The sequence below is a fragment of the Pseudophryne corroboree genome, chromosome 4 (genome assembly GCF_028390025.1).
Source record: "Pseudophryne corroboree isolate aPseCor3 chromosome 4, aPseCor3.hap2, whole genome shotgun sequence".
Lineage (NCBI taxonomy): Eukaryota > Metazoa > Chordata > Amphibia > Anura > Myobatrachidae > Pseudophryne > Pseudophryne corroboree.
The window spans coordinates 659,719,372-659,863,550 of NC_086447.1; the positions used below are offsets into that span (position 1 = coordinate 659,719,372).

At 43.7% G+C, this 144,179-nt stretch overlaps 1 protein-coding gene across 1 annotated transcript; it reads left to right on the forward strand.

Annotated features, from left to right (window-relative positions):
• Positions 1–29,939: 29,939 nt before the first annotated feature.
• Positions 29,940–98,484, forward strand: TFB2M (transcription factor B2, mitochondrial). Its single transcript, XM_063917804.1, has 9 exons — positions 29,940–30,062; positions 54,938–55,292; positions 56,650–56,738; positions 83,627–83,780; positions 85,408–85,556; positions 86,873–86,962; positions 90,748–90,810; positions 96,152–96,303; positions 98,283–98,484. Exons 2-9 carry the CDS (start codon positions 54,980–54,982, stop codon positions 98,467–98,469), a joined length of 1,197 nt encoding a protein of 398 aa, XP_063773874.1. The 5' UTR covers positions 29,940–30,062; positions 54,938–54,979; the 3' UTR covers positions 98,470–98,484.
• Positions 98,485–144,179: the final 45,695 nt, after the last annotated feature.

The following is a 144,179-nucleotide window of genomic DNA, read 5'->3' on the forward strand; positions in this document are numbered from 1 at the left end:
GAAAAGAACAAAACAAAACAGTGGAAACAGTCTTACCTTTATGTGTCCAATAACCAGTGAGACCATGACAGCTTGCAGCGGGGGCTGGCGTACGGCCGAGCTTCCGGTAAGTCACTGCATGTGGTGACCAGGATGTACAAATTAATATAGTCAATCAAAAAATACAGACATCCGTATATTATAAACCTACGGATCGCAATACCCTGCTGATGCATAACAGTTTTCATCCTCCGGCACTTAAGAAGTGTCTTCCCCGATCCCAGATGCTTAGGATTACCAGAATAACAAGTGAGCAGACACAGCTGGCCCCGGCTCTCGATCATGTGGTGACACAGTTTACTCAAAGGGGATATGACAAACGAGCCTTGGAATCCATCAAACAGGAGATTTTGCATACCCCGAGGGAAACATTCCTCACACAGTCCACTAAAAATACCACGCATAAAGTCCCACTGGTAACTGAATATACAACAGCCAGTGCAGTGTTAACTCGTGCCACCAAGGCGCTGTGGCCCATTGTGAGTAGTGATCCAACATTATCTTGTTTCAAGCAGACGTCCGTCATGCCCTGTTATAAGAGGGGGCGTAGCCTACGGGACATACTTGTCAAAACTGACATCACACCAACAAAAAGACCATTGTCTAAGCCAGGATGCCAAAGGTGCCTTTCTTGCACAACCTGCAAATTCATGGACACGGGCTCGGTTTTTAAACACCCTAAAACTGAACAAATTTTCAAGATCAAACATCACGTCACATGTACATCTCAGTTTATTATTTACGTCATCACCTGTCCATGCGGACTCATTTATGTGGGACAAACTATAAGAACTTTCCGTGAAAGAATGGCCCTCCACAGATCAGCCATTAAGGCTGCGTTGGAAGGCAAACCCAACGATCAACCGGTCGCGCGGCATTTCAAAAATGCAGCGCATACATTACAACAACTGCGCTATATGATCATCGATCATGATCCCCCACACATACGAGGAGGCGACCGTTCCAAACTATTGGCACAAAGAGAGATTGAATGGATCCACCGTTTAGCAGCCATGTCACCCAATGGACTTAATGAACACATCGCTTGGAGTGTGTTCTTATAATTATATATATGATCCATCATTATTGTCCTTGGGTATCACATGGTTTACTGGGCTTACTGGGTGACTTACAGTCCTTGAAGCGTCACGTTCCTCCTTCTTTAATTGCTTTAGTTAACTAGCACATGGAATAGGGACTTTGACTCTTTCCTGATCTCACTTTCTCCTTATTGGCTCACGCTATCAGTATGTATGGCTACCTAAGGTACATAAGGACAGAGTGAATCCGCCCGGTCGTCCGATCACCTCAGCTCGAGGTTCATTGACACAGCCAATTTCTCAGTTTCTTGACCTCCTTATCCAGCCATTAATCACGAAACAACATACGTATTTAAAGGACACCTCACATTTGTTATGTTTGTTACAGGATATGAATGATATCCCCCATGACACCATTATGTGTACTATGGACGTACATAGCCTGTACACCGTCATTCCACACTCTGATGGTTTACTAGCAATGCAAGAATTCTTACAGTCAGAAAATTTTCAGGGGCTACACATCCCCCTATTTTTGAAACTTTTAGAGTACACTCTTACACATAATTACTTTTTACACAATGGGGACTTCTATGTCCAATTAACTGGGAGTGCCATGGGATCGAACATGGCACCAAGTTACGCCAACGTATACATGTTTGCCCAGGAACGTGTTCTTTTTGGCTCTGACAGATTACGTGCCGACATTTTATTGTACAAACGGTATATTGACGACTTGTTGATATTCTGGACGGGGGGTGCCTTCGCATTGGCAAATTTGTGCATGAATATAAACCAGAGGGATACCCCAATTAAATTCAACATTGAATCTAGCCGACTGTCCATACATTTTTTAGATGTACAAATTAATATAGTCAATCAAAAAATACAAACATCCGTATATTATAAACCTACGGATCGCAATACCCTGCTGATGCATAACAGTTTTCATCCTCCGGCACTTAAGAAGGGTCTTCCCCGATCCCAGATGCTTAGGATTGCCAGAATAACAAGTGAGCAGACACAGCTGGCCCCGGCTCTCGATCATGTGGTGACACAGTTTACTCAAAGGGGATATGACAAACGAGCCTTGGAATCCATCAAACAGGAGATTTTGCATACCCCGAGGGAAACATTCCTCACACAGTCCACTAAAAATACCACGCATAAAGTCCCACTGGTAACTGAATATACAACAGCCAGTGCAGTGTTAACTCGTGCCACCAAGGCGCTGTGGCCCATTGTGAGTAGTGATCCAACATTATCTTGTTTCAAACAGAAGTCCGTCATGCCCTGTTATAAGAGGGGGCGTAGCCTACGGGACATACTTGTCAAAACTGACATCACACCAACAAAAAGACCATTGTCTAAGCCAGGATGCCAAAGGTGCCTTTCTTGCACAACCTGCAAATTCATGGACACGGGCTCGGTTTTTAAACACCCTAAAACTGAACAAATTTTCAAGATCAAACATCACGTCACATGTACATCTCAGTTTATTATTTACGTCATCACCTGTCCATGCGGACTCATTTATGTGGGACAAACTATAAGAACTTTCCGTGAAAGAATGGCCCTCCACAGATCAGCCATTAAGGCTGCGTTGGAAGGCAAACCCAATGATCAACCGGTCGCGCGGCATTTAAAAAATGCAGCGCATACATTACAACAACTGCGCTATATGATCATCGATCATGTTCCCCCACACATACGAGGAGGCGACCGTTCCAAACTATTGGCACAAAGAGAGATTGAATGGATCCACCGTTTAGCAGCCATGTCACCCAATGGACTTAATGAACACATCGCTTGGAGTGTGTTCTTATAATTATATATATGATCCATCATTATTGTCCTTGGGTATCACATGGTTTACTGGGCTTACTGGGTGACTTACAGTCCTTGAAGCGTCACGTTCCTCCTTCTTTAATTGTTTTAGTTAACTAGCACATGGAATAGGGACTTTGACTCTTTCCTGATCTCACTTTCTCCTTATTGGCTCACGCTATCAGTATGTATGGCTCTTATTGTCACTTGATATCTATTGACATTAGTCTGTGCTCATGTCTCACTGTTTAGCAGTGTGGTTCTCTTGTTTTTTAACCTGTTTTCGTAACCATGTGTATCACACACTTAATCACGTCATTCTTTGTTTAATGTCTGGGTACCGCCGGTATACGCCAGCGGGTACCAGCCTCATAAGTTTGTTTGCATGATCCGCACAACTTCTTGCACATTACAGTCTATTTCCTTCACACACAGATCACCAGCTGCGGCGGGTTGCTGACGCTGGCCGGGACGCCCGAGGTTACCATGGGGACCGGACGACGTCACTTCCTGGATACTACATGCAGGGAGATTACCGTGGATACCGGATGACGTCACTTCCTGGTCACCACATGCAGTGACTTACCGGAAGCTCGGCCGTACGCCAGCCCCCGCTGCAAGCTGTCATGGTCTCACTGGTTAATGGACACATAAAGGTAAGACTGTTTCCACTGTTTTGTTTTGTTCTTTTCCAGCATACAGCCTTGAAAAAAGCGCCCTGCGCGGCGCTGAAACGTTGGCAACGCTATGCCTTATACTCATGTGATTTCTCACTAAAAGCATTTTTTTCACAAGACCTTGGAGTGCCGCCTGGTTCTTTTTGCTATTGGGAGAGTGCTATGCCTTCCCTAGGAACCAACAGCGCTTGTTATATATATATATATATATAGATATATGCCTCCCCAGCCAAAGACCTCACCGCACGTCACCGCCATCCACCCCCAACTCCTGCTACATTAAAAAAACATCACCATGGGCCCCACACCCACCATCGATGGCAGAAACCCATCTGGCTCTCTGCCATCGATGGTAAAAGTATTGAACCTCGGATACAGACCATCGATTATTTGGACATATCGATGGTTGATGGCCATCCCTAGTCTTGATTTGTGTATTTATGGAGCAATGACTGTATACGGCAACTAAGCCTTAGCTGTAACACATGCAGAGGTGGAACTTCTGGCAGTGCAGACAGTGCATTGCACTGGGGCCCCACCGCACTGAAGGGGCCCACAACCGCCAGCATTACAATGAGTCACGTCACAATTACTCATTGTATAATACTGCCGCAGCCACCAGCTACGCTCCCGCCTGCCGTCAATAGACACTAGTCACAACAAAGTCAGCGCCTGGCTGACTCACTGCGGCAGCCCGGCTAGAGACGGAGGAGGGGTCCCGGCCGGAGAGGGAGGAGGGGCCGTCCCTCCCTCGTACAGACTTACAGGTCACTGGCTGCTGCTGTGAAGAGGGAATGCTCTCCCATCTCCTCCTCTTTCCAGCGCCTCCTCCTCCAGACGTCCTGCGGCTTCTTGTTCCTCGCTCTGCTGCCGAACGAGTGCAGTGCCCCTCCGATGGGGAGGAGGGGCCACTCTCTCAGCTCCTTCCCACCACAGACCTAGCAGTGAGTGCTCTATTGCTGAGAGGCAAGCTGTCCATCAGGAAAGCAAGGAGGGGTGGCTAACTGAGCTCCACCCTCTTCCTTTTTATATTCCTCTCTCTCTCTCTGTGTATGGATGCCGGGGATCTGACAGCATCACGCCAAGAGCTCGTAGCCGTCCCCGGCGGCAACTGCCATAATGGGAGGGAGGGAAGGAATAACTGGTAATAAATAATAAATGTATCACCGGCGGCTATCCTATTAGCCATGATGCGTTGGGCTCCTCCCACCGATGCTGGCATTTTTACGGCTCATGCTTCGGATGCCTCAGGCAGCCATAGCATAATCCGTGATAAGTTTATCCTCGATCCCATGTGTTATCACGCGATTGTGGGTCCTTTTCATACTTGCCTACCTGACCCTCTCCATGAGGAAGAAAATGCTCTGTTCCTGGACTTTCCTGGTAATGTATGATTGCCATCACCTGTGGTGAAACACCTTTCTTATCAATTAACTGGCTCACCACAGGTGATGGCAATCATACATTACCAGGAAAGTCCAGGTACAGAGCATTTTCTGCTGCGGGGTACACTGGGCTCCACAAGTCTGGACAATGGGGTGTAGAGTAGGATCTTGATCCGAGGCACCAACAGGCTCAAAGCTTTGACTGTTCCCAGAATGCAGAGCGCCGCCTCCTCTATAACCCCGCATCCCAGCGCTGGAGCTCAGTTTGTCAGTTGGTGCTGCAGTAAGCAGGCACTTAACAGAGGGGCTGCTCCAGGCAGCCCTAAGAAAAGCTTTTTATGAGGTAAAAAGTGAAGACTTCAAGGGCAGCAGCAGGGGTAAATGTCTTTTGACATTCTCTGCTGCAGCTCCAGCTCTCCCCAGTGGCGCTGTACACTCCCGAGCCCTGGTTGCCGGGTACCTACAGCGGAGGCTCCGGTTTACTTCACGTTAGGCACACACGGCTGGGGCCCTCCAGGATCACGTGGCCGCGCTTTGGGAGGTGGTAAGTGGGTCCCGCTCGCGGGATCCGGTCTTTATCGCAATCCGGCGCGGTCAGTGGGAGGCGGGCCGCGCGCGCTGGCGGTGGACACTGGATAAAGGGCGATCCCACTAGATCACCAGGGCATGGGCGCAGATAAGGTTTTCTCTTAAAAACGATTTTAATATAGTACCCGGTGGTTTTGCCAGCAAGGGGGATAAGGCTTAGACCTGAAGCCCCTCCCCCAGGGCGCCATTTCCAGCAATGTGTTCCCGCCCTGGAGCTGCATCTCTGTCTTTCCTCACTCCATGTCAGTGTCTGCGGCGCCATTACTCCTCAGCTCACTGTTCCTGGGACTGCTTGGGCAAATCCTCCTATGTAAAGCCGCCTGGTTGTCAGTGCTGTGACTTTACATGACACTTAAGTATTCTACCTGCCTTTTTAGTCAGTGTTAGTAAGAAAGAGTGCATTTAGGCAGGGGTTTATAGTACAATTACCCTGTGATATACATCCTCCAGTGTCTTACTGTGTAGTGTTATATCTATTGACTATATAGCTGTGTAAGCTAGTCCAGTGCAGTATTATTGTCTGTAATAACCTCTGCATTGTACAAACTGTGACTATTTGTGTGTGCATTGATAGCTGAGTGGTGTCCATCTCGTGTCTTTCACTCAACTTGCTATCCCTATATTCTATAACCTGAGGGGGCTTGGTGCGTCAGGTGTTATTTACAGTAGCGGATCTTGCCACGGGTAAGCAGGACTTTTGCCTGGGGCGCCGCCTTCCGGATGGCGCCACACCATGGCAAGATCCGCTGCTGCTGTGGTGCCCCCCGCTGCCGCGGCCCGCTGTCCGTTATGAAGGGAAACTAGACGCTACGCGTCTAGTTTCCCTTCGTGGGTTGCCCGCTGTGAAGGGAAACTAGACGCTACGCGTCTAATTTCCGTTCCTGGAGAGGACCTTCACTGTAATGATGTGCGGTGCGCGTTGACGTCATCGCGCACCGCACAGCAAAGGTCCTCTCCACGAAGGGAACTAGATGCTTAACTGACCACGCCCCCTGTATGAAGCCACGCCCCCTAATGCCGCCCGGGGCGCCAGAAGCCCCGGAACCGGCCCTGGTTATTTAATATAGGATTTTCACAAAGATATACTGTATTACGTATATTTTTCTCTGTGATGTAGTCACCATATCTCTCCTTTATCTCTGCTGGTGCTGACTACACTGCGCAGGGGTTTGGGTTTAGGGATATAGTGCTGCTAATAATTGTACTGTGTTACCTCATACTGCAAGTTATATCATGTCTGCTTCTGAAGGTAACGGTTCTGGGGCGGAACACACTGCTTTTGCTGAAGCCACAGGCACATATGGGGAGAATATAGCAGCTGTGGGCTCTGGTTCTGGTGGCTCCTTGCCCCCCAGTGGGACTGTGGCAACGGAGGTACATACTGACCCTCCGTGGGCCGCTTTGTCCACGCTTCTGTATACGCTAGTTCATAAACTAACACCCCCTATGGGACCCCCAAAGCCGGTACAACCGTATGTGGTCCCTGCAGCTAACCCGCCGTGGGCGGACGATTTATCTGCTCAATTAAAGAAGTTGAACCAGTCCCTGACTACTAAAAAGTCTGACCAACGCTCGCCTAAGTCCAAGAGGTCCTCTAAGCGAGCGCTCGTATCCTCACAATCCACTGCTGTCACTGACACCTCGTCTGATTAAGACAGCACATACACTGACCCTACAGGTTCTGACTCAGATACGGCTGATGGGGAGGGGTGGTCTTCTGTATGCCGGCGGTCGGGCTCCCGGCGCTCAGTATACCGGCGCCGGGATCCCGACAGCCGGCATACCGACACTTATTTTCCCTCGTGGGGGTCCACGACCCCCATAGAGGGAGAATAAAATAGTGTGGCGCGCATAGCGTGGCGAGCGCAGCGAGCCCGCAAGGGGCTCATTTGCGCTCGCCACACTGTCGGTAAGCCGGCGGTCGGCCTCCCGGCGCCGGTATGCTGGTCGCCGGGAGCCCGACCGCCGGCCAGCCATAGTGAACCCGATGGGGAGGGTAGTTCACATGTGGATGTTCCTGATCTTTTGGAGGCTATTAAGTTAATTCTGCATATTACGGATGATCCCGAGCCATCCGTTCCTCCTAAGAAACCAGATAGGTTCAAGCGTCAGAAGGTGATTAAACAAGTTTTACCTCACTCTGACCACCTAGTGGATATATGTCAGGAACCCTGGTAAAGCCCGGGTACGAAGTTTGTGCCTCAAAAGAAGATGATGGCTCGCTATCCCCTCACGCCACAGCTGTCTAAGAATTGGGAAACGCCTCCTCCAGTAGACTCACATGTGGCTAGGATGGTGGTTTCCTCAGCTCTACCTGTCACTACCGTCACGTCTCTAAAAGAGCCTACAGACAGTGCCAGATTAAGGTCCATATGGGCCTGGAGCTGAAATTTATGAAGGGCCTATTTTATGCCACGGCAGGGGATGTGAAAACACCATGGGTGTGTGACTAGTAATGTTAGGGGTGTGGTTGATGTTGTGAGGGTGTGGTCTGCACAGGAGGTGTGACTAGCACCTACCTTAAAAAACCTCAGCCTCCCTCACTTCATCAATTATATCAACAGTGTAATGTGACAATCTAAAAATGACCAAAGGAAAACATCTCTTGTTAACGTGACTGTAATATAGAAAATGGTGCGCTTAGTGATGACATAAATATGAAACAGTGCCGTTTCTAGCGGCGGGCGAGCCGTGCAACCGCAGGGGCGCCCGCCGCGGCACTTTAAGTGTTATTTCCCCCTCTCCTCCCTCTCCCCGAGCGCTCCTGCTCGAGGGGGCGGAGTTTCGCGAAATTACGCGTTTGCGTCGTGACGTCATGACGCAAACGCGTCATTCCACGAAGCCCCACCCCCCCGAGCAGGAGCGCTCGGGGAGAGGGAGGAGAGAAGCCTGGAAGGAGGCGGCGGCGGGGGCGGCCGGCGCGAGGGACGTCCGGCGGCGGGATCCGAAGAGCGGAACATGTAAGTATATATACTCTCTCCTCCTTCCTTCCCCCCCACCACTTGACCCCTGCCTGCCACACTGGGGATACCTGCCTGCCACACTGGGGATACCTGCCTTCTGCACTGTGTAATATGGGGACACCTGCCTGCCACGCTGTGTAAAATGGGAGCCTGCCTGCCACGCTGTGTAAAATAGGGGCCTGCCTGCCGCACTGTGTAAAATGGGGACACCTGCCTCACTGTGTAAAATGGGGACACCTGCCTGCCGCACTGTGTAAAATGGGGGCACCTGCCTGCCGCACTGTGTAAAATGGGGACACCTGTCTGCCGCACTGTGTAAAATGGGGACACCTGCCTGCCGCACTGTGTAAAATGGGCGCCTGCCTGCCGCACTGTGTAAAATGGGGACACCTGCCTCACTGTGTAAAATGGGGACACCTGCCTCACTGTGTAAAATGGGGACACCTGCCTCACTGTGTAAAATGGGGACACCTGCCTCACTGTGTAAAATGGGGACACCTGCCTCACTGTGTAAAATGGGGACACCTGCCTGCCGCACTGTGTAAAATGGGGACACCTGCCTGCCGCACTGTGTAAAATGGGGACACCTGCCTGCCGCACTGTGTAAAAAGGGGATACCTGCCTGCGTACTGTGTAAAATGGGGATATCTGGCTTCCGCACTGTGTAAAATGGGGATACCTGCCTGCCACACTTTGTAAAATGGGGATACCTGCCTGCCGCGCTGTGTAAAATGGGGATATCTGCCTGCCGCACTGTGTAAAATGGGGATACCTGCCTGCGTACTGTGTAAAATGGGGATATCTGCCTTCCGCACTGTGTAAAATGGGGATACCTGCCTGCCACACTTTGTAAAATGGGGATACCTGCCTGCCGCGCTGTGTAAAATGGGGATATCTGCCTGCCGCACTGTGTAAAATGGGGATACCTGCCTGCGTACTGTGTAAAATGGGGATATCTGCCTGCTGCGCTCTGTAAAATGGGGACACCTGCCTGCCGCACTGTGTAAAATGGGGACACCTGCCTGCCGCACTGTGTAAAATGGGGACACTTGGCTGCTGTAATGTGTAAAATGGGGACTTTTTTTATTTCCCCCCCCCTGTGGTGGGCGTGATGATATCAGATGAGGCCACGCCTTGTCGGGAGCGCGCGCGCCTCTGGCGCGCGCATACTTTTTCTTTTTATAGCTATATGGGGGGGCGCAATTTTTTTTATAGCAATGGGGGGGGGGGGCGCATTTTTAAATCTCGCACTGGGAGCCAAATTGTCTAGAAACGGCCCTGATATGAAACCTCTCAACGAAAGAGGTTACAGGTCGCTCAGCGATGTCATGAATGTGAAATCTTTCTATATGTAAAAAAAAAGTTTACTTTTGTAATAAGTAGTTATACTGAGAAGGAATGGTGGGGTTGGATGGAGGGTGTCGCCTGGACAGGACAGAACAGGGAAAACTGAGGTGACCCAGCATATAGTGAGATAGATAGATAGATAGATAGATAGATAGATAGATAGATAGATAGATAGATAGATAGATAGATAGATTCAAACCCAAATTGCTAATATCCAATACATAGCTACAGTATAATGTATTAGGGGCTCCTGACTGGGGAATGGCATAAGACACACGGAGACGCACCATCTTATGGACATGTTATAGGAGTGTCACTGCAGTTGTAGCGAAATCAGATGATTAATCGCTAACATTGGAGGCAGTAGTCTGTCAGAGATCTGCACATAGCATGGGGCAGGTGCAGGTTTTGACGTTTGTGTTTTAAGATCAGCATAAAGTCGCACACACTACAGCGGCAATAGATGCACACACAGATGTGCCTGAGTTTGACTCAGAATCAGGCCCAATTTTTGGGTTATTATATATGTTTTAATGGGGTTGGTATCAGGATCCCGATGGTTGGCATGCTGGCTGTCAAAATACCGACATAGGCATCCCGATGTTGAAAATACCGACATGAACTATTTAACTAAGTTAACCCCCCTAACCCTAACCCACCTTTCCCGTACCCTAAACCTAAACACTCCACCACCACCGCAGCCTAACCCTAACCATCCCCGGGGGTGCCTAACCCTAGCCCCCCCTCCCCGCAGCCTGACCCTAACCTCAAATCCCCCCCCTCGCAGACTAAACCTAACAACCCCCCCACCCCCCCCCCCCCCCCCCCCCCCCCCACCGCTGCTCATCTCTGGTGGTCTCTGTAATCATTGTTCGGGATTCCGACGCCGGGTAGGGATCAATGTCGGGATCCCGGCTCCAGCACTCTGAGTAATGTTGGGATTCTGGCGTCTGTATTTCGAATGCCGGGATTCCGACCACAGGGATCCTGACCACATCCCGATCAATGTCGGGATCCCGGCTCCAGCACTCTGAGTAATGTTGGGATTCTGGCGTCTGTATTTCGAATGCCGGGATTCCGACCACAGGGATCCTGACCACATCCCGTTTTAATGGTGCTAAAATGTATAATGCAAAATGAGAGGACTATCAGTATATTATATTCTGGTGCTACACACACAAACTATTTTTTGGGGGACAGGGGAGCGGGCTTTGGTTTTTATTGAAGTGGACTGGCAATACACAAATAAGGGCCCACAAACAGTATATAAAACACTACAGGCAGCACACTCGGTTTGCTCCCTCCCCCAATCAGTGTTTACTATACACAAATGTTTTCTTTATCCAGCCCTTACATGTACTGTGGGGTGCTAAGGTCTCAGCAGCCATACGCTGGCAGTGGCTAGATATGGGGTGATAGAGATTGGCCGCAGTCACAGGCACGCAGTGATTGGCTATACATAGAGCACATCTCCTGAGACCCTCGTTTTAGAAAAGCGAGTTCTTGATCCTAATTTCTGTGTAAAATACATGCTTATATAAATACATATATATATATGAATTGTTATTTAAAGCAAGATGCACTCCTTCTGCAGTCTCATCAGTAAGGGTGGAAGGCTACCTGTAATGTCACCGCATCAAACGGTGAACACATGCAGACGGTTTTCCACTAACAGGGCACCGATACATAAACGATATAACCACTTTTCAATTTTATATCACCTTGAGAAATCGCCGAACAGTTATGGGAAAACAGTGGACTTCATATTTATACCACTGAGCTAGTCATCATTCTTAAGACACATTGGCACCGCCAGAAAAATACAAATAAAATACTGGCCCCTACAGGTAAAATAAAACACACTGGACCCCAAAGGGGCGGAAAAAAAATGAATGGCCTCAGTAGGAAAAACACATTGGCCCCACACTCCCACCCCTCGCGGCCTGCGCTGTATCACACTCACACACTCCCTCCCCCCTGCACTCTATAACACTCACACACTCCCGCCCCCTGCACTCCATTTCACTCACACACTCCCGCCCCCAGCGCTGTATCACACTCACACACTCCCTGCCCCCTGTACTCTATTACAATCACACATTCCCGTCCCCCACGCTGTATCACACTCACACACTCCCGCCCCTACACTCTATTACACTCATAGAAACATAGAATTTGACGGCAGATAAGAACCACTTGGCCCATCTAGTCTGCCCCTTAAACTCCTGCCCCTGCTCTCTATTACACTCATACACTCCCGCCCCTGCACTCTATTACACTCCCACCCCCCATGCTGTATCACATTCCCACCCCCGCACTCTAATACACCCACACACTCCCACCCCTGCACTCTATTACACTCACACTCCCGCCCCCCATGCTGTATCACACTCCCACCCCCGCACTCTACTACACTCACACACTCACACCCCCTGCACTCTATTACACTCACACACTCCCGCCCCGCGCTGTATCACACTCGCACACTCCCTGCCCCCCGCACTCTATTACACTCATACTCCCGCCCCTGCACTCTATTACACTCACACACTCCCGCACTCACAGTAATACTTTATATCTGCTATTCATGCTGATGGTGCATCGTTCTTGGTACAAGCAGATACTGAGTAGATATACAGGAATAGTTATATCTTCTGTATGATATTAATACACAGTAATTAGCTGTCTACCTTGCTGCATTAAATTGTATAAATTTGATGACACTTGGTAACGCTTAATATCCGCTGTCCGTGATTATGCGTGAAAGCAACTTTTAAATAGTATTATTCATATTGAACTATATATATGCAGGTGTGTATATGAACTACCTGGCTATTCACATAATCATATTAAATTATGTCACTTTTGATAACATGCGGAAGCGCTATTATAACCGCTGTTCGTGCTTATAGGTGACAGCATTAACCATATTAGATTGTATATATGCAGATGTATTACACATTGCATGAATCCATTGAAATAGTAATCTAATATGTGATCAATTGCAATGAATCCGTATATATATATGAACTACACTGTAAGTTAAATAACTCCCCTGCTCTCCCTCGTGTTGTGTCTGAATGACAGTGTGATCCACAACACTGAGATGGCGTTCTGCTAGATCAGGGGTGGCCAACCTGTGGCTCTTGAGCCGCATGTGGCTCTTTCTTTCTTTAAATGTGGCTCCTGACACTTTAAGTCACATTACCGCAACAGATCCGGTAACCACTGCACTCCAGAAAGACACACAGAAGCACTATGAGGGCTGTGGACTGAGGAAGCCAGATACTAGAGATAAAACACCCACCGTCAAACAGAGGATCCTTAAGCCCCTTTCACATCGCCAATGCAGGATCCCACATGGGAATTAGAAACGGTCCTTCCCGGGTGGGATCTGGCATTGGACCCTAACAGGTGGCATCCCGACCCGGCAATTTGCTGGGTAGGTTACCATAGCTGAAGGGGAGGGGCGCGGGGGTGGAGGCGGCGTTGGGAGATGAGATCATCTCCGTGCCACCTCTCCCTATGTAGTAAATGGGTCCCATCGACCCGGGAACCCGATTACGCTGCCACTGACCTGGTATTCAACCCAGGAATAACACTGCTTATAACCCGGGTTGAATTATCGGGTCAGGCAACCCAGGACCATGGCCCATTCACACCGCACACCAACTTGGATCGATACCGGGATATTTGCATGGTGCGAAAGGGGTAATAAGGAGCTGCTACAATGGCATGAGTTGGTGGGGGGCTCTGAAGTGACACATGAAGGGTTCTAGCAGGAGTGACACATGGGAAAGCTGGATGAAGTGACATAGGAGGGTGCTAGCAGGAGTGACACGTGGGGGAGCTGACTGGAGTGACACAGCAGGGTGCTGGCTGAAGTGACACATGGGAGAGCGGAAGTGTACTATGTGAATCATCTTTCATTATATTTTATATAGTTATGGCTTTTTCAATTATTTTATGCAGAAGTGACTTCTTCAATGCATTTTATGTTGGATCTGGCTTCACAAATGTATTTATGTGGATCTGGATCTTTCAATGTATATTATACCAGGGCGTGGCCTAGCGGGCACAAGGCCACACCCCATTTTTGCATGCTCACCTTCGGCTCTTTGATGTACCTAACAAGATTTTTTGGCTCTTTGACTCGGACTGGTTGGCCACCCCTGTGCTAGATATACCAGGCAGCCGTGCAGACTCTCTTTATAAATAAGTACAATAGCTCCCAATGGTAGGATATATTTTAGAGTGTGCAGTGCAACATTAAAACATTTAATTATCCATAATAGTTAGGGAACACATAGCATGAGCCTATGCGCATTTCACTCCTATTGAGCTTCCTCAGGGCACTATAGTAAACGGCGCCCGCCGGATATGACATTTATATAGGGAGGAAAAGACAATAATATGACGTGTATGGATCAGCCAGACAATACCTATGAGGTAGGACCATTCAAAACGGTCCGGCCGTTATATGTTTGTCTATGCCTGTTCTATTAGATCGGCCGCTAATTAGTGCCGTCAGCTGCATCTCACAGCCGCTACATTAGTGTATTTATATCTCTATATCCTCCTATTGGGATCTGATTATGACCCCAACAAAAGAGACAGATGCCATGGTGCATTTGTGTTATTACCTATGTGTAATTAATAATTCGGATTTCCGTGTTAGAATTCGCTCATGCTTAATTAATTTGTATATATGTAAAAAAAAAAAAAATAATAAAAAAAAATAATAATAAATAAATAAATAAATAAAATAAAATAAAAAATTTATTTTTTATTATTTATCAGTAACACACTCCTCATTGGTATATATATCTTCATAAGTGATCTCATTCGAATTAGAGGTCAGTATTATAAAGTGCCCTCAGCAGTGAATAAATAAAATGAAAACCCATATATAAAGAACAAATATATATATTTGGATGAGTACCTATTTGTGAGTGCAGAATGTGCAAAATAAAAGTGCTCAAAATAAATCAATACAAAATGTGAAACAAAAAGCAAGTAAGTGCATAACTATAAATCAAACTACCACACTAATATGTAACTGTTAATGGTGTACGTGTTTGGTGTCAATAATTATGATATGTGTTGATTCCTACAGTAGTTGTGTAAGGAGGGCTGTGTATCCCCCACATAATATTGTGTAAATAATAAAATGAATTATAATAGTGATTAAAGTGATGCAAAGTGCTCATAAATTGCTGAAGGGAAACAGAGAAATTATTTTTATGTTATATATATTAAATCTCCTTCATAGTTGATATGTACTGTTCAGTACATGCCAATTTGATGTTAGCTGTAATGAAATTTTATAGACTTTTATTATTAACCTATCCTAATAGATTATAAATACTACATAAGTAGAGCTAACAATCTCATATTTAACCTGTGTATGCATTATTAACTGCATGTAATAACTATTATTAATAACATATTATATATTCCATATCCATAGACATATACAGTGGTAATGGAGGTCATATTTGATAATTTGGTTGGAGCCTTTCCACCTGATGTCATAAACGCTGCAAAAAAGTATTAGAGAGGTTTCTATCTAATTCTACGATTATTGTATTAGATGTCTTCTCATATGATTTAGAAAATTTGAGGGGTGATTATTAATATTACAGATTGTCTGCATATATAGATAGCTGTCCCTACGCAGATCTAATGTATTATATGATATAACAGTGTTCGATTCTATTGGGTTCTAATAATTTATAATAAGGTGCATCACTGTAGTCCACAGTGTGAGAATAAGTGGATTTCACAAGTGATAAAAATTAATAGTAAGTATTAAATCTACAAATATTTATGGTGAATCAACCACATATAATAGTGCGTGATTAATTCAATAATAAATATAATGAGTGAACTGTTATTCTAATCCATCCAAGACTTTTTTACATATAGTATGTATATAAGTGTTCATAGTGAATGAGGTAAGTATTCATGATAAAAAGATAAAAAAATGGTATTATGTAATTCATTATATAATAAAGTATGATAAATGAAATAATGTTCCAATCCTTCCAAGGAGGTTCTCACAAGATGTGAGATTCCAAGATCTGTTCCCCTCATAGATTCTAAATATCTTTCCAAGTAAGATACATCATCCTGTCCCATGTCATAAAACAGAGGGAAATCCATTATATCATAGGTAAGTCATAAATCTGACTAGGTTTTCATCTCACACAGTTCCAATACATATCCTAATTGGTGATGTTAATAAAGACATCATTATGGATAGAAAAATTCCTTACATCAGGAATTGATGCTGGGTCCTACAAATATTTAGGTTTAATGTGACCCATTTGATATGCAAAGTACATTCATTATTAACCACTCGTAGACTGTGGCCAGTAAGATTCATACCACCAGATATATATTATGGATATATTTTTTCATAATATTAATATGTCCCTCTATTGATTGATATAATTGAGATGGCCTATATTATTGATCATATGAATCTTAGTCCACCATGTATCTTGTCATTAACACATGCACTATGTATCTGTCCGTCAAGATTACTCATTGTTTGGCATAGAATGGACCATAATGCTATCTCCTATATATAAAGGAGAAGACAAAGAGCATCCCTTCCCATTTCCAATCATGGATCTAATCTACCGGCATTTCCATAGGCTAAATAAATGCTGAATAGTGGATCTCCTCGTTGAGCCCAGAAGGAGTCATGGTGTCTAGCAGGAATATATACCTGGATTCTTTTTTTTTTTAATTCCTTGGTGATGTTACCACCCCTGATTCCCAACTCAATATGTTCCAGGCCATAAATTCTCATTTTCTTATGGTCACTGTCATGGAATCTTAGGAAATGTTTCGCCACACTGGTAATTTTTTTCATGTTGTCCAAATCTCTTCGTGCATTTTTAATATTATAATAAGATTTTACTCACCGATAAATCTATTTCTCGTAGTCCGTAGTGGATGCTGGGGACTCCGTCAGGACCATGGGGAATAGCGGCTCCGCAGGAGACAGGGCACAAAAAGTAAAAGCTTTTGGACCTAGGTGGTGTGCACTGGCTCCTCCCCCTATGACCCTCCTCCAAGCCTCAGTTAGGATACTGTGCCCGGACGAGCGTACACAATAAGGAAGGATTTTGAATCCCGGGTAAGACTCATACCAGCCACACCAATCACACCGTACAACTTGTGATCTGAACCCAGTTAACAGTATGATAACAGAGGAGCCTCTGAAAAGATGGCTCACTACAACAAAAACCCGATTTTGTTAACAATAACTATGTACAAGTATTGCAGACAATCCGCACTTGGGATGGGCGCCCAGCATCCACTACGGACTACGAGAAATAGATTTATCGGTGAGTAAAATCTTATTTTCTCTAATGTCCTAAGTGGATGCTGGGGACTCCGTCAGGACCATGGGGATTATACCAAAGCTCCCAAACGGGCGGGAGAGTGCGGATGACTCTGCAGCACCGAATGAGAGAACTCCAGGTCCTCCTCAGCCAGGGTATCAAATTTGTAGAATTTAGCAAACGTGTTTGCCCCTGACCAAGTAGCTGCTCGGCAAAGTTGTAAAGCCGAGACCCCTCGGGCAGCCGCCCAAGATGAGCCCACTTTCCTTGTGGAATGGGCTTTTACAGATTTTGGCTGTGGCAGGCCTGCCACAGAATGTGCAAGCTGAATTGTACTACAAATCCAACGCGCAATAGTCTGCTTAGAAGCAGGAGCACCCAGCTTGTTGGGTGCATACAGGATAAACAGCGAGTCAGATTTCCTGACTCCAGCCGTCCTGGAAACATATATTTTCAGGGCCCTGACTACGTCCAGCAACTTGGAGTCCTCCAAGTCCCTAGTAGCCGCAGGCACCACAATAGGTTGGTTTAGGTGAAACGCTGAAACCACCTTAGGAAGAAATTGAGGACGAGTCCTCAATTCCGCCCTATCCGAATGAAATATCAGGTAAGGGCTTTTATAGGATAAAACCGCCAATTCAGATACTCGCCTGGCAGAAGCCAGGGCCAACAACATTACTACTTTCCATGTGAGATATTTTAATTCCACCGTGGCAAGTGGCTCAAACCAATGTGATTTTAGGAATCCCAAAACTACATTGAGATCCCAAGGTGCCACTGGGGGCACAAAGGGAGGCTGTATATGCAGTACCCCTTTTACAAAAGTCTGAACTTCAGGAAATGAAGCCAGTTCTCTCTGAAAGAAAATCGACAAGGCCGAAATTTGAACCTTAATGGACCCTAACTTTAGGCCCATGGACAGTCCTGTTTGCAGGAAATGTAGGAAACGACCTAGTTGAAATTCCTCTGTCGGGGCCTTCTTGGTCTCGCACCACGCAACATATTTTCGCCAAATACGGTGATAATGCTGTGCGGTTACATCCTTCCTAGCTTTAATCAGGGTAGGAATAACTTCATCTGGAATGCCTTTTTCCTTCAGAATCCGGCGTTCAACCGCCATGCCGTCAAACGCAGCCGCGGTAAGTCTTGGAACAGACAGGGTCCCTGCTGAAGCAGGTCCCTTCTTAGCGGCAGAGGCCACGGGTCCTCTGTGAGCATCTCTTGAAGTTCCGGGTACCAAGTCCTTCTTGGCCAATCCGGAGCCACTAGTATAGTTCTTACTCCTCTCCGTCTTATAATTCTCAGTACCTTGGGTAAGAGAGGCAGAGGAGGGAACACATACACCGACTGGAACACCCAAGGTGTTACCAGAGCGTCCACAGCTATTGCCTGCGGGTCTCTTGACCTGGCGCAATACCTGTCTAGTTTTTTGTTGAGGCGTGACGCCATCATGTCCACCTTTGGTTTTTCCCAACGGTTCACAATCATGAGGAAGACTTCCGGATGAAGTCCCCACTCTCCCGGGTGTAGGTCGTGTCTGCTGAGGAAGTCTGCTTCCCAGTTGTCCACTCCCGGAATGAACACTGCTGACAGTGCTATCACATGATTTTCCGCCCATTGCAGAATCCTTGCAGCTTCTGTAATTGCCCTCCTGCTTCTTGTGCCGCCCTGCCTGTTTATGTGGGCGACTGCTGTGATGTTGTCCGACTGGATCAACACCGGCTGACCCTGAAGCAGAGGCTTTGCTAGGCTTAGAGCATTGTAAATTGCCCTTAGTTCCAGTATATTTATGTGAAGTGAAGTCTCCAGGCTTGACCACACTCCCTGGAAGTTTCTTCCTTGTGTGACTGCTCCCCAGCCTCTCAGGCTGGCATCCGTGGTCACCAGGATCCAGTCCTGAATGCCGAATCTGCGGCCCTCTAGGAGATGAGCACTTTGCAGCCACCACAGAAGAGATACCCTTGTCCTTGGAGACAGGGTTATTTTCTGATGCATCTGAAGATGCGATCCGGACCATTTGTCCAGCAGATCCCACTGAAAAATTCTTGCGTGGAATCTGCCGAATGGAATCGCTTCGTAAGAAGCCACCATTTTCCCCAGGACCCTTGTGCATTGATGCACTGACACCTTTCCTGGTTTTAGGAGGTTCCTGACTAGCTCGGATAACTCCCTGGCTTTCTCCTCCGGGAGAAACACCTTTTTCTGGACTGTGTCCAGAATCATCCCTAGGAACAGCAGACGTGTCGTCGGAATCAGCTGCGATTTTGGAATATTTAAAATCCACCCGTGCTGTTGTAGTACTTCTTGAGATAGTGCTACTCCGACGTCTAACTGTTCTCTGGACCTTGCCCTTATTAGGAGATCGTCCAAGTAAGGGATAATTAATACGCCTTTTCTTCGAAGAAGAATCATCATTTCGGCCATTACCTTGGTAAAGACCCGGGGTGCCGTGGACAATCCGAACGGCAGCGTCTGAAACTGATAATGACAGTTCTGTATTACGAACCTGAGATACCCTTGGTGAGAAGGGCAAATCGGGACATGGAGATAGGCATCCTTGATGTCCAGAGACACCATATAGTCCCCTTCTTCCAGGTTCGCTATCACTGCTCTGAGTGATTCCATCTTGAATTTGAACCTTTTGATATAAGTGTTCAAAGATTTTAGATTTAAAATCGGTCTCACCAAACCGTCTGGTTTCGGTACCACAAACAGTGTGGAGTAATATCCCTTCCCTTGTTGTAGGAGGGGTACTTTTATTATCACCTGTTGGGAGTACAGCTTGTGAATGGCTCCCAATACCGCCTCCCTGTCGGAGGGAGCTATTGGTAAAGCAGACTTCAGGAACCGGCGAGGGGGAGACGTCTCGAATTCCAATTTGTACCCCTGAGATACTACTTGCAGGATCCAGGTGTTCACTTGCGAGTGAGCCCACTGAGCGCTGAAATTTCTGAGACGACCTCCCACCGTACCTGAGTCTGCTTGTAAGGACCCAGCGTCATGCTGAGGACTTGGCAGAAGCGGAAGAGGGCTTATGTTCTTGGGAAGAAGCTGTCTGCTGCAGTCTTTTTCCCCTTCCTCTACCCCGGGGCAGATATGACTGTCCTTTTGTCCGCTTGCCTTTATGGGAACGAAAGGACTGATGCTGAAAAGACGGTGTCTTTTTCTGTTGAGAGGTGACTTGCGGTAAAAATGTGGATTTCCCAGCCGTTGCCGTGGTTACCAGGTCTGATAGACCGACCCCAAATAACTCCTCCCCTTTATACGGCAATACCTCCATGTGCCGTTTTGAATCCGCATCACCTGACCACTGTCGCGTCCATAACCCTCTTCTGGCAGAAATGGACAGCGCACTTACTCTTGATGCCAGAGTGCAAATATCTCTCTGTGCATCTCGCATATATAAAAATGCATCTTTTAATTGCTCAATAGTCAATAAAATACTGTCCCTATCCAGGGTATCAATATTCTCAGTCAGGGAGTCCGACCACGCCACCCCAGCACTGCACATCCAGGCTGAGGCGATTGCTGGTCGCAGTATAACACCAGTATGTGTGTATATACTTTTAAGGATATTTTCCAGCCTCCTATCTGCTGGCTCCTAAAGGGCGGCCGTTTCTGGCGACGGTAACGCCACTTGTTTTGATAAGCGTGTGAGCGCCTTATCTACCCTAGGGGGTGTTTCCCAACGAGCCCTAACCTTTGGTGGGAAGGGATATAGTGCCAATAATTTTTTAGAAATTAGCAGTTTTTTGTCGGGGGTAACCCACGCTTCATCACACACTTCATTCAATTCATCTGATTCAGGAAAAACTACGGGTAGTTTTTTCACACCCCACATAATACCCCTTTTCGTGGTACTTGCAGTATCAGAGATGTGCAAAACCTCCTTCATTGCCGTGATCATGTAACGTGTGGCCCTACTGGAAAATACGTTTGTTTCTTCACCGTCGACACTGGAGTCAGTGTCTGTGTCTGGGTCCGTGTCGACCCACTGAGGTAACGGGCGTTTTATAGCCCCTGACGGTGTTTGAGACGCCTGGACAGGCACTAACTGAGCTGCCGGCTGTCTCATGTCGTCAACAGTTTTCTGTAACTTGCCGACACTGTCACGTAATTCCTTAATTACGGCCATCCATTCAGGTGTCGACTCCCTAGGGGGTGACATCACCATTATAGGCAATTGCTCCGCCTCCACATCATTTTCCTCCTCATACATGTCGACACACACGTACCGACACCCAGCACACACACAGGGAATGCTCTGATAGAGGACAGGACCCCACTTAGCCCCTTGGGGAGACAGAGGGAGAGTTTGCCAGCACACACCAGAGCGCTATATATGTATAGGGACAACCTTACAATAAGTGTCTATCCCTTATAGCTGCTTATATCTGTTATTTTGCCAAATAAGTGCCCCCCTCTCTTTTTTACCCTGTTTCTGTAGTGCAGGATGCAGGGGAGATTCTGGGAGCCTTCCTACCAGCGGAGCTGTGTGGGAAAAATGGCGCTGTGTGCTGAGGAGATAGGCCCCGCCCCCTTCACGGCGGGCTCTTCTCCCGCTTTTTTCTGGAAAACTGGCAGGGGTTAAATACATCCATATAGCCCAGGAGCTATATGTGATGTATTTCTTGCCAAATAAGGTAAATTCATTGCTTCCCAGGGCGCCCCCCCCAGCGCCCTGCACCCTCAGTGACCGAAGTGTGAAGTGTGCTGAGAGCAATGGCGCACAGCTGCAGTGCTGTGCGCTACCTTATAAAGACAGGAAAGTCTTCTGCCGCCGATTTATGGACCTCTTCTTACTTCAGCATCTGTAAGGGGGCCGGCGGCGCGGCTTCGGGACCCATCCATCGCTGGGCCTGTGATCGTCCCTCTGGAGCTAATGTCCAGTAGCCAAGAAGCCCAATCCACTCTGCACGCAGGTGAGTTCGCTTCTTCTCCCCTTAGTCCCACGCTGCAGTGAGCCTGTTGCCAGCAGGACTCACTGAAAATAAAAAAAAAGATAAAAAAAACTAAGTATACTTTTACTTCTAAGCAGCTCAGGAGAGCCACCTAGATTGCACCCTTCTCGGCCGGGCACAAAGATCTAACTGAGGCTTGGAGGAGGGTCATAGGGGGAGGAGCCAGTGCACACCTCCTAGGTCCAAAAGCTTTTACTTTTTGTGCCCTGTCTCCTGCGGAGCCGCTATTCCCCATGGTCCTGACGGAGTCCCCAGCATCCACTTAGGACGTTAGAGAAATGTGTGTTCTAAGATGCGTTTCTTGAAGAGTCTTTTTGTCATGCCAACATACTTGTATCCACATGGACATGTAAGGCAGTAAATTACTCCTTGCGTTAAACAATTGATGAAGCTTTTAATTTTCATCTTGTTCTGATATCTGTCCTTAAATTCCTGTGTGATATTGATGTGCTGGCATGCTGTGCACTTGCCACAGGGATAACAGCCCACTATAGATGGCTTTCTTTTTTTGTGTTTGGTAAAGTGACTTCTTACCAAATTATCACGTAAGTTAGGTGATTTTCTCCAGCTGATTTTAATGTTCTTGTCAAATTCTTTTTTCAGGTCTTCATCTGTGTTTAATATGTATCTGTATTTCTGCAGTGCCATATTGATCTGTTTCCATTCTTTGCAATATGTACCTATGAATCTTATCTGGTTTGAATCCATCGATCTGGTTTTTGGAATGAGTAAGGAGCTCCTCGATGTTTGGTTCGTGGAATTATAAGCTTTTTGTAGTGTCTGTTTCCCATAACCCCTCTTTTCCAGTCTCTCCTTGACCTCTGAGGTCATAATCAGATCCCAATAGGAGGATATAGAGATATAAATACACTAATGTAGCAATGTATATGGGAGCTTTCCCTTAGACCACAGAACTAATGCCGCGGCTGTGAGATGCAGCTGACGGCACTAATTAGCGGCCGATATAATAGAACAGGCATAGACAAACATATAACGGCCGGACCGTTTTGAATGGTCCTACCTCATAGGTATTGGCTGGCTGATCCATACACGTCATATTATTGTCTTTTCCTCCCTATATAAATGTCATATCCGGCGGGCGCCGTTTACTATAGTGCCCTGAGGAAGCTCAATAGGAGTGAAATGCGCATAGGCTCATGCTATGTGTTCCCTAACTATTATGGATAATTAAATGTTTTAATGTTGCACTGCACACTCTAAAATATATACTACCATTGGGAGCTATTGTACTTATTTATAAAGAGAGTCTGCACGGCTGCCTGGTATATCTAGTAGAACGCCATCTCAGTGTTGTGGATCACACTGTCATTCAGACACAACACGAGGGAGAGCAGGGGAGTTAACTTACAGTGTAGTTCATATCTATATACGGATTCATTGCAATTGATCACATATTAGATTACTGTTTCAATGGATTCATGCAATGTGTAATACATCTGCATATATACAATCTAATATGGTTAATGCTGTCACCTATAAGCACGAACAGCGGTTATAATAGCGCTTCCGCATGTTATCAAAAGTGACATAATTTAATATGATTATGTGAATAGCCAGGTACTTCATATACACACCTGCATACATATAGTTCAATATGAATAATACTATTTAAAAGTTGCTTTCACACATAATCACGGACAGCGGATATTGGCCCTCATTCCGAGTCGTTCGCTCGTTCTTTTTTTTCGCATCGCAGTGAAAATCAGCTTAGAGCGCATGCGCAATGTTCGCACTGCGACTGCGCTAAGTAATTCTGCTATGAAGAAAGGATTTTTACTCACGGCTTTTTGTTCGCACCGGCGAACGTAGTGTGATTGACAGGAAATGGGTGTTACTGGGCGGAAACACGGCGTTTTATGGGCGTGTGGCTAAAAACGCTACCGTTTCCGGGAAAAACGCAGGAGTGGCCGGAGAAACGGGGGAGTGTCTGGGCGAACGCTGGGAGTGTTTGTGACGTCAAACCAGGAACGACAAGCACTGAACTGATCGCACAGGCAGAGTAAGTCTGGAGCTACTCTAAAAAGTTTTTTTTGTTCGCAATATTGCGTAAACTTCGTTCGCACTTTTAAGATGCTAAGATACACTCCCAGTAGGCGTAGACTAAGCGTGTGTAACTCTGCTAAATTCGCCTTGCGACCGATCAACTCGGAATGAGGGCCATTAAGCGCTACCAAGTGTCATCAAATTTATACAATTTAATGCAGCAAGGTAGACAGCTAATTACTGTGTATTAATATCATACAGAAGATATAACTATTCCTGTATATCTACTCAGTATCTGCTTGTACCAAGAACGATGCACCATCAGCATGAATAGCAGATATAAAGTATTACTGTGATTCCAATTTAATACAGTGCAGCAAGACAGTCTGTTATTAACCAATAATAGTATATAGGGGATATCAATTTATTCTCTCCATGCACTTGTTGAATATCTCACTGCGGCATGCCATAAATATGACTACTGGGCTGTAAATAATATCGTGAATCACTGAATAGACATAACACAGTATAAAAAGGAAATATAACACTGTTAATTAACCTTGTTAATGGAAGATTCATTTATACATCTGTACATAATTCTATATATGTTACTACTCTAAGATATATCCCCAATTAGCTCTCTCTATATGTGGATGGTAGATATTACACTGCAAGGCTTTTGTACCGTGCAGTATCTCAGGACTCAGCGTATGAGTCACATACTTGAGCAACAGTGTTTCATTTACTCTAACTTGCTACATTGAGAAATATCTCACTACACTTCTGGTATACATCAGGAGACTAGAGTCTCATTGTTGCAATATCTGAAATAAGTTTGTGACTCAATAGTAGGGAAATATATTTCCCTCTATAATATATGGTACAAGCTCCATGGAATATGGATACTATACATTTTGAATAAATTTTGCACTGATATAGTGCTGTATAAATACATGAATGGTCATGCACATCTGAAACAAATATAAGAAAGTATACACAGGGAAAAACACATCAGCTTTGTTTTTAAATCTTTATTCACATTTTTCTTTTTCTATTACACAAATAATTTCTCTCTTTTTTTATTTTAATATTTCGCTCTATTAATAAAGGACATATTTAGTCCCATTATAAAAATAATTTCAGGCAACCATTCTGGTTATGGGCATTTAAACCAACACTTACTAATATTACGGAGGATATACATTTCTGTGAAATCTTATGCAAAAATTGTCAGTTGGGAGAGTGCACCACAAAGTATACCTGGTTTATTTTGTCCTTCCCCTCTCTTGGGGATCTGTATTTTATAGTCTCATTCAAACCAGGTGGTGGCACCTTTTGGAGCCTTTATATACATTTGCAAACTCCCAAAATTAGGGTCTGATAGGATATAGTAAAAGGCATCCCAACTTTGTAATTAAAACTGTTATCAATTTATCTTGGTGCGGGTTACCCCCCAGTATCTGGCAGGATTGTTTTACCTGACCAGCACTGGAATTTTTGAAGAACTTACCCTTGTTAAAAGTGGAGAAAATGGCCCAGATGGAATTCCTCCGAAGGAGCATTCTTGGTCTCACACCAAGACACATACTTCCTCCAGATACGGTGATAATGTTTCGCTGTCACCTCCTTCCTAGCCCTTATCAGAGTAGGAATGACCTCATCCGGAATGCCCTTTTCAGCTAGAATCCGGCGTTCAACCGCCATGCCGTCAAACGCAGCCGCGGTAAGTCTTGGAACAGACAGGGCCCCTGTTGCAACAGGTCCTCTCTGAGAGGAAGAGGCCACGGATCTTCTGTGAGCATTTCCTACAGCTTCGGATACCAGGCTCTTCGAGGCCAATCTGGAACAATGAGAATTGCCTGTACTCCTTTTCGTCTTATGATTCTCAATATTTTTGAGATGAGAGGAAGAGGAGGGAACACATAGACCGACTGGAATACCCACGGAGTCACCAGGGCGTCCACCGCTACCGCCTGAGGGTCCCTTGACCTGGCACAATACCTCGGGAGCTTTTTGTTGAGGCGTGACACCATCATGTCTATTTGAGGCAGTCCCCACTGACTTGCAATCTCTGCAAAGACTTCTTGATGAAGTCCCCACTCTCCTGGATGGAGATCGTGTCTGCTGAGGAAGTCTGCTTCCCAGTTGTCCACTCCCGGAATGAAGACTGCTGTCAGAGCGCTTACATGATTTTCCGCCCAGCGAAGAATTTTGGTGGCTTCTGCCATTGCCACTCTGCTCCTTGTTCTGCCCTGGCGGTTTACATGAGCCACAGCCGTGACATTGTCTGACTGAATCAGAACCGGTAGGTCGCGAAGAAAATTCTCCGCTTGACGTAGGCCGTTGTATATGGCCCTCAATTCCAGTATGTTGATGTGTAGACAAGCCTCCTGCTTGACCACAGACCCTGGAAGTTTCTTCCCTGTGTGACTGCTCCCCAGCCTCGGAGGCTCGCGTCCGTGGTCACCAGAACCCAGTCCTGAATGCCAAACCTGCGACCCCCTAGAAGGCGAGCACTCTGCAGCCACTACAAGAGAGATACCCTGGCCCTGGGGGACAGGCTGATCATCTGATGAATATGTAGATGTGACCCGGACCACTTGTCCAGAAGGTCCGACTGAAAGGTCCTCGCATGGAACCTGCCGAATGGAATGACCTCGTAAGACGCCACCATCTTTCCCAGAACTCGAGTGCATTGATGGACCGACACCCTTTTTGGCTTTAACAGGTCCCTGACCACGTTCGGGAGTTCCTGGGCCTTTTCCATCAGGAGAAAAACCCTTTTTCGTTCCGTGTCCAGAATCATGCCTTGGAAAGGCAAACGGGTCATCGGAACCAACTGTGACTTTGGTAGATTGAGAATCCAGCCGTGCTGTTGCAACACCCTCAGGGAGAGTGACACGCTGTTCAGTAACTGTTCTCTCGATCTTGCTTTTATTAGGAGATCGTCCAAGTACGGGATAATTGTGACACCCTGCTTGCGCAGGAGCACCAAAATTTCCGCCATTACCTTGGTGAAAATCCTCAGGGCCGTGGAAAGCCCAAACGACAACGTCTGAAATTGGTAATGACAATCCTGTACAGCGAATCTCAGGAACGCCTGATGAGGAGGATATATGGGGACATGAAGGTATGCATCCTTTATGTCCGGGGGCACCATATAATCCCCCCCCTCCAGGCTGGCGATGACCGCTCTGAGCGATTCCATCTTGAATTTGAACCTTTTCAAGTATAGGTTTAAGGATTTTAAATTCAGAATGGGTCTGACCGAACCGTCCGGTTTCGGTACCACAAACAGGGTTGAGTAGTACCCCGTCCCCTGTTGAAGCAGGGGAACTTTGACCACCACTTGTTGAAGACACAGTTTTTGAATTGCATTTAAAACTACTTCCCTCTCCAGGGAAGAAGCTGGTAGGGCCGATTTGAAAAACCGGCGAGGAGGCACCTCTTCGAATTCCAGCTTGTAACCCTGGGAAACAATGTCTATTGCCCAGGGATCTACCTGTGATTGAATCCAGACACGGATGAAAAGTCGAAGACGTGCCCCCACTGGGGCGGACTCCCTCAGCGGAGCCCCAGCGTCATGCGGTGGATTTTGTAGAAGCCGGGGAGTACTTCTGTTCCTGGGAACTAGCTGTAGTTGGCAGCTTTTTCCCTCTGCCCTTACCTCTGGCGAGAAAGGAAGATCCCCGTACTCTCTTGGATTTATGCGACCGAAAGGACTGCATCTGATAATGTGGCGTTTTCTTTGGCTGTGAGGAAACATAAGGTAAAAAAGTGGATTTACCTGCAGTAGCTGTGGAAACCAGGTCCATGAGACCTTCCCCAAATAATTCCTCACCCTTGTAAGGCAAAACCTCCATATGCTTCTTTGAGTCGGCATCACCTGTCCATTGTCGGGTCCACAGGGCTCGCCTAGCAGAAATCGCCATGGCGTTGGCTCTGGAACCCAGTAGGCCAACGCCTCTCTGAGCATCTCTCATATATAGGACAGCATCCTTAATATGACCCAAGGTCAATAAAATGGTATCCTTATCCAGTGTATCAATTTCAGCAGACAAGGTATCTGTCCACGCTGCTACAGCGCTACAAACCCAAGCCGACGCTATCGCCGGTCTGAGTAATGTACCAGTATGTGTGTAAATTGACTTCAACGTAGTCTCTTGCCTGCGATCAGCAGGATCCTTGAGGGTTGCGGTATCTTGAGACGGCAGCGCCACCTTTTTGGATAAGCGCGTCAACGCTTTGTCCACTCTGGGAGAGGATTCCCACCGTATCCTGTCCTTAGCCGGGAAAGGATGCGCCATAAGAATCCTTTTGGGAATCTGCAGTTTCTTGTCTGGAGTTTCCCAAGCCCAACTCATTTAGCTCATGTGAAGGAGGGAAAGTAACCTCAGGTTTCTTTTCCTTATACATGCGCACCGAGGGGTCATCTGTGATATGCAACACATCTTTTATAGCAATAATCATATAATGAATACTTTTTGCCAATCTCGGCTGCAACCTTGCATCATCATAGTCGACACTGGAGTCAGAATCCGTGTCGGTATCAGTGTCTGCTACTTGGGATATTGGGCGCTTTTGAGACCCAGAAGGGTCCTGTGACATAGTGAAAGGCAGGGATTGACTCCCTGTATTTCCCCTGGACTCCGCTTTGTCCAACCTTTTGTGTAATAAATTCACATTTGCATTTAAAACATTCCACATATCCAACCAATCAGGTGTCGGCGTTGCCGATGGAGACACCACATTTGCTTCACCTCCTCCCTAGAAGAGCCTTCGCTTCAGACATGCTGACACACGCGTACTGACACCCCACACACTCAGGGAAATCTCTAATCTAAAGATAGTTCCCTCAACCAGGCTTTTGGAGAGACAGAGAGAGAGTATGCCAGCACACACCCAGCGCCAATGACCCTGGAAACACAAGTCCCAGCTATATACAGCGCTTTTTTGTTTTATATATATATATATATATATATATATATATATTGACTGCGCCCAAATTATGTGCCCCCCCCTCCTTCAAAGCCCTCTGTCACAGTGTTCAGCAGGGGAGAGTCCGGGGAGCCAGCTTCTCAGCAGCGTGCTGTGGAGAAAATGGCGCTGGTTAGTTAGTGCTGTGGGATCAAGCTCTGCCCCCTCAGCGGCGGGCTTCGGTCCCGCTCAAAATACAAATTAACCTGGCGGGGGATTGTATATTATCCTGCTATAGCTGAATATACTTGTAATGCCAGCCAAGAGGATTATTGCTGCCCAGGGCCCCCCCATGTCTCCTGCGGAGCCCGTCTATTCCCCATGGTCCTTGCGGAGTCCCCAGCATTCTCTAGGACGTAAGAGAAAAAGTGTGTGTGGCGATGGCAGGTTCCAAAGCATATTGTTGCACCTAAGCCCACCACACTGAACACATGGCTGCTAGTTGGTCCCTATTTGCAATGTATATTTCTCCCTATTTTTCATACTGACAAGTACACTTTTTCTCTGCATGTCTATTTATTGTTACCTCTAAGAGCATTTGAGGTTAATGTCAGTACTCAAAAAAAACTTAAAATGAAATCAGTAGTATGAGACTAGGGACTGGAAGGCTCCTGCCCTGATCCTGGAAACGTTGTCCACAGCCCACACTACTGCGCACAACACAACACAACACAGAACGTAACGTAACGGGTGCTGCTGCTGCGGCCGCCCCTACAGTACTTTGTATAAGTGCTATATGACAGCTACGGCCGTGATAGGACCCTGTCAGCCGCCCGCCTCCGGAACAGGAAGCGCCCGCCCCGCTCTGTCTCCTGTCCTCTCCCAGTCACCATGTGTGCAGCTCCGGGGACAAGGTCATCCACTCGTGGCGTTCTCCACGCTCCTATGGAAACCAGGTGAGTGCCTGTGTGCGGGATGCGTGTTCCGGTGGCATGCGGGGCTGCAGCGGGTATGGTGTCCGCACTTACTGACACACATGCGTGACCTGCGTAGCTATGTGCGTGTATCAGGGCATCAAGGCACGTAGTAAATAAATGATGATGAGACTGTAATATGTGATATATATATATATTCCGTATACTTGGGTTCGTGCTGCAGTGGGTGGCTTGCACATGACGGTCTCCACAGTCTGTCCCATCACTGTTATTTCACCGCTTATCACAAGTCTGTTCTCTACATCACAGGTGTATTACTTCAAAACAAGTTGTCTTTTTTTATTTTAATGAAAAACTTCTGCTGTAATGAGATTGGTGTATCCCTGTGTGCACTATGTGTCTCTAGTAATGTCTACTGAGTTCCATTTGATCCAAGTGATCTAAAGGGCCCTTACACATTAGGCGATAACACTGAACGATAGGACCGTTCGGGTGGTCTTCAGTATGCCACTGGCCAGGATCCCGGCAACCAGCATACCGGTGCTGGGATCATGACCGCCGGCATGTTGACACATTTTCTCTCTCTTGGGGATTCACGACCCCCCTGGAGGAAGAATAAACCCTGAGCCTGCAGCATGGTGAGCGCAGCGAGCCTGTAAGGGGCTCATTAGCGCTTGCCCAGCTGTCGGTATGCTGGCCCTCGGGATCCCGGCCGCTGGCCCAAAATACTACACCCTAACTTAGTTTTTACTATTCCCCACCCTCACCCCTTCCCCGACCTCTAAACATTCCAGCGCCCCTGCTTCTGACCCCCACAGAAGACTGACCTATCTGCAGTACAGGGTGACATTCTTGGCTCTGCCCCTGGAAAGTGATGTGTATTCAGCAGTTTAGCTCCCAGCACAAGAACTGTTGGGAGCTGTGGTTTATATTGTGATTACTGCGGTGCCTGGGCTGGCACTAGTACTAACACAGGTGCTGCTGAATGAATTGGGTCGGACCCGATTGCCTTGCATGCCACTGTCATAGAGGCAACTGCAGGGCTACCGGGTGGTCCAGATCCTGGCCAGAGGTGTAATGAGGAGCTGCAGCGCCCAAAGCAGGCGGTGGCACCCCATCCTCCACTACAGAATATGGGGCAGATTTATTAAGCCTGGTGAAGTGATAAAGTGGAAGGTGATAAAGCACCAGCCAGTCAGCTCCTAACTGTCATTTCTCTAACGTACTAGTGGATGCTGGGGACTCTGTCAGGACCATGGGGAATAGCGGGCTCCGCAGGAGACAGGGCACATCTAAAAAGCTTTTTAGGTCACATGGTGTGTACTGGCTCCTCCCCCCATGACCCTCCTCCAAGCCTCAGTTAGGTTTTTGTGCCCGTCCGAGAAGGGTGCAAACTGGATGGCTCTCTTAAGGAGCTGTTTAGTAAAGTTTTTTTTAGGTTTCTAATCAGTGATTCCTGCTGGCGACAGTATCACTGCAACGAGGGACTTAGGGGAGAGACTTGCAACTCACCTGCGTGCAGGAGGATTGAAGTTTTAGGCTACTGGACACTGAGCTCCAGAGGGAGTCGGAACACAGGTCAGCCTGGGGTTCGTCCCGGAGCCGCGCCGCCGATCCCCCTTACAGACGCTGAAGAAAGACGGCGGAACGGAGGTCCGGAAACAGGCGGCAGAAGACTTCACAGTCTTCAGAGAGGTAGCGCACAGCACTGCAGCTGTGCGCCATTGTTGCTACACGGCTCACTGACACGGTCACGGAGGGTGCAGGGCGCTGCTGGGGGCGCCCTGGGCAGCAATATAAATACCTATTTGGCAAATAAATACATCACATATAGCCATTAAGGCTATATGTATGTATTTAACCCAGGCCAGTTTTCCTAATAACCGGGAGAAAAGCCCGCCGTGAAAGGGGCGGAGCTTATTCTCCTCAGCACTCAGCGCCATTTTCCTGACCAGCTCCGCTGGTGAGGAAGGCTCCCACTCTCCCCTGCACTACAGAAACAGGGTTAAAGAGAAGGGGGGCATAAATTGGCGATATAATTATATATTAAGAGCCCATATATAGAAAGAACACCTTCTAGGGTTGTTATATACATTATGGCGCTTTTGGTGTGTGCTGGCAAACTCTCCCTCTGTCTCCCCAAAGGGCTAGTGGGTCCTGTCCTCTATCAGAGCATTCCCTGTATGTGTGTGCTGTAGGTCGGTACGTGTGTGTCGACATGTATGAGGAAAATGTTGGTGAGGAGACGGAGAAAATTGCCTGTAATGGTGATGTCACTCTCTAGGGAGTCGACACCAGAATGGATGGCTTACTTATGGAATTACGTGATAATGTCAACACGCTGCAAGCCGGTTGACGACATGAGACAGCCGGCGGACAAATTAGTATCGGTCCAGGCGTCTCAGACACCGTCAGGGGCTTGTAAAAACGCCCATTTACCTCAGTCGGTCGACAGACACTGACACGGACACTGACCCCAGTGTCGACGGTGAAGAAACAAACGTATTTTTCCTTTAGGGCCACAAGTTACATGTTAAGGGCAATGAAGGAGGTGTTACGTATTTCTGATACCACAAGTACCACAAATAAGGGTATTTTGTAGGGTGGGAATAAACTACTTGTAGTTTTGCCTGAATCAGATAAATTAAATGAAGTGTGTGATGATACGTGGGGTTCCTCCGACAGAAAGTTATGGGCGGTATACCCTTTTTCCCGCCAGTAGTAAGGGCGAGTTGGAAAACACACCTTAGGGTGGACAAGGCGCTCACACGCTTATAAAAAACATGGCGTTACCGTTTCCAGATACGGCCGCCCTCAAGGAGCCAGCTGATAGGAAGCTGGAAAATATCATAACAGTATATACACACATACTGGTGTTATACTACGACCAGCAATCGCCTCAGCCTGGATGTGCAGCGCTGAGGGGGCTTGGTCGGATTTCCTGACTGAAAATTTTGATACCCTTGACAGGGACAGGATTTTATTGTCTATAGAGCATTTTAAGGATGCATTTCTATATATGTGTGATGCGCAGAGGCATATTTGCATTCTGGCATCAAGAGTAAATGTGATGTACATATCTGCCAGACGAAGACACGACAGTGGTCAGGTGAGGCAGATTCCAGACGGCATATGGAAGTATTGCCGTATAAAGGGGCGGTCCATTGGACCTGGTGGCCATGGCAACAGCTGAAAAATCCACCTTTTGTTACCCCGAGTCACATATTGGCAGAAAAGGACACAGTCTTTTCAGTCTCAGTCCTTTCGTCCCCATACGGGCAGGCGGGCGAAGGCCAGTCATATCTGCCCAGGGGGAGAGGAAAGGGAAGAAGACTGCAGCAAGCAGCTCATTCCCAGGAACAGAAGCTCCTCACGGCTTCTGCCAAGTCCGCAGCATAACGCTGGGGCCGTACAAGCGGACTCAGGTGCGGTAGGGGGTCATCTCAAGAGTTTCAGCAACACTCGCAAGGGAACTCCGGGATCCTACATGTAATATCCCAGGTGTACATTGGAAATTCGAGACGTCTCCCCCTCACACAATTCACAGGCTGTATTCCCAGCAGGTGATAATCAAAGTACCCTTCTTACAACAAGGAAGGGGGTAGTATTCCACACTATATTGTGGTACTGAAGCCAACCGGCTCGGTGAGATCTGAAATATTTGAACACTTACATACAAGCGTTCAAATCAAGATGGAGTCACTCGGAGCAGTGATCGCGAACCAGGAAGAAGTGGACGATATGATGTCACTGGATATCAGGGACGTTTACCTACAGGTCCAAATTTGCCCTTCTCACCAAGGGTACTTCAGGTTCCTGGTACAGAACTGTCACTATCAGTTCAGACGCTGCCGTTTGGATTGTCCACGGCGCCCCGGGTCTTTACCAAGGTAATGGCCGGAATGAGGATTTTTCTTGAAAGAAACATGGACGCTTTCCTGATAAGGGCAAGGTCCAGAGAACAGTTGGAGGTCGGAGTAGCACTATCTTAAGTAGTTCTACGACAGCACGAGTGGATTCTAAATATTCCAAAATCGCAGCTTTTTCCGACGACACGTCTACTGTTCCTAGGGAAGATTCTGGACACAGTCCAGAAAAACGTGTTTCTCCCAGTGGAGAAAACCAGGGAGTTATCCGAGCTAATCGGGATCCTCCTAAAACCAGGAAAAGTGTCAGTGCATCATTGCACAAGAGTCCTGGTAAAAATGGTGGCTTATTACGAAGCAATTCCATTCGGCAGATTTCCCGCAAGAACTCTTCAGTGGGATCTGCTGGACAAATGGTCCGGATCGCATCCTCAGATGCATCAGCGGAAAAGGGTGTCTCTCCTGTGGTGATTACAGAGTGCTCATCTTCTAGAGGGCCGCAGATTCGGCATTCAGGATTGGATGCCGGTGACCACGGAGGCCAGCCTGAGAGGCTGGGGAACAGTCACACAGGGAAAAAATTTCCAGGGAAGTGTGATTAAGTCTGGAGAATTCTCTCCGCATAAATAAGCTTAGAGCAAATTTATAATGCTCTAACCTTAGCTAGACCTCTGCTTCAAGGTCAGCCGGTATTGATCCAGTGGGATAACATCACGGCAGTCGCCCACGTAAACAGAAGGGCGGCACAAGAAGCAGGAGGGCAGTGAAAACTGCAAGGATTTTTCGCTAGGCGGAAAATCATGTGATAGCACTGTCAGCAGTGTTCTTTCCGGGAGTGGACGACTGGGAAGCAGACTTCCTCAGCAGGCATGACCTCCACCCGGGAGAGTGGAAACTTCATAGGGAAGTTTTTCAACATGATTGTGGACCGTTGGCAAAGACCAAAGGTGGACATGATGGCGTCCCGCCCGAACAAAAAACGGGACAGGTATTCCGCCAGGTCATGAGACCTTCAGGCGATAGCTGTGGATGTTCTGGTAACACCGTGGGTGTACCAGTCTGTGTATGTGTTCCCTCCTCTGTTTCTCATAACCAGGGTATTGAGAATTATAAGACATAGAGGAGTATGAACTATACTAGTGGCTCCGGATTGGCCAAGAGGGACTTGGTACCCGGAACTTCAAGAAATGCTCACAGAGGACTAAGGGCCTGGGGAGCTAAGAAGGGACTTGATTCAGCAAGTACCATGTCTATTCCAAGACTTACCGCGGCTGCGTTTGACGGCATGGCGGTTGAATGCCGGATCCTGAGGGGAAAAGGCATTCCATAAGAGGTCATACCTACCTTGGTCAAAGCCAGGAAGGAGGTGACCGCACAACGTCATCACCACATGTGGTGAAAATATGTTGCGTGGGTGAGGCCAGGAAGGCTCCACGACGGAAATTCAACTAGGTCGATTTCTACACTTCCTGAAAACAGGAGTGTTTTGGACCTCAAATTGGGGTTCATTAACATTTAAATTTCGGCCCTGTAGATTTTCTTCCAGAAAGAATTGACTTCAGTTCCTGAAGTCCAGATTGTAAAGGATGTATTGCATATACAGCTTTTTTGTGCCCCTAGGGGCACTGTGAGATCTCAACATAGTGTTGGGATTTCTTAAAATCATATTGGTTTGAACCGCTCAAATCTGTGGATTTAAAATATCTCACATGGAAAGTGACCATGCTGTTGACAAATATCTCACATGGGAAGTGACCATGTTGTTAGCCCTGGCCTCGGCCAGGCGATTGTCAGAATGGGCGGCTTTGTCTTACAAAAGCCCATATTAAAATTTTCCATTTGAACAGGACAGAACTGGGACTCGTCTCCAGTTTCTTCATAAAGGGGTGTCAGCGTTTTCACCTGAAACAACCTCTTGTGGTGCCTGCGGCTACTAGGGACTTGGAGGACTCCAAGTTACTAGACGTGGTCAGGGCCCTAAAAATATATATATATATATATATATATATATATATATATATATATATATATATATATATATATATATATATATATATATATATATATATATATATATATATATATATATATATATTAGTTAGGACGGCTGGAGTCAGAAAGTCTGACTTGCTGTTTATACTGTATACACCCAACAAGCTGGGTGCTCATGCTTCTAAGCAGTCTATTGCACGCTGGATTTGTAGTACAATTCAGCTTGCACATTCTGTGGCAGGCCTGCCACAGACGAAATATGTAGATGCCCATTCCACAAGGAAGGTGGGCTCATCCTGGGCGGCTGCCCGAGGAGTCTCGGCATTACAACTTTGCCGAGCAGCTACGTGGTCAGGGGAGAACACGTTTGTAAAATTTTACAAATTTTGATACTCTGGCTAAGGAGGACCTGGAGTTCTCTCATTCGGTGCTGCAGAGTCATCCGCACTCTCCCGCCCGTTTGGGAGCTTTGGTATAATCCCCATGGTCCTGACGGAGTCCCCAGCATCCACTAGGACGTTAGAGAAAATAAGAATTTACTTACCGATAATTCTATTTCTCGTAGTCCGTAGTGGATGCTGGGCGCCCATCCCAAGTGCGGATTGTCTGCAATGCTTGTACATAGTTATTGTTACAAAAATCGGGTTATTACTATTGTTGTGAGCCATCTTTTCGGAGGCTACTTCGTTTTGTTATCATACTGTTAACTGGGTTCAGATCACAAGTTGTACGGTGTGATTGGTGTGGCTGGTATGAGTCTTACCCGGGATTCAAGATCCTTCCTTATTGTGTACGCTCGTCCGGGCACAGTACCTAACTGAGGCTTGGAGGAGGGTCATGGGGGGAGGAGCCAGTACACACCATGTGACCTAAAAAGCTTTTTAGATGTGCCCTGTCTCCTGCGGAGCCCGCTATTCCCCATGGTCCTGACGGAGTCCCCAGCATCCACTACGGACTACGAGAAATAGAATTATCGGTAAGTAAATTCTTATTTTTTCAAACCCAGCCTGTGACATGGTAGTTAGGAGCTGATTGGCTGGTACTTTATCACCGTGCATTTTACCACTTCACCAGGCTTAATAAATCTGCCCCTATGTGTTTAGTGTATGTCCTGGGAAGGGAGGTAATGTATGTTTGCGATACATTTTAAATGTTTCTGGCAGATTAATACAACTGATGTTACAGCAAATATTCCCTGCTGGATTTCATAAACAGGTTCTACAGGAGCTTGATTTTTTTTTTTGAAGATTTTCTTTCACCTACTGTACTACTAACATGTTGTTATAATACCCCCACTAAGGGATTACACGGGTGTGTTTTATTTTCTCTTTATTGGCATTTTGTTATATATAAATAATTTCCTCTAGACCAGTGACCTACTGGTCACAAACAATTGACTTCTATTTTGTAGGCAAACCATCCATATTATACTATGGTGAGCCTGAGTACAAACTGAAACAGCTCTTTTGGCAGAGTGAGATATACATAACTACTTTATTAAGAATGATATTATCCTTTATTTTGGCAACTTGAATTAATTTTGATTTAGACCTATTGATACCATTTTTTTGGTCATTGTTTTGTGTGTATGTGTTTGTCTCTTGTCCCTATCTGCTTCACCTGATATGAAGCATTTGATATTGCTTTAATTAATGTTATGTTTTGGATTAGGACAGTGAGTGCCCCAAACAACAAGAGTACTTTTCTTTCCCCTTGTATTCCATATTCTACGCTCATGGTGCACCTCCTACGGTATACTGTACTTGGCCTATATTGTTGTGATTCTTTTTTTTTTGGTCCACAGGTGGATTTCCCTACTTGATATTATACAGAGTGGAAATACCAGTGCTTAGGTTTCTCCTGTTCCCCCTTCCCTTGGGTCATTGTCAAGAACAAGTTGCGTGTGTGCTGTATATAGTGGAAGTAATTAGGTTGAATAGCTTATGGAGGTTATGGGGTATATTCAATAAGTGTCTGATCCTTTCCGACAAGCATTGTCGGAAAGGATCCGACTATGCACTATTCAATAAACTGCCAAATCCGACTGTCAGATTTGTCTGCTGCTGCTGCTGACCCCGTTCCCAGTGCCGGCCGGGCGTCCTCAACCTCCCCGCTGCTGTTCCCCCTCCCCGCCGGCCCGGAGTCCTCATCTTTCGTGCTGCTACTACTTACCCTGGCGCCATGCGCCGCCCAGACTGGCTCTTCCTCCTGGGATATGAGGATCTGTAAGCTGGACGGCGTGGGGAGCTGAGATCGGTGGCCGGCGGGACGAGCTGACAGCGGGGGGTCATGTCTGCGGCAGTGGGGGAAGGCGCTGCAGGGAGAGAGGTGCCTGTCCGTCCCCCGGCCAGGCACCTCTCTCCCTGCAGCGCCTCCCCCCACTGCCGCAGACATGTCCCCCCGCTGTCAGCTCATCCGGCCGGCCGCTGATCTCAGCTCCCGCAGCCGCCCGCAGCACCGCTTGTCTCCTCACCTCAATCCGACTTGTTTTCAAGTCGGATTGAGTTTGTCGGAAAGGGGGCCAAAACCTGTCGGATTTAGCCCCATTTCCGACAAAAGCACACTGATCACGGCTATTCCGCCGATCCACGTGTTTTCCAACATGTCGGGAAAAATCAGCCCCTATTGAACAGGTCGGAACCCCTTCTGACCTATTTCTGTTGGAAGCTGCCGTCTTTCCGACAAGACAGCAGCTTCCTACAGTTATTGAATACACCCCTATGTGGGGGTTAAAGATTGTGTTGATCATGCCTGAAGAGGTGAGTTTTCAGAAAACACTTTAAGGTTTGGAAGCTAGAAGAAAGTCTTGCAAGAAATGTTATTGCTAGTACCCTGTGACGGTGGGGCACGACTGTCGGGCATCAGACAAGGTGCCCTCCCAACCACAGTCTCTTCAACAGTGGTCAGAGGACCTTATAAAAATAGTATGTATGGCCTACATGCTTTTTTTTATAAGTACATACACTATTCTTTCTGCACTCCTTAGAGTGAACACTGTGAATGCAAAATTACTTTCTCACAAATATTTAAAATGCCCGCTCTAATATATATTGCAGACGCCAGGCTCATCTTATTACCATATACGATAAAAGTGCGCTGTACATTTCAAAACACTGCATCCCATAAGAGAAAACAATACACCCACACATTATCTGAGTTCCAAAGCTCATTGATGTATATATTTATTATTAAAAGGATATGGATTCAATATATATTACAATGTACAGTATACCTATAGTTACATGGTTACACTCACACAGTAAGCAGTTAAAACATACAGTTACAGCAAATACATCACCATATCTTTCTCGTATAAAAGTCTCTCCATATCTCTCTCTCTCTGTCTGTCTGTCTGTCTGTCTGTCTGTGTGTGTAAAATCATGTTGGAACTCCATCATCGTCTGAGACAGAACAGGAACTGACCTCCTGTGTGATCAGCAATGTGTTATCTAGTTTTTTGGGGGAGGGGACTTACTCATTCATGATGAGTCACTAGTCCCTTTGTATATGCTAAACAGGTTCAGCCTTGGGGACGTCCAAAGGGGCTGGCGTGAGCTTCCTGTACACTACCTGTTTGGAATATCTATTGTTCTAATAAAAGTGACTTTAGCTTTTATACATTTAATCATAATTATTTGTTGCAATGTCCTACAACTTTATAACAAGTATCAAATGAATCTACACATTAATCTGGTTGCTTAAATACCAAATATGACAGGTGTATCTGGTTTCGTTCAAATAATGCACATACATGACATTACTTCATTATATATAATTTTAAATCATCATGATGTCTGGCGCTTGATATTATTATAGTTATGTCCATCTCTGTGGCATGTCCGTGTAAATGCGTGTGTTACCATATATTGCTGTGCTCGCTGCGCGTATTTGCAAGTATAGCGACTCATAATGTGTGTAGTTTGTATGTTCTTTTTCTGTAATATTTTTGACTTCGACAGTCCACCCTTTGACAGCAAACAATAACTGCCATCAATTATTAACATAAGAAAAAAAATATTTCATACAATAATCGGTGACCTAGACACAAGTATGTATGCGTTTCGCAAATCCGACACTTGACTATATTTGGGGAAGACAGGTAGGAGGACGAGACATCCTCTATATGCACTCGGCGGTCACGGGACCACTGGTTGGGTGTGGGACAACATTCAACCTATAGAGTATTCTGGGACAGTGCTTTGGCTTATAATGTCTGATTTGCGACGAAGACTTCACACATACATGTACCTATGTCTTTGTACACTGATGTTTGGATTCGATTGAGGTTCTGCTGGGTAGATGAAGAAGACACAAACAAATCGTGACAGTGACATATAAAATTTTCATGATCTACATATTCCTATCATTTTCTGAACATTGTTTCCATTTCTGGAACGTATGCTAGGTCTGTTTAATCATTGAACAAGGGTTATAAGTAGTGTCCTTCCTAAATAACATAAACCTTCGAAGTTCGGGGAGAGCCACTCATAAACCTTTCTTCCACATATATTAATGAGCTCTGTCTGCAATGTGTGAATAGCCATTGTCTGATTGTTCCTGATTACCTCTGAACTTCATAACTACTAGACCTTTGATTTTTCTCTGATTTTAACAAACTGATCGGCTATCCCTGGGATCCTATAAGGAAATCACTCCTTCCTCCAGAACCAGTTCCAGTCCCACACTCGACTCCTCATAAAAAAAACCTCGCAAAAATAGAATATCCTGAAAAAAAATGTTTGTCAGCGGGAAAGAGAGAAAAGAGAAATAGAACAAAACAACTCTTGTTCATAACAAATCAATTACAGTGACTGGTCTTTCTGCAGTCCTTTAGTACGCTCAGGTAGTGTTCAACAATGCCGCCTCTCCGTCTTCACGGAACAGAGTCTCAGGTGATACTTTTGCGATCTCACTCCATTTACGAGTTCCTTCCGGACTACCAACTTTCCTGCAATGGGTATCGTGGACCCAAGTCTCTCTCTCGGCTAGTTTCACTGGGATAGTGCTGTCAACAAAACTTGGCATGGTCCTTCCCACCTGTCTATTAGGCAACCCGAGCGTAAGAACAATCACACAGTCTCTTGGTTCACAATCAAGACAGTTAGTATTTGGCATACCAGCAATCTACAGTTTCAAGTTCTTTTGTCAAGTTCTCAAATGCTGGCTCATCTCAATAAGGTACTGTACTGTCGCCTCATTGGTGTATTTCTGATCTTAGTGCGGACCAATCATGACATGAGGTTGTCTTCCAAAAACAACCCAAAAAAGACACAAATACCAAAACCAAAACAAATTTCGAAGAGGGTGAGTCATTGAGTGAAGATCTGGGAGTGGTTCAGAAGCTGCATAATACTAGTGGCAGTATCTATGATCACAATAGTACAATTTCAAGCTTTGCTCCTGCTTCTAGGGGTACCATTATCTACACACAAATTTCTGCGCAATTTTTCTTTGAGGTAACCACAGCAGCATCTGTGGCGGCAGGAAATGCCTCTACCCAGTTTGAGAAAACATCAGTGCACACCAATACATAACAATAATTCCTAAAGGGTGTTAACTGTACGAAGTCGATTTGTATTTCCTGAAAAGATCCGTCTGCAGGAGGGATATGGGATGATTCTGTTGGTATTGCTGTACCAATATTCTTCCTCAAGCAAGCAAGACAGGTCATTGCTCTCTTACCTGCATGAGAATAGAATCCTGGCGCACACCAGTAGGCTCTCATCAGCCTGCACATACCCTCTTTGCCTAGATGAGTCAGACCGTGTGCCACCTCAGCTAGACTTGGAGGGTATGCTCTGGGGGCTACTGGCTTACCGTGTCCACCTGTCTACAGTCCTGAGGACTCCTGGCCATACCCCTTTGTCCTCCAGACTGCCTTTTCCTGTAGGGAACACAAATTTTTGTATCTTAATTTAACTATCGTGTGTTTGCAATGTAGAGTACCATGAGCATAACTCAAAAAAAGAAAAGAAAGAAACATCTCTAGAGGAGTGAAAGAAGAAGAAATGAAAAAGAAAATGTCAGGTTTGCCATTCACAAACAGGCATATCAGTGTCTATACAAAATTTCCCTTCACCAGTATTCCCATTCTCCACCCTTTGTGCATGACAAGGCACACTGCAGTAATACTGGTGTTATCGTGCTGTTGAGATATACTGGGTTCGGGCAGAACTTTGAAGGACCTAGGCATGTGGAGTTTGAACTGTAATTGGGTCCATGTATTGTACCACCCTGTGTGAACGCAAAAGATGAAGAGGAAACTAGAGAAACAGAATAGAGGTTGGTGACAGATGAGTTTGTAGAGGTGAAGATTTTATAAAAATTTGACAACTGGATTGGGTACTACGGGGAAGTGATTCTCTACTTGGTCTACTCCCCTTAAAAATGTCTGTGATTGTCGTATCGCTATTGGGACTATCCCAGCCATCAATCCAGTGTCCTCTCCATCCTAAGTTCATAGGGAACCCGGTATCTGTGAGATATTTTCCTCTACCTGTGATGGACATGCATCTAGAACAGTAGAATGCGACATTAGTCTTCGTGGGTGTCTAACATACTTTGTACTTCCTGAGCGGGAGCACAGTATATGTATATCATATCTAACAAAATTAAGTTAATCAGGGGCCATTTCTGCTAGGAAAAAGAAGCAAAAGTTTAGAGGCCCCATCTTAACCCCAGCAAGTTTTGTCAAAGGGTTATGTTGCATTTATTTTGTTCTTCCCATTAGCCGAATCTGTGTTTTCTATATGGCTTATGATTCCTTACTATATGTCCCTTGGTCCCGTCTATGTGTTTAATAATGTGGCTTGTGTTTTCTGTCTAGGGGATCTATATTGACTATGTGTCCTACTACTCCTACAATCTCTGGCAAAATGCCCTTCCTTCCTACAAGTGTAACATATTATTGACCATTAGGGATCTGGGGTTTGGACTGATGGGTCTTTCCTGTATGTGCTAGTATACTTACCGTCCTCAACCTCTCCACCTGTTGTTCTCTGCGCCTAGCACTATTCTTGTGATGTACCAATAGCACACTATATAAGATTAGCTACTGTGACCCCTTTCCAATTTTGCAAAGAAGTCTGCACCCTGACACTCAATGCCTTATTGAGCCCGTCCATTTGCACAGAGACAGCCACCTCCCATTTGCCGAATTAGTGTTTACCAGTGATCTTATCCAGATGGAGAGTTTTCTATTACTGCAAGAGACAAAAACAAAAAAAAAAGTTTAACAAGCTTCTAGGTCATGCGAAGTATTCATTCAATCCTTCTCATCCCGTATTAAGGGTCTGTACATGGTCCAACAAACATTTCCGAGCTCCTCTTTACTAGGGGCATTACTAGGAATGAATACTACTTATATGGTAACTGAAATAAATACCCGGGTGTTACCTTGTCTCTGTCCGCTTTCCTACTGGCAAATACTAATGTGCGGACAGGTTTTTTTTCTCCATTTCTGACGTTACTTTCCTGATTTTTGTTTTTATTTTATTTTTTGTTTTACTATATATGTACACGAATGATACCATACTTACCTGTTCCACTGGTTTCAGCCACTTTCCCCACAGGCTACTGCTCTTTTACTGGTTGGATACTCCTCTGGGTGCATGAGAAATGGCTGAAAACAATCAGGTCACCTTCTCCTCCTAAATAAAACTTCAACATTCATTAGTACATATATAGGTTAGTCATATTTTTCATATTTATATTATTTTCTATAGTTTGTATGCTGGCCGTAACTGCTTCCACATCTACATATGGCGGTGTACTTGCATTCTCTTTTTTTCTTCCTACTTGTTTATTGTTGCTACTAGTTAAAACAGTTCTTATATTTCCATTCTTGTCTTATATGACTTTGGTTAGACATACCACCTGCAATACCTTAGGATCAAACTCACCAACCCCTCTTGCTGCCACAGGTTTAAACAATTTGTACGTCTGACCCTTTGTTTTCTGGATTTTATCAGACATATCCTTATCCTTAAGTTCTGCAATACCTCTGGTTCAAAGCTGCCCACCTTAGGGAATGGTACCCTATCTTTGTCAGTCATACATAACCATTCATTGCAAAAAGCCTCCGTGTGTGAACCATACTTTTCACACATAATAAACCTTGCTGTCCCTCTCGGTCGCAATTCTGACCTTCTCGGTCCCGAGTCTGACCTTCTCGATCCCAACTCTTCTTCAGCCTGAACCCTAGCTACCAAACGCCCACTGCTTGTGCAATTGGATCCCATCGCTGACTTTTTGCCAATAAACGCAATCCCCAATGCACACCGCAAATGGACGGTGAAAGACACCTAGCGCTTTCACTCGCTCCTTCTCCGCTGAGTACCACGACTCACTCCAATAGTGAACACCGCGTACCCAGTGAGGCCCTATCGGTTTCTATTTACTGGAAGAGTTAGGAGTGACTTACCTTTTCCAGTAAATATCTGCCGCTGGAGATTTTTCTGAGAGAGACCAGCGAAAATTCCCTATATACTTTTTATACACACATCACGCTTGCGTATGCTCTATACAGCGCTAATGATACCGCGATTTTTACGCAAAAGCTCTTAAAAGGGGTATAAAGTTGCACTATGTATCGCACCCACAAACGCGCGGTCCAATCGCACAGCATATAGGTACTTGTTACCTATTTGCCGTACAACCATGGGTCAATGTACAAACTGTGACCCTCAGCTCGGAGCGTAACAAAAAACCTTTTTACTTCCATACTAAACAATGCACAATTCCCTATTACGTTCCTCTGCAAATCTCCTCACGATTTGCGTATTTCAATCTATATTAACGCGAGTCAGCCGCCTCACGCCACCAAGCCTCCACTTACTTGATGTACCACACTACGGGATCCCGAATTCCCTGGGTTCAAATCCACTCACTCCTACGTTCGCTCACTCAAATACACTTTGGGTTTTTTCTGTACAGAAAATTTAAATTCATTCAGATAGGCAGCTTTACCCCAGAAAAGAAAGAGATCACAAAACGGAGACCGTTTGTGATAACCCGGCGCTGTAATCGTGTAAATAGTTATATATTTGAGATGTTTCAGCAGCTAAGCATAAACAACTTGCCAGGTTTTTTTTTTTTTTTTTTCCTCCTTTTTTTTCTCTCTAGCTTTACCCCAGAGGCAATACAGTTTAAACAAAAGTTTTATACTAATCTGCTTTAGAAACCGGGTAGTTTTGTGCTATTGTATTCAATGTCTACTATCCCACCTTTGAACTAAACGACACTATTGTGTAATTTGTACTTAGCGCCCGCATTCTTACGCACTTTGCGTAAACACGCGACCGTGCGTGTCTCTTACGCTGCATGCGCAGTCCTGTACTTTGTCCGAGACACATGTACAAAACCCTGCGTCCACAATAAAACAAATCACACAGCTCTATAAATGTGAACAATACTAATTACTATTGCCCACTAGACACAACTTGTTCTGTATAAACTTTTATGCAGACCTGCGTTTGTGTCTTTACACTTCCTTAAAATACTGTTATTTCAAATTTACCTATATAGCAACAAATATATCCTATTTCACCCAGATCTATAATGACTCTAGCAATAATCAATAATTTAAATGATATGATTCAGATTGGATAGCTATCTTGCAGAACATACACTGATATAAATATACACATAATTATAATAATATATATATGTACCATTCACTGGTCTCCTATGAGACACCTTACCTCTTATTTGCATATCAAAGCTATGTGCTTTTCCACTGCTAAAAAAAAAGCAGTTACACAGGTTAATTTGCATTTCAATGGCTATCCTATAGCAAGCAGATTCTACAAGTCTTGGAAGGAAAAAGAGAAAAAAAAAAAACAAACCCTTTCTTTCCTTTTTTCTGTGTGCAATTTTTTTTTTTTTTTGCCAAGCATTTATCTCACCATTTACTCTCACTAGGCCCAATTAAAACTATTTGTAATTGACTATGGCATGGGTTAAATAAATGCATTGGTAACTCATAAATGGTGTTTGATGTGACCAAGGAAACTGATTTTTCTGAGCAGACTGAAAATCAGCTATTTAGAAAATGACCTTTCTAAAATGGCCACTGCTCCTCCCCCTTCCACATCCATGAGGTTTACACAAAATGGAGGACAGGCCATGTGGTTAGTCCAAAATGGAGGACAGACCATGCGGCTTCCTTTGTCACAAAGAAATCACACATTATACAAGCACCTGAAGTTATTTTAGGCCTGAGTTTAAAAAAAATATATATATCAAGGCTATGCAGCAACTTTTAAATGTACTTTTAACCCTACTTAATAGATAAACAATCCAATCTGAATCAAACACAATATGACTTATTTGAACTTTGTTTTGCAACAATAAAAATACATTTTAGCATCTTAAATATTATGAGAAACGCATTGTCCCTTGAAATTTCATATCATTGGCTTACTGATATCACAACAATACACGTGGATGTTATTTTCATCAGCGTCGCGATGCGTCCATCGGAGCCGGTCGATTACAGCCGCGTTTGTAATGTACAGTGCATCATTAAGACCCTGATATCCCGTAAGAGCCCTCATCTGTAAATGTCAAATTGCTTTCTCACAAATATTTAACATGCCCACTCTAATATATATTGCAGACGCCAGGCGCATCTTATTACCATATACGATAAAAGTGTGCTGTACATCGCAAAACACTGCATCCCATAAGAGAAAACAATACACCCACACATTATCTGAGTTCCAAAGCTCATTGATGTATATATTTGTTATTAAAAGGATATGGATTCAATATATATTACAATGTACAGTATACCTATAGTTACATGGTTACACTCGCACAGTAAGCAGTTAAAACATACAGTTACAGCAAATACATCACCATATCTTTCTCGTATAAAAGTCTCTCCATATCTCTCTCTCTCTCTCTCTCTCTCTCTCTCTCTCTCTCTCTCTCTCTCTCTCTCTCTCTCTCTCTCTCTCTCTCTCTCTCTCTCTCTCTCTCTGTAAAATCATGCTGGAACTCCATCATCGTCAGAGACAGAACAGGAACTGACCTGTGTGATCAGCAATGTGTTATCTAGTTTTTTTGGGGAGGGGACTTACTCATTCATGATGAGTCACTAGTCTCTTTTTTTTTTTTTTAAACATTAGATTTTTATTGAAAATGTTTCACACAGAAATGGGGAACAGAAAAAAGAGTAAAGGGGAACATAGGGGTAGTCCGGACTGGTTACCATAATCAAAGCACTTTTTAACGCACAGTTGGATGAATATACAATTGGTTACATTGGGCGTTCAGAATCAAGAAGAAGAGGAAAAAAAACACAAAAAAGAGGCTTAGCACAAACCAACAAAAAGAAAAATATATTTTTTAAAGAAATTGTCTGATAACACAACATTCTTAAAGAGGTCAATCTAGGTGGGGTGAAGCACAGATAAATCAATTGGAGAGCTATAGACAATTAGCCTACCTTCTCTCCCCCTATAGTCGGACCAACCTAACCATTTCGGGTGAATAGAATTAGCTGAGAGAGTATTTAGCTTCCGCTGTTTCAAAAATAAAATGTTTGTGAATCTTATTTTGAATAAACGCTAGAGAAGGGAGATTCTCAGATTTCCACAATTGGGCTATAGCAGCTTAAGTAGGTATCAGAATATGCCCCAAGACGTAACGATCACCTATAGAGAGGTGGTCTACGAACAAATGAAATAATGCTAAAGCTGGGTCCTGGGGAATGGTGAATCCTAAAATCATGCTAACCATACTGAAAACCTCTCTCCAAAGTGGTTGTATAAGTGGGCACGCCCAGAAGATATGAAAGATATCCCCCGTTGAGCCACATTTCCTCCAACATAATTTAGATTGTGAAGTCCAGATTCTATTTTGTCTTTCAGGGGTGAAGTAGGCCCTCTGTATAAGCTTATAGAACATTTCGGAGTGGTTAATACATTTGGAGACTTTAAAACAAGACCTAAATATACTGTCCCATTCTGCATCAGTAAAGGATCTATTCAAATCTCTTTCCCATAGAATCTGAGCTTTGAATTTAGACTTTGTGCTGTCAGCTAATTGAAATTGATACCACCACGTAATCCCATATTTATGTGAGGGCGTCTCCAGTCGGCTTTTAATGTAAGCTGGAAAAGAAGGTTTGTGAAGATGCGGAGCAAGTGAGCGTAACCAACTTCTCACCTGCAAATATTTGAAAAAGTCTTGGGTCCGAATCCAAAATCTCTCTTGTATTTGAGAAAAGGACATCAAGACGTCAACTATAAAAAAATCGCCCACAGTGGAGAGGCCCTTCCGAATCTACTAGGGAAATATTAGGAATCAATGACATAAGAGCGGATAACGACAGACAGAGGGACGGTAATACAATCTCTTCCGAAGAAGACACTAGTTTATGCCATGAATCTAGGGTCGTTTTAATAGACTTGCAAGATCCGGACCAGCTTTGGGCAGCAGAAGGTGGCAACCAAAACAAATCAGGAAGAGTAACAGTGTTCAAATAAGAAGCTTCCAGAATAACCCAAGGTTTCTGGCTCGAAGTGTCAAACCAGTCTCTAGACTGACTTAACAGACAAGCAGCATGGTACTTTTCTATGTCTGAGAAAGCTACCCCACCGGATTGTTTGGGCAGAATAAGAATCTTTTTAGCAATTTTCGGCCTAGAGCCTCCCCACACGTATCTAATCAGGACCTGGTTAAATTTATTATAGAAGAGTTTAGGAAGGGGTCTTGGTATGGCGCGAAACAGATACATTAATTTTGGCAATAAGACCATCTTGGCAACGGCAATCCTACCCAGCCAAGACATCTCCTGCAGCATCCACTCCCCAGTCAGCTCCGTAAAGGCTTTTAATAATGGGGCATAATTACATTAAATTAAATTATCTTCACTGGATAAATTAATCCCTAGATATCTCAAGTAGCAGGACTTCCAGGCATATTTGTACGATTCCTTCAACCTAGAGACTACAGTCGGAGATATATTGAGTAGGGGGGGCCTCAGTTTTATTAGTATTTAATTTATAAAGGGAAACATCCGAATAGTCTTGAACGGCATGAAGAACTGGCAAGGAAGTCTCAGGATCAGAAAGACATAATAAAATATCGTCCGCAAATAAACTGATTTTGTGGGAAATGCCCCCTATTATATGAACCCCTAATCGAGTCCCGGATCTAATGCAAGCAGCCAAGGGTTCTATCGCCAACGCAAAAATAATAGTAGTGTTAGGTGCCGCGGTCCGCGGCGCCGCTCGGTCTGCTTCCGAGCGACGCTCACGGCCGCCGCACCTTCCTCCCTGCCCGACCGGCGCCTAGCAACGCCAGGACGCCGTGCGTACTGTAGCCGCCGGGTCCCTGGCAACGCTAGGATGCCATTGGCGGACCGCGTTCCCCGTTGCCAGATAGGATTGATTAGTTGCTCGTGCAGCAGGGCAGCTGCACGGCAACTAGTAATTAAGGTTTGGGGGCTGGTCTTGCTGGCCCTCCTGTCATTGGCCAGCAGGGTCTTTTTATGGGAGCCAGCACACTGCAGCCTCGCCGGTGATAGCTTCCTGTATGCTGTTCCTGCCTTGCAACGTCTGTTCCTGGTCAGCTGTATCTGGTCGATCCTGCTCCCTGTGCTCCTGAGTTCTGGAGTTCTGAAGCCGGTCCTGGGAATCCTTCCTGTCCAAGTGAACCTGTTGCAGTCATCTGGGGGTTCTCGCTTGTTGGGGTTCTCTCCCGGTTTCGTGCGTAGCGGCTTCTGCCGCGTGTTGCGGCCTAGGCCGCTTAGTCCTTGTGTTAATTTTGTATTGGTGGTTTTTGCGGAGGTTTCCGCTTTTCACTGTCCTCCCCCGGAACTCGGCGGTGCCGTGTGAGGGAGTGGACAGTGGTATCTTTTGTTGTTCTTTTCCTTTTGGCGGCGTGCCGCACATATATTTAGTTTTAGGGCAGTTAGTAACCCCTAGCTTTCTGTTTGCTTTAGTTAGAGGTCCCCTTGTTATTATCCTGTCTCTGTTCACGCCTTGTCTCACTCTAAGACCTGGGGGCATCCCGCCCTTCAAACACGTCTGCCGTGGGCCCAAGAAACCATAGTAACTCAGGCGTGAACTGACCACACGGGTAAAACAATGGAGGTAGGGTGCTAGGGGCTATTCCCGTAGCACCCCTTATTTCAGCGTCACGTCCTGGTGCTCTGGACTCACTACGCAACATCTCTCTAGTTCTGAGCATCAGGAACGTAACAAGGAGATAACGGGCAGCCCTGATGAGTGCCATTAGAGATATTAAAGGGTGAAGAAAGACATCCATTAACAAAGACCCTCGCACAGGGTGTGGAATAGAGAGCCAGGATAGAGTCTAAGATCCTTCCAGAGAAGCCAAATTTGTCCAGAGTTAATCTCATAAAGTCCCAGTTCAACCTATCGAACGCCTTTTCGGCATCCAGAGACAGAATTAGAAGGGGTTCTTTTCTACAGGCAGAATGTTCAATGACATTAATCACCCTTCGTGTATTATCTGGGGCCTGTCTGTTTAAGACGAAGCCCACTTGATCAGGGTTGATAAGAGAGGGGAGGAGGGGACTGATACAGTTGGCAATTAATTTGGCATAAAGTTTTAAATCCGTATTTAATAGAGCAATTGGTCTAAAATTTTGGACTGAGGTGGGGGTTTTTCCCGGTTTGGGGATGGTGATGATTCGAGCTTCCAGCATTTCCTTGGGGAAGCGTCCAACTTCTGGGGTTTCATAAAACACTGATAAGAGCACCGGGGCCAAACTCTCCTTAAAAGATTTATAGAAACCAGAAGGATAACCGTCGGGACCCGGGGCCTTATCTGCTGGAAGGGAGTCAATAGCCTTTTCGACTTCCGCTAAAGTCCAAGGCGCACTAAGAGAGCTACAATACTCCGGAGACAGTGAAGGGAGGGGAAATTTGCCCAGAAAATTCTGAACATCCGTGCCTGAAGGTTGAAAAGTGGAGGAATCCTCCTTCAAGTTATATAGTTTGTCATAATAAGATGCAAAGACTTTCGCGATTTTGTCAGGATCATAGACTCTCCTACCAAAGAGACGTGGGCTGCAAACGGGGCAACAGAGGCAGACAACAAACAGTAAACCATCTGTGTCGAGGCATCACCTGAAAACAGTTTAACAACATTCAAATCGGCCTTACATTAAAACCCGTAATAAGCAACCGCCAAGGAACTGGGGGTAAATTTACTAAGATGGGAGTTCTATTTAAGATGGGATGTTGCCCATAGCAACCAATCAGATTCCAGGTATTATCTTCTAGAAGGTGCTAGATAAATGAGAAGTAGAATCTGATTGGTTGCTATGGGCAACATCCCATCTTAAATAGAACTCCAATCTTAGTAAATTTATCCGTAAATAAAAATGCAGGTGCGCAACCAACAGCAGCAGGTAGGAGGATGCTCCTGAGGAAGCTGGATTATACCAGTGAAACGCGTTGAGCCTGTTTCATATGACTGGACTTCACTCTCCTAACTGGCCTGCACAACTTCATCTATCCTCTGGCAAATTTTGGACTTCTCTCCCATCACTGGACCTTTAAACAAACTGGTCGGACCCACCGCCACAGCTACAAATGGACTCGTTCCTATGCTGATATCTAACAACGTGGGGATCTGGTAACTATTTACTCAACACAGTGAATGCACAAGGGGAGGTTGCCCTAGCCTTCAGGAATGAAAATCATTTATGCAGGAGAACGTGAAATCCACCAAGTCTTATTCTGAGAAAGACTTTTTAAGTTTTATCGCCACCTTGTGGTAATAGGAATTCCTTATTCTTTTAGATTTCTCTATATGTGATTTATGAATAAATTGTTACTTTTTACACTGAACAAACCATCCCTTTAATTATTAATTATTATTAATTATAATTAATATTTGTACAGCCAGCGCAGGTATTCACCTCTATTTAGTAAATTTATCCCCTGGTGTAAAACAGGAAACATGACATAACAAAACGATTAGAAAGATATAAAAACAATGCAAGTATAGTAGAACAGACGATCCTCAAAGCTCAGCAGCCGACGAGGCCCAGTCCCGCTGAAGGCCTCGTTCGGGAGAGGTGTGTGTAGATGAGCTTGCAGAGTTCCATGACGCAGGATCTTTTTACCCTCCTCGACGTTTGTTATAACGACAGTAGAACCTACTCGAGAAATAAGCAACTAGGAAATCCCCATCTATATAGAATGTTCTCTTTGTGTAACACCGACGTGATGGGGTAGAGAGAGCACCTTTTCGCTAGGGTAGCAGGGGACAGGTCTCCGAATATCTGAAGTGAGCCCAAAGCCTCCGAAGCAGTATCCGAGGGTCTAGCAGTTTTCAGAATTGCCTCCTTCACGTGGAAATAATGTACCTTCATAAGGACGTCCTGGGGGACCCCATCAGGAGCGTTACTGGCTTTTGGGAGCCTATGGATGCGGTCAATCAGAAAGTCCGCCGAGCGGTATGAGGGAAGGAGTTTGCTAAAGAGGTCAACTGCAAAATCGTTTAAAGCACTATTGGCGACAGCCTCCGGGACACCTCGCAACTTTATATTGTTACGTCTCGATCTGTCCTCTAGTTCAGAAAGCTTGTCCCTGAGTGTTGTGACCTCGTTTTGAAGCAGTTCATGGGAGGAGGTCAGGTCATTATGCGACAACACCACTTCACCCATTTTCGTTTCTAGGTGATCAGTGCGGCCACCAATCTCATCAATAGATCTCTGGCATTCCTTCATAGTCGCTCTAAATTCAGCCGCAACTTCATCCTCAAATTGCGTTAGGAGATGCTTCATAGCGCCCACTGTAAGCGAGTCACTATCCTCGATAGAGCTGGTGTGTGTGGTAACAGTGGTAGGGGCAGACGCATCTCTAGGCGACAAGGACACAGGGACAACAGACCTAGAGGGGCCACTCCGTACCTCTCTTGATTTAGCGGCTTGAGGAGAAGGTTTAAAGAACACCAGTAATATCAATCATAGAAGGATCCACTGGAAGGTTGAATTGTCATATCGTGTCAAAGGAGCAGTCGGGTGGAGGCAGAATTATCTCAGAGCAGTCACATCATAATAGCGTGGTCATTCTACCATGGGGACAACGCATCTGATATTCACGGCAGGTGCTGGGAAAGCTGCGTTCCTATGTAGACTGCAGTATAATATGTATTATGTATCGAGTATACTGTGGGAGAAGTGCATGCAGTTACTCCCAGTGGCCACAAGATGGGGCAGTTGTAGTAGAAGAAGATACTGCTGAGTGAAATTCTAAAGCTCCACAGAGAAGGTTAATGCCCAGATCCCTTAACAGAGGCCCCAGAGTGGGAGCACAGCCAAACTTGTGCCAGAGGGCCACCAGACCCAGTGCAGACCCAGTCCAGAGTCCCCCACAGCACACAGGCACACTACCTCTTATTATCCAGCTCCTCCAGAGATTGAGTCACTAGTCCCTTTGTATATGCTAAACAGGTTCAGCCTTGGGGACGTCCAAAGGGGCTGGCCTGACCTTCCTGTCCACTGCCTGTTTGGAATATCTATTATTCTAAGAAAAGTGATTTTAGCTTTTATACATTTAATCATAATTATTTGTTGCAATGTCCTACAACTTTATAACAAGTATCAAATGAATCTACACATTAATCTGGTTGCTTAAATACCAAATATGACAGGTGTATCTGGTTTCATTCAAATAATACACCTACATGACATTACTTCATTATATATAATTTTAAATCATCATGATGTCTGGTGCTTCATATTATAATAGTTATGTACTGTATGAAATAAGTGTCGAATCCATCTCTGTGGCATGTCCGTGTAAATGCGTGTGTTACCATATATTGCTGTGCTCGCTGCGCGTATTTGCAAGTATAGCGACTCATAATGTGTGTAGTTTGTATGTTCTTTTTATGTAATATTTTTGACTTCGACAACACAAATTTACTTTTTCTGTTTTGTTTGCATTTTATTCAATTCTAGTCAATTACTTTGGCTCCAAGATCTCCACTATGTTTTCGTCACACTTGATTTTGTGTGACTCCTTTACAGAATGAATAAGAGGTATACTTCTCAATAATCACATACTAGGAGCTAATATCGCACCCAGATCAGATGTAACAATCTACACATGAAGGGAGCCCATCCCTGCAATGTGTTCTGAGTGGTTGTGGGACTCTTGCACGGTCCGCTGACTATGCATGTGTGACGGCCATTGCCGGGAGGGATCAGGGGGTACCCTCTGCTGGTTACTTTTGCAGTCTGTACCCCATAGGCTACAACAGGCTAACACCATTTTCAGATGGCGTTAGCTGTGGTGGCTAAGCTTGAGAATGCTTTGCCTTCTGTAGCTTGGTAAATCTGGCTGCATCACATCCTCTGTAGAAACCTAAAGGGGTTGTTGTTGCTGCTGTCGGAAACCTGAGCTATCTGCTGTGATTTTCATGCATCCCACCCCGGAAAACACTTGCATATATTTAATGAGAAATGTGCTCCAATGAATTTGTTAAATAGTGTTTTCAATTGGTCTTGTCGCTGGAAGTTGTGGAGGGGAGGAAGATCGCTAAAATTTTTTATTGTGATGTGTCCATTTCTCAAATGCTTACATACTGGTGACTGAGGTAATGCTGGGTTACTCTATATGGGGATCATATTGAGGGTTTTTGATGAAGTTATAGACTCCTGTATAATAGGCCTTATTTAGAGATGTATGCAATGCAGATATTTGCGCAGTTGTCACAGTTGCGCTGCTAACGGGCTACGGTACCTTTTACAAAGTTGCTCGTACTGAAGGCTTGTTCACAAATTTAACAGTAAACATGCAGTAGGAGGTGGAATATTCCTTATACACATCTCTCGTATTGAAGTGATAACACTGGAACTTGCCGTTTACAAGCAATAGCATCAGAAAAAGATTTTATACTCATCCTATTTTTAGCCGATTACGTATATTGCATGTTAAATAATTCAGTTTTGTTAATAGATACACTGACAGACTAATCTCTATTAATAAAATTGTGCTTCGTGAGACCGCTTAATAAGCCAAATTATATTTTTCTCGTTTACAGGCAGTGATTATCATCCTTTGTGGGGAGTCATCAGTCTTCAAAATGTCCTCAATTAGGGGAGCTCACATGGGGATGTGCATGCTGCGTTGTGGGCCACAGACTGGAGTGCCACTGCTCTTCCATCCCAGGCTAAGTCACAGTGTCGTAATGTCATGTTGTAAAAGCAGCAGCATGTCTGCTGTGGCTGGTGACAAGCAGTGGGCAACAGACAACAGTGGTGAAATGAAGAAGGCAGCATCTTGTAGGCCCTTAAAGCCCTTTATAACGGACCCTGGTCTTGTAAATACGGTTTCCAAATGCTTACAACAATGGGGAGATAACAGAACTGCTCCAATTGTTATGGAGTGCAACCCAGGTATTCATTCACTGACATTTTCTTACTATTTGTCATTTTATATACTGAACATAAAAATGCATATATTGGATACATTATTATTTATCTTTGAAATAGCAGTTATGGTTCAAAAGTTACAACACTTTTTTTGTTGGAATTATAGGCTGAACTGTTCTCCATAAAGGACAGTCATTTAATGTGTTGGCGTTGTGGGCTCTTCACTAAGGATGCCAAAACCATTGTTGAGGTTGTCTCGTCAGTAGCGTTTTTTAGGCGACCACTTCGTGACTTGTCAGCCACAGTCCCAGTTTCTCGGAATTTGGAAATTAGCCACCTGACAGTGTTATATGAAATTGGAGGTCTCTCTGGGTGCCAGTTATTAAAATCTGCAGCTATGACATGGAAATTTCGTTCTCCAGACATCAAAATGACCTCAATTCTCTTCTCTTTTGTCAATGCCATCTTCAGTTACCTGCAACAAAAAGTGTTGTAACTTTTGAACCATAACTGCTATTTCAAATCTGTTTGCCGCAATAAACTTTTCAGCAAATGCAGATGTTGTTTGACATGTTACATGTTACGCAATCCCCTTTCCATTTGAAAAAACTGACTTAGACTCAAGTTAGCTGATTTCAAGACGGCGCCCTTGTTTGGTACGTACCCTAAAAGATAGCCCCCCTCACCCTTACCTTACTGGAGTTTTCAGTTTTCCCATTTCCTACACAGTTTTGAAACAAAAGGGTGTACTGCGACTTTTGAATCACCCTGTATAGCCTCAGGTGCGATAATTAGCCACAGTAAATTACCGCAGCTAATAGAATACCGGCCTTTCTATCCCTTTCCCAGATGTTTTTTTCCACACAATATACCCATTCATGTTCCTGGTACTTTTATACTACCGTGTAAGCTATTCTTCCACTTTTGGGTGGTTTTAGCCTGTTTCATAAATCCCTGAATTTTACACCAATGTATTATTATTATTTATTATTAATATTATTCATTTTTTTTTTTTGTTATTTTTTTTTTTATTTTTTTTTTTTGACGTCTGAAAACTTATTACTTTTGTTTTTTCCCTCCAATATGCAGAATTTACAGTGCAGATATTTGGGAGGCAAAAGCTTAACTGCCAGCTCTGTCACCAGTTTCATAACCCCTTAATCACTTGTTTTTAGTCCTTGTTTAGATGACTCTGGTCCTCAGATAATTCTGTGATGGGACAATGTGCTGCTTTGTAACAAAATTTGATATAAGCAAGCGTAACAAAAGTTATCTTTGTAAATTTATACTAATCGTTTTAGCTGTACTTGGGTGAGGAAAATGAGGAGTTAAATAATGTTGAACCTACGGAGTCTGTAAACGAATGTTCTTCTCTATTTAGGTCCTGGAATTCTTACCCGGGCGTTGCTAGATGCTGGCATCAAAGTGGTGGCCTTGGAAAGTAATGTACATTTTCTTCCTCATTTACAGGTATTGACATGTCGTGATTTTTACAAAGAACAGCAACTAACCTCAGTTCTAGTATCACAAATGTAATACAGGTTGAGTATCCCATATCCAAATATCCGAAATACGGAATATTCCGAAATACGGACTTTTTTGAGTGAGAGTGAGATAGTGAAACTTTTGTTTTTTGATGGCTCAATGTACACAAACCTTGTTTAATACACAAAGTTATTAAAATATTGTATTAAAGGACCTTCAGGCTGTGTGTATAAGGTGTATAAGAAACATAAATGAATTGTGTGAATGTACACACAATTTGTTTAATGCACAAAGTTATAAAAAATATTGGCTAAAATTACCTTCAGGCTGTGTGTATAAGGTGTATATGAAACATAAATACATTCTGTGCTAAGACTTGGGTCCCATCACCATGATATCTCATTATGGTATGCAATTATTCCAAAATACGGAAAAATCCCATATCCAAAATACCTCTGGTCCCAAGCATTTTGGATAAGGGATACTCAACCTGTACTGCTGTCCTACAAATGTTTGCTTAGGAAGTTTATTAGAACATATCATTAATGAGAGAAAGGGCAGATAATATAGGGACTTCTGCATGATGTGTGACCTCAAAGAAAGTCCCCCACTGCCTCCAAAACCCTGCTGTCCTCTTTATACGTGCAGCAGGGGAACTTGCAATTTAGGTGGAGGCAGTAAGGACTATAAATACCCTTTATCTCAGAAATAATAACTTTACCTGCCCAATGCTCTCATACTGTGCATTTGGCAGTTTTTGACAGGAGAATTCTGAATCTCTGCACATCTGACACGTTACCTCTAGCCTAGATAATATGGATAGTTGTAGAATAAACCTAACCTACATTGACTGAAGAGTGTACATTGACTGTTCCAGATGTCCCTTATACAGGGTAAGTGAGAAGGTGAGATGGGTTGGTTAGATTAATAAATATGTAATTAGGCAAGACATTATTTTTTTTTTCTTTCTCTGTCATCCACTAGGGGACACTGGAAATTAGACATCTGGGTGTGAAGAATGGAGACTGGAGTTAGCACAATGTAAAAAAACAAAAGTGCACAGCTGGCTCCTCCCCCTTCACGCCTCCCCCCCCCCCCCCCCTCCCCCCCCATTCGTCCAGTTTGAAAAATTTTGTTGAGGAGGTGGAAGCGCATCAGGGAGCTCTGGCTCCATAAAGACCTTTTATATACCAGCTTTCAGTGGCCCAATCCCACCTCCAAAAAGGAAGGTACTCATTGGAGTACAAGTGATACACCGATCCCGGTGGAAGGGATCGGCTGCTCACTCAGAAGAACCATCAGAACATTGAGTAGTGGTTGTATTAGGATCTCTTCCCTGCGGTAGTAAGACGCGCTATGATTAAGCCGCCAGGGACACAAAGCATAGTTCTCCCACGGGGCACAGTATATCTCATAAGAGGCGCATGCAGGACCATGCAGCATATTACTCCGGAGGGATTCGGGGGTGGACGCGGCGGCAGGCGCAGTTGCTCCAGTCTTCAGACTGTACAGCGTGGTCCCGGAGCGGGCAGTGTAACGGGGGTTTAGTAACAAATAGGCGCTCAGCGTCTCTTACAAGCGGTTTAGCCGGCGGGACATGGAGCAGGTCTCCAGGAGTGATTGGCGCCCTCGCTGCCAGGGTTGTACAGGTAGCAAGGTGACTGAAAAATTTCAGTGGCAGCCATTTTAGTTCACTTTTAGTGTGCGCTGTGAGAGCGGGCAGTGTAACAAAGGGAGGAGGTGGAGTTACAAGTCAGTGTGTTGGGTGTGTAAACCTCTGGCTAGTACAAATTGTATTTATTTATTTATTTTTCATTTTCTTAAAAATATAATAACCAGCTGTGTGAATCTTCCCTCATTGCTCCCCATATCCCTACAGTCTTTCTCCATCTATTCTAATAGGGTGAAAGAACTACCGGGTGGTGCGTGAGTGTGTGTGTAGTTAACATGGTGTCAGAAGCACCAACCAAGACCACTAAAATTTGCTACGTGTGGTCTAAATGCGAGAAAAAGAGCACAAGTGTTGGCAGCTCCAGGGTGTGCGACGTATGTTTGAGTATGGACACACAGGCCGGGGCAGTGGTCCATCTGGAACAGGGGAAAATGCCTTTGCAGATATTTCTAAGGAAATGGCGGAATCTCGCAAGCAACATTTAAAATGGGCTGCAGGTTTTTCTAAGACTATGGAGGAATTCCTAATTAGACTTGCACCACCTGCGCAGGTAGAAAAGTCTGTGCGCAAATCGGTGAAGAGGCCTCTTCCTGTTCTACAAGAAGAGGAGGAAGAGGGCCTCTTGGTAGATGAGGATGAGAGGGAGTCGATTGAGGATGTATTTGAGATTACTCCTCAGGAGTATGATTCGGAGGTTAAGGGTTTAACCTTTTAGTCCCCTGACTGGTCTTCCCAAACATAGGCTCTCACCATTACAATCCATTTTGAATGCAGCTGCGAGGCTAATTTTCCTCGCTAGACGTTCATCATCTGCAGTAGAAAAAATTGGGTGGTAGAGAAAGTATTCCCTGAGGCGCTCAACATCAATATATAAATAAAAATTAAAAGGAGTAATACATCCCTTATTCAGTAGAGGAGATCCAGAACACACTTAGGATTCTTCTTCACTTTTCAATATCTCACAAATACAGGAGAATATGTAAAAAAGAAATCATAACATGTGTAGTACAATCACAATTTAATGATAAAACACTAACACACATTAGACATAAACACAATTCACAGTAGAAAACTATCCAAAGGTTCCGCTGCAGGCGGGAAGCCAGAATAATTACCAGCAAATAGTGAGAACTGGTTTTTGTCAGCTCTCAAAATAGCAGTTTGTAATACAGTCACCAAGCGTCTCTCCGGAAAAGGCCACTGGAACTGGTGTTTTGGCAATCAATTCAGCTTTCCTGGTCCTTTAGCAACAGCAGCTTTGGAATCCGGTCTGTCCCTTAGATACCAACGCGTTTCCACCCGCGATGCTGCGGGTCTTTTTCAAGGTGAAGTGAAGTTCATCATCTGCAGATCCGCTTTGTCAGTCCCTCCATTGGTTACCGGTATTCTACCGTATTAAATAAAAAATACTTTTACTTACATACAAGGCTATTAACCAAACTGCACCAAAATACATCTCTTCACTCATCTCAATAGATCTTCCTAACCGACCTCTTCGCTCTGCACAAGATCTGCATTTCTTATCCACACGTATTGCTTGTTCCCACTCAAAATTACAGGACTTTATCTGGGCTTCACTCACTCTGTGGAATGCCCTCCCACGCACACTAAGACATACCTCTAGTCAACAAACCTTTAAACGTTCCCTGAACATTCACCTCTTCAGACAAGCCTATCAAATTGCAGACCCACCTGCATAAACCTACAATGCTTCCCTATCTAATTACATTGTCTCTGTACAGTACACATAACCTCACATATTTTGTCTTTCTTTACTCTCACACCCTCCTGACCCTTTGCCAAAATTGCTGGGTGATCATATTATACAACCCATTAGGAAGCTAGCAATCTGGTGGACCATTATGCAATAGGTAGCATCTATCCTTGTGTATCAATGCCTATTTCCCTATAGATTGTAAGCTTGCGAGCAGGGCCTTCCTACCTCTCTGTCTGTTTTTACCCAGTTTTGTTCTATTACTGTTTTAATTGTAAAGAGCAACAGAATATGCTGCACTATATAAGAAACTGTTAATAAATAAAATAATAAGGGTTTGAAATCCCTTATTGAAGCAGTAAAGCAGGTCCTTAACTTCAAGGAAGAAGAGATTAAGGAACCTGAAGTTTTTTATCTGTTTGAGTCTCAAAAAACGCAAACGGCGTTATTTCCTATTCCTCAGACACTCCAGGAACAGATGGGAGAAGTATGGAAACAGCCAGATAGGCGCTTCCGATTGCCCATGAAGTTTACAGTAAATTATCCTGTTCCTGAAGGGGTCTTGTGTCCAAATGGGAGGTCCAACCTATTGTGAATGCGTCTTTGGCTGGATTGTCAAAAAAAAACAATCTTAACAATACCAAATGTGACTACACTAAAAGATGCTTTGGTTCGTAAGTTGGATACGGCACTTAAATCCATCTTCATGGCAGCAGGTGCATCCCAGAGACCTACGCTTGTGAACGCCTGGATTACTAAAGCTATTGTAGCTTGGGCTGGACAGATAATTCGAGCAGTGACTGAGGACAATATCCGTGAGTTGGCCACTTATCTTTGCCAAGCTGCGAAGGATGCTAGCAGGATAGTATCCCGCATTTCGGCTTCTGCAGTATCTGCCAGATGAATTCTGGCAGGTGGATTCGGATTCAAAGAAGGCAGTAGAAGCTATCTCTTTTGTTAGGGAGACTTTGTCTGGTCCAGAATAGGACAAATGGATTTCACAGGCCAAGTCCTGCCTACTACGTATCCTTGAACGACGGCAGCTGTAAGAAGGAGCTACTCTGGTCCGGCTTTTACTTCCTTTAGGTCCCAATCCTTTCTTGCCAGAGGTAGAGGTTTCGGAGGACAAACTTGTGGAAACAGAGTTAGAGGCCATTCTCAGTCAACAGCCCGAAAACAGGATTCTAAGCCCACTGACAAGACCGTGGCATGACTGTCTCCCAGCTGTGAGCAGCCATCCTTTCTTTAAATTTGCGTTTAGTTTTCCCTATATAGGTGAGACCACAGGGACATATAATCTGATAAATTACAAAAGTACTGTCACAGGTGAGGTGATGTTGGATGCAGTATTTCTTTCCAGAATGTGGGTGATTAAAAGAATCACCTTGAATCAAGAATTTACAGGTGGTGCAAGAGCACTTAAAGCACCCTGGTTTTTTCTTTAAAAAATTCTTGACTGAGGACTGTATAGGTGTAGAGGTAATGTCAGATTTAACCAAATGGTTATGTAGATTTTTGGCTCTGGAATAGCAAGGCATCAGAGATGTATCTGACAGCTGTAAATCAGGATCAGTAGTGACTACATGCCAATGCTCCTTGGAGATACGATTAATGATGGGTGACCTATGTGTATATCTATTAACCCATGGAAATTTCTTTAAACTTGCTTTAGATACAAGATCTTTCTTTTTTAACCGTAATAATCTATCTTGACTCAGCGCTGACACTTTGGCATTCTGTAACAGCTTAAATGAGTATCCCCTCCTCAAAAATTTGGTGATTAATTCATCAATTTGAGTAATGGCTGTCTCACGACAGCTGTTGATACGTAGTATGCGTATCATTTGTGAATAGGGGAGGCCGCGTTTAAGACTGGCAGGATGATTACTTTGGTATTGTAAGATGGTATTCCTGTCAGTATCTTTGGAATAAAGAGTGGTAGTGAGTTTCCCCTCAACTATACCAATTTGGACATCTAAGAAATGTATGGTATCTTGGCTCATGGTGGACGAAAGTTTGACCGGCGTTGAAGATATATTGTTTGCTTCAATTAAATCAACAAATTCACGCTGGGTCCCTGTCCAGATTAACAAAATATCATCTATATATCTAGTATAGAAAAATATTTTAGATGAAATGGAGGAATTGGCAAAAAATAATTGATCTTCAATCAAAAACATATATGCATTAGCATATGTCGGTGCCACTGAAGCACCCATGGCGCAACCTTGTTTTTGAAGAAAATACCTGTTGTTAAACATAAAAAAATTCTTGGTAAGTATAAACTCCAACATTAACAAAAAAATTTCAATATGTGCCAGGTCAAATTTACCTCCAGATAACAATAATTGTCTAATGGCCATTAGGCCAACAGAATGCGGTATGATGGTATATAAGCTAGAGACGTCAAGCGAAACCAACCAGGCTTGATCAGGTCTTTGTTACAGTATTATGTTTTGCCGGGTTGCCATAGTTACGATACACACGCACTGCTGGGTGGACGTGCATCGCGTCTATACGCGATGACGTCATCTAAATGGGACACAGCCAGAGCCGCAGCGTGGCGAACGGCGTGATCCCGTTTTGAACATGGTGAAGGGTATAAAGTTCGGGTAAGTCACAGTTTATTTGTTATGCCTGTATCCTGAAGACAATCTAATAAGATTGAAACGTTGATACGAAACTTGCCTATGCTGTATTTATTCCTGAGTGCCGCATTCTACAATTTGTGTGTATGTATGTGTATATATATATATATATATATATATATATATAATGTAGCAAACTGTGTAACAAACAGCGGCACTCAGAGACTGACACAGCGTGAATAAAGTGCTGGTGCTTTTAATTCATGGCTTGTAACTCCAACGTTTCGGGGCGCGCAAGCCCCTTTTTCAAGGTGAGCCAAATACAAAGTGTGTAAACAGTGCAAAACATTTACCTTTATGGTGAGGAGGACCCACGTGTGGGAAGGTGTGCAGCGTCCTGGGGAGCCTGGAGCTTCCGCCCTGGATGTGGTGACGTGTCAATGCCCTGGTCACGTGACCTCCAGCGTGTCCCGGGCCGTCACGTTGCCTTGGCAACCAGACGCTCCTTGGTTGCCATGGATGCCTACGGCAAGTGCGGGTGCTGGGGTTGCGGAGGAAGCGCGACTTCAGGCTGAGGGTGATTGAGAGTGAAATGACAATTACATAAGATAGGAAGAAACTGTTACAATGTGCTGTCGTAACGTACAGCATACCGAAAACAGACATGATAAACTGGATTAAAAGATCACCTGGTAGTCTAGCACTAGCAATCTCATAATGGATCAAAGAGTCATTAATGATAAACACCTAAATTATACAATACTATACCAGTGAGAGAAATACATATTAAGCGGCACGCATAAGTCATAAAGTGTGAGGGCTGATGGGTCTGGTACATGATCAGAAATGTCAACCGTACAACCGTCCCCATAATCAAATGGTGGAGACAAGTGCTAATAGATATTACTCAGAAGACACTCCATTGGATTCTGTCATTAAGACCTTTCGGCCTCACAGTGTCCAATCTGTACATCCACGTTGCTTCCCGTCTGAGTAGGGTGGCTGCTCTGTCTCCGCCTCTTGGATTAATGGGGATATGGTCAATAATTTGGAACTGTAAATCTTTCAACGTATGTTGCTTCTCGACATAGTGTCTGGCCACGGGTTGTTCCGATTTCTTGGATAAAAGTGCTGCTTTTAATGCGGACCTGTGCAGGGCAAATCGCTCCCTGGCATTGCGTATGGTCTTGCCTACGTACTGCTGTTTACATGGACACGTAATTAGGTAGACTACATGAGTTGTAGTACAGGTGAGTACGTGCTTGATACTGTAGGAAGTCCCTGTGGAGGTGGATTTGAACCTTGTGCCAGTGATCATAGTTTTACAGGTTTCACAGCCTAAACATTTATAGCAGCCTGATGTTTTAGTTAGAAAATTAGTGGTAGGCGTGGAATCAAATCCTGTGATGTCTGGATGTACCACAAAATCTTTAATGCTTCTGCCTCTTCTGTAGCACATCATGGGTCTTTTCCTCCTTAGCCCAGTTAGGTTCTTATCGGTGGAAACTATGGGCCACAGTGCATTAAGGGCCCGTGGAATTACAGCACTGGATGTATTATAATGTGCCACGAATGGTACAATGTCGTTACTCTTCTTGATGGTCGGAGTTAGGAGTTGTTCTCTGTTTGTCATCAAGACTTTTTGTTCGTTGGTGAGTAATGATTTGCTGTTGTAGCCTCTCTGTTTGAACCTTGTAGTGACATTATCCAGAGCAGATTCCAGTTGTGTCGGATCACTGGTGATTCTGGCTGCCCTCATGTATTGAGATTTAGGAAGCCCCTTTTTGAGGGCAGTGGGGTGATGGCTGTTGTATCGTAATAGGGTGTTTTTGTCGGTTGGCTTATAGTACACCTCAGTATGCAACATGCTGTCTTTGATGATGACGTTAACGTCCAAATAATTTAGTTTAATCGGGTCACACTGCGATGTGACTCTAATGGTGGACGGTCTGGTATTAATGACTCCGATGAACTTTTCAAACCTTTCTTTGCCTCCGGTCCAGAGCAAAAACACATCATCTATATATCTACAATAATGTAGTATATATTGTGAGTAAACATCATTATTGAAAAACATAACCTGTTCTTCCTCTTGCGCGCCCCGAAATGTTGGAGTTACAAGCCATGAATTAAAAGCACCAGCACTTTATTCACGCTGTGTCAGTCTGAGTGCCGCTGTTTGTTACACAGTTTGCTACCTGCATTAATTCCTCCAGATGGCACCTGAGCAACATATCCATCGCTAGGAGAGTGCCGATCCGACAATTGCAAGTGTATATATATATATATATATATATATATATATATATATATATATATATATATCTATATATATATATATATATATATATATATATATATATATATATATGTGTATATATATATATATATATGTATGTAGTTACGGATCAGAGCGGCACTTATAGTTTTGGGGTCCAAGCGCCCCTTTATCAAGGTGAACAATACCACAAATAGTGAAACTCATGCCTTTTTTATAAGGTACGAGTTTCACTATTTGTGGTATTGTTCACCTTGACAAAGGGGCGCTTGGACCCCGAAACGTCGGATCACTCTGTGTGTGAAATACATTTGACTTTTGACAGACTTAGAGTGCCGCTTTACTTGTCTTCTCTATCCATCCTTACCTGAGATGGCACCTAAGCACTGAGTCTTGGAGGGGGAGTGCCGGTCCTTACAGTGTGTGTATATGTATGTATGTGTGTATATATATATATATATATATATATATATATATATATATATATATATATATATATATATATATATATATATATATATATATATATATATATATATCAACAATCCGGCACTCTGATCATCTCCACCAGTAACTTGCCCAGTGCCCTCCGGGCAAGTTAAGCTGCAATTTGCATACAGGTCCATACATGTATCTCCCACGGCGGCACTCAGGACTGCATTTAGGAATAAATCACTGACGCATAAAGTAGCTTTTTCAACGTTTCAGTGCTTACGCACTTTTATCAAGATGTGTCACAATAATCATACAACCAACACTTACCCCCTAAATAGACCCAGTGAACGGGCGTCTCTGCAACCGCTTCCCGCCACGCCGTCCGAATATCAGGCGGCGATAGGGAGTTAAGTCAGACACACCAAACATGTTGCCTAGTAACCACCAACTAATCAACATTGTTCCTCATATCCCCGCATAAACAGCAATAAACAAATGCATTTTCGTGACACTTAATGCAACACAATTCTACTATTGTCTTGTGTTGCATTAATAATTTATATATATATATATATATATATATATATATATATATATATATACACATATATATATACTAAGTACACGTATTGGTTTCATGTTACTACACCCGGTTTGAAGCCTAGTCTGGTATTAGCTCAGAGTGACACTTGGTATTTTCTTCTGTTGGGTCTCTTGTGTATCACAGGAGGCATTTTTTTTATGGACCCACAGGCATAATTGACACAATGCAGCTGAATTAAAAAGAACACTTTTAGTTTATTATATTATTATATCATATATATTGTAATGAATAGTTACTCCGCATCAAGAGACGGCAGACTACACTCCAGGCCGCTGCAGATAAATCTGATTGCACAAGGGGCAAGCATGCACCTGTTCCTTCACCGGAGAATTTGCTTGTCACCTCAGGCCAGGGCTTTCTTGGTTTGGTGGTAGGTTCTTGTGGACCGATCAGCAGGAAAGCGATTTGGAATCTGGGATTGGATCATTTTAACAACGGATGCAAGTCTCAGAGGTTGAAGTGCAGTTCTGGGCAACTGTCAATTTCAAGGGAGATAGTCACCATCCGAGAGCCGCTTGCCGATAAATGTGCTGGAACTACGAGCCCTCTACATTGCACTTCTTCAAACGGAGACCTTAGTACGAGCACAGCACGTGAGTGCAATTGGACAATGTGACAGCGGTGTTTATAAACCCTCAGGGAGGAACGAAGAGCCGCATGGCCTTTAAAGGAGGCTACAAGGATTCTGTCTTGGACTGAGAAGCACAACATAATCCTGTCGGCGGTCTTCATTCCAGGAGTGGTAAATTGGGAGGCAGATTCCCGCAGCCGTCAGGACATGCACCCAGGAGATTGGAGTCTGCACCCCCCAAGTATTTGACGCAGTGGTAAGATGGGGGGGGGGTGAAGGGTAACCACAGGTAGATCTATTGGCCTCTTGAAACAACAATCAACTTCCGAAATATGTGGCCAGGATGCGGTATCCAGCAGCAGAGATAGTGGATGCGCTGCCTATTTCACTGGCCTTACGAACTGGTAATACATATTCCCACTGTTTCCCCTATTACCAAGAGTGCTAAAAATGTGAAACAAAGAGCGTGGGTAGTTCTTATAGTGCCGGGCTGGCCTCGCAGAGGTTTGTTCTCGGATCTGAATGGACTCCTGGTGGAAGAACCATGGAGGCTGCCGCAGAGAGAGGATCTGTTGTCACAGGGCCCATTTCTAAACCCAGACCTGAACTGCCTATGTTTGACTGTGTGGCTCTTGAGACCAGGATACTAAAAGACAAGGGTATTCAGAGATCAGCTAATCCTACCATGTTGGCGGCAAGAAAGCCTATTACTGCGGCACACTATTATAAGTCTGGAAGAAATACATGGAATGGTGCCAGCCGAAGGGTTGGAACTCAAGAGATTTCCGCCTTACCAGATTGTTGAGTTTTCTACAAATTGGATTGGAAGGAGGTTTGAGGCTGGGGTCCTTGAAAGTTCAGGTGTCTGCTCTTTCGAGATATATGTATAATACACATCCGGAAAAAACGGCGGCAGACTTCAATAATGCTTAAACAGGTGTCCGCTTTATTCAAACCAAGCCAACATGTTTTGGGGACTCTCCCCGTCCTCAGGGCCAGATAGTCAGACACAGTAACAAAACACAAATAAATATATATATATATATATTCCGGGTGGAACGCGGAAGCGGTGCTGTGTGGAACGCAATGTAGTTTCCTTAGTGACTGCCTCCGCCCGCCGGAAACAGCGTTGAACGCCGTGACAGTGGTTGAGAACACGCTGTCCTGGTTTTTGCTCAGGGGAGTATGATTACCTGTGGGATATATAGGTGGGGTTTGTGGTTTATGCTATATGTTGGTGTGGTCCTGAGGAAGGGGCTGAGACGCCGAAAACGTTTGACGTATTTTGCCAATACAAGCTGCATTGATTCATTTACAAAGTCTCCTGAGTGCCTTTATTTGGAATGCTGTGTATCACTATTGGAAGTGCACCTGGAGTCATCATTCATTTACCGGAGTGCCGACTGACTTGGACTGTATATATGTGTGTGTGTATGTGTATGTGTGTATATAGAAATTTGGGTATGCAGGCACTCACCAGTAAATTCCAACAGGTATTTATTAATAACTCACAGAGACATAAAGACGGTGTGTCGACGTTTCGGTCATCACGTGACCTTCTTCAGGACATCAGGAAGACAACTGTCCAATGCATCACCATTCACCATATGTCACACAGGCTTCCCTTAAATAGCAGAGACAGGCCCAAGCCACACCCAACCAGTAATTGCCACAGGAAGTGCCGCAAAGGGCACCAATCTCCGCACACAAACAACTATCTTAGCAAGGACATAAAGCCTATATGGGCAATAGTACTATAATGCGACTCAAATCCTAATATCTCTACCTAGAACGTCACAAATAAATAAACAAGCAAAACACGGCCGCGACCGGAAGTGCCATGCGTTCCACTGTCAGTGGAACGCATCTTAACCGGAACAGGAAATGACGGCCGGGACCGGAAGTGGCGCGATAAGCGTCAGAAAAAGCTCTTCATTATGTTAAAAGACAAGTGGGAGGTGGTATACACATAGTAAGCCACACTCCGCCCCCTGGCAAACATATCACCATGGTAACCAGCCACTATAAATATATATATGGAAATAATGAATGCTTGCTGGCTCTATCACAAAAATATATAGTGAATGTAACCATTAGTCTAGCCAGGCGATTATTGTGGGAGTGTCAAGTGCCACAACCTCAACTATAGAAGGGGAAAGCCTGAGGACACACACCACATAAAACAAATACTTAAAAAAATACCAGGAACTGCTTGTACGGAGCAGACAAAGTCTGACCCCCATCAGACAGCTCCCAATACAACAAATAAACTATCATAACAAAAAAAGAATCCTAACAATTAACTGAAAAAATAAAATAAAAAATATAGAATGTATATCGTGCATTCCACAGATTGAAATTCCTCGGGTCCCTACCTACCCCTAACTAAGAAAAATATTATATGGATTGTGTTCGTTTAAACCACGAGGGAACAAAGTGTCCAATTGATAAATCCAACGTGATTCACGCTGACGCAGCAATTTATCACGGTCGCCACCGCGTAGAGGCATGGGAATAAAGTCAATCAGCATACACTTCAGGCTTGAAACTGAGTGGCCCATTGTTAGAAAGTGCTTAGCCACTGGCTTATCCGCCTCTTTTGTGGCCAGTGCTGTACGGATGGAGTAACGATGATTTGCCATTCTATCCCGAAAGCAACGGGATGTCATACCGACATAATATAGGCCACACGGGCAGATGATTATATATATATATATATATATATATATATATATATATATATATATATATATATATATATATAATGTAACATAGTCCATTTTACAATGGAGTCGATTCTTTTCCCATTATGTGGATGCGTGAAGTATGTTCCGGTCTGCAAGGATCTGCATGTGGTGCAGTCTGGACACCTGAAGCAACCCTTCCGTCTAGTGGGTAGCCAACATGCAAGGGCTCCACTCGGTTGCACAGTAGGTCTCATCAATAATTGGCTCAAGTTTGGCCCCCGTCGGTAAGCACACATAGGTGGTTGTGTACTTAGAGCCTTGAACGCAGGATCCGTAGAGATGATCGGCCAATGCCGCCTAATGGTCTTCTCCGAATAGATAGATTTAGTGTCATATGTAGAAGTAAAGATCATTCTATCTGCGTTCTTGTTTGTTCGTGAGTTATCAACCTGTTGTGCATATTTGTTTCTAGCCCTGGTGAGGCATCTGCAGATAGTCTTTCGTGAATAGCCTCTTTCAATGAACCTCTCTGTCATATCTTGAATCTGTGCCTCCGTATTGATGGGAGATGTATTGTAGCGTAATATCCGTATAAACTGCGAAATCGGCAAGCTGTCCTTAAGTCTATTGGGGTGATGGCTGCGAGCGTGTAACAATGTATTCCGATCTGTCTCTTTTCGATAGAGAGTAGATATCAACCGGTTATTTTCAAACGAAATGGTTACATCTAGAAAATTGAGTGAAGATTGACTAATCTGATATGTAAACCGTATCGGACTAGGTAGTGCATTCAGATACTCAACCATTGCCTTGAACTCAGTCTGTGTCACCCCAAACAAAAAATAACTCGTCAATATATCTCCCGAAAATATAGTATTTTATCCCCATACTTTGGTAGTATGAATGTATTATCATACTGTTGCATGTAAAGATTTGCATAGGCGGGGCGCCAGGTTAGACCCCATGGCTGTCCCCGCTACTTGCATATAATAATCTTTACCATAAAGTAAATAATTGTTGGTCAAGACCAGCCTAGCCAAATCTACAAGAAACTCAGTGGGAGGACCAGTATGTGGACTTGAAATCAATGCTGTGTATATATATATGTGTGTGTATATGTATATATGTGTATGTATATATGTGTATATATGTGTATATATATATATATATATATATATATATATATATATATATATATATATATATATATATATATATATTTATTTATTTTATACACTGCTCAAAAATATAAAGGGAACACTTACACAACACAGTGTAACTCCAAGTCAATCACACTTCTGTGAAATCAAACTGTCCACTTAGGAAGCAACACTGATTGACAATCAATTTCACATGCTGTTGTGCAAATGGAATGGACAACAGGTGGAAATTATAGGCAATTAGTTAGACACCCCCAATAAAGGAGTTGTTCTGCAGGTGGTGACCACAGACCACTTCTCAGCTCCTATGCTTTCTGGCTGATGTTTTGGTCACTTTTGAAAGCTGGCGGTGCTTTTACTCTAGTGGTAGCATGAGACGGAGTCTACAACCCACACAAGTGGCTCAGGTAGTGCAGCTCATCCAGGATGGCACATCAATGCGAGCTGTGACAAGAAGGTTTGCTGTGTCTGTCAGCGTAGTATCCAGAGCATGGAGGCGCTACCAGGAGACAGGTCAGTACATCAGGAGACGTGGAGGAGGCCGTAGGAGGGCAACAACCCAGCAGCAGGACCACTACCTCCGCCTTTGTGCAAGGAAGAACAGGAGGAGCACTTCCAGAGCCCTGCAAAATGACCTCCAGCATGCCACAAATGTGCATGTGTCTACTCAAACGATCAGAAACAGACTCCATAAGGGTGGTATGAGGGCCCGACATCCACAGGTGGGAGTTGTGCTTACAGCCCAACACTGTGCAGGACGTTTGGCATTTGCCAGAGAACACCAAGATTGGCAAATTCGCCACTGGCGCCCTGTGCTCTTCACAGATGAAAGCATGTTCTCACTGAGCACATGTGACAGACGTGACAGAGTCTGGAGATGCCAAGGAGAACGTTCTGCTGCCTGCAACATCCTCCAGCATGACTGGTTTGGCAGTGGGTCAGTAATGGTGTGGGGTGGCATTTCTTTGGGGGGGCCGCACAGCCCTCCATGTGCTCGCCAGAGGTAGCCTGACTGTCATTAGGTACCGAGATGAGATCCTCAGACCTCTTGTGAGACCATATGCTGGTGCGGTTGGCCCTGGGTTCCTCCTAATGCAAGACAATGCTAGACCTAATGTGGCTGGAGTGTGTCAGCAGTTCCTGCAAGACGAAGGCATTGATGCTATGGACTGGCCTGCCCGTTCCCCAGACCTGAATCCAATTGAGCACATCTGGGACATCATGTCTCGCTCCATCCACCAACGCCACGTTGCACCACAGACTGTCCAGCAGTTGGCGGATGCTTTAGTCCAGGTCTGGGAGGAGATCCCTCAGGAGACCATCCGCCACCTCATCAGGAGCATGCCCAGGCGTTGTAGGGAGGTCATACAGGCACGTGGAGGCCACACACACTACTGAGCCTCATTTTGACTTGTTTTAAGGACATTACATCAAAGTTGGATCAGCCTGTAGTGTGTTTTTCCACTTTAATTTTGAGTGCGACTCCAAATCCAGACCTCCATAGGTTAATAAACTTGATTTCCATTGATAATTTTTGTGTAATTTTGTTGTCAGCAAATTCGACTATGTAAAGAACAAAGTATTTAATAAGAATGCCATTCATTTAGATCTAGGATGTGTTATTTTAGTGTTCCCTTTATTTTCTTGAGCTGTGTGTGTGTGTATATATATGTGTGTGTATATATATATATATATATATATATATATATGTGTGTGTGTATATGTATGTATGTATGTATATATATATATATCAGCAAATAAACGAGGCGGCATTCAGAGACTTGTACTTCAACGTGACTTTAGTGAAAACACAGCATATCAACGTTTCGGGGCGCAAAGCCCCTTCATCTTTGCGCCCCGAAACGTTGATATGCTGTGTTTTCACTAAAGTCACGTTGAAGTACAAGTCTCTGAGTGCCGCCTCGTTTATTTGCTGTTTGGATATGGGAGTTACACCCTAGTGGAAGGCACCAGAGCAAGGCAGCCCATGTGGCAATCTGAGTGCCGGCAACATTGGTGTGTGTATGTATGTATATCTATATATATATATATATATATATATATATATATATATCTATATATCTATATATCTATCTATATATATATATATATATATATATATATATATATATATAATCTGTCTATGTCTATATATATATCTATATATATCTATATATATATATCCATATATATATATCCATATATATATATCCATATATATATATCCATATATATATCCATATATATATATATATATCCATATATATATATATATATATATATATATATATATATATATATATATATATATATATATATATATATCCATCCATACATGTGATAGTGGCACTCACTGTCCATTTAACAGCCACCGGGGTGCCCTCCTTTCATAATGTAGCCAGTGATGGTTCTCTGGGATGGATTGCTGCTCCTCTCCTCTATGCAAAAAGAACCAGGCGGCACTCCACGGATTTAAACAGGTATAAATGTATTAAAGGTGAATCAAAGCATTACAAGCATAGTGAACACCAACGTTTCAACGCCTCCTGGGCGTTTTTGTCAAGGTGCTACGCTGAATTGTGAAAAACAAAACAAATACCTACTATATATATATCTCTCTATATATCTCTCTCTCTCTCTCTCTCTCTCTCTCTCTCTATATATATATATATATATATATATATATATATATATATATATATATATATATATATATATATATATATATATATATATATAATCTCTATCAAAAAAAATTTAAAGGACCCTTTTTACTGCGCTGGTATACAATGTAGCTCACCACTGAGAAATGCCCACTGTCAGTCAGGGCATTAGATTAGAAGTATAAAAGAAAAAGTTTCTCTTGGGAGCTAGACCACCTCAGAATTCACTTTAAGATACATTTATTTTAAAAATTGACAATAAATGCTGTAACAATACATAAAAATATCAATAAAACATGCAATTGACTCTATACCATAAATGGAAAATACAGACTATTAAATCTGTTGACATTTGTGTTGGTGATATTTCTACCAAAGCGTTCAGAAGTGTGTTCAACTTCACAATTGCGCGAATATCCAACGCGTTTCGTCCACACAGGACTTCATCAGGGGTCGTAAGCGATGTGGTCAAAAGTTTGTGAATCTCTGAGTCCCAACCAGCTTTTTGCCGTGGGTATGAAAGATTTTATAGTATTCGTATTAACCATATACAATTCATCAATATACAAAACAGTGTAATTGCTGTGACAGTGACCTTTGGGATGTGGTAAGAAAAATTCCTATTTTGAATAAGAATAGGTCTAAATACGCATTTCCCTTAGTGCTCTCTCAGGAATCCTATTCACAGCTATAGCAATTACACTGTTTTGTATATTGATGAATTGTATATGGTTAATACGAATACTATAAAATCTTTCATACCCACGGCAAAAAGCTGGTTGGGACTCAGAGATTCACAAACTTTTGACCACATCGCTTACGACCCCTGATGAAGTCCTGTGTGGACGAAACGCGTTGGGTATTCGCGCAATTGTGAAGTTGAACACACTTCTGAACGCTTTGGTAGAAATATCACCAACACAAATGTCAACAGATTAATAGTCTGTATTTTCCATTTATGGTATAGTCAATTGCATGTTTTATTGATATTTTTATGTATTGTTACAGCATTTATTGTCAATTTTTAAAATAAATGTATCTTAAAGTGAATTCTGAGGTGGTCTAGCTCCCAAGAGAAACTTTTTCTGATATATATATATATATATATATATATATATATATATATATATATATATATATATATATATATATATATATATATATATATATATTGTTGCCTTATAGGTAATTGTCTGCACTTAGTCTAATATTAGGGCAATAGATGTTGTCTGAATCAAAATATAATTCATTATAAATAGGCGATGTTACCATAGTGGACAGTATAGTGGATATATATAGTAAGGAATAGATATGAAATAAGTTTGAATGTATGAGGTAATGTTTAGCTGATTTAAGAAATTAGGTTTGTGTATGTGTTTATATAGATATACTGTATATTTGTGTTTTACTGCAAGATGGTAAAAAAAATAGTGTAGGGAACAGGTTTATTCTGCTCTAGTCATAAATAAGGCCAGAGAGGTTACAGTAAGATCAAGAGTCATTGTAGAGAAAAGGTATTAGGCCATAAATGATAATAGGTATGTGACAGAGCTCTGTTGGTCATTGGAATTCACAGGTGTGCTTACAGTAGATCAGAATCTACTGGTTTGTCTATTGTCCAGTGAATGTTAAAAGCTAGGGAGCATAAATTAACTACTATGAAAAGAGATCACATCCATTGATAAAACATTGTGTAACCGACCCCAGGAAAACTTGTCAATACAACAGAACTTTGGATGAAAAGACATTCCAGATTTTACAATACTATACTTGCTTAAGGCAGTGTGGACACCACACTTTTATGACACCATGCCTCCGTGAACAGGACACGACAGCCCAGTTCAATGTTTGTTTTATTACACCTTGGAATCTGACAAACCTATAATTACCTATTCCATTGGAAACTATGAGAATATGATAGTTTGAATTGGTAAAATATGAGATAAAAGGACCAGACTTGTAGTTAGGAGTTAGAAGGAAGAGGGAGAAGAAGAAGGAGAAGGAAGGAAGTCCGTCAGGAGGAGAAGTCATGGAGAACATGCAGAAGGAATGATTCTTGGGATGGCAATCTTTAACTTGCAAGTATAAATATGATAATAATTGAAACTGTTTGTGAAACTTATGTCATGTTGTTTTATGTTATGTAACGAAGGAAACATAGCATAGCTTAATATAATTATAATTAGTATATATATCACTACTGTGTATATCTTATTCTGTACGATTTGATCTGCCTGTAAATAAAGAATCATATAAAAAGAGCGGTAATATTCAAGCTTGAACTCTCTTTAAGGAATCTTAACTTCATAATTTCATAAGTCATATATATATAAGGACTGCATATATTTATCAGCCAATTAATTTGTAAGCCTGACATAATATATTTGCAGATATATATGATAACGCATATTAATTTAAATATATCCATATATTAATAACCATATATGTTATATTAAATATTAATATTCATAAATAAGATTCTATAAAGCAATATTGGCGACCACGAATTGGACTTGTTATTACTGAATCTGATTATCTGATTTATAATATTTATGAGGAGTAGCAAATGCTATAAGCTGGCTACCAAATCTGCAGAATCACGGTGGGGATGTATCTATGAAAATTTATTACCATTGTGTAATGTCAATTTTGTATTCTGTATAACCTAGGATAAATGTGTTAGTGCAATATACGTTATTTTAACTAACATAATATCTATTAGGAAGCAGCACCAATGGCTGTAAGCCTGCTGGCAAAATACAAGATCACAGTGGAATAGGTTACAAATGAGAATAAAGAATTTAAAGGCCTAGAATAGAAAATGTGCACAGTGGAAATGAGTATTTCCAAATAAATGAATATATGTACCAGGTATTAGAGTTTAACCTTAAGACACCGGTCAATCTTAAGGAGAGGATACCTTCAGTACTAAAAACAAAGAATCTATAAATTTAGCATTGCAATGTTAAATATGCAAAAAGTTGCAACAGCATTAGGAAAAATGCGCAGAACTGCGGCTTTAAAAGCCAAACAGAAATGTAAAGAAGAATCAGGTTCACGTCTTCGTAAGGCGTGCCTGACCATTAATGCAAAAATGCATTCATTATTTAAGTCCCTTAAACAGAAAAATAAACAGAAAAAGTTTGGGGCAGAAGCAAAAAGCCTGGCAGATTGTAAGCAAACTGTCATGACCTCTCAGGAGGAGATAAAAGGAAGTACAAGGGAGAATATTGTAGATGTAGGTGAGACTCAGGACAGCATTGTCCATGTGCAGCACACAGAGTCTGCTATGGTCACACAGACCACCAGCAGAACAGCCTCTGTGGTAAATGAAGAAAGTAGCAATGTGCCGGATGTGTCTATCATCAGACAGCACATTAATGTAAAGGAGGTAGCAGCAATAGGAGATGTCCCCTATACTGTTTCTACTAAAGGGGAAGATTATTGTAACTCAGATTATGAGTATTCTGCTGAATACACTCTCAGAGTTCCAATGTAAATGAAGAATTTGTTATGCCCTTAGGCAAAGGTGAATTGTCAGCAGACTTAAACACTGATAGCTGCAGTACAGTGCACACAGGGGTGGAGAAGTTCCCCATGGTGAAAACTCCCATGGCAACCAGAGTTGCAAACCTTGAAATGTATTCACCTGGGAACATGTTTAAAGGGAAAATCCATGAAATTAATTCAGGAATGCATGTTTACAAACAAAGTTCCCAAACTTTTGTAACCCCCACACAACACTCAGAGAAATCTAGTGATGGTGCAAATGTTTGCAGGCTCAGAGAGACCACATGCAGAATGTCATTCTGCAAACCACACACCAATTAACAATGACAAAAAGGATCACCAGGATGAAAATGTTTTTATGCACTGGTGCCATAACCATTTTATTAAAGGTGTGGACAAACAGAAGGCCCTGGAACCTACAAAACATATTTGGCAAAGTCTAACAAGTTTCTCTCCCCACAAGAATATTTTTCAGGAAATACAAGATGCTTCAAGACCAAGAAGCCATGCCAAGCAGCAAACGCTATGGTTGGAGACAGTCTGGGACCAGGCTGCATCACAAGGGAGTATGGTCACAAGTGAATACGGTAGTATCATTCCTTTACTTGTTAGATCCAATGTAGCCATTGTTTGCTTTGATGTTCCAACAGCCACAGTTTCCAAATTAAACCTGCATCATATCTGCAGCGACAATTGTGCTGTCATTGACACACAATGTGACAGGAAAGATTGGCACAGGCCAGAAACAATTGTTTGTTTGTTATTCAATCTTTAAAGACACATTTGTAAATTCTGTACCTGATAACATGCAGCAGATAGGACAGAATGCATAGCACGGTATGTTAAATCACTGTATAAATATCTGTGATATTCATTGTATGTCTTTTTGTTTGATTCTAGTAATCCTGGCAACCTGTATACAGAATGGTGCAAGACTCCAAAAAGACTCTAATTTACAAGGGAAAAGGTCTTCAATAACCCTTTCATCGCTGCTATCCAGCAAAATCTACATAGCATCCCTAAAGACTGATATATGGACAAATCCTCAAGGAGTTTTCCAGTTTCACAAGAAAGGGGAAGGTTTTCATTAACCCTTTCATCACAAGTAATCATTACTTGTCTTTCAAACTACATGTACACCCCCACAACAGTGTACAGCACCTCTCATCACTGTGATTATACAGAACTGTCTCATCCCTTCATATACCTTAATCAAATATATATGTAAACATTTGTCTGATAGATATATATATATATATATATATATATATTTGATATCATTGTATTATATACCTTGTAAATATTTTATGTTTTTTTTTATATTACACAGTAGATACTACCTATGCTTCCTTCGTAAAAGCTTCAAAGTAATTAAATATCTAATACTGGATGGAATTAGATTTAGTCAAAGCCATTCCTAAATGATATTTAATATCTATTTGAAGCAAAATTGTATTCATTTATTGTATTGATAGCATGTTACTATATACACATCAAAAGCATTTTAAATAATTATTAGTCAAAATATAGGTAGGATAGAAAACGCCTTTATATGGGTTAAACTGGTATAGGGTTATTTAAGATTGAGATGTATAAATAGGTTCAAGGTAGAATAAGGAGACTTAAGACTGCATGGTAATTTATTCAGTGAGGAAATACAGAACAGAGTAGGTGTACTACTCACAGCCATTTGTGGTACTATTGCCCGAAGACAATTAAGACCTACTATTAACAAGCAAAGAAAGAAAGAAAGAAAGAGAAAAAAAAAAAAAAAAGACTGTTTCATATATGCCTGTTCTATTCAAAATCACAACCTGTTTGTGCAAAAGCAATATGGACACTTGTCACAACTGCGGCATTGGAAAAACATTTAAAGGACGCACAAGCTAAAGACCATTACTGAGGGTCGTCACAAGTACTGAATGTTCAAGACACAGCACTCGACGTACACAGCCCTCTGCCTCAAACAGCGAAATGGCAAGCAAAGGAGCAGCTGCTATGAAGAATTCTACTTCAACTGCCTTCATGATGCAAACGTAATACGTCTCCAATGGCAAGCAAACCACGCAGATGACATTACTCTCCCAGTAAATTGCTACAGCCAAGAACAGCAAAAATGTCCAAACGTACTGATCCAGATACAGAAAAAAAGGTCTACAATTGGGCTATGGTATTCCAAATGTCTGTAGAAATTAGTTTTCCTCATGAATACTGAATAAAAACCTCAGTCTTGTCTGCTTTAGTTAAAAAGTAGAATAAGGTTAGGTAAGCTAAGAATTTTTATAGATTTTTAAAATCACAATGGTTATTATTATTACACTTATGGTATATATTAGGGTTACAACAAAAGTTATGTTTTGAAGAAATATTTTGAAATGTATTTGGAAGCAATTACGCTAGTTTAATGTGTGGCCAATCAAAATAATTTCTCATGGCCACAAGGGGGCGACTGTTGCCTTATAGGTAATTGTCTGCACTTAGTCTAATATTAGGGCAATAGATGTTGTCTGAATCAAAATATAATTCATTATAAATAGGCGATGTTACCATAGTGGACAGTATAGTGGATATATATAGTAAGGAATAGATATGAAATAAGTTTGAATGTATGAGGTAATGTTTAGCTGATTTAAGAAATTAGGTTTGTGTATGTGTTTATATAGATATACTGTATATTTGTGTTTTACTGCAAGATGGTAAAAAAAATAGTGTAGGGAACAGGTTTATTCTGCTCTAGTCATAAATAAGGCCAGAGAGGTTACAGTAAGATCAAGAGTCATTGTAGAGAAAAGGTATTAGGCCATAAATGATAATAGGTATGTGACAGAGCTCTGTTGGTCATTGGAATTCACAGGTGTGCTTACAGTAGATCAGAATCTACTGGTTTGTCTATTGTCCAGTGAATGTTAAAAGCTAGGGAGCATAAATTAACTACTATGAAAAGAGATCACATCCATTGATAAAACATTGTGTAACCGACCCCAGGAAAACTTGTCAATACAACAGAACTTTGGATGAAAAGACATTCCAGATTTTACAATACTATACTTGCTTAAGGCAGTGTGGACACCACACTTTTATGACACCATGCCTCCGTGAACAGGACACGACAGCCCAGTTCAATGTTTGTTTTATTACACCTTGGAATCTGACAAACCTATAATTACCTATTCCATTGGAAACTATGAGAATATGATAGTTTGAATTGGTAAAATATGAGATAAAAGGACCAGACTTGTAGTTAGGAGTTAGAAGGAAGAGGGAGAGGGAGAAGAAGAAGGAGAAGGAAGGAAGTCAGTCAGGAGGAGAAGTCATGGAGAACATGCAGAAGGAATGATTCTTGGGATGGCAATCTTTAACTTGCAAGTATAAATATGATAATAATTGAAACTGTTTGTGAAACTTATGTCATGTTTTATGTTATGTAACGAAGGAAACATAGCATAGCTTAATATAATTATAATTAGTGTATATATATCACTACTGTGTATATCTTATTCTGTACGATTTGATCTGCCTGTAAATAAAGAATCATATAAAAAGAGCGGTAATATTCAAGCTTGAACTCTCTTTAAGGAATCTTAACTTCATAATTTCATAAGTCATATATATATATAAGGACTGCATATATTTATCAGCCAATTAATTTGTAAGCCTGACATAATATATTTGCAGATATATATGATAACGCATATTAATTTAAATATATCCATATATTAATAACCATATATGTTATATTAAATATTAATATTCATAAATAAGATTCTATAAAGCAATAATATATATATATATATATATATATATATATATATATATATATATATATATATATATATATATAATCTCACATACCATTAGACATAAGTTCAATAACAATACTCACCTGTTCCACGGCACAACCGCCCGCCAGCATGCACCATCTGCTTCCGCGCCGCTGTGCTCTGACGTCACGGCGCTCCGTGCAACAGGCGGGTTACCATGGCAACCATAGCTGCTTTCAGCTAGGGCATCCCATGTTAAACAACTGTGAATAGACAAGATAAAAACAATTCTCAATACAAGAAACTTATTAAAATATCAATGATACCAAAAATAACAAAACAATTGGAGGAATGATTAATGGTATGGCTATGGTTGCCATGGTTACCCGTCTGTTGCACGGAGCGCCGTGACGTCAGAGCACAGCGACGCGGAAGCAGATGGTGCATGCTGGCGGGCGGTCGCGCCGTGGAACAGGTGAGTATTGTTATTGCACTTATGTCAAATGGTATGTGGTGTGTGTGTATGTGTATGTATATATATATATGTATGTATGTATGTATGTATGTATGTGTGTGTTTTGTTACTGTGTCTGATTCTCTGGCCCTGGGGACGGGGAGAGTCCCCGAAACATGTCGGCTTGGTTTGAATAAAACGGACACCTGTTTAAGCATTATTGAAGTCTGCTGAGTGCTGCTGTTTTTCCGGATGTATACCGTGAGTTCACTTGATTTCACCAGGAGGGCACCTGTGTATATAGATATAATCATATTTATTTATTTATTTATTTCCCCAACAGCGTCTGGCGTCCTTGCAGGAGGTACAGACGTTTTTACAGGGGGTGTTGAGTCTACAATCACACTTTCGTCCTCCCACGGCTCTGTGGGTGGTTTCTGGATTTCACATAAACCAGCCAATTGTGGTCCCATATTTTCGGTTGTCAGAGGGGTGTCTGTTCCCTAGATGTGGTCAGGGCCTAGATGTGGTCAGGGCCTTGAAGGTTTACGTACAGGCTACGAGTTCCCTTAGAAGGTCAGATGTTTTGTTTGTGCTGTATAATGGTCCCATGATGGGTTGGCCAGCTACAAAACAAACATTGGCTGAGAATAACCAACAAACTGGCGTATATCTCCAGTGGTAGGAGAGTCCCGTTTCGGGTGGGTGCTTATACCACCAGGTTGCTAGCGGTTTCTTGGGCGGCTGCTAGAGGAGCTTCTACTGCCCAACTTTGTAGAGCGGCAACATGGTCCTCAGCACACACGTTCACTCATTTCTACAAATTTGATACTTTTGCGTCTAGAGATTTAACGTTTTTTGGATGTTTAGTTCTGCAGGCTTCGGACAGCACTTTCGCCCATGGGAGTATCTTTGGGACGTCCCCAGCTGTCTCATTTCCAGTGTCCCCTAGTGGATGACAGAGAAAAGAGTATTTTGGTACTTACCGATAAATCCATTTCTCTGAATCCACTCGGGGACCCTGGACACCCACCTCTGTGCTGCCAGCCTGCGTGTTCTTGTTTGTATTGGCTCAAACAAGTTTGGGTAAAAATTTGACAGTTGCTTAGTTGATGTTTGACATTGTGGTATGGTTGGTTCCTTCCAGTATGGGTTTTTTTTTTTTCTCCTCATGTTCCCACTTCTCTTGTGCTACATCCGGTCTCCATTCTTCACACCCAGCTGTCTAATTTCCAGTGTCCCCTAGTGGATTCAGAGAAATGGATTTATCGGTAAGTACCAAAAATCCTCTTCTCCTTCTTTTTTTTTTTTTTTTCAATTCACTGGAGCATAAACCGTGTGTGTGTGTGTGGGGGGGGGGGGGGGGGGGGGGTGAGAGCAATGGAGCATTATCATGAAAGTGTTGATAAGCCACATTGAATTGTGTAAGAGCCAATCAAAAATATACATGTGGAGTGGTTGCAATTGTAAAAAAAAAATTGGTAAATGATGAAAGCCAATTAAACGTCAACAATTCTTGGGGATTTTTAGTGTATTGCAAATAACCTCTGACATTATTATATGGTAAATTCTTGCATCATTTAGTTATTTCAACAAAATACCCAGTGTTGGTTAAATCTTTCTTCCTAAGGTGTGCTCGTTTATACAAAGTACCCCATAATCATTTGCATGTTTTTCGTTTTTCTTGTTAGGCATACGCTATACAATTACCTTTGTCAATCTGCCCGATGTCTCTGGATCATCTAGATCAGGCATGTCCAAACTGCGGCCCTCCAGCTGTTGTGAAACTACATATCCCAGCATGCCCTGACACAGTGTTGCTGTCAGAGAATGCTAAAGCTGCGTCAGGGCATGCTGGGACGTGTAGTTTCTCAACAGCTGGAGGGCCGCAGTTTGGACATGCCTGATCTAGATAATTGTACTGTGTATTTGCTCAACCAGTCTGAAAATATTGCTCAGTCGGACATGCCAAATCGTCCAGCATATCCGTCTGATGCAATATCTGAAGTGTCACGTTTCCTGCTTCGGTCAGTGTAAGCACAGTGGATGAAAGGGGAGAAGTCTCCTTCCTGTGGCCATACACTGGGAGGTATCTGATGGGTGTGGGGCTGTCAGATAAAATGTCTGTAGATCTGACAGGCATTTTATCTGACCGTTTTCATCCAGCTTAGGTTGGGTACACATCAGTATGATATTTGCATGATTTGTTGTATCTAAACGACAACCTCTGATGTATGTGCCTGATTGCACGCACCCACAGGTCACATGCGAGATCTTCTAGTAGGTCGTGCTGCACGGCCACCCAAAAGATGACGCATGTGACCCGGAGCAGTGTAATGAAGGGCAGAATGAGCGGTCTTCATTACGCTGCACCCGTTCTAGTGTGTGCGGACAATCAGGTGAAGGAAAATTGCCTCGAACATCGTCCCAATTACCTTTCAGCCTGATGTGAACCCACCCTAAGACTGTAGTGGAACACAGACCAACCCACCCTCAAATACTATGTCCTCTAACAGCTGAGCTAGTGTTAAACGGCGGAGAAGGAGCAGGTGTTTTAAAACTGCACTACTAGAAAACATGTTTGTTTTTTAGTTTTTTCTTCTTCCTCTATTCCAGCTTCACAAAACACTTACATAATTATTGTAGGCCACTTTTATTGGCAGGTCTACCATAGTGTTGGCCTAACAGATTTCTGTCCTTAACATCCTGTGCATGTTGCTGCTGAGGCACCTATCGAGTATATGTAAACAATTCAATCTGCTACTTCTATCCGCAGGATTTACAGAGTAAAGCAAATGGGCAGCTAAAAGTTGTTCACTGTGACTTCTTCAGGCTGGATCCCTGGTCAGAGGGACTTGTTGAGCCTCCATCTATGTATTCCAGCACTTTGATGAAGCATTTGTGCATAAATGAGGTTCCCTGGGCTTCAGGTAGATTTGATTATTTATTTATTTTGTTATAAAACAAGCCAACCTCTGCTCTTGTACAATTGTAGAGAATGGTAAATGTACTTGTCTTGACACTAGTTGTATACAGCTTTCAGACGTTAAGATGTAAGTTACCTTGCTGTCTGTCAGGGTATAGCTGTCTAGGTTGACTATCAAAAGGCCGACAGGCACAAGGTCAACATGACGCATAAAAGGTTATATCAACAGACTATCCCTGTTTGATCTATTTGGCTGAAGGAATTATCTAACTGATATTGGTTTTTAATAAGCAGTGTTTCAATTTAGTATGTTATTTGTACACTGATTATTATGTGACAAAATAGAGTTGCAACATGTCATCTTTTAAGCAATATCAGTTGCAACATTATCTGTTTTATAGTAAAGGGTTATATTTTAAACAAGTCTCCTGGTTTTTGAGTGAAAACAAACACCTAACAATTTTTTATTGTGTATTGTTTTCACTAAAGCACACTTACAACTTTGGTGACATAAAAGGTTGACACAGAAAAAGATCAACATGGGGGGGGGGGGGGGGGTTAGATGTCACTTACTCCGTAAAGTTGCAGATAACCCCAATTAGTGCACTGTGTACCCTTGCTTGGCTCGCCATGCTTTGGTCAAGGTTACTATTACCAATCGTAGTCCACGTGGACCGTAAAGTATGTAAAAAGTCATGTTGACCTTTTCTTGTGTCGACCTTATGTCCATGTAGACCTAATGGCTGTCGACCATTAGTGGTCGACCTTATCCATGTCGACCTAGCATCTGGATACAGTCTGTTAACATCAATATACACTTAAATAAATTTTTATTTTGTTGGGCTGTTATGATTCTTTGGGGCCCATTCATTAATGATCGCATTTGTTTTGTGATCTGGGTGTGAAATATGCATTCTACGGCCCAATGTAATAAAGGGCACCCGTAGGTTCGGAGACCGTCCCTGGGATGTGCTTGGCGTAAAAAGACCACATCAGCGGTTAATTTTGCAAAGTCTAGCCAATAGTCCTATAGCGGTTCCAAGCCATCTTCAGAAACATTCCAGAGCTTGGTAAATCTGTCGCCATCGCTTTCCACATGGAAACCAATGGGGACTGCGGCTGCTGTCGTAAATGGAGGGACTGCAGCAGATATTGACGATATCGCTGTGACCCCTTCTTCTTACAATTGGGTGATACTTAATATTTGTGGGTATTTTCCCCCAAAAACACGTTTTCTGGGAATATGCTGTAAATATTTAATAATTAATAGGCTTATTGGGATATATAGCATATACTTCTATAATTAGAATGTGATGCACAGATTATCTGGGCTGGTAAATCAGATGTGAGACCACAGAATAAAGAAATTGATGCACATATTATCTGGGCTGGTAAATCAGATGTGAGACCACAGAATAAAGAAATATACATTATGCTGCAGTTCATATATTGTTCAGTACCTGTATGTAGACTTTGTGGATCTTTTTTCTAATCCTTTCAACATGTAAGTTGTCAGTAGTTTGCAGAACAGCCTGCTTTTGGCAATGTCACTAATCACAAGCACAACGTTTGTGGACACGACAGGTGTATGTATGTGTGTTCATATGCAATATATTGGTTTTTCGTTTCAGATATTCCTATTAAAGTTTTTGTGATGCTTAACCTTAAAAAAGAGAGGAATTTACTCTGGCGGCAAATGTTTCTTCTCTACGAACAACTTTCCATTTACAGATATGGCAGAATTGAATTAAATGTGTTTATGAGTGAAAATCAATATGAGGTTAGTTTTCTTTTTGGTCAGAATGCTCTGCTACTTTTTAATTAGACATTAACGCCTTTCTATGAACCTATATATTAAGATATTATCACCATTTTATTGTACAGCCTTCAGGAACACCAGTCATCCTCCTCTTGCAAGGAGGGATATGTCAGAGCAGCCTGGTTTCATGTAACTGGCAGCCTTCTCTTACCTCCCACCTGTCCCAATCTGAGGATTTTGTCCCGATCGTTGTTTAGCTGCCATTGTGTTGGTTCTCCATCGTTGAGTGAGCGCAAAAGGGGTGGTTTTTCACTTACTGTTGGTTGTTTTGTGCAGATGTTAGGTTGTAGTCTGCTTCCTGCATCAAGAAGATCATTTTCCGAATGAGAATAACCTGTCCCCACTGAAATCCTTGTTCATATTTTATTTTGTGTAGCAGAGTTGTAGTAAAGCTGTTACTCACTTTATATGTTCATAATTGAACAACCTCCTCTTATCCAGACAGGCAAATTATCTGATATTTGTTGATGGTGGGTTTGTTAAAGTGTGATTTAAGTTTTTGCTAACTCCTTCATATGTTTTTATACCAAAACACATGCTAGTGGTAGTTTTCCCTGCTGTACTCTACTCTAAATATTTTATATAATTCATTGATGTTTTGCAGCGCATGGGGTCTATTCATGAAGCAGTGAAAAGAGTGGAGAAGTTGCTCATGGCAACCAATCTGCAATGAAGTAACATTTATCAAGTGCATTCTATAAAATTATACGTAGCAGCTGATTAGTTGCCATGGGCAACTTCTCCACTGCCTTACTTATGCACTTTTTATTTATTTTTGCTAATGGTAGAGTGATGTTAGGGCTTTGTAGTTCAATCCCTAGCTGAGGGGAATGTTCCACCCACTGCTGCTCGATCTATTTGATATGTGTATGCTATGTATTTCGGTTACAATACTTTATTAGTTTTAATGTCCTGAATAAAAAAAAATACAACAAAATACTAAGAAGCTTCAGCTGTTGAAGGGAAAAAAAGGAAAGTTATATTATCTCTCTCTCTCTCTCTCTCTCTCTCTCTCTCTCTCTCTCTCTCTCTCTCTCTCCCCCCCTCCCTCTCTCCCTCCCTCCCTCTCTCTCTCCCTCCCTCTCTCTATATCTATATACAGATAGATAGAGATATAGAGATATATATATAGATATATATATAGATATATATAGATATATATAGATATATATAGATATATATATAATATAAAAAAATTTTACACCAATAGTATAGTTGATGGGGATATTATATAAAAAGAAATAAAAAATGAAACACTGGTCATTTTTCCATTATAGAAACTTGTTTCTAAACCTGGAGACTTAAGAAAATACCAGGCACTGGGTGTGCTGTATCAGGCTGCCTGTGATATTCAGCTTCTACACAAGGTAGGTACATAACTGTAAGGTCTGATAAATCTTGGAGAAAAATCCTCATGGCCCTCAGCCCCTGATAAATGAAGTAAAAAGAAGGGTTTGTCCATGTCAGTGGAGTACAGATGTGCCCACCGTCTAGCATGGCTGTGTGTGTTGACTGCGCACGGATCCACAATCCATGAATTTGCATGGGTATGTATGCTCCCGTGAACGGGTTGCGTAATGGCATGGCTAGTCGCAATCACGACTTGTACGCCCGTGTAACTTGTTCGTGGCACTGATGACCGCGGCATATCTGTGCTTGTGTAGCATTCCGAATGCTATGCAATTACAGCAATGAAATGTCTTGGAAGTTACAGTGAGAGTATGGTCTGTCACTTGGAATACACTACCGTCGTATATTCATGTCCTTCTTATGGAACACAGTGAGTCTTCTGCTGATGTGGGATCTGATCGGTTTTGTTTAAATTCATTCAGAAACATTTCTGTAATATAAATCTTTCAACTTAGACTGATCAATAAAGACTACTATACTTTTTTAATTCCTCCCATATGGTGTTTGCTCTTTATGTTGGTCTAAATGTTCGTGTTTGTTCTGATTTTCTATGGAACTTGTTATCTATAAAACATTTGATGATAAAAAATTTTTAAAGGGTACAAATACGTTCAGTGGGGGGAATTCAATTGTTTGAAAAGTCTGTTAGGTGTCTGTTTTTTTTCCTTGTCTATTAGATAGGAAAAAACAGACACCCAACTGACTTTTCAAACAATTGAATTTCCCCCAGTAAGTCTGTCTTCTTGCTTGCAATCTGTTTGTATAGGGTGAAAAACACCCTATCTGCTGGCGCAAATTAGCTAATTAACAAAATCTAACACTTATCAGCTGCACCCAATAATGAGCTTATTGCGAAGCTCCAAAAAAAACACAAATGTTAAACCAACAGATTGTGCACTTGATGTGCTAGCAATTGATTTATTTATGTATCAACTAATAGACAGCGTGTTTGGATTCATTGAATAAATTGAGAAACTTGCTTTTAATAAAAAACTTTTACTGAGTTCATATATATTTAAATAACAATTTAATAATAATTATATATGCAATATACTGAAATAAAATTATAATAAAAAAAACACACAGAGCTAGATATGTAATGTCTGTTCAGAGCCAGGACTTGTATTTGGTATCTTCAGTGTTTGAAACACAATGTTACTCTCTAAATAAAATAGTCACGTATTGATATTAAGTAGCAAGAATTGCTACAACTTGTGAGCACACACAGTATAATTGACAAAGTCCTGCTAAAAGATGAATTTGTAGCAGTGTTAATTAACCTGTTACCGGCGTCCCGGTCCAGGAGACAGTTCCAACAGTGTTACCTGATCCAGCGGGATTGAATAATATTCAGGCAATATAATAATGTCCGGTGTATGCTCACCCCACATAAAGCTGTACGTTGCCTCTGGTAACAATCGTGTCAGTGTCCAATTCCAGTGTGCGGGATGGATAGCACACCTTCTCTCCAATTGGAGACACCCGCACAAGTGGATCTGCTATGTGTAGCCGCCGCTTCCAGCTCGCTGACACTGTGCGGGCACAATATGAAGAACCAATTCGGCACTCGGCCGCTGCTCACACTTGGCTCGTCTCAGCACACAGATGGTAGATGTAATGAGAGGCAAATGCCGGCCGCCAATAGCTCATAGATGGAGCGCTGTAACGATCCGTGGCTCAATAGATATCCGCTCAATTAACAGGGATGACGTCAACGCGTTTCGTCCCGTACAAACTCGGGACTTCCTCAAGACTATCTACTAGTCTTGAGGAAGTCCCGAGTTTTTACGGGACGAAACGCGTTGACGTCATCCCTGTTAATTGAGCGGATATCTATTGAGCCACGGATCGTTACAGCGCTCCATCTATGAGCTATTGGCGGACGGCATTTGCCCCTCATTTACATCTACCATCTGTGTGCTGAGACGAGCTAAGTGTGAGCAGCGGCCGAGTGCCGAATTGGTTCTTCATATCGTGCACGCACAGTGTCAGTGAGCTGGAAGCGGCGGCTACACATAGCAGATCCACTTGTGCGGGTGTCTCCAATTGGAGAGAAGGTGTGCTATCCATCCCGCACATTGGAATTGGACACTGACACGATTGTTACCAGAGGCAACGTACAGCTTTATGTGGGGTGAGCATACACCGGACATTATTATATTGCCTGAATATTATTCAATCCCGCTGGATCGGGTAACACTGTTGGAACTGTCTCCTGGACCGGGACGCCAGTAACAGGTTAATTAACACTGCTACAAATTCATCTTTTAGCAGGACTTTGTCAATTATACTGTGTGTGCTCACAAGTTATAGCAATTCTTGCTACTTAATATCAATACGTGACTATTTTATTTAGAGAGTAACATTGTGTTTCAAACACTGAAGATACCAAATACAAGTCCTGGCTCTGAACAGACATTAGATATCTAACTCTTTGTGTTTTTTATTATAATTTTATTTCAGTATATTGCATATATAATTATTATTAAATTGTTATTTAAATATATATGAACTCAGTAAAAGTTTTTTATTAAAAGCAAGTTTCTCAATTTATTCAATGAATCCAAACACGCTGTCTATTAGTTGATACATAAATAAATCAATTGCTAGCACATCAAGCGCACACAATCTGTTGGTTTAACATTTGCTTGCAATCTGTGCTAAAAGTAATAGAGGCTGCAACACATATGTTAACAAATGCAAAATGCAGGATTATTTGCCGACTTTATCATCTCAATTTGCAAAAATATTACACCCTCTGATAGCGGCAATTTGCTCAAGGTACCTGTTAGAATAGAGAGCATGTGTACACTAATAGAAGGTGCACTTATGGTTCAGAAATTATATTACCCCATGCTGTTCAGTAGGAGGGGATTCGGTATGAATGACCGGCGAATGGGATGCTGGTGGTCAAAATTCCGTTGCCGGCATCCCGATGTATGTAATCCCAACAGGGTAATTTTTAGTAATCTAACTCCTAACCCCACCCCAACCCCATCACGCAGCCTAACCCTAAACTCAGACCTTAGTGCCTAGCCCTAAGCACCCTCCTGGTGGTGCCTAAACCTAGCCCTCCCTATCCTGCCGTCCAACTCTAACTTTCCCCCCTTAGGACCTATCTCTAACCTCCCACCCACCACAGCCTAATCCTTAGAACTCCCCCCCCAGCAGTAATGAAAGCGATGTGGGTATGGTTAGGATCCTGGCTGTTGGGGTCTCGGCATTGGTATCTGGACTCTGTTGGAATGCCGATGTCTGGATTTCACTGTCTGTATTTTGACAGCCGGGATATTAACCACATCCCGTAGGAGGTTGTCTGGCCTGTATGATGGAATACCTCTATGCTCCACTTCCCTGAAACCTTTATATTATTCTATAGACCATGCAGCATCATGTACTGTCTCACACCTGTACAACTGAGCTCTGTATTAGATCTATCGATTGGTTAGATCCCACCTCTAATTGTACTCACAGGGTGTTCACCTGCTGCTAAATGCTGCCATTTCTTTTAGATGCATAGGTGTGTATCAGGGTAGTGGTTATGTTCTGCTGTTCCGGGGAAAGTAGCCTTGCTTGTTAGTAACTGCAACAGCAAGTTTCTTGGCATTAACATGCAGGTAATCTCCTCCCCCATTTTCCTGGGAGGGTGAAAAGGATAAACGTATGAAGTGTAACCTGCCGTGGTGTTTTACTTTTTTTGATTAAACTATTTCCTGATCTTATGTTTTATGTTTTCTTATAGGAGCCCTGGCCCACATTTATGAAAACTATGAAATCTAAAGGTTCTGGAACAGCCAAGTCCGGGGTAGGTACTATAAAGGTCATATGTTTTGTAGTACTAGATTTCTCATATGTGCTAGAGGATGCTGGGGTCCACTTCATGACCATGGGGTATAGACGGTTCCGCAGGAGCCATGGGCACTCTTAAGACTTTTTTCAATGGGTGTGAACTGGCTCCTCCCTCTATGCCCCTCCTCCAGACCTCTGTTTTAGAAATGTGCCCAGGCAGACTGGATGCACTCTAGGGGAGCTCTACTGAGCTTCTCTGAAAAGACTTATGTTAGTTTTTTTATTTTCAGGGAGAACTGCTGGCATCAGACTCCCTGCTTCGTGGGACTGAGGGGTCAGAAGTAGAAAACCAACTTCCTGAAGAGTTTTATGGTTCTGCTTCTGGCTGACAGGACACCATTAGCTCCTGAAGGGTACTGAACGCTAGCCGTGTCTAGATCCTCACTCCCACAGCATGCCGTCACCCCCCTCACAGAGCCAGAAGTCAGAAGACAGGTGAGGAGAAGACGGATCTTCTATCAAGTAAAGTGACTGCTGAGGTACAGCGTGGCTGGCGGGGAGCGCAGCGCGCCATTGCTGCCCACACACACAGGCACTGCAGGGCGCGGGGGGGGGGGGGGGGGGGGGAATGCACTGGGCAGCAAAAACACCTCTATAAACTGGCAAAAAGGGGGCATAAGATGCCCAGGCACAGCCCTACCCCCGCCAGTATAAATATTATGAAAAGTTTCTGAGGTAAAAATGCGCCATTGTGGGGGCGGAACTTCTTCCTCAGGCAGGCAGCCAGCCAGCACACTGCTTAGCGCCATTTTCTCTCTCCTCAGGCTGCAGAGACATCGCTGGTCCTCCTTCACTTCTGACTACAAGTATCAGGGTGCAAAACGGGGGGGGGGGCACAAGCGAATTTGGTGCTTTACAAGTGTGTTTTACTGTGTAAAAGCGCTGCATGTCAGTGGGCATTCTGTGTTCACAGGCATTAGATACTGGCGCTGGGGTTGTGAACTGGCTGCTCCTAAACTGTGTCCCTCTGACAGATTTTACTGTGGGTCTGTCCCCTATAAGTCCCAGTGTGTGTGTGTGTGTGTGTGTGTGTGTGTGTTGTACACGTGTGGAAGACATTTTAGGGACACGGAAGTGTAATGTGGTGGCGCTGCCGGCACACCAAGAGCCTGCATGGGTGAAAGAAATACGTGATAGTATGCATCATATCAATAGGAGATTAGATAAGTCTGAATCTCATGCTGAGCGCTGGAGAAAAATCTGTGGAGGATGTGATTTTTCAGGCCTCTGTTCTTCCATCCGCAGGCGACCTCTCTGGGTCACATAAGAGACCATTTGCGAATACTGATACCGACACGGACACTGATTCTTGTGTCGCCGATGGTGACTCCAGAGAAATAGATCATAAATTGGCAAAAAATATACAATATATGATTGTAGCTATAAGGGAAGTTCTGGAAGTCACGGAAGCCACTCCTGTACCTCAGGAGAAGGCTTATTTCTATAAAGAAAATAAATCCAAGGTCACTTTCCCTCCTTCCCACGAGCTTAATACTCTCTTTGAAGGGATGTGGGTGAATCCCGAAAAGAAATTTCGTATTCCCAAGAGAATTCAGATAGCTTATCCTTTCCCGGTGGAGGACTGGAAAAAATGGGAGTCACCCCCTGTGTTAGACAGTGCACTGTCCGGTTGACAAAGAAGGTAATTCTCCCTGCACCTGGCACGGCTTCATTAAAAGAGCCGGCAGACCGAAAGATGGAAACTACATTGAAATCCATTTATGTGGCCAATGGTATGCTGCTCAGGCCCACAATTGCTTGCGCGTGGGTGAGTCGCGCTATTGAAAAATGGTCAGAAAGCGTGTCATCAGAAATTGACACGATTGATAAAGATGAGATACTCCTTAAATTAGGGAATATCAAAGACGCTGCCGCATACATGCTAGAAGCGATGAAAGATATTGGACTCGAGTTCACAAGCCGCTACCATGGCAGTATCGGCTCGGCGGGCGTTGTGGATTCGCCAGTGGAACGCGGATGCAGATTCCAAAAGAAATATGGAGGCTCTCCCATATAAAGGTGATGCCTTATTTGGCGATGGACTGGATGCGTTAGTCTCGGCGGCTACCGCAGGTAAGTCAACATTTTTGCCCTCTGCGCCTGCACCGGCAAAAAAGACATATCACCCGCACATGCAGTCCTTTCTGCCCAATAAATACAAAAAAGCAAGTGGTTCCCCCTTCTTCGCAGGTAGGGGAAAGGGAAAGAAGTCCACAGCGGCTTCAGATTCCCAGGAGCAGAAGTCTACCCCTACTTCTGCCAAATCTTCAGCATGACGCTGGGGCTCCTTTGCGGGATGCCGCTCGGGTGGGGGCGCGTCTCAAACTGTTCAGCCAAAGTTGGATTCTGTCTGGCCTGGATCCCTGGGTGTTGCAAATAGTGTCCCAGGGATGCAAGCTGGAGTTTCAAGACGTTCCCCCATGCCGATTTTTCAAATCGACCTTGCCAGCTTCTCTTCCGGAAAGGGAAGCAGTAACAGCGGCAATCCAAAAATTATGTCAGGATCAGGTCATAGTCCTGGTACCTTTGTCACAACAAGGGGAGGGGTTTTATTCAAGCCTTTTTTGTAGTTCCAAAGCCGGACGGCTCGGTCAGACCAATCCTAAACCTAAAAAATCTGAATCTCTACTTGAAACGATTCAAGTTCAAAATGGAATCACTGAGGGCAGTGATTTCCAGTCTGGAGGAGGGGGACTACATGGTATCTGTAGACAAAAAGGATGCTTACCTGCATGTTCCCATTTATCCTCCTCGCCAGGCTTATCTGAGATCCGCGGTTCAGGATTGCCATTACCAATTCCAGAGGATACCTTTCGGTCTCTCCATGGCGCCGAGGGTATTCACCAAGGTGATGGCGGAGATGATGGTTCTCCTGCGTCAAAAAGGAATCCATATAATTCCTTATCTAGACGATCTCCTGATAAAGGCGAGATCCAGGGAGCAGTTGTTACAAAACATCACTCTCCCTGTCAATACTCTAACAACACGGTTGGATCATAAATTATCCAAAGTCACAGTTGGAACAGATGACAAGATTGTCTTTTCTCGGGATGATTCTGGACACAGAAGTTCAGAGAGTATTTCTTCCGGTGGAAAAGGCTCTGGAAATCCAGAAAATGGCAAAACAGATATTGAAACCATCAAGTGTGTCGATCCATCAGTGCATTCGGTTGTTGGGGAAGATGGTGGCGGCCTACGAGGCCATACAGTTTGGTCGGGATCCCACCTACACATGCACCGGAAGATAATCCTGTCGTCAAAAGCCAGGATTTCGCTCCTGTGGTGGCTACACAGTTCTCACCTACTAGAGCAGGCATGTCCAAACTGCGGCCCTCCAGCTGTTGAGAAACTACACATCCCAGCATGCCCTGATACAGCTTTAGCATTCTCTGAAAGCAAAACTGTGTCAGGGCATGCTGGGATATGTAGTTTCTCAACAGCTGGAGGGCCGCAGTTTGGACATGCTTGTACTAGAGGGACGCAGGTTCGGGATTCAGGACTGGGTCCTGGTAACCACGGATGCAAGTCTCCGAGACTGGGGAGCTGTCACTCAGGGCCATTTACAACGGCCTTCAACAAGCGGTACATCTTCAAGATCATCCCGTGCAGATCCAGTCGGACAATGTAACAGCAGTCGCGTACATAAACAGGCAGGGCGGAACAAAAAGCAGAGCGGCAATGGCAGAGCTGACGAAGATCCTCCTCTGGGCAGAAAGACATGTAAAGGCTCTGTCGGCAATTTTCATTCCGGGAGTAGACAACTGGGAAGCAGACTTCCTCAGCAGACACGATCTCCATCCAGGAGAGTGGGGCCTCCACCAAGAAGTCTTCGCAGAGGTGACAAGTCTTTGGGGAGTTCCTCAAGTAGACATGATGGCATTTCGTCTCAACAAGAAGCTTCAGAAATATTGTTCCAGGTCGAGAGACCCTCAAGCAAAAGCAGTGGATGCGCTAGTGACCCAGTGGGTATTCCGGTCAGTGTATGTCTTCCCTCCACTTCCGCTGATCCCAAAAGTTCTCAGGATCATAAGAAGACTGGCCAAGGAGGGCTTGGTACCCAGATCTTCAGAAGTTGCTCATAGAAAATCCTCGGCCTCTTCCTCTTCGCGAGGACCTGCTGCAGCAGGGGCCGTGCTTGTATCAAGACTTAACGCGGCTACGTTTGACGGCATGGCTGTTGAGCGCCTGATCCAGCATCCTCTACGGACTAGGAGAAAAGGATTTACCAGTAGGTATCCAAATCCTGTTTTTTGTATATAGATTATTTTCCATTGTTGAATTTTGAATCTTGAATCATTTTGTATTCAGAGTATATAAAAATGAATGTCAACTTGTAACTATGGATTACTTTTTTTTTTTTTTTTATTGCAATTCAGTTGGTTATACCAATTTAACCACTGGTTTGTGTCCTCTTAATTTGGTTTATTAAATAAATAAATAAATAAATATGAACTCCGTTAGCATACTGATATTTTGAAAGCTATATGCATCAGAAATGCATGCTGGTTCCATATGTTAAACTCTATCAGCAATTGCTGGCAGAGAAAGTTTCCGGCATAGGTTCACCGGCAGGCAGCTTGGTAGTGCACAGGGATATGTCTCGCATGACCACACAACTTTTATAGGTCTTTTTATGTAATAACTACATTTAAATGTAATCCACCTTTTATGGGTCCAAAAACAATAGGTGGATTATATTTAATGTAGTTATTCACTAAGGAAATGCCACCTTTGTTGAATACTTTCTGTTTCATTCAAATGGCTCCCAGTTCTGACAGCTGGGAACACTGGAGCAGATGTATTAACCTGGAGAAGTGATAGAGCAGTGATAAGCATAAGGTAATAACGCACCAGCCAATCATTGCGAATTTGAAAAATGAGTAGCAGACTTGCTGGTGGGTTATCACCGCTTTTATCACTTCTCCAGGTTAATACATCTGCCCCACTGTTCTTTTAGTTTTTAATAACTGCCGCCACCGGTTTCTTAAACTCAGTTGCTGCTCAGCTAGGGGGGAGAGACGGTCATTTGAATCTGGCCCTATGTGTCATTCCAACCAGCAGCAACATGTACACTATCTTTTAATTGTTAATCCTAATTTTATTTGATATTTTACCTTTTTAGTAAGGTTTTAGAAGTGGGTTTTTAGATAAGGCTGGTGGCTTTACACTAATCGGCATCGCAAAACAAATAATGCATGCTTAGACTTAAAAGTATTCTAAAACGCATTGTATGTACTGTAGTGCATCACATGCTTTCAGCTTGATTGAGTGGAGAACCAAATTTCTTTTGTTTGCAGGATCTCCCAGATGAAAACTTGTGTTTAGTACGGATAACCCCACAAAGGAACTTGTTCTCTGAGAAATTTACACCTGCAGACGGCAATACATTCATACTCATGGTAAAACAATGTCTGGCAAAGCGCAAGTCAAGATTAATAGACAAACTCAAGTAAGTGTATTAACCAAGAGCCTAAACAATTCTGTGGGTTGTGTGGTTTTTTTTTTCTCTCTGACATCATGAGTTTTTGCAAACAAAACCCCTTTGCTATCTTAACGTTTAGTGGTGGTTTGTTTAATCCTTCCTTTTTCCTGCAAATACCTGTAAACTGTCTGCAACAAAGGGGCCTCCCATTAATAAGAACAAACTTTCTTTCACCCCTCTAGTACTGATCACAGATTGGGAGATACAGGCAGCAGATGAGTTACAGGGACTCACTTTTGCCAACCTTGGATTTAAGAAGAAGAAAAAATATTGGTCATGGCGAGTTTAAGTCCCTATATCTCCACAACTCTGTAACCTAGAAAAATGAGTAATCCCTCATTTCAAGAGTTGCCCCATAAAAGCTAATTTCTATTGGGCCCCTAGTAGTTATTGTCTGGTGATACAATGCCGTATATGGGCTGGAGGGTACAGTGTCGCCTCACATCCATAACTACACCTGTATAAGTCTTTGACTATACAAAGTGTCAATTTTAATAGATAGGGAGCCATACTGCCATCTCCCTCCTTACTGGCATGTATACATGTGGGGATTCCCCTCTTCCAGACAATGTTCCTCCTTGGTAGTTCTTTTCTAATCAGCAGACAATGACTGAAACAGTATAATAAAAAAAAAATATTTTCTCATTTGGGGTATTCTTAATGCCCCAATTTCCACCATCTTGTGTCAAAATTAAAATGAGTACTTTAGCTAATTTGAAAAAAAAATGGTAGGGGCCTTGATGGGCTACAATATTATTCCAACACATTATAACCATTTTAAATTTAAGACCATGAAAATATTTGGCTTAATGCCGTAGCAAGAACTGCTAAGTTAATTCTGTGTAATAGGGGTGGTCTTCAGGTTGCCAGCGGCCGGGCTCCCGACGACAACCATACCGGCGCCGGAATCCCGACCACCAGCATACCGACAGCTTTTCTCCCTCTTGGGGGTCCACGACCCCCCTGGAGGGAGAATAGATAGCGTAGCGCACCACCGTGCCTCCAAGGGGCTCATTTGCGCTCGCCCAGCCGTTGGTATGCCGGCGGTCGGGATTCCGGCGCCGGTATGCTGGACGCCGGGAGCCCGACCGCTGGCATCACATACTACACCCGTGCAGTAGACATAAAGGTTAAACAAGAGTTTTGTTTTTTTTTGTTGTTTTTTTATCAGACTGTAGTAGGCGAAGCAAAAAAGTATAATGGTATTTGCTAAAAATACAGTATCTTCTGAAAGGGGGGGCCGCGATGGATAAAACATAACCCTGACACTACCTTTTTTAATTTTATTTTTCTTAATATCATCGGCGGGTATCACAGCCACTGCAGCTGGAGCCTGGGATGCAGCATTCTTCTGTATCTGACCGACACCCAAACTGGGTGTTTGGGGTGGTAGGAAGATATAGAAGGGAGGTGCGGACTTCTCTGGCCAAGGTGCAGCGGCTGTGAAATACTGCACTGCACTGATCCCTGGAGAGCTTACATTCCTACAGACACCTACTGATTTAAAAATAAATTTAAAGGTAAAGTTATCCGTCGTTGCTTCCCCCCCCTTCCCCTGCTAATTTTAGTATGCTTTGCAGCCCACACTGAGTAATCGCCACTAGTGGGAACTGCTATAAACAAAATACTGATATTGAATGTAAAGAGTACAAACATCAGAAGATGGGTCTGGCACGTGACTGAGAATATCCTCAGCAGTGCTGGGGTTAAGCAAGTATATAGGTTTATATTTGGTCGATTGACCCTTGTGTCGACTACTTTGCACATATAACCTATCAATAGAAAAAGTGTATTCGTTTTAAGTAGATTTTTATGTAAGGTTGCTGTCGGTCCTTTAATACTCATACATAGAGTATAGATACAGTTTTGATGCCTGTCCTTTATTTGGAATGTACTTTAGTTTACACACTTGTGCTGTTAGTGAGTAAACGTTTCCTGTCTTCCAGTTCCTTCGATCCAGGAAGTGGGGAACAGCTGGTGGAAAGTTTAGCTCTGCCCAAGACCATAACAACAGGCAGCATCTACCCGGAGGAGTACAAATTTCTTTTTGAGATCATGTCCCGTTCAGAGGAATTTGATCCAAATTTTGTTCTAGATGATACATGGGAAGATATAGCATGTAAAAGTTATTAAATCAATCAACAATAAGTCTTGTCGTCAAATGTTTACAGCAGAGATTACTTTTGTAAAGCAAATCTTTGAGGCTAAGGGGGGTATTCAATTAGTGCTGTTTTTTTTGACCAGTCAAAAAAAGTCACTTTTCGCCCGTTTTCATTTGATCTATTCAATGTCCGTGCCATTTTTTCGACTGGTCGAAAAATCCATCATGGTCGAAAACCACGTGGATAAGCGAATTCGCCGCCGATGCACGCGTTATTAGGTCTGTTTTCGCCCATGCCGATTAGACACAAAAAAAACAAAACATTGAAAAGGCATTGGCGAAAATGGATCCAAAAACGGGCAAAAACATTATTGAATACACACAGGTCAAATTAGTGCAGGTTTTCCGAATGTTGGAAAATTCAGCACTAACTGAATATCCCCCTAAATATTTAAATTTTTATGGTACATTCTGTTGCAGACCCATTGTATTTGCAGTACATTCACTTTTATGTTACAGCAAGATATAGACTCCACCTGGGGCTACGATATATATATATAATGTGACTCACAGGAATCCATTTGTGAGTGTGGGCACGTAAATACGTTTAAATATAAAGGCCATTAAAAGTAAATTGAGCAAATGTGCCATTTAAAGGATATTTCAAGTTAAATACATGACCATCATCTGTATGCACTCCTGCACTATAGTAGATGCAAGGATGTGCCTCCTAACAGCATATGTGGTTATGTGCTGGACTGCATGAACTTTGCCCACGTGAAACTGCTCTTTCACACACACGCCCCACCTTCATGGCTGTAAGGTTTGACGCTTATGTGTGCGTGTCTGCACAGCTGCGTATATGGGAGTTTGCCTTCTACGTGTGCGTAGTGCAGATTCATGCTAGCTACACTAACTGGTGTAAGTTCTACACTGCATCGTTCCCAGGTACCAGTTTCAGAGTAAGAGTAACATACTTGCTGTAGCTACTTTAAGTTTCTTTATATGCATACGACTATCTATCTGCAAAATCCATATGTAGCTGATAGGGCTGCTTCTACTGCCACATTATTTAATATACTGTACTTTTGTTTAATGTGAAAATGATTCACTTTTGGAAACCGTAACTTGTAACGGATGACACCATAATGGTCATATAAAGACATAATCAAAACTAGAAGCTGTATCTAGCAAACCAGCAAGGTAGCATGCTGAGAGTAATGTATGTGGCAGAGGTTCAGGGGTGATTACAAAAAATCAAGTGTCGCTGTCGCCCATTGCAACCAATAAGATTCTAGCTATCCCTCCTCTGTTGCAGCCTAGAAATGATAGAATCTGATTGGTTGCTATAGACAACACCTCAACATGTCTGTTTTAGAAGCTTTAGTAAATCTGTAATGGGAACTTAAGTGGGTGCAGTGGCTTAGGAACTGCTGTAATTCTTAAAGCAACCTGCTGATATACAAAATAATGAAGTTCTCTTTTTATCTGGTATTTCTTTCATACTAAAGGTCATTGTGTACAGCAGTTGTGTAACCAGGCAAAACGTCAGGGCATAGGAACGTGGATACCTGTTCACAAACACTTTTTCTATAAATGCAAAATTTGAAATATTAATAGATATGGTTTGTTTTATATAAGAATATTGTAAAAATAATTTTATGGTTAAATTATAAATGCTAACTGATCAAACCTTATTTGCCTTTATGCAGGGTTTTATTTATCTTTGAGTGATGAAGTGTTTTTCATAGTTTATTTTTTATAACTATTTCCTGACTCAGAATAAACATGGCTGATATTTAGATAACTTATTATCATGTCAGCACCTATTTCATTTTAAGGTGGTGTTCCGTCCATCCCCTTCCTATCTGTCCTTGTGTAAGTGATAGAATTGGGTGAGTTTAGAGCCACCATGAAGTATTTGAATAGTTACACCACCAAAGTTAATAGAGAGTGCAACATACATGCTTCATGTATGTAAAAGGAAAGGCATCTTTAATGAATGGCAGAAAAAATACGCACAGAACAATTTACTTTTGTAATTTTGTTAGTTTTAAACAACAAAAAGGGAGGGCTACATATCATCAACATGAGATATTGAATGACCTGAACGAGTTTTAAAAATAGAGGACGTAGGGAGGGACATTTTTGTTTAATATCAGCCATTGAGACTCAAGTTCTGAACAGTGAGGTCACAGACTAATCTAATCCCCCAGCTGAACCCAGAATTTAAAGTGAGGAGAGGAGACCCCAGGTAAAAAAAAAAATCTGGATTGTTCCGCAACGAAGGCAGGGGGAAGATGGGGAAGTAATAGTTCATACCGAGTTCGGCAGTGTTCCCATATAGACTTAAGAATTTAAGGAAGGGGAAGGAATGAAGTGATGCGGGTCTGCTGGCAGTAGATAGGCCCCAAATAGAGGCCAGAAAGTGGGACACCAATGTAACGGGCCTCCCAAGTCCACCCAAGCCAAGGTGCCATGGAAGACAAGTAGCTATTACTTGGCTTAAGCGACTTGCCAAATAGGAACACTTAATGTCTGGAAAACCTCTACCCACCCCTCCCCCTAAGTTTAGGTTGCTTAAGAACCTTCAAAGAGATTTTAGGGATCTATTGCAGGACTTTAAAGACCCATCAGGGACTCTCTAACAGGGAGGGTTTGGAACAGGTAGAGAAATTTAGGAATTGGGTTCAATTTTAAGAGCAATGATACTCCCCAACCACAGAATATAAATATATATGTGGCACTCGTGGCTGGAATAAAGAGACTCAATACATCTTGTAGAGTTCAAACAACGTTTCAGTTGTCTCTCCAACTGTTGTCAGGTTTATGCAAGTATATCTATTCTTTATGTAGGCACCGGCGCAGCTACTGCTTTTAGCTTTGGGAGTGCCGAACCTGCTGTCATTTTAATATAAAAATATATATATATATATATATATATATATATATATATATATATATATATATATATATATATATATATATATATATATATATATATATATATATATATATATATTACTTCCAAACAGCCAGATCTTGTTTCATTTTGGAAAGAAGTCAGGGAAAGTTCTCTTGGTAAAAATTGTCATAATGCCAAGTGATCTACACCCCCAGATATTGTATGCGACAGTCTTGACACTTGAAAGTATAGTCTGATTGTAGACTGGCCATCAACAAGGGAGTAGCATGCAACAGCATAGCTTTGAATTTAGAGAAATTAATTTTATAGCCCAAAAGAATGGCGTACTCTGTCATTAGCCGGTTGGATGTGTCATTGTAGCTCTGCATTCATTCACTAACCCACAATTAAGTTATCGCAGTGGTAAGAGCTTACATGGTGGGGGTTTTTTTTTTACTCCATAAAGGCATATATTTCGCTTTTACTTGACCTAAATAAATTCTCATTGAGTTTTAGACACAGAGTGGTTAGTAACGCTGTCCCCATCACATATACTGTACAGTGTATTAATATTGTGCACATAGACATGATCACTATCATGTGCTGAATTATTATACATATGTTGCATTGTACTGCGTTCCCATGTACTCTGATTAGTCAAGACTCTGCAGTGGCTGGCCAGACCCCTTAACCACTTGCCTAGCATGGTTGCATCAGATGCAAACACGTCAGGCTGTGATTTATTTTTTTATTTTTTTTGAATCTGTAAGGCAGCTCTCCACAATAATGTGTACAACTTCTCCGGTGCTTCCCGGCCGAAAGACGGCGGCACTCAGAATAGTACACCGTGAAACTTTTCAATTTGTCATCAATGTTTCGAAGGCTTTATTCCCTCATCATCAGGATACATATGCAGTACAAAACGCATCCTATTTTCTTACGTCCTGGAGGATGATGGGGTCCATTTTAGTACCATGAGGTATAGACTGTTCCGCAGGAGCCTTCGGCACTTTAAGACTTCAACAGTGTGAACTGGCTCCTCCCTCTATGTCCCTCCTCCAGACCTCAGTTTAGAAAATGTGCCTGGGAGACTGGCTGCACAACAGTGAAGCTCTACTGAGTTTTGCTGAAAAAGACTTTGCTGGCAACCGTTCCCTGCTTCGTGGGACTTGGGGGGGGGGGGGGGGGGGGGAAGAGTAGGAACCAACTTCTCAGTTAGTTTAATGGCTCTGCTTCTGCTGACAGGACACCATTAGCTCCTGAAGGGTACTGAACACAGCCCTTGCCTGGCTGCTGCTCACTCCCACAGCACTGCCGCCACCCCCTAACAGAGCCAGACGGCTGGTGAGTATTAACTGGAGACCTGCAGAGAGGGGCCCTCCGGTCATCATGGCGGCATAAAGGTACCAGCGCAGCGTGGGACGCTGTGCAGCAACATGTCTCTCAGCACAGTGTGCAGGGGGGGGGGGGGGGGCGTGCTCTGAGGGACATGATAAATCCTTACTCTCACTGGCAAAATGTACATACATGTGAACCACTGATGTACACTACCCCCGCCAGTATAAATATTACTGTGGCTGAACCGCGCCATTACCGGGGGCGGGGCTTCACCTCAGAATTGCTTGTAACACTCATTTGGCGCCATTTTCTCCTCACAGAGATGCCGGAGCGCTGATCCTACAGGCTGCTTCTCCTTGCACATTACTGATACAAGTACCAGGGTGTTATAGAATGGGAGGGGAGCACATCATTTATTGAAGTCTGCGGGCTTCACATTGGATAAAAAGCGCTGTTTTGGTGTATATGTATAATCATGGTATGTAATACATATAGGGCATGTGGTGTGGACTGGCAATCCTCTCTGGGTCTCTCTGACAGACTTTAGGTAGATCTGTCCCCAATAGCTCCCCTGTGTGTGTGAGTGGTGTGGCTGTACACGTGTGTCACATGTCTAGAGAAAGTTCTTCCCCAGAGGAAACCATTTTGGAGGCACAAGAGTCATAATTCTCTGAGTCTGAACAACAGACACAGCAAGACAGTCTGTGGAGGATGCCCTGTTTGCTGATTCCTCCATGTCACCCACTCGGGACCCCTCCTGTTCCCAGAAAAGGTCTCTGACCCAAATTATGCAAAGGGACACTGAAACAGATTCCGACACTGAAGTCGACACTGGAGATTTGAGGGGGGTAGATCCCAAACTGGCTAAGAGCATTCAATGTATGATAGTCACTATAAAAGAGGTGTTGGAATTTCCTGACACACCTCCACCTGAGGAAAAAGATTATTTCTCATACGTCCTAGAGGATGCTGGGGAAACTTCATAGACCATGGGGTATAGACTGGATCCACAGGAGACATGGGCACTCTAAGACTTTTACTGGGTGTGAACTGGCTCCTCCCTCTATGCTCCTCCTCCAGAGAGACTGGACACTAACAGGGGAGCTCTCCTGAGTTTCTCTGAAAAAGACTTAGGTTTTTTATTTTCAGGGAGCACTGCTGGCAACAGGCTCCCTGCTTCGTGGGACCGAGGGGAGAGAAGCAGACCTACGTCTGAGTTCAAAGGCCCTGCTTCTTAGGCTACTGGACACAATTAGCTCCAGAGGGTCTGATCGCTAGCCGTGCTAGATGCTCGTTCCCGGATCCGCGCCGTCACCCCCTTGCAGAGCCAGAAGAAAGAAGCTGGGTGAGTTTTCAGAAGAGAAGAAGACTTCAGAGACGGCAGACGCTGACTGAGGTACCGCGTGGCGGTCGCGCTGCGCGCCATGCTCACACACACAGCGGCACAGTTGGGCGCAGGGGGGGCACCCTGGGCAACAGGAAACCTCAGATCTGGCACTGGCAAAGACAGATGGTGCCTGGGCACATATTATACCCCAGCCAGTATAAATATATTAGCGGGACTGAAGCGCGCCATTGAGGGGGCGTGGCTTAGCCCTCATAGCTCTAACCAGCGCCATTTTCTCTCCACAGAGCTGCAGAGACGCTGAGCCTTCCTCTCCACTGTAACAAGTAACAGGGTAAAAACAGGGGGGGGGGCACAGTTTATTTGGTGCTTATTATTGTTGTTATAAGAAAAGCGCTGACATCTCAGGGGCTGTGTATTGCACACTTCAGATCAAAGTTAGTCGCTGGGGTGTGAGCTGGCAAACGCCCTTTGTGTCTCCCTGACAGGCTTAGTGTGGGTCTGTTCCATATAGCCCAGTGTGTTTGGTGGTGTCTGTGCACGTGTGTCGGCATGTCTGAGGCTGAATGCTCTTCCCAGGAGGAAGTTGGTGTGGAGACGGTACAGGCTGTGGGAGTGACCCCGTCGGCAGTGCCAACTCCTGATTGGATGAATATGTTGAGTGTTTTAAATGCTAATGTGGCTTTGTTAAATAAGAGGTTTGATAAATCTGAGTCGCAGCACCGAGCATGGAGAAGGTTCATGGAGGATGCATTGTCACAAACCCCTTCAGGGTCACAGAAACGTTCATTTGCTCAGTTAGTGGACACAGATACCGACACGGATTCTGATTCCTGTGTCGACTATAATGATACCAGATTGAATCCTAAACTGGCTAAGAATATTCAGTACATGATTGGCGATAAAGGACGTGTTGAAGGTTCCTGACACGAGGGTCTGCATGTATAAGGGTAAGAAACCTGAGGTAACGTTCCCTCCCTCTCATGAACTGAATGCTCTTTTTGAAAAGGCTTGGGAAAATCCTGACAAAGTTTTTGATTCCCAAGAGAATTCTGCTGACATCAATTTCCCTTGGGGGACCGGAAAATGGAGTCAACCCCCTCTGTGGACAAGGCCTTATCCCGACTGTCCAAGAAGGTGGCTCTTCCGAGTCCGGACACAGCAGCCCTAAAGGATCCTGCGGATCGTCGACAGGAAAGCACATTGAAATCGATCTATGTTGCTACGGGTACACTGCTCAGACCTAACGTGGCGTCGGCTTGGGTGAGTAGCGCTATTGAAAAATGGGCGGATAATTTATCCTCTGAAATTGATACCCTGGACAGGGATGGCATTCTCGTAACTTTGTTACATAAGGGACGCTGCAGGGTATCTGAAAGACGCTGCAAGGGCTATTGGCATTTTGGGATCAAAGGCCAATGCCATGTCAGTCTCTGCTAGGAGGGCATTGTGGATTCGTCAATGGAATGCTGATGCTGACTCAAAGAAAAATATGGAGACTCTGCCGTATAAAGGTGGTGTCTTGTTTGGTGACGGCCTCGCAGACCTGGTATCTACGGCTACTGCGGGTAAGTCATCATTTCTACCTTATGTCCCTGCACAGCAGAAGAAAATGTCTCCCTATCAGATGCAGTCCTTTCGGCCCAATAAGTACAAAAGAGGGCGAGGGGGCTCCTTCCTTGCTACGAGAGGTAGGGGAAGGGGAAAAAGATCACCTGCGGTGGCAGGTTCCCAGGAGCAGAAGCCCTCCACGGCTGCTGCAAAATCCTCTGCATGACGCTGGGGCTCCTCTACAGGAGTGCGCTCCAGTGGGGGCACGTCTCAAACTCTTCAGTCAGGTCTGGGTTCGCTTGGACCTAGATCCTTGGGTTTTAGACATTGTAATCCAGGGTTACAGGCTGGAGTTTCAAGACGTGCCCCCCTCAACGTTTTTTCCAAGTCAGCCTTGCCAGCTTCTCTCCCGGAAAGGGAGGTGGTATGCGCGGCAATACAAGAGCTGTGCCTACATCAGGTCATTGTCACAGTACCACAGTCACAATAAGGAAAAGGCTTTTATTCGAGCCTATTCGTGGTACCGAAGCCGGATGGCTCGGTCAGACCGATTCTGAACTTAGTCTCTCAATTTCTATCTGAAAAGATTCAAATTCAAAATGGAATCTCTTCGGGCAGTGATCTCCAGTCTGGAGGGGGGAGACTTTATGGTATCAGTAGACATAAAGGATGCGTACTTACACGTCCCCATTTACCCTCCGCATCAGGCGTACCTGAGGTTTGCGGTTCAGGATTGTCATTACCAATTTCAGACGTTGCCGTTTGGGCTTTCCACAGCTCCAAGGATCTTCACAAAAGTGATGGCGGAAATGATGGTCCTCTTGCGCAAGCAAGGATTCACAATTATCCCGTACTTGGACGAACTCCTGATAAAGGCGAGATCAAGGGAGAAATTACTAGAACACGTCGCGCTCTCCCGGAAGATTCTACAGCAACATGGTTGGCTCCTAAATTTGCCAAAATCACAGTTGGTTCCGACAAGACTGCTGTCGTTCCTGGGCATGATTCTGGACACGGAGTTACAGAGTTTTTCTGCCGGTGGAGAAATCTCTGGAAATCCAGAACATAGTAAAAGGGTGTCACGTCTAGCAAAGTTTGAGGATCCGGCAGCTGAGATTTGCCCGAGGAGGTAGCAGGCTGTGAATGAACCAGATGAGGGGGCTGGATATAGTTCCTTCGCATGGGACACGGAGCAATGAAGAACGTAGGCGGGGTTTGAGTCAATGGAAAGTATTTATTATGTACAGGGCTGAGGTAAAGGGCCGAGGCTGGAGCACGATGGTTAAAGACGTGGCAGGGGGCGAAGGACTGTGATTTGAAAGACGAGACTGTAGATGATAAACTGTGGATGGTGGTTGAAGACGTGGCTGGAGACAAGGACTGTGGTTTGTTAAACGAGGCTGAAGATGATAATTTGCAGGCTGTGGTCGGTGGTACAAAGGCGTGGCTGGTGAAGGAGATCTGTGGAGTGTGGCTTGAAAGACGAGGCAGAAGACCCAGGCCGACTGTGCCCAAAGAGTCTTACTGGACCGTGTTTTCCAGGAGCGCTTCCACAGGCAGTAACAGGCTAGAAATGGCAGGGCTGCAGCAGCAACAGAGAACCGACCAAGCAGGATCAGGAGGAACCAGAATACAGCAGGAATCCTGGGAGCACAGGCTGAAGCACCTACAACAGGGTTGTAACTTGAAGCACTGGCATCCCTGTCCTAAACCAGCCCCCTTTTATAGGGAGAGCTTTCCCTGGATTGGCTGGAAGAAACAGGAAACAGGAACTATGCTTAAAACTTGGTCTCCAACATGGCGGCGCCCAGTAATGCAGACCTTTTTGTAAAGCCACATTGCTCACTGCCCCTGGTCTCCAAGCAACGGCTCAGCAAGAGCAACCCGCTGTAGCGGCGTCCCGCCGCCACGAGCGGACCCCCTGACCACCGCTACTGCTGCCCACGGATCCAGCGCAGCAGCCCACCTCCGCCGCTGCCCGCACATCGCCAAGGAAGCCAGCCCCGCGGCCACAGCGTACCGGTAAGACTTCATACGCTGACAAAGGGATTCTGAAACCGGCGAGGGTGTCGATTCATCAGTGCACTCGGTTGCTGGGAAAGATGGTGGCAGCCTACGAGGCCATTCCATTTGGCAGGTTTCATGCCAGGGTGTTTCAGTGGGACCTGCTGGACAAGTGGTTCAGATCCCACCTGCTCATGCACCGGAAAATAGTCCTGTCTTCCAGGATCAGAATCTCTCTCCTGTGGTGGCTGCACGGTCCTCACCAGTTTTGGGATCCAGGATTGGGTCCTGGTAACCACGGATGCAAGTCTCCGGGGATGGGGAGCAGTCACACAGGGGGGAAATTTCCAGGGAAAATGGTCAAGTCAGGAGGCTTGTCTGCACATAAACATTCTGGAATTAAGGGCCATTTAAAACGGCCTTCGACAAGCGGAAAATCTTCTTCAAGATCTGCCCGTCTTGATTCAGTCGGACAACATAACAGCAGTGGTGTACATAAACCGCCAGGGAGGAACAAAGACCAGAGTGGCAATGGCAGAGGCCACAAAAGTTCTCAGCTGGGCGGAAAGACACGTAAGCGCTCTGGGGGCGGTCTTCATTCCTGGAGTGGACAACTGGGAAGCAGACTTCCTCAGCAGACACGATCTCCATCCGGGGGAGTGGGGTCTTCATCAAGAGGTCTTCGCAGACGTGACAAGTCACTGGGGAATTCCTCATGTAGACATGATGGCGTCTCACCTCAACAAGAAACTTCGGAGGTATTGTCCCAGGTCAAGGGACCCTCAAGCAACAGCGGTGGACGCCCTGGTGACACCGTGGGTGTTTCCGTTGGTCTACGTGTTCCCGCCGCTTCCACTCATCCCGAAGGTGATAAGGATCGTAAGAAGGACAAGAGTTCCGGTGATACTAATTGTCCCAGACTGGCCGAAGAGAGCCTGGTATCCGGATCTTCAGGAGCTGCTCATAGGAAATCCGTGGCCTCTTCCTCTACGAGAGGACCTGTTTCAGCAAGGTCCGTGCGTGTTCCAGGACTTACCGCGGCTGCGTTTGATGGCATGGCGGTTGAACGCCGTATTCTAGCCCAGAAGGGGATTCCCAGTGAAGTTATCCCCACTCTACTTCAGGCTAGAAAAGAAGTAACGGCGAAGCATTACCACCGTATTTGGAGAAAATATGTGTCTTGGTGTGAATCCAAGAAGGCCCCTACGGAAGAATTTCAGCTGGGGCGTTTTCTCCATTTTCTACAAGCTGGTGTGGTGCTGCATATCCAGCCTCCATTTGTGCCTCCGGTGGCACCGTGGGATCTCAACGTGGTGTTAAGGTTCCTGCAATCTCCTTGGTTTGAACCTTTACGGAAGGTTGAGTTGAAATTCCTCACTTGGAAAGTGGTCATGTTGTTGGCATTGGCGTCCGCAAGGCGAGTATCTGAGTTGGCGGCCTTGTCACACAAGAGCCCCTATTTGATCTTCCATGAAGATAGAGCGGAGTTGAGGACTCGGCAGCTGTTTCTGCCAAAGGTGGTTTCAGCTTTTCACATGAACCAACCTATTGTAGTGCCAGTGGCTACTGGCACCCTCGTGGACTCAAAGTCTCTGGATGTGGTCAGGGCTTTGAAAATCTATGTAGCCAGAACGGCTCAGATTAGGAAAACGGAGGCTCTGTTTGTCCTATATGCTCCCAATAAGATTGGGACACCTGCTTCCAAGCAGACTATTGCGCATTGGATCTGTAACTCGATTCAACAGGCTCATTTTACGGCTGGATTGCCGTTACCGAAATCGGTTAAGGCCCATTCTACCAGGAAGGTGGGCTCGTCTTGGGCGGCTGCCCATGGGGTCTCGGCATTACAACTTTGCCGAGCAGCTACTTGGTCGGGTTCAAACACTTTCGCAAAGTTCTACAAGTTTGATACCCTGGCTGATGAGGACCTCTTGTTTGGTCAATCGGTGCTGCAGAGTCATCCACACTCTCCCGCCCAATCTGAAGCTTTGGTATAAACCCCATGGTCCATGAAGTGTCCCCAGCATCCTCTAGGACGTATGAGAAAATAGGATTTTAATATCTACCGGTAAATCCTTTTCTCTTAGTCCGTAGAGGATGCTGGGCGCCCGTCCCTGTGCGGACTCTATCTGCAGTAGTGGTTGTAGGTTTTGGTTGTGTTACACAATGGTTGTATTTGGTTATAATCAGCCTTTTGCTGGTTTTTTGTTCATACTGTTGACTGGGTTTGCTGACAAATGCCATGTTGTACGGTGTGTTTGTGGTGTGAGCTGGTGTGTATCTCACCCTTAGTTTTAAAAATAATATAAATCCTTTTCCTCGAAATGTCCGTCTCCCTGGGCACAGTTCCTATAACTGAGGTCTGGAGGAGGAGCCAGTTCACACCCAGTAAAAGTCTTAGAGTGCCCATGTCTTCTGCGGAACCCGTCTATACCCCATGGTCTATGAAGTGTCCCCAGCATCTTCTACGAACTAAGAGAAAAGGATTTACCGGTAGGTATTAAAATCCTATTTTTAAATTATATAAAAAAACAGGTGGTGACTTTTCCTCTGTCTAAGAATAGCATACCCTTTCCCTGAAGAGGATAGGCGTAAGTGGGAGTCACCCTCAATGATAGACACCTCAGTCTCTAGGTTGTCAAAGAAAATAATTTCATCTGCCCCAGGGTCAGCTTCATTAAAAGAACCTGCTAACCGCAAATTAGAGACGACTTTAAAGTCCATCTATGTTGCTACGGGTATGTTACTCAGGCCCGCAATTACTTCTGCGTGGGTAGGTAACGCAGTGGAAAAGTGGGCAGACAATTTAATTGTTAATATTGACACGGTCGATAAAGATGATATGCTGCAAATTCTAGGTCATATCAAGGATTCTGCAGGTTACTTGGTTGATGCTATGAAGGACATAGGCTTACTGGCTCAAGGGCCTCTACTATTGCGATTTCAACCGCAGGGCGCTCTGCTCCACCAATGGAATGCTGACGCTGAATCCAAAAGAATTATTGGGCGCTCTATTATGTCAAGACCAAAATATTGCCTTGGTTCCTGCCGTACAAAGAAACCAAGGTTTTTATTCAAGCCTGTTTGTGGTGCTGAAACCGGATGGCTCAGTCAGACAGATTTTAAACCTAAAATCTCTGAATATTTGAAAAGATTAAAATTCAAGATGGAATACTTGAGAGCGGTGATTTCCAGCTTGGAAGAAAAGGAATTCTGGTGTCGGTGGACATCAAGGATGCGTACTTGCATGTCCCCATTTACCCGCCACATCAAGCATACCTGAGGTTTGCAGTTCAGAATTGCCACTACCAATTCCAGGCATTACCGTTCGGTCTCCATGGCTCTGAGAATATTCACCAAGGTGATGGCGGAGATGATGGTTCTCCTTCGCAAACAAGGAGTCAACATAATTCCATACTTGGACGATCTCCTCATAAAAGCGAGATCCAGGGACAAGCTACTCCAGAACATAGCATTGTCCCCGAAGGTGCTTCAACAGCACGATTGGATCATCAACTTTCCAAAATCGCAGTTGGAACCGACAATGAGATTATCATTTTTGGGAATGATACTGGACACTGAGATACAGAGAGTATTTCTACTGGTGGAAAAGGCTCAGGAGTTCCAGAGCATGGTCAAGCAACGTTTGAGACCAAGAACAGTATCAATTCATCAGTGCATTTGCCTGTTGGGGAAAATGGTAGCGGCTTACGAGGCGATACAATATGGCCGATTCCATGCCAGGGTCTTCCAGTGGGACCTACTGGACAAGTGATCCGGGTCGCATCTCCACATGCATCAAAGGATATCCTTTTCAGTGAAAGCCAGAATTTCGCTCCTTTGGTGGCTGCATATCACAACTGAGGGCTGGTGTCGGTAGCTGGAAGCCTCAGTTGTAGGGCTGACGGGTACCTGAATTTAGGAGGGGAGAGAGGACTCCTAGACATGCGCTGAGACCGTAGTACCAGATGCCTGAAGGGGTGACCACGACAACAGGAGGTGCCTTTGAGGGTTTTTATTAAATCATAAAAGTCAAAGAATATGCAACCAAACAATAAATGTCACAAGTGAGTCTCTGAATCACAACTGGTTAAAACCAGTAATCCGGAGTATTAGTGGAAGTGCTTTACTTGGGAACACAGGTGAAGCATAAAGTGATGCTGGGGATCGCCGGTAAAGCTTTCAGTGATGCTGGGTATCGCAGGCAAAGCTTTAAGTGAAGCTGGGGATCGGCGAAAGCTTCCAAGGAAGATGGTCAAGTTAAGAAACTCTCCTTCACATAAACATTCTGGAGTTCAGAGCTGTGTACAACAGTCTTCATCAAGCGGCACACCTTCTTCAAGGTCGTCCCATACAGATCCAGTCAGACAGTGTAACGACAGTAGCTTACATAAACTGTCGAGGCGGAACAAAAAGCAGAGCAGCAATGGCAGAGGTGACAAAGATACTCCTCTGGGCAGAAAGACATGCAAAAGCTCTGTCGGCAATTTTCATTCCGGGAGTGAACAACTGGGAAGCAGACTTCCTCAGCAGACACGATCTCCATCCAGGAGAATGGGGTTTCCACCCAGAAGTCTTTGTGGAGGGTGCAAGTCGTTGGGGCATTCCTCAAGTGGATATGATGGCATCATGCCTCAACAAGAAGCTTCAGAAATATTGTTCCAGGTCGAGAGACCCACAAGCAATAGCAGTGGATGCACTGGTGACCCAGTGGGTGTTTCAGTCGGTGTATCTATTCCCTCCACTTCCACTTGTTCCAAAAGTTCTCAAGATCATCAGAAGAACAGGAGTTCGAGCAATCTTCATTGCTCCAGACTGGCTAAGGAGGGCTTAGTATCCAGATCTTCAGGAGTTATTACTGGAAGATCCTCTGCTTCTTCCTCTTCGCGAGGACCTGCTTCAGCAGGGGCCATTAGTTTATCAGGACTTACCGCGGCTGCGTTTGACGGCATGGCTGTTGAGCGCCAGATCCTAGCCCGTAAGGGTATTTCCAATGAAGTCATTCCCACACTTATTCTGGCCAGGAAAGGGGTAACGTCCAAACATTCCCATTGTATTTGGGGAAAATATGTATTTCGGTGTGTATCCAAGAAGTCTCCTGTGGTGGAGTTTCAATTAGGACGACTTCTCCTATTTCTACAGGCAGGTGTGGATGCTGGATTGAGATTAGGATCGATCAAGGTTCAGATTTCAGTCTTGTTAGTTTTATTTCAGAAACAATTGGCTTCTCTTCCTGAGGTCCAGACGTTCGTGAAAGGGGTTCTGCGCATCCAACCTCCCTTTGAGCCTCCTGCAGCGTCATGGGATTTTAATGTGGTGTTGCAGTTCCTTAAATCGGACTGTTTTGAGCCCCTGCAAGAGGTGGAGTTAAAGTTCTCACTTGAAAAGTGGTCATGCTGTTGGCCTTGGCTTCAGGTAGATGAGTGTCTGAGTTAGGAGCCTTGTAACAGAGTCCTTATTTGATATTTCATGAAGATAGGGCTGAACTGAGAACACGTCAGCACTTTCTTCTGAAGGTTGTGTTTTCTTTTCATATCAACCAACCAACCAGTGGTGGTGCCAATAGCTTCTGACACCTCAGCCGTCTCTAAGTCCTTGGATGTAGTCAGAGCGCTGAGGACTTATGTTGCAAGAACGGCTCGGATAAGGAAAACAGAATTTCTGTTTGTCCTCTATGATCCCAACAAGATTGGGGGTCCTGCTTCGAAGAAGACTATTGCGCGCTGGATCAGGGGTACCATTCAGCACGCTCATTCCACGGCAGGATTGCCGTTACCGACTTCGATAAAAGCCCACTCTACAAGGAAAGTGGGTTCGTCCTTGGCGGCTGCCTGGGGGGTCTCGGCTTTGCAAATCTGCCGAGCCACTACTTGGGTGCAAACACATTTGATAAGTTTTATAAGTTTGACATCTTGGTTGCTGACGACCTTCAATTTGGTCAGTCAGTTCTGCATGAACATTAGCACTTACTGGGAGCTTTGGTATATCCCCATGGTACTAAAATGGACCCCAACATCCTCTGGGACGTAAGAGAAAATAGGATTTTAATTACCTGCCGGTAAATCCTTTTCTCGTAGTCCGTAGAGGATGCTGGGCGCCCGCCCAGTGCTCATTTTTCCTGCTGACTACGTTTATCTTTCTGCACATTTTTTCATGTGTTCATTTGTTAACAGCTGTTGCTGTTGCGTGATGCTTGCTGGTTGGCATGACTTATGTTTAAGGCCATGTTGGCTGACATGTTTATGGATGGTGTGAGCTGGTGTGAATCTCGCCACAAGTTTAATATTAATTCCTCTCTCGAATGTCCGTCTTCTCGGGCACAGTTCCTATACTGAGGTCTGGAGGAGGGGCATAGAGGGAGGAGCCAGTTCACACTGTTGAAAAGTCTTAAAGTGCCGAAGGCTCCTGCGGAACCGTCTATACCCCATGGTACTAAAATGGACCCCAGCATCCTCTATGGACTACGAAAAAAGGATTTACCGGCAGGTAATTAAAATCCTATTTATACCCACCCCCATACCTAGTGAAATGGGTGGATTCCAAGACCAGGACCGGACACCAACAACTGATGTCAGGTTCCCATAGCCCATCTTTCCAAAACCCGGATAAAAACAATAAAATAAAAAACAGAAATCACAATGAGGGAAAAACATTATTTCTCTAACGTCCTAGAGGATGCTGGGGTCCACATTAGTACAATGGGGTATAGACAGGTCCTTTGGGAGCCACTGGCACTTTAAGAGTTTAATAGAGTGGACTGGCTCCTCCCTCTATGCCTCTCCTACCAGACTCCGTTTAGAAAACGTGCCCAGAGGAACTATCTCTGTTGAAAGGACACTGAGCTCCTGAGGGGATCGCTCACCCCAGCAGCATGCTGTTACCCCCTTACAGAGCCAGAACATCAGTGGCAAGTTAGTCACCGTCCCCCCTGGCAAGCGGGGAGCCGGTGCCGGTGTGAAGATGGTGGCAACAGGGTATGGAGCGCAGTACTAACTGTGCTCCGGGGCTCGGCGGTACATAGTGCGGCGCTGTGAGGGGTGCCCTGAGCCAGCGCCTACACCCTACACTGACCACCAAGCCTGTCTGAGTCCCAGGATCGCTGCCAGCACTTTTCCTCAGGCCAGTATAATCTTCAGAAGAGCGGGAAGCAGCGCCATGAAAGGGGGCGGAGCATCTCAGAGCGGACCCAGCAGCATTCAGCGCCATTTTTCTGCCTGCAGATGCGTTGTCAGTGAGAGCTGTCCCTCCAAATCAACTCCAGCTATCTTTTACGGTACCAGGGGGTTGTAGAAGGGGTGGGAGGCTGTATATCTGTACTGTGCTACCTATTAAGGTACACAGTAAGCGCTGGTTAGGGGTCTCCCTATCTATTAGCGCTGTGTGTGGGTTGGCTCCAATCTCTGTTTCTCTCTTGCCATTCTTAGGGGGGTCTCCATTAAGCTATGTCCTCTCAGAGTGATCGCTTTCCATGTAATCAGGATTGCACTGTTAGTGCAGGTCCTAGCAAGGGAGCCTGAGTGGTTAGCCTCTATTAAAACTATGATTTCTCATATTTCTACTAGGGTTGCAACTTAGGTTTTACAGAACTCTATCGCAGTTTGGTCTGGTTCTGTTACCTCGGGGATATCTTCCATGTCTGTCTATGCTCGTAGAGGACTTTGGCTGCGCCAGTGGTCTGCCGACGTAGAATCTACGCTACACAGGTCAGGCTCTCTTTGGGGAAGCGTTGGACGTGTGGATTTCCACGGCTACAGCGGGTAAGTCACGTTTTCTTCCCTCAGCTGCACCTGCTACGAAGAAACCTTTTTCTTCAGCTGCATCACAGTCCTTTCCGGCTGCTAAAACAAGAAAGGCCAAGCCGTCCAACACCTTCTTTAGAGGAGGTCGGACAAAATCCAAGAAACCTGCTGCTGCGGGTTCCCAGGAACAGAAGCCTGCTTCAGGTATGCCGAAGTCCTCAGCATGACGGTGGACCGCGCGGTCTGGAGGTGGGGGCAAGACTCAGGCATTATAGTCACGTCTGGGTGTCGTCCGGCCTGGATCCCTGGGTGCAAGATATTGTGTCCCAGGGGTACAGGCTGGAGTTTCAAGATCTCCCTCCTCCCCGATTCTTCCAATCAGGCTTGCCAGCTTTGCTGGTGGACAGGGCTATCCTACAGGAAGCCATCCAGAAGTTGGTGGAGTCACAGGTCATTGTACCAGTTCCACCCCATTTGCAAAACAAAGGTTACTATTCGAACCTTTTCATGGTACCGAAACCGGATGGTTCGGTCAGGCCCATTTTGAACTTAAAATCGCTAAACCCCTTTCTGAGGGAGTTCAAGTTCACAATGGAGTCTCTAAGGGCGGTGATATCAGGTCTGGAAGAGGGGGAATTCCTGGTAATACTGGATATCAAGGATGTGTACCTCCACATTCTGATTTGGCCGCCGCATCAAGCTTTTCTCCGATTCGCACTGTTAGACAGTCATTTTCAGTTCCAGGCCCTGCCATTCGGCCTTTTCACAGCACCAAGGGTATTAACCAAGGTGATGGCGGAGATGATCGTTCTCCTCCGCAGACAGGAGGTGAACATAATTCCATATCTGGACGATGTGCTGAAAAAGGCATCGTCCAAGGAGAAGCTGTTAGTCTATTGTTCTCACGACCCACCTACTCAGGGAACACGGTTGGATCCTGAATCTTCCAAAACAACATTTGGAGCCGACCAGGAGGTTGTCCTTTCTGGGAATGATCCTCGACACGGAAGTGCAGAGGGTGTTTCTTCCGGAGGAGAAAGCGTTGGTGATATTACAATGGTCCGGGATGTCCTGAAGCCAGCCCGGGTGTCGGTTCATCAGTGCATTCACCTTCTGGGGAAGATGGTGGCCTCTTACGAGGCTCTGCAGTATGGGAGGTTTCATGCTTGGCCCTTCCAACTGGATTTCCTGGACAAGTGGTCGGGATATCATCTACACATGCACCAGAGAATACGTCTGTCGCCAAAGGCCAGGATTTCACTCCTCTGATGGCTACAATTGCCTCACCTTCTGGAGGGCCGCAGGGTCGGGATTCAGGACTGGATCCTTCTAACCACGGAAGCAAGTCTCTGGGGCTTGGGTGCAATCACTCAAGGGGAGACCTTCCAAGGAAGGTGGTCAAGTCTGGAAGCCGGCCTACCAATAAACATTCTGGAACGAAGAGCCATCTACAACGGTCTTCTCCAAGCGGCCCATCTTCTGCAAGATCGGTCCATTCAAGTGCAGTCGGACAATGTAACGGCAGTAGCTTACATAAACCGACAAGGCGGAACGAAGAGCAGAGCTGCAATGTCAGAGGTAACGAGAGTCATCCTCTGGGCAGAAAAACACGTTGGCGCTGTCGGCAATCTTCATTCCGGGAGTAGACAACTGGGAAGCGGACTTCCTCAGCAGAAACGATCTCCATCCAGGAGAGTGGGGACTCCATCCGGAGGTGTTCACAGAGGTAACAGATCTTTGGGGTGTACCTCAATAGACATGATGGCCTCTCATCTCAACAAGAAGCTTCGGCGGTATTGTTTCAGGTCGAGGGACCAGCAAGCTGTGGCAATGGACGCCCTAGTGACTCCGTGGGTGTTCCGGTTAGTGAACGTGTTTCCTCCTCTTCCACTCATTCCAAGAGTTCTAAAACTCATAAGGAGAACAAGAGTTCAGGCGATCCTCATTGCTCCGGACTGGCCAAGGAGGGCTTGGTATGCGGATCTTCTGGATCTACTGCTAGAAGAGCCAAGGCCTCTTCCTCTTCGGGAGCACCTACTGCAGCGGGGGCCGTTCGCTTATCAAGACTTACCATGGCTACGTTTGACGGCATGAAGGTTGAACGCCAGATATTAGCTCGGAAGGGCATTTCCGAACAAGGTTATTCCTACCCTGATACAGGCTAGGATAGGAAAGGAGTAATGTCTAAACATTACCATCGTATTTGGAAAAGATATGTATTTTGGTGTGAGTCCAAGAAGTTTCCTACGGTGGAGTTTCAACTGGGACGGTTTCTCCTCTTCTTGCAAGCAGGTGTGGATATGGGCCTGAGGTTGGGATCCGTAAAGGTCCAAATTTCGTCCCTATCCATTTTCTTCCAGAAACAGTTGGCTTCCTGCCCTGAGGTTCAGACTTTTCTGAAAGGGGTTTTGCACATCCAGCCTCCCTTTGTGCTGCCTACGGCGCCCTGGGATCTTAACGTGGTGTTACAGTTTCTCCAATCGGATTGGTTTGAACCCCTGCCGGAGGTTGAGTTTCTCACATGGAAGGCTGTCACTTTGTTGGCCTTAGCTTCTGTTAGTCGTGTGTCGGAGTTGGGTGCTTTATTTTGTAAGAACCCCTACTTGATCTTTCATGAAGATAGAGCTGAGCTCCGTACACGTCAGCAGTTCCTTCCAAAGGTTGTGTCGGCATTTCATATCAACCAACCTATTGTGGTGCCTGTGGCTACTGACTCCTCAATTTAATCAAAGTCCTTGGATGTTGTAAGGGCTCTGAAAATCTATGTAAAGAGGACCGCTTGTCACAGAAAATCGGACTCTCTGTTCGTCCTGTATGATCCCAAGAAACTTGGGTGTCCTGCTTCTAAGCAGACAATATCTCGCTGGATCAGGTTCACGATCTAGCATGCGTATTCTACGGCAGGATTGCCGTTTCCTATGTCTGTTAAGGCCCACTCTACTCGTAAGGTGGGTTCTTCCTGGGCGGCTTCCCGGGGTGTCTTGGCTTTATAACTTTGTCAAGCGGCTACTTGGTCAGGGTCGAACACGTTTGCAAAGTTCTACAAGTTCCATACTTTGACCAAACTTCAGGTCCTCAGAGGCCAATCAGTTCTGCAGGAGCCTCCGCGCTCTCCCTCCCATTCTGGGAGCTTTGGTACATCCCCATGGTACTAATGTGGACCCCAGCATCCTCTAGGACGTAAGAGAAAATAGGATTTTAATTACTTACCGGTAAATCTTTTTCTCGTAGTCCGTAGAGGATGCTGGGCGCCCGCCCAGCGCTTCGTGATCCTGCAGTGGTTACTTAGTTCAGTACTGCTTAGTTCTTGGTTAAGTACTGTTTTGTTACTTGGTAAGTAATATTGGGGGTCATTCCGAGTTCGCTCGCTAGGCTGCTTTTAGCAGCTTTGCACACGCTAAGCCGCCGCCTACTGGGAGTGAATCTTAGCTTATCAAAATTGCGAACGAAAGCTTAGTAAAATTGCGATTAGACACTTAGCAGTTTCTGAGTAGCTTCAAACTTACTCGGCATCTGCGATCAGTTCAGTGCTTGTCGTTCCTGGTTTGACGTCATAAACACACCCAGCGTTCGCCCAGACACTCCTCCGTTTCTCCAGCCACTCCCGCGTTTTTCCCAGAAACGGTAGCGTTTTTTCACACACTCCCATAAAACGGCCAGTTTCCGCCCAGAAACGCCCACTTCCTGTCAATCACATTACGATCACCAGAACGAAGAAAAAACCTCGTAATGCCGTGAGTAAAATACCTAACTGCATAGCAAATTTACTTGACGCAGTCGCAGTGCGAACATTGCGCATGCGCAGTTAGCGGAAAATCGCTGCGATGCGAAGAAAAATACAGAGCGAACAACTCTGAATGACCCCCATTGTTCAGCCATTGCTGATGTTTCAAGCTAGTTAGCTTCCTTTGCCTTGTGTGTGTGTGAGCTGGTGTGAATCTCGCCATTATCTGTGTATAATCCTTCTCTCGAAGTTGTCCGTCTCCTCGTGCACAGTTTCTAGACTGAGTCTGGTAGGAGGGGCATAGAGGGAGGAGCCAGCCCACACTCTCAAACTCTTAAAGTGCAAATGGCTCCTAATGGACCTGTCTATACCCCATGGTACTAATGTGGTCCCAGCATCCCCTATGGACTACGAGTAAAGGATTTACCAGTAGGTAATTAAAATCTTATTATCTGCAATATCACAATCAATATAGAACTCAATTATGCATTTACAATCCTCACATATGAATGCATTAAATTACAAGAAACAGTGTAAACCTAAATTAGCATTCAATCCTCTCGGGAATATAGTTCCCAACCTGAAAATCCAGCGCGATTCACATCTTAATACCTGTAAATACCTGTCACCTCCTCTGATGTTGAAGGGAATGTGATCAATAGTACGATATCGAAGTGACACTAGATTGTGTCCAGCTTCATAGAAGTGCCACGCTACCGGTTGATCACTCACTCCGGTTTCTAGCGTAGCACGAATAGACGACCGATGCCCGGCCATTCGTTCCCTTAAAGTCCTCTCTTTCTTCCCCACATAACTAAGTTCACAAGGACAAGTTAGTAGGTAGACTATGAACTTTCTAGTATACGTCACACGATGTCTAATAGTAAATTTCTGTCCACTTAAAGGATAAGAGAAACTATCTCCAGCAATTAAAGAACGACAGGTGGTGCAGACTAGACATTTAAAACACCCTTTCCTAGCTGTTAAAAAGTGGGAAGTTTTAACTGATTCTATATCTGACACGTCTGTCTTCACACGCCAGTCACGTACAGTATATTACGACCTCTTTTATAACAAAGCATAATGTCCGTGTCAACCAAATTTAAATCACCGTCAGTTTGAACTACTGGCCACCATTTTTTTGTAATCTGTTTTATACTACCACTAGCGTCATTAAAATGGTTCACCCAAGGTAACTTCTTCCTGCTATTCTGTTTATCTCTTGTCAACAACAATCATTCCCTTGACATAGACATGGCTTTCTTTTTAGCCTCAAGTAAAAGATCTAAGCTGTACCCCCTGCTAGTGAAGTTTTCAATCATCTTATTGATTTTAACACTTGCCACATCCTCATCGCTACAAATCCATCTCGCTCTCAAAAATTGAGAGTACGGAAGCCCGAATTTGAGCGGTTTGGGGTGAAAACTCCCTGTATAAAGCAGGGTATTGCGATCTGTAGTCATCGTAAACAAATTAGTTCTAATGATGCCCTCAACCACAGTAATTAGAACATCCAAAAAATTCACCATAGAGCTGTCCGCTGTATAGGTGAATTTAATGAGACTTCCAGATATATTAGGTTTATCCATAAAGGATACAAACTGAACCTCACTACCTGTCCAGATTAGGAACAGGTCATCTATGTATCTGGCATAAAACAAAATCATGCCAGATACATAGGGATCCTGAAAAAAGATGTCCTGCTCTGCTGAAGGAAAGCCATGTCTATGTCAAGGGAACGATTGTTGCTGACGAGATAAACAGAATAGCAGGGAGAAGATACCTTGGGTGAACCATTTTAAGGACACTAGTGGTAGCATAAGATATATTACAAAAACAAATTGTGGCCAATAGTTCAAACTGCTGGTGATTTAAATTTGGTTGACACGGACATTATGCCTTGTTATACCCGAGGTCGTAATATACGTGACTGGCTTGTGAAGACAGATGTAACCGTTATGGAATCTGTTAAAACTTCCCACTTTAACAGATAGGAAAGGGTGTTTTACATGTCTAGGTTTCACCACCTGTCGTTCTTTAATTGCTGGAGATAGTTTCTCTCATCCTTTAAGTGGAAAGAAATTTACTATAAAACATTGTGTGTCGTGCATTACAAAGTTCATAGTCTACCTACTAACTTGTACTTGTGGACTTAGGGTGTCATTCTGAGTTGATCGTAGCTGTGCTAAATTTAGCACAGCTACGATCATGAACTCAGACATGCGGTTGGACGCCCAGCACAGAACTAGTCCGCCCTGCATGTCAGTGCCGCCTCCCCCCCCCCCCCCTGCAGAAGTGCAAAGGTATCGCACAGCGGCAATGCCTTTGCACTTCAAGAGTAGCTCACGGTCAGCGCAGCTTTAGCATGCTGGCCAGGAGCTACTCTTTGCTCCCTGGCCCGCAGTGGCTGTGTGTGATGTCATGCAGCTGCTGCGGGCCACTCCCTGCACGGTCCGGCGCATGAGCAGTTCTGACCCGATCACTACGCTGCGAAAAACTGTAGCGTGCGAGCGGGTGAGAATGATCACCTAAGTTATGTGGGGAAGAAAAAGGACTTTAAGGGAACGAATGGCCGGGCATCGGTCGTCAATTCGTGCTGCACTAAAAACCGGAGTGAGTGATCAACCGGTAGCGCGGCTCTTCTATGAAGCTGGACACAATTTAGCGTCCCTTAGATATTGTATTATTGATATATATATATATATATATATATATATATATATATATCTGTCAATAGAACATATATAGGAGGCGCTCCATAGTGCATAAAAACTTTTTATTTTTAAAAGTATACACAGAGTGTTAAAACCAACTGTTTTATATTCGTACCAGAAGGCAACCAGTGTGGGCTGGTTACCACATGATTCCAATCAATGATCAATAGGTAATGCAGGAACAAGTGTCAGGCGATCGTACCGGAAACCTCCACTCGCCAGCGGCTGATCTCCCCAGACTGTCGGGCAGGAATCACACACGTCCCACGACTCCTCGATCAGCAATACCAACGATCCTCTACGTCACCAGGCTCCGCCCCAACGCGTTTCGTCATAGACTTCGTCAGAGGGCTGGAGTCTGTGACGTTCAGATCCATTATAAAGCGTTCAGTGTCTAATTTACATAAATGTCTAAGCAACTACACCTGAGCTGCAGGCTGTCGTTTAATTCTATAATAGGCATATACGGTCTAAATATTCCAAGATGCTACATGGGAGCATGATATTAATGAACTATAATTTACTGTCTTGATGACATTAATTGCAACTCACCATTAAGGGTGTGTATATATTGCAGAAGCAATATTACCTCCATTTTTTTATATGGTTTAAACTATTTAGCCAATTTACAAAACACAGTGTGCAGCTAGGTTTACAATGCGTTCAGAATCTGATTTACATAGATGTCTAAGCAACTACACCTGAGCCGCAAGCTGTCGTTTAATTCTATATTAGGCATATACGGTATAAATATTCCAATTCTATAATAGACATATACGGTCTAAATGTTCCAAGATGCTACATGGAAGCCTGATATTAATTGACTGTAATTTACTGTCTTAATGATATTAATTACAACTCACCTTTAAGGGTATATGTATTACAGAAGCAGTATTACCTCCATTATTTTCATAATTTAACCAATTTAGCCGATTGGCAGACCACAGTGTGCAGCTAGGTTTACAATATATCCGATAAGGTGGGGACATTATCCAGAGACTCTAGTAATACAAATGATACATACAACCATAGTTTCATACTTAACATCCAATTGTTGAAAAAATATATAAGTATAAAATATTTTTTTGTAATTTTTTGTAAAATATATATACACATATGAGGGTGTATAACCATAGGCAACAACAACAAGGAGAAATGGGATATATTAAGAAATATTGAGAACAGGAATGGAACAGCGAATAAATGAAACCGTGCATAGGGGAAATTGGCTGGAGTCTTGTTTACAAAATTCAGTTAAGAAATGGAGTGATCTCAAACCCTTCATTTAACCCCTCTGGCTTAAGCGTTTTGAGAGTGAGTATCCAGAACGTTTCTCTTCGTTCCAATTCAAGATCTCTATCTCCACCATTCTTATTCACACTTATGTGTTCAATACCTTTAAAACGGAGCTTCATAGGATCACTGGAATGGTGTTCCTTGAAGTGCCGCGGAACACTATGATTGGTGACTTGATTTTTTATGTTTCTAGTATGTTCAAGTATACGTATTTTTAACATTCTTTTTGTTTTACCTATAGATCTATATCCGCAAGGACATATAATCATGTATACTACATGAGTAGAATTACAGTTAATAAAACTATTAATTTGGTATGTTTTAGTTTTATTTTTATCATAAAAGACAGTTTTCTCCTTATCAAGAAGTTTGCACACCTTACAGCTGCCACATGCATGACTGCCTTTGAGGTCATCCAAAAAATGTTTTTCCTTTTTCTCTCTAATGGGTTCTAGCCGACTTCTTGATATCATTGTTTTGACATTTTTTGCTTTCCTATAAAACACCCCTGGATAATTAGGAAGATGTTCCCCTAATACAGGGTCTAGTTGTAAAATATGCCAGTTCTTTTTAAGTATCATTTTTATATCTCCTGCTTCATTATTAAAGTCTGTAACAAATGGACATATGTTTTTATTTTTCTCCAGCTCCATACTTCCTGCTTTATCCTTATATACAAGTAGATCTTGCCTATCCTTATCCCTTGCTCGTTTTTTGGAATGTTCGATTAAACCTGACGGATAACCTCGATCTAGGAACCTCTCTGTATATATTGAGGCTTGTTCGTCAAATTTATCCAGGGTGGCACAATTACGTCTTAGTCTAGTGAACTGAGAAAAAGGAATGTTTCTTTTCCAGCTTGGTAAATGACAGCTGGAAAAGTCCAGGTAGCTGTTGCAATCCACTTTTTTAAAGAATGTACATGTGTCAATTTTACCAGTGGTTACAGATTCAGTATTATCAAGAATTAGATCTAAAAATTCGATCTTATATTTGTCCACCTTATGTGTGAACTTTAAATTATATTCATTGATATTGATGGTATTAATGAATGTTTGCAGCAGCTCCTCACCCCCCTTCCATATTATCAGAATATTGTCTATGAATCTTTTAAATAAGACGATGTGATCTGCGAATTGCCCTAGTGATGAATTTTCCCATTCACCCATATATATATTCGCTAGACTTGGTGCACAAATCGTGCCCATCGCTGTCCCGCACGACTGGATATACCAGTCGTCCAGGAACGTGAAGTAATTATGCACCAATACATAATGGAGGCAGTCACAAATAAAATTCACTAAAGGATTATTTAGTTCAGAATCATGTAATAATACATTCCTCACACTATTGATACCTTTCGTGTGAGGAATGGCCGTATACAAAGCCTGCACATCCACAGTGCACCACATATAACTACTTTCCCATTTCACATTTTCTAAAATCTGCAAGACATGAGTAGAGTCACGAATATAGGATGGAAGATGGGTGGCATATTTCTTTATGTAAGTGTCCACAAATTCAGACACATTAGACGTCAAGGAGCCTATGCCGGCTACTATTGGCCGGCCTGGCGGCCTAATTGGATTTTTGTGCATCTTAGGTATATGGTAGAACGTGGCCATCTTAGGGTTTATATTGTGTAGATATTTATATTCCTCTTGAGATATGCATTTGTTCCCAATACCCCTATCAAGTAGAATTTTTAGTTCATCAATGAAACCCGCTGTAGGATCCTCACTTAGTTTGCGGTAGGAGGAGTTATCATTAAGCAATTTATATGCTTCCTCTATATAGTGAGTCCGATCAAATATCACTATGCCCCCCCCTTTATCCGCACTTTTAATAACAATATCAGAGTTCTCGGATAAACTTTTAAGTGCTTGAAACTCTGATTTTTTTAAATTGGAAAACTGACTATTCCTATTTCTCTGAAGTTTTTCGATGTCTTTCCTCCATGTCTGAGCAAACATTTCTATGTGTGGTCCCTTCGATTCTAACGGAAAATACGTGGATTTACACTTAAGACCAGAGGAGTTTATTTCCCTATTCTCATTCTGCCAGTTTCTAATGGGGGCATCATTCTTTCGCAAAAAATGCCGTTTAAGGGTTAAGTTTCTTACATATAGACAGATCTATCTGTAAATTTGTTTTATTGACATGACATGATGGAGCAAACGATAGACCTTTTTTTAATACATCTTTCTGTGTGGCATTAAGTTCTACTTTAGATAGATTAAAAATGCCAACATCCTGTTTAACTAATCCTTGTTCCTTTTCTTTGAGTCGTTTGCTGATAGTTCCTGCTCCTCTCCTTCCTCTAGACGTCTTTTTCGGCCTATTGGAGACTGGACCCTCGTATGATGGTATCTCACTGCTCGTTCTTTCAACCTTGGGGGTCTTTGCTGCTCCTTTTGAAAATCCAGCTGGTCACTATTCTGGTCCTCCCTCATAGATGCCAAACGTTCATATCTATTTTTATGAACGAATCCATTGGTATCAGATTTATATCTATAGTTCCCTTGGCTGCGTCCATGATAATTATTGGTGTCATATGGCCTCTGTTTATACCTGACTTGCTGCCATCCCGCATCCCCCCGTGTAGTGTATGAATACCGCCTATCCCTGTTATACCCGCGATTGTCTCGGGGGGCATATTCAGAAGGTTTACGTGTTATTTGATCTCTCATAGTATGATTTCCTTGGTTGTTATAATTTATCTTTCTGGTCTCATTTCTAATAGTATGCCAATTACGAACTTGATCATTTAAATAATCAGTTTTATCACGAATAAATTTTTTACTTTTAGTCTCAATTACTTTCTCCTCTATATTATTTATTTTTTTATTAATATTAGTTTTTACAGACTTGTATTTAGCCATCAACTGTATATCTTCCTCTAATAGATTAATTCAATTAATCGCAGCTATATACCAAATGGGAGTTTCACAAGAAAAGATACAAAACAGATATGATATAGCGCTGATTAATATCAATAAGAGGATTGCTGGAAGGGGAGCTGCGGTCCTAATGATATAACGAGGATCTAGTGCACATTTATAGCACCAATAAGAAGTTGCTGTGATTCTACTATATGGACACACGTTAAGTGTATTTATACACACATATTATTTATATATGTTAAATACTCTTATTGATATTAATCAGCGCTATATCATATCTGTTTTGTATCTTTTCTTGTGAAACTCCCATTTGGTATATAGCTGCGATTAATTGGAGATTCATTTTATTTCTAATTGTGTGTATTTTTAACTAGTATTTTTAACTAGTATTCATACTAATTTATAACAACATTGCTAATACAGGTCCATTATGTTCAGAAATAGTGATTTTAAGACCAAAAGGTCTCATGAATGTGCTAGAATATTTGAGGATAATGAAATGGAAGGTACCTCAGGTGTAGCGGGGGAAGTATTTAGTAATGGTAATGAGGATAGACTCCCTCTTCTTGAGAAATTACTCATTAGAGAAACCAAAACCTGGTGGGACATTAATAGTCTGGAAAACAATCTCAAATGTGGACGAGTCCCTAGAGGGCTTAGATTAATGAAAAATCCCACAGTAGGTTATGAGAATGAAAAATTTCTCAAAGAATGGTTCAAAATACATGATGCTTGTTCGTTTGAACTCATTAAGTTGCTAATATGTGAAAAAAAGAAAATATTGGAGGAAACCGAAAAAGAGCTTAATCTATTAGAGGAAGATATACAGTTGATGGCTAAATACAAGTCTGTAAAAACTAATATTGATAAAAAAATAAATAATATAGAGGAGAAAGTAATTGAGACTAAAAGTAAAAAATTTATTCGTGATAAAACTGATTATTTAAATGATCAAGTTCGTAATTGGCATACTATTAGAAATGAGACCAGAAAGATAAATTATAACAACCAAGGAAATCATACTATGAGAGATCAAATAACACGTAAACCTTCTGAATATGCCCCCCGAGACAATCGCGGGTATAACAGGGATAGGCGGTATTCATACACTACACGGGGGGATGCAGGATGGCAGCAAGTCAGGTATAAACAGAGGCCATATGACACCAATAATTATCATGGACGCAGCCAAGGGAACTATAGATATAAATCTGATACCAATGGATTCGTTCATAAAAATAGATATGAACGTTTGGCATCTGAGGGAGGACCAGAATAGTGACCAGCTGGATTTTCAAAAGGAGCAGCAAAGACCCCCAAGGTTGAAAGAACGAGTAGTGAGATACCATCATACGAGGGTCCAGTCTCCAATAGGCCGAAAAAGACGTCTAGAGGAAGGAGAGGAGCAGGAACTATCAGCAAACGACTCAAAGAAAAGGAACAAGGATTAGTTAAATAGGATGTTGGCATTTTTAATCTATCTAAAGTAGAACTTAATGCCACACAGAAAGATGTATTAAAAAAGGGTCTATCGTTTGCTCCATCATGTCATGTCAATAAAACAAATTTACAGATAGATCTCAGTCTATATGTAAGAAACTTAACCCTTAAACGGCATTTTTTGCGAAAGAATGATGCCCCCATTAGAAACTGGCAGAATGAGAATAGGGAAATAAACTCCTCTGGTCTTAAGTGTAAATCCACGTATTTTCCGTTAGAATCGAAGGGACCACACATAGAAATGTTTGCTCAGACATGCAGGAAAGACATCGAAAAACTTCAGAGAAATAGGAATAGTCAGTTTTCCAATTTAAAAAAATCAGAGTTTCAAGCACTTAAAAGTTTATCCGAGAACTCTGATATTGTTATTAAAAGTGCAGATAAAGAGGGGGGCATAGTGATATTTGATCGGACTCACTATATAGAGGAAGCATATAAATTGCTTAATGATAACTCCTCCTACCGCAAACTAAGTGAGGATCCTACAGCGGGTTTCATTGATGAACTAAAAATTCTACTTGATAGGGGTATTGGGAACAAATGCATATCTCAAGAGGAATATAAATATCTACACAATATAAACCCTAAGATGGCCACGTTCTACCATATACCTAAGATGCACAAAAATCCAATTAGGCCGCCAGGCCGGCCAATAGTAGCCGGCATAGGCTCCTTGACGTCTAATGTGTCTGAATTTGTGGACACTTACATAAAGAAATATGCCACCCATCTTCCATCCTATATTCGTGACTCTACTCATGTCTTGCAGATTTTAGAAAATGTGAAATGGGAAAGTAGTTATATGTGGTGCACTGTGGATGTGCAGGCTTTGTATACGGCCATTCCTCACACGAAAGGTATCAATAGTGTGAGGAATGTATTATTACATGATTCTGAACTAAATAATCCTTTAGTGAATTTTATTTGTGACTGCCTCCATTATGTATTGGTGCATAATTACTTCACGTTCCTGGACGACTGGTATATCCAGTCGTGCGGGACAGCGATGGGCACGATTTGTGCACCAAGTCTAGCGAATATATATATGGGTGAATGGGAAAATTCATCACTAGGGCAATTCGCGGATCACATCGTCTTATTTAAAAGATTCATAGACGATATTCTGATAATATGGAAGGGGGGTGAGGAGCTGCTGCAAACATTCATTAATACCATCAATATCAATGAATATAATTTAAAGTTCACACATAAGGTGGACAAATATAAGATCGAATTTTTAGATCTAATTCTTGATAGTACTGAATCTGTAACCACTGGTAAAATTGACACATGTACATTCTTTAAAAAAGTGGATTGCAACAGCTACCTGGACTTTTCCAGCTGTCATTTACCAAGCTGGAAAAGAAACATTCCTTTTTCTCAGTTCACTAGACTAAGACGTAATTGTGCCACCCTGGATAAATTTGATGAACAAGCCTCAATATATACAGAGAGGTTCCTAGATCGAGGTTATCCGTCAGGTTTAATCGAACATTCCAAAAAACGAGCAAGGGATAAGGATAGGCAAGATCTACTTGTATATAAGGATAAAGCAGGAAGTATGGAGCTGGAGAAAAATAAAAACATATGTCCATTTGTTACAGACTTTAATAATGAAGCAGGAGATATAAAAATGATACTTAAAAAGAACTGGCATATTTTACAACTAGACCCTGTATTAGGGGAACATCTTCCTAATTATCCAGGGGTGTTTTATAGGAAAGCAAAAAATGTCAAAACAATGATATCAAGAAGTCGGCTAGAACCCATTAGAGAGAAAAGGAAAAACATTTTTTGGATGACCTCAAAGGCAGTCATGCATGTGGCAGCTGTAAGGTGTGCAAACTTCTTGATAAGGAGAAAACTGTCTTTTATGATAAAAATAAAAATAAAACATACCAAATTAATAGTTTTATTAACTGTAATTCTACTCATGTAGTATACATGATTATATGTCCTTGCGGATATAGATCTATAGGTAAAACAAAAAGAATGTTAAAAATACGTATACTTGAACATACTAGAAACATAAAAAATCAAGTCACCAATCATAGTGTTCCGCGGCACTTCAAGGAACACCATTCCAGTGATCCTATGAAGCTCCGTTTTAAAGGTATTGAACACATAAGTGTGAATAAGAATGGTGGAGATAGAGATCTTGAATTGGAACGAAGAGAAACGTTCTGGATACTCACTCTCAAAACGCTTAAGCCAGAGGGGTTAAATGAAGGGTTTGAGATCACTCCATTTCTTAACTGAATTTTGTAAACAAGACTCCAGCCAATTTCCCCTATGCACGGTTTCATTTATTCGCTGTTCCATTCCTGTTCTCAATATTTCTTAATATATCCCATTTCTCCTTGTTGTTGTTGCCTATGGTTATACACCCTCATATGTGTATATATATTTTACAAAAAATTACAAAAAAATATTTTATACTTATATATTTTTTCAACAATTGGATGTTAAGTATGAAACTATGGTTGTATGTATCATTTGTATTACTAGAGTCTCTGGATAATGTCCCCACCTTATCGGATATATTGTAAACCTAGCTGCACACTGTGGTCTGCCAATCGGCTAAATTGGTTAAATTATGAAAATAATGGAGGTAATACTGCTTCTGTAATACATATACCCTTAAAGGTGAGTTGTAATTAATATCATTAAGACAGTAAATTACAGTCAATTAATATCAGGCTTCCATGTAGCATCTTGGAACATTTAGACCGTATATGTCTATTATAGAATTGGAATATTTATACCGTATATGCCTAATATAGAATTAAACGACAGCTTGCGGCTCAGGTGTAGTTGCTTAGACATCTATGTAAATCAGATTCTGAACGCATTGTAAACCTAGCTGCACACTGTGTTTTGTAAATTGGCTAAATAGTTTAAACCATATAAAAAAATGGAGGTAATATTGCTTCTGCAATATATACACACCCTTAATGGTGAGTTGCAATTAATGTCATCAAGACAGTAAATTATAGTTCATTAATATCATGCTCCCATGTAGCATCTTGGAATATTTAGACCGTATATGCCTATTATAGAATTAAACGACAGCCTGCAGCTCAGGTGTAGTTGCTTAGACATTTATGTAAATTAGACACTGAACGCTTTATAATGGATCTGAACGTCACAGACTCCAGCCCTCTGACGAAGTCTAGGACGAAACGCGTTGGGGCGGAGCCTGGTGACGTAGAGGATCGTTGGTATTGCTGATCGAGGAGTCGTGGGACGTGTGTGATTCCTGCCCGATAGTCTGGGGAGATCAGCCGCTGGCGAGTGGAGGTTTCCGGTACGATCGCCTGACACTTGTTCCTGCATTACCTATTGATCATTGATTGGAATCACGTGGTAACCAGCCCACACTGGTTGCCTTCTGGTACGAATATAAAACAGTTGGTTTTAACACTCTGTGTATACTTTTAAAAATAAAAAGTTTTTATGCACTATGGAGCGCCCCCTATATATGTTCTATTGACAGATATCTTTTCTCCGGAGGAGTTCGGATTGCTGGAAGGGGAGCTGCGGTCCTAATGATATAACGAGGATCTAGTGCACATTTATAGCACCAATAAGAAGTTGCTGTGATTCTACTATATGGACACACGTTAAGTGTATTTATACACACATATTATTTATATATGTTAAATACTCTTATTGATATTAATCAGCGCTATATCATATCTGTTTTATATACACTGCTCAAAAAAATAAAGGGAACACTAAAATAACACATCCTGGATCTGAATGAATGAAATATTCTTATTAAATACTTTGTTCTTTACATAGTTGAATGAGCTGACAACAAAATCACACAAAAATTATCAATGGAAATCAAATTTATTAACCCATGGAGGTCTGGATTTGGAGTCACCCTCAAATTAAAGTGGAAAAACACATTACAGGCTGATCCAACTTTGATGTAATGTCCTTAAAACAAGTCAAAATTAGGATCAGTAGTGTGTGTGGCCTCCACGTGCCTGTATGACCTCCCTACAACGCCTGGGCATGCTCCTGATGAGGTGGCGGATGGTCTCCTGAGGGATCTCTTCCCAGACCTGGACTAAAGCATCCGCCAACTTCTGGACAGTCTGTGGTGCAACGTGGCGTTGGTGGATGGAGCGAGACATGATGTCCCAGATGTGCGCAATCGGATTCAGGTCTGGGGAACGGGCGGGCCAGTCCATAGCATCAATGCCTTCGTCTTGCAGGAACTGCTGACACACTCCAGCCACATGAGGTCTAGCATTGTCTTGCATTAGGAGGAACCCAGGGCCAACCGCACCAGCATATGGTCTCACAAGGGGTCTGAGGATCTCATCTCGGTACCTAATAGCAGTCAGGCTACCTCTGGCGAGCACATGGAGGGCTGTGCGGCCCCCCAAAGAAATGCCACCCCACACCATTACTGACCCACTGCCAAACCGGTCATGCTGGAGTATGTTGCAGGCAGCAGAACGTTCTCCTTGGCGTCTCCAGACTCTGTCACGTCTGTCACATGTGCTCAGTGAGAACCTGCTTTCATCTGTGAAGAGCACAGGGTGCCAGTGGCGAATTTGCCAATCTTGGTGTTCTCTGGCAAATGCCAAACGTCCTGCACGGTGTTGGGCTGTAAGCACAACCCCCACCTGTGGACGTCGGGCCCTCACACCACCCTCATGGAGTCTGTTTCTGATCGTTTGAGTAGACACATGCACATTTGTGGCTTGCTGGAGGTCATTTTGCAGGGCTCTGGCAGTGCTCCTCCTGTTCCTCCTTGCACAAAGGCAGAGGTAGCGGTCCTGCTGCTGGGTTGTTGCCCTCCTACGGCCTCCTCCACATCTCCTAATGTACTGGCCTGTCTCCTGGTAGCACCTCCATGCTCTGGACACTACGCTGACAGACACAGCAAACCTTCTTGCCACAGCTCGCATTGATGTGCCATCCTGGATGAGCTGCACTACCTGAGCCACTTGTGTGGGTTGTACGGAGGTCATACAGGCACGTGGAGGCCACACACACTACTGAGCCTCATTTTGACTTGTTTTAAGGACATTACATCAAAGTTGGATCAGCCTGTAGTGTGATTTTCCACTTTAATTTTGAGGGTGACTCCAAATCCAGTCCTCCATGGGTTAATAAATTTTATTTCCATTGATAATTTTTGTGTGATTTTGTTGTCAGCACATTCAACTATGTAAAGAACAAAGTATTTAATAAGAATATTTCATTTATTCAGATCTAGGATGTGTTATTTTAGTGTTCCCTTTATTTTTTTGAGCAGTGTATATATATATATATATATATATATATATATAGAGAGAGAGAGAGAGAGAGAGATTCCCAATTGCGCTCAAGAGTGTTATAAGCAGCACCTTTGGAAGAACCTTCTGTTAGAAAAGATTCTGAAATAGCACTAGAAACCACAGATCCGAGGGTGCTAAAGATTATACATATTCCTAATCTTAATCATCCACAATATAAGGAATGCATTAAAACATTTTCTTTAAAAATTATTTAGTGTTAATAAAACAATTTCATTTCACAATGATAAAAGAAAAAGTATCTGTACAAGTTCTCAGATATACACTTTTAGGTTACTTAAAATGACAACCTGTTTAAGTATGTTACCTTGTTGGCGTAAATTCAGCATACACCATAATGGTGAAACAGATGAAGGACCTAACGCGTTTCGTCCCATAGGACTTCTTCAGGCGTACTAGATCTGGATGGTAAAATGAAACAACTGAATAAATGAAATACAAGTATATTCAATACACTGAGTATACTATAGCATAGCCGTACATGCCAATTGTTCTGTCAAAGTCAAATTGCATATTTCGATATTTAGAATACACTATGGAATTTATTAATGGATGCGTCTATGATGCATGCGTCAAATATGTATGCTATAGCCAATACGGTAGGGTGCGAATGACCTAACGGCAAGTTACTGTGAACATTACGTTAGAAGACGCATTTGTTAATATCATACTGTAACACAATAGCAAATATTTCTTACATATACTCATTACATGCAGAAATACAAATCAAATAGTGTTCTAAACATATCAGATTGTTTTGTCCAAACAGGCATTGTGTCCATGGAAGATAGACCTTTGACTGATTGAATATGTAAATACCATTGTTTTCCTCAATTGTTAGCATAAACAATTGAGACTTGGTGATGATCCCATTGACCCTGGGCTGTCATTGTCTCTGAACTACAGTATAACAAACAAGAAGCCAGATACCATAAAGTTGCTAATGAAATGCAGATTCCTGATTGTGTGCCCAAAGTCAGCATTCTTAAACACACCTCTGCACATACCAGAATTTTGTGTGCATTTTAAGTGATATTCAATAAAATACAGACCAGATATTGATACTTGAATTAATAGTGATATGTCATATGTATTCTGGCTTTATGACTTACACAGTACTGACTTGTCCACTACACAATGAGTTACACACAGTCTTTACACAGCTGGACAACTGAATATATATATATATATATATATATATATGTGGGGAAAAGAGACTGCGGCACTCCGGGTCTTGTAGAAAGGCAAATTGTATTGGAAATTCACAACATAGAACACCTACGTTTCGGGGTGTCTAGCCCCTTTGTCAAGATGTGAGAGTGTGTAAGTGTAGAAAGAAACTTACCTAAAAAGAGACAGAGCCCGCCAAACCTGAAGGTAGAGTCCGCCCGCGGTCCCGACGTGTGCGCTGTGCGATGACGTGTGGGCGCATCCAGAGGGTGTCTGTGCCAATCCGTTGCTTGGCAACGGTGGAAGCGCTAGAGTGCTGGGGACTGTGCGGCTGCGTGAAAGAAGAGTGATACTGAAAGAACACCTGCTTTATATATATATATATATATATATATATATGTATCCTTGCAAAACAGTCTGCACTCTCAGGCTCTTTCAGACAGCATGCTCCATGCCAGATCCATAGAAAAACATGCAACTCCAACAGGAAACGGCACTGGAGACAATTTGTTGCAGTAAAATTTGTATTGAAAAGCTACAGCTGTTTCAGGGCATCTGCCCTTTCCTCAGGCCAAATACAAAGACACACAAACAAACACAAAACACTTACCCCACTAAATACCCCTGGAGCACACCCGTCGCCACGTCTCCTCCATGCCGTCCTGCTTCCGGGTGCCGAGCCGCCAGGTCACTTCAGCTCAGTGCGTCACTGTAACCATAGCAACCCAGCGCTTGGTTGTCAGCCAGGTACAGCGGCTCTCACACGGAGACCCACAGGCCGTTCTCCCCGTCGTCAGGTGCCGGATGGGCACGGACTCAAAAGGTGCTCCCTGTAACAAATACATATACATATTCAATATACACTCAAGTGCACAAAACAGTACAATGCAGAAGAAAAAATACATTATACAGGAGGAATTTTCTACATATACAATTCCATTGTAATAATCATCACACTGATCATGGCAGTATACGCCTACCCTGCACCGGAGATCACTCCCCTTGTATATAGTTAAGATCTATTCTTAGTTAACTTCTAGAAGAAACAAACACTGATCAACCCAAAATACATCTAGGTCAAACAGCACCCACAACAGGACGGACAAGATTGGGATAAACTTCAAACCATAGCCAAGGAATTCTAAACAAACATATTCCAGTTAACCTTATCATTGAGACCCCGGGGCCAGAAGGTGTCCAGCCTCATGATCCACCGGGTCTCTTTCGCCAACAGAATCTTGGCCCTATCACCACCTCTCAATGTCGGTGGTACATGTTCTATACCAAAATATTTTAAAGAATTGATGGTGTGATGGGCTGACTGAAAATGTCGGGCCACCGGTTGATCCACCGGATTGCCCTCCAAAATCAGTTTTATGGCTGAGCGATGAGCCGCCATCCGTTCACTGAATTTTCGTATAGTCTGCCCTATGTAGAACAACCCACATGGGCAGACTATGGCATAGACAACATAAGATGTGCTACATGTAATCCCCTGTCTGATAGTGAATGTCACACTACGATTTGGATGCTTAAATTCTTTACAGGCAATCATGTGTTTACACGTAGCACATTTAGGACAACGGTAACACCCAGGGTTTTTTTTATGGATGATCACATCATCCAACCCCTTCATCCCTGAAATATCTGTTTTTACAACGAGATCACGGAGATTGGCCCCTCTCCTAAAGGCTGTGATGGGTTTCATCCCTCTAAATGATGTCAACTCTGGGTCTGACGCCACTATCGGCCAGAGGGCTTGTGAGGCCCTGCGAACAATAGGGCTAGCAGTTGAGAAATCACAAGGCCACGGAAGAATATTTGTCCTAAATGTGTTTTTTTTTTTTATAAATCTGTTTTATTGAGGTTTTACAATACAACAAAATAAGAAGACATCAGGTGTAAAAGGTATATCAGGCATGAAAGGCAGGTGATATGCAATCTAAAGGAGTAGCCGGAACAGTGATAACAAGCAATAAAATTGCATACAGTGTGGAGGCGATTAAAGCAGGTACCTGGTCTAGGAAAAAACAGAGGCAAGTGACCGATCATATTTTAAGACTCCTAGGGTGAGGTCCTCCCTGGTTGCCTTGGGCAAATCTGCCAGTACAATTCCGATTAACAATAAACCTGATATATCAGTCAAACTTAACTAAACGAATCCTGTGGGGGGGTGACACATAAGGGGTAAGAAAAAAGGGAGGGGTAGTACAAGGTCAGATGTTCAGCTATGACGGTGGAAACTGTAATGAGATTTGTCGGAGCAGGTACCATTCAGTCGATTCAAAGACCGTGGATATGTGGGCTTGCGTGGAACGAGGGAGTGAGTCAATATACGTTTCCCATCTAGCATAGAATTTAACATCTGTCTCTATATGTACCAATGCAGAACTACGATCAATATATAGTATTTGTAACATTTTCCTGTGTACTTCCGATAATGAAGGCTTAGATCTGGAGACCCAATGGGTGAGAATGATCTTTTTAGACACTGTGACCAATATGGTCAGCAACGGTATGTGCCTTTATCCATGAGTACCCAAGTCCCACTGAGAGAAATTCGCACATAAACAAGCTAGAGGGTCGGGTGTGACTCGGGTGTGGAGCAGAGTGTTGATACAGGTGAGTACCTTACCCCAGAATTTCCTAATGTGGCCACATTCCCAGAAATTGTGATAGAAAGTTGCTGAGTGATAACCACATTTAGGGCATTCCCCTGAAATTAGGGGGTTGTAACGGGCATGGTGAATTTGGGGGACATAAGCCCTTTGTAGGTTTCGGAGATGGACTTCTTGTAAATAAGCAGAGGACAGGGTTTTCATAGTTGAGCAATAAAAAGTGCTTAGAGCTGCAGAGTCAGTAAGGGAGGGAATATCTTTCTGCCATTGGGACAGTAACATGGACCATCTATGGGGTGAGGTTATGTCAGTGAGGAGGTTGTACAGCATCCTAGTGCGAAAGGGTACACGTTCACACAAGGTAATCACTGATTGTAGTGGATCCGGGGGGCCAAAGGGGGGTGAGGTGTGATCCCTGGAATGAAGAATGGAGGTAAGATAGTGTCGAGCCTGTAAATACATGTAGAAATGTGATTGTGGGATGTCATACTTATCCTGGAGGAAAGAGAATAGGACAAAATTTCCCCCCGGGTCGTAGACTTTGGAGGAGCATGATAATCCTTTAGTCCTCCAGAGTTTAAAGATAGAGTTTGTGAGAGATGGAGGGAATGCAGGATTACCCCAGAGAGGAACTCGCCGTGTGAACATATGATTCCTGTGGAACAGTTTATTTATTTTAATCCATGCATAATAGATATCATGGAATAGCGGGGAGCCAAGGATGTGAGGAGGGATAGATTTCGGCGTAGAGTGGAGGAGTGCGCTGGGAGAAAATGGAGAAAACATGGCCTCATCTAAAGCGGGGTCTGTGTAAGCATGACCGTCCGTCAGCCAATCAGCAGCCCAACGAAAAAGGGCAGATAGGGAATATGAGAGGAAGTCAGGTAGGCCGACTCCCCCCGCGGTACGGGGAGCATTCAGTTTTTTGAAAGCTATGAGGGGTCTCTTGCCTTTCCAGAGAAACTTGGTAAGGATTTTGCGGATGTAGGCCAGATCTCTTGTGGCGTATGGGTAACATCTGCATGAGATAATATAGGCGTGGGAAAAACACACTTTGTAGAACCGCCACTCCGCCCAAGAGTGAAAGGGGTAAAAGTTTCCAAGAGTCAAGGGTAGTGGTAAGCTTATGTAGCATGGGTGTGAAGTTGGCTTCATATAAGGTGGATAAGTCTGATGGGATTTGTATTCCCAAGTAGGTGATCTTATCTAGAACAGTTTTAAACGTCAGCGTCAAGGTAGGGACAGGTTGGGTGATGGGTGCACGAGGGGTCCCCAGGGGTAGTAACTCCGATTTAGAAACATTGATACGAAAGCCTGAGGTTTTCCTGAAAGACGATATGAGGTGGAGAATCTCTGGGATGGAGACGTCAGGTTCAGAAATAAAAAGAAGCATATCGTCTGCAAATAATCCAACCTTGAGCTCCACATCACCAATCCGGACCCCCTGGAATTTCCTGGACGCTCGCAAGGCTATCGCCAGAGGTGCCAGAGCAATATCAAACAATAAAGGAGACAGTGGGCATCCCTGCCGTGTACCTCTACCTATTGGGAAGGGAGGAGACAAAACACCATTGCAGGATACCTGAGTTTGGGGATGAGTATATAGGAGTCTAATCCAGTCTATGAAAGCCGACGGGAAGCCAAAGCGTGCTAAGGAGTGGTATAGATGGGGCCATTCAACCAGATCAAACGCCTTCTCCGCGTCGAGGGAAAGGATATAAGCGGGGTCAGAGGTGGCGGAGGATGCCTGTACCGCTGATAACACGCGTCTGACATTGACTTCCGAATGTCTGCCCCATATAAAGCCCGTTTGATCTGGATGGATGATGCGGGGAAGGAGTAGTTTTAACCGATCAGCCAGAATCTTGGTCAGCAATTTATAGTCAAGGTTTAGTACGGAGATGGGACGATAGGATCCCGGGAGGGTGAGGTCTCTGCCCGGCTTTGGTAAAACTTTAAGGATGGCTGAGTTGAAGTGTGGAGGGAGAGTTTGAGATGTAAGCATAGAATTAAGTGCATGCAGTAATGGGGACTCTAGTTTTGGCAAGAGCAGCTTGTAAAAATCAGCAGAGAAACCATCGGGTCCTGGGGCTTTGTCACGTTTGAAATGACCAATAGTCTGGCGGATCTCTTCCAAGGTAATCGGGGATGTTAGTGACTGGCTGAGCTCCGGAGGCAATTCAGGTACCGGCAGGGAGTCCCAATTATTGGGAGAAGCAGAATCTGTAATCAAATCTGGGGGGGATGGGCGGGGAACTGTGGGGGAGTAGAGATCAGTATAAAAGGAGCGCATGACTGCAGAGATCTCAGCATTAGTGGTAGTCAGTTTGCCCGATTCTGTCATCAGAGGTCGCGTAGTCAAGGGAGGATGAGAGCCACGCAAGAGGTTAGAAAGTAATTTACCCGTCTTGTTTCCAAATTTGTGGAACCGATAGCTAACATTGAACATATATTTATCTCCGAGTGTCAACAGGAATTCGTCAAAGTGTGTTTTTGCCAAGAGATAATTATGTTTAGTGATATTGTTTGGCCTGGACTTGAACTGCTGAAAGGCTGAGGTCAGGGCCGTCTGGAACTTCAAATAGTGTTCAGTGTGCTTTCTGCGTAAACCAGCCACATAAGACATTATCTCCCCCTGCAGTACAGATTTGTCTGTCAACCAAAAGAGCATGGGATCAGAGTCTGCATGTGGTGCATTATCAGAGGCATATGTTTCCCAGGCAGCTTCAAGTCTATTCCGAAATTTCAACGATTTGGATAGATAGGAGGGGAATTTCCAAAGTCTGGGGGTGTCCTGCAATTCCGAGATTTGGATAGAGGCCGTCACGAGGGCATGGTCAGAGAGGGATATTGGGGCTACGAAAGCATCCACTATGTTAGGAAAGAGGGTGTGAGACGTGAATATGTAATCAATTCGGGATAGGGTGTGGTGGGCAGAGGATAGGTAGGTATACTCCCTATCAGTGGGATGGAGAGCCCTCCAAACATCCACCAATGAGAGTCTATCTGCGAGTGAAGGCATGCCTAGTTTTGGGAGGGTCAGGCCTTTAGGAGGAGTGGAAGATCTATCTAACAGTAGGGACGTCACCAGATTAAAGTCTCCGCACAGTATGATAGAGGAGGAAAGGTGTGGGGTCAGCAAGGCAATGAGTGATTGGAGAAATTTCTTGGTATAGGTAGATGGTGCGTACACATTACAAAGTGTCAGGGGCTGTCCGTAAATCTTAAGGGTCAGCAGCACTGTCCTACCTGATGCATCAGAGCGAGTTGTTAAATCTTCATAGGGAATATGTTTTTTGATTAGGATGATTACACCTCTAGCTTTTGAGTTATAAGAACTAAAACCTAGGACAGACCAACCTAAGGTGTTTAATTTTGCTACTTCATCGGGAACTAGATGGGATTCTTGTAGGAAAGCTAAGTCAACGTTTTGTTTATTCAGATAAATGAGTATCTTCCTTCGTTTCGCTGGTGAATTGAACCCGCCTACATTCCACGAGCCAAGCGTCAAAGTAGGCATGGCACGAGGAAGGGGGTCGAAGTATTGCCACAGCTTTCATCATCTAAATAATGCAGGAAAATATAGGCTAATGTTGCGGAGGGGGGTAGGGGGGGAGGGGGGTTGCGAGGAAAGAGGGGGAGGGAAGGAGGGGGGAAGACAAACAAGAAATACAACATGATACAGGTTGAGTATGCCTTATCCAAAATGCTTGGGACCAGAGGTATTTTGGATATGGGATTTTTCCGTATTTTGGAATAATTGCATACCATAATGAGATATCATGGTGATGGGACCCAAGTCTAAGCACAGAATGTATTTATGTTTCATATACACCTTATACACACAGCCTGAATGTCATTTTAGCCAATATTTTTTATAACTTTGTGCATTAAACAAAGTGTGTGTACATTTACACAATTCATTTATGTTTCTTATACACCTTATACACACAGCCTGAAGGTCATTTAATACAATATTTTTAATAACTTTGTGTATTAAACAAGGTTTGTGTACATTGAGCCATCAAAAAACAAAAGTTTCACTATCTCACTCTCACTCAAAAAAGTCCGTATTTCGGAATATTCCGTATTTCGGATATTTGGATATGGGATACTCAACCTGTAGTTCTAAATGATGAGTCCAAAGAGTCAGTGGTATGGGCAGTAAGAGTTCTATACGCCAGTAGGACTCAGGACTTCCCATAAAACAAATTAGCAGAAAGAGAGATATAAACCATATTAACATAACAGCCGGTAGTGGAGCATGAGGGAGGAGCTCCGCCCACCCAGCCACCTCCGCTAGGAGTGAGGAAATAGTGGCTTTGCCCTGCATTTATATAAAACATGCATGATAAGTAGGGAGTGGAGTTGTCCCTAAGTTATACTAGAGCAAAAAAGGATATACAGTTAATAATTAAACTGATGCTCCGCAGTAATAAGAGAACCAGGGTCCCTAATACTCTAGGTCGTATCTGCAGTATAATATGCCGGGGATATCAGCAGCTGAGACTAGGAAGCCACACATTGTAACAAAACATATTAATATCGAAAAAGAACAATGAAATATGAAGATACAGCCTGGACCTGTGGCGGAGGCATAACGCATAACGCATCATAACAAAGCATAACAATGGCATGTGAGACAACGTAATAATGTAAAACAGTGTCGCACAATTATGATAGAGAAAAAAAACCTTCAGGTTGATGTGGTAGATGGTGCATCGCTGATGTCAGTATCTGGGGGTTGAGAAAGTTCGCTTAGGAAGGCTTGAGCGTCTGCTGGGAAAAGGAAGTCCTTATAGGAGGAGCCATCATAGATGCGTAAACGGGCTGGATGGAGCAAGCCAAACTTGCGGCCCTCTGCTACGAGTTGGGAACAAATGGGTGAGAATGCTTTCCGGGCCCTCGTTAGTTCCACAGAGTAGTCCTGGAAAATAAAAAGCCTATGACCCTCCCATTGCAGGTCCTTGATACGTTGTGATGCCGACCAGAAAGCAGTCTTATGTAGAAAGTTTAAGCAGCGGAACAGCGTGACCCTCGGGCGAGGCTTATTCGGGGTGGGGGCCGGGCCCACACGATGCACTCTCTCAATCACCGGATCCCGACAGTCGTGTTCAATTCCTAGAAGGGTGGGAAGCGTGGTACGGACAAAGTGGGCAAGTGCTGGGCCTTTTACAGATTCAGGTAGGCCCACAAGCCCGATATTATTTCTCCTCGATCTGTTTTCGATATCATTGAGTTTGTTCCATATGTGGTAGTTGTCTGAAGTCAGAGATTTCACAGCCTGCTGTAATTCATCCACATTATGCATGGCAGCTCCCAATTGATTTTCAGTGCGGGATACACGATTCTGTAGCTGCTGCAGTTGCTGCGTAATATCAGCCACAGCCTGAGTGAGGAGGCGGTCATGGTGGACCGGATGGCGTCCACCACGTCGGCATATGATACTGGAGTGTCAGCAGCGCGGTCCGACGGAGGCACTATCACTGCGGCCACCTTCTTTGGTGCTGGGGAGCCCGGGTCATGGCCAACCTCGGGAGTCATTGTCCCCGCCGCGCAGCGTTTTTCTTGGCGCTGCGGCTGCGCGCCGGCCGCGGCTACGGGCGTCACAAAACGGTCCATCAGAGCTGCCGGTGCGGGGGGGGTGCCGAGCAGGGCAAATGGAGGCCATCAGAGGCCTTTAGAAGGTGTTTGCTGACGGGTTATGGCGGAGCTCCGGGAACTGCTGCCTCACGCCATCAACCCGGAACCGGAAGTCTGTCCTAAATGTGTCACGTGTAAACACATGATTGCCTGAAAGAATTTAAGCATCCAAATCATAGTGTGACATTCACCATCAGACAGGTGATTACATGTAGCACATCTTATGTTGTCTATGCCATAGTCTGCCCATGTGGGTTGTTCTACATAGGGTAGACTATACGAAAATTCAGTGAACGGATTGCGGCTCATCGCTCAGCCATAAAACTGATTTTAGAGGGCAAACCGGTGGATCAACCGGAGGCCCGACATTTTCAGTCAGCCCATCACACCATCAATTCTTTAAAATATTTTGGTATAGAACATGTACCACCGACATTGAGAGGTGGTGATAGGGCCAAGATTCTGTTGGAGAAAGAGACCCGGTGGATCATGAGGCTGGACACCTTCTGGCCCTGGGGTCTCAATGATAAGGTTAACTGGAATATGTTTGTTTAGAATTCCTTGGCTATGGTTTGAAGTTTATCCCAATCTTGTCCGTCCTGTTGTGGGTGCTGTTTGACCTAGATGTATTTTGGGTTGAGCAGTGTTTGTTTCTTCTAGAAGTTAATAATTAATAACTAAGAATAAATCTTAACTAATCTTAACTATATACAAGGGGAGTGATCTCCGGTGCAGGGTAGGCGTATACTGCCATGATCAGTGTGATGATTATTACAATGGAATTGTATATATAGAAAATTCCTCCTGTATAATGTATTTTTTCTTCTGCATTGTACTGTTTTGTGCACTTGGGTGTATATTGAATATGTATATGTATTTGTTACAGGGAGCACCTTTTGAGTCCGTGCCCATCCGGCACCTGACGACGGGGAGAGCGGCCTGTGGGTCTCCGTGTGAGAGCAGCTGTACCTGGATGACAAGCAAGCGCTGGGTTGCTATGGTTACAGTGACGCGCTGGGCGGAAGTGACCTGGCTCGGTACCCAGAAGCAGGACGGCGTGGAGGAGACGCGGCGACGGGTGTGCTCCGGGGGTATTTAGCGGGGTAAAGGGGGGTACTCACGGAGCGATATTCTAAGCAATCTGACTAGATTGCTTAGAATATCAGCATGAGCGCTCCGTGTGTAGCCCCCTCAGCGATAGCAATGCGCGGCCCCGTACATCGCTATCGCTGCTGCTAGATTGGCCTGCATGCAGGCCAATCTAGCGGGTCGCTCACTTCACCCGCTGGGTGAAGTGAGCGCCTTCCCCCCCGTCTCCCCCCGCACGCTCAGCACAGATCGCGCTGTGCTGAGCGGCAAGAGAGATGTGTGCTGAGCGGTTCGCTCAGCACACATCTCTCCTGCATCGGCCCGTGGGTTCTGGGCTTAAGTGTTTTGTGTTTGTTTGTGTGTCTTTGTATTTGGCCTGAGGAAAGGGCAGATGCCCTGAAACAGCTGTAGCCTTTCAATACAAATTTTACTGCAACAAATTGTCTCCAGTGCCGTTCCCTGTTGGAGTTGCATGTTTTTCTATGGATCTGGCACGGAGCATGCTGTCTGAAAGAGCCTGAGAGTGCCGACTGTTTTGAAGGATATTTTAGTGTCCATAGGACACCCGTTGTATGGCACCATTTGCTTGAATTACATTGAGTCCCAGAGCCTAAATACTCTGCTTTTAGTGTGTGGGAGTGGAAACTTTTACTATCATCACACAGGTGCAAGGAGAGTAATATGTCCTCACAGCCTGACATCCCAGGGTGTCATATTATGGGAACTATGGCCCCGGGTGAGACTTTTGGTTTCACACAGGAACAGATTGATAGAATTCTGTCCAAAGAAAGTGTACCGGTCACTGATTCAGTCATGAGAGCGGAGGACTGCCTGTTTCAGTTGATGAAATACAAACGTCGGGAAATTGATTTTCTCCTACACGGG

Coding starts and splice junctions, on each gene's coding strand:
- TFB2M (XM_063917804.1), top strand. CDS start 54,980: ATGTCCTCAATTAGGGGAGCTCACATGGGGATGTGCATGCTGCGTTGT. Junction 83,781..85,407: donor TGAGGTTCCCTGGGCTTCAG/GTAGATTTGATT, acceptor TTTTCGTTTCAG/ATATTCCTATTAAAGTTTTT. Junction 85,557..86,872: donor TGAGTGAAAATCAATATGAG/GTTAGTTTTCTT, acceptor TTTCCATTATAG/AAACTTGTTTCTAAACCTGG.